At 42.5% G+C, this 144,179-nt stretch overlaps 1 pseudogene; it reads left to right on the top strand.

Moving 5' to 3' along the window:
• The first annotated feature begins 76,606 nt into the window (after positions 1 to 76,606).
• Positions 76,607 to 134,543, top strand: LOC100424931 (argininosuccinate synthase pseudogene; annotated as a pseudogene).
• Positions 134,544 to 144,179: the final 9,636 nt, after the last annotated feature.

Below are 144,179 nucleotides of genomic sequence, written 5' to 3'. Positions count from 1 at the left end.
CTTTACAATTCTGAGTGCAGGACTGTTTTTATGCATTGCACTCTTTCTTCCAGAAACTATCCTCCTGTTCCTCAAGGAGAGGGAAAACGTCATGTCCATAATTCTAGCCTTCGGTTTCTTTTTTTTTTCTTTTTTTGAGACGGAGTCTCACTCTGTCACCAGGCTGGGGTGCAGTGGTGCCATCTCTGCTCACTGTAACCTCCACCTCCCGGGTTCAAGTGATTCTCCTGCCTCAGCCTCCCGAGTAGCGGGGATTACAGGTACACACCACCATGCCCAGCTGATTTTTGTAGTTTTAGTAGAGACGAGGTTTCACCATGTTGGCCAGGATGGTCTTGATCTCCTGACCTCATGATCCACCCACCTCAGCCTCCCAAAGTGCTGGGAGTACAGGCGTGAGCCACCGTGCTCGGTCTAGGTTTCTTTTTTAAAAGTTTAAATGACTATCTTAGCTCAAGCATTCCTAGAACACTTTGGAAGTTATTCTTAAGTCATGACTTCCATTTGCAATGATGAGTCTAGCAGGGACCCTTATAGCCTCATGTAACGACACTACAATATCCAAGGACTCTACACACACTTTCCACTGACCTACCCTAGAGAAATAATGTGAGGTTGGAATACCTACCTGTGGGGTGGAAAGGACAGGAACTTCTATCTATTGAAGCCTGCTTTGAAATAAGTGCTTTCACAAATACTATTGAACGCTCACACCCACCCCATCTCTCAGAGCCCCCACTTTACAAAAAAATAACACCATGGCTCAGCAGGCCTCCATTTTGACATGATTCCCTGTTGCTAAGTAATTTTAATATGTGTGCATTAAAGCAGGCAGAAAGCATCAAGGAATTTCACCAGCTCTTTCACGTGCTCAGCACAAATTGGTAGATGCTTCTAACGAAGTTAACGGGAGCAATGCAGATGCATATACGGAGCCCGCTCTCCCTGGGGCGGCACAGGCTGCTGACTATATTGTGACATGTCTGAGTATACCAAGGCCTCTGGGAGACCCCGTAAGTCTAACTTTCAATGGGGTTCTGTCCTGATAAACCCATCCTAAGTCGAAAATATTATGAAGTTGAACCATTGTGAGCCTGGGACTGTCTGTAGTAACATTTGTGTCTCCTTCACCACTGAGCAGTCAGACTTGAAATTAGGAGGAGGGGCCAGGTGCGGTGGTTCAGGCCTGTAATCCCAGCACTTTGGGAGGCTGAGGCAGGTGGATTGCCTGAGCCCAGGAGTTCAAGACCAGCCTGGGCAACAGTCTCTACTAAAATACAAAAAAATTAGCCGGACGTGGTAGTGCGTGCCCATAGTCCCAGCTACCCGGGAGGCTGAGGCACAAGAATTGATTGAACCTGGGAGGCGAAGGTTGCAGTGAGCAAAGATTGTACCACTGCATTCCAGCCTGGGCCACAGAGCAAGACTCTGTCTCAAAAAAAAAAAAAAAAAAAAAAAAAGAAAGAAAAGAAAAAAGGCATTAGGAGGAGTGAAAGGTAGAGGTGCCCAGATGTGACAGGATAGCCGAGGAAGTTAGTAAAGAGGCATCAGGGGCACATGGCAAGGGGTGAAGACGATGGATCCAGATGGGACTGAGATTACCCTTCGGCAATGAGGCAAGTTGGGGAGAAGGTTGATGGAGTAAAGATGGGAAAACATCTATGAATGCAGGGCTCTGCCTCTCCGAAAGGAAACTGCAGAGCGGATGATAATTGTCCTGTTAATTAATAATGAGAAAATTTACTTATTTGTTTCACTTCCCAAAGATAAATAAATCAATAAATGGCCCAACAAACCCTCTGGAGCTGAATTTTGCCTCATATTCCCCTTTGTCCCTAGATCCAGCCTTTTATATCCTTTCTGACCAAGTTTAGTATTTCAGTTATTAAAATCTAACCCAAATAAAACCTAGCTCATGAAAACTAAAAGTTTAAGCAGCAATGAATCTTAATTCGGACTACTTTTTAAGTGTATTTATATGCAACATTTGTCTTACTGTAACATTTTATTTCTTTCCAGTGAAGAAAGCAGCTTTTATTTCCTTTAAGAAGAAATTCACACACATTCTGAAAGGCTGTGCCTATTTCTTATCTCCTTGAGCATGAGTACAGTGCAAACAATAGAAATCAGCATAAGAACACGTGACTCCCTCTTCAATGGGGTCATAAATATGTTACAAGTAAATGCTGAAATAATGATTTTCTTTGGACATTTTTTTTAATTAGAGCCGAAAGAGTTTAGAAAAAATAATAACCACCTGGCAAGCCAGCTCCTCTTTGAAAGCTGAATTAAAATCAAATGAGAGAAATAATTAGGACAGCTGGAAATAATAAAAACAATAGATACCAGACATGTCTTTGACAAAACACAACAAACCAGAGAGACATTACAATGCAAAATCTTAATTGTGTCATAGCTCACTAAGTCTCTCTGTTTTCCCCCCTCAGTTCTTGATCACAATGGAAAAAACAAACAAACAAAAAAACACTGCATTACAAGATGTAAAGCCAAAAAGCAGTAACACTCTTATAACCTGAATGAGCATGACAATAAACAGAGGTAGTTGTTGTAGAATATTGTACCTAAATAGATACAATCCCACAATTTGACTGAATTATTGTTTCTCCTTTTTTGTTTCTTGTATAGGGTGCTAATTCTTCTTGCAAACTGTGGATTAATACCTATCTTTTGATGTATGTGTCAAGTCTTAAATCTGGCTTTTCAAATATGAGGTTTATCTGGATTCTGTTGTCCATATTCAGAATTACTCCTGAGTAATTGCTGGCCAGAAAAAAAAAAAAAAAAAAAAACATACAAAAAACTCACCCGAGATTAATTATGCTACTCCTCTAGAAGGCAGATGCTTCTTTAGTCACTGCTGTTCTTTTTTTTTTTTTTTTTTTTTTTGAGACGGAGTCTCACTGTGTCTCCCAGGCTGGAGTGCAGTGGCGTGATCTCGGCTCACTGCAAGCTCCGCCTCCCGGGTTCACGCCATTCTCCCGCCTCAGCCTCCCAAGTAGCTGGAACTACAGGCGCCCGCCACCACGCCCGGCTAGTTTTTTGTATTTTTAGTAGAGACGGGGTTTCACCATGTTAGCCAGGATAGTCTCGATCTCCTGACCTCGTGATCCACCCGCCTCGGCCTCCCAAAGTGCTGGGATTACAGGCTTGAGCCACCGCGCCCGGCCAGTCACTGCTGTTCTAAATAACATCTTTTTCTTTCTATTTTACCGGGTAGGAAAAGGCTATATGCCAAAGTGTTAACAGCGGTTTGCTTTGGGAAATGGGGTTACTGGTGATTTTTCATTGTGTTTATGGTTTTTTCTGCATTTGCTAAAGTTATCATAATTTAAAGCCAACATAGTTTCGTGTAAATTCTTCAATCCTATAAATGCATTTAAGAGGGGGGAAACGCCTCAGAAACATACTAACAACATTTAGCAATGGGAATGGAACACAGAGGAAGGACGTTCACCGACTTTGCAACCACATTAAAGTGCAAATCACTTGCCCCTTAACTCAACTGGAAGGTAGGCAAAGGTCTCAGAGTAAATCAGGACCCTTACTGACAGCACGGAGTGGAGCAGATAGCTCAGTGTGGATCTGGAAATCAGGTTATCTAGGTATTCAGTGAATGACATCCTACATGGTGGTGTGAAAGCCACTTAATCTCCTCAGTCTCCTTGCCATCAGAATATCTTCCTTTCCACAGGCAAAGCTTCCGTTTAAAGTTAATGGAAACTGAGAGAATTGGGACACTCTGCCTTTACTTTTTCTCTCTGTCAAACGAAGATAAAGGTTTTATTCGAACTTTTTTATCTGAAGAGGAGCAGCACCTAAATGAAATGTGGTCATGATCACAAATCTTAAGAATTAGGAAATTTCCAGACACTCACATAAATGATACAATGCCCTGAAGAATGAGGGGGGAAATGATTCTGTACAAAAATACAGTTATATAAGCACTCTTCCTTGAAATAAAAAGGGTTTCCACATGTATGCATTTATATAAGTAATGTTAACCGAAGATTAAAAAATAAAAGAAATTTTATGTTAAAGATTTCACTTCATCAAAACGATTCAGGTTTTTACATTTCAGGACATTGGCAAATGCAATTTCTTTACATTTGAATGGTTATGGATAGTTCAACTTTTTTTCTGGAGGTTTAGTTTGGATCTGACGCCTCTTTTTAAAAATCTTGCTCCAGCATGTTTAATAATTGGGTTGAATCTCCCCAAATGCGTCCGATTTGAAAGGCATAAGTAGAAAGATTACTGGTTTTTTGCCCAATCCTGCAATTAACTAATAAAAATTAATTAGCAATCTTAAGTAAGTTATTAAATATCTATGAACCACATAGTGGTACTCACCACATATTTGTCTAATGAATGAATGATCAAATACGGCTCAGATTTTTCATCTTGTCACTAGATGACTTACTCTAACCTTCTATGACCTCTGTGTCCCTCCTTATAAACTACAGCAACAGTTCCCACACACAAGTCAGCCTGCGAGCATCAGCCTGTGATGAAATTTTTACCAGTTTGCATGGAGTGAGAGGAAGTAAATAAGGACAATATAGTTGGTTTGTCATAAGGCTAAATCTATTTAATTTAGAGAACTATTCCGTAGTCTGTATGTCTTTTGCATTTCTTTGGAAATACTTTTTTTGTTGTTTTATGAAATGATAAAAAAAAAAAAAGGTAGTAATTGTGAAGGGCTTAAGATATTTATTTGCCAAAATATAAAATCCACAACCTATGTCAGTCCCTGATTTTTTCTAATTCTATTACTCCAAGAGCTCTCAAGTTCTGGGAACTACTGACTTAGAGAATGTGTATTACTTTAGATACAAGAAAAAAGGAGCTTTCTCTTTCCCCCATCCCCAGATTTGTCTCCCCTAGGAGAATTGAGACAGACTGTCTTTTGTCTATCAGCTCCTCTGCATTGAGCTTCAAATTTTTCCATCCCCCACCATTGTCCTCCTAAATGCAAAGAGGTAGCCAGATAACCACTTTCATTCTACATACTCACCATGCATTATTGGATGAAATAATTTCCCAAATGCAATTTTATTGACTGTCTCTCTCACAGTTCCTTCTAGAAAACTGCCATGTAACCAGTTTTAGGATGGACATATAAGCAAAAGCCAACCAATTTGCTTTCTAAACACTGACCAGTAAGATCCTCTTTCTTCAAATGTGAGCAAACAGGATATAAAGATAGGCTGTAGTGGGTACTGAGCCCAAGAGGCTATGATGCAAAGCTCAGGCCAATAGTGCCCTGCAAGACGGGCAGGCAGGGAGAGTAGATCAAGAAAAGCACCAGAGAGAACTTAAAGAAAGAAACAAACTCCTCAGAGACAGTGAGAGTAGCCTCATTTCTGATTCTAGTTTCCAGTTCCAGTTGGATTCTTTGAGTTTACTTAACCCCATCCTCCACCAACTGCCTTTCTGTACTTGAGCTAGCAGATTTCTATTCCTTGTCATTAAAAAAAAAAAAAAAATGTCCTTTGAGAGGCCCAGGCAGGCGGATCACAAGGTCAGGAGATTGAGACCATCCTGGCTAACACAGTGAAACCCCATCTCTACTAAAAATACAAAACATTAGCCAGGCGTAGTGGCGAGCACCTGTAGTCCCAGCTATTTGGGAGGCTGAGGGAGGAGAATGGTGTGAACCTGGGAGGCGGAGCTTGCAGTGAGCTGAGATCGCTCCACTGCACTCCAGCCTGGGCGACAGAGCAAGAATTCGTCTCAAAAAAAAAAAAAAAAATGGTCTCAGGTGGGCATGGTGGGTCATGCCTATAATCCCAGCACTTTGGGAGGCCGAGGCAGGCAGATCACCTGAGGTCAGGAGTTCAAGACCGGCCTGGCCAATATAGTGAAATCCTGCCTCTCCTAAAAATACAAAAATTAGCTGGGCGTGGTGAGCAGATGCCTGTAGTCCCAGCTACTTGGGAGGCTGAGGCAGGAGAATCACTTGAACCCAGGAGGCGGAGGTTGCAGTGAGCTGAGATCGTACCACTGCACTCCAGCCTGGGAGACAGAGCAAGATTCCATCACACACACACAAAAAAAAAATTGTCTCAAATTGAAAACATGGACTAACATTCATGTATTCGAAGAAAAAGAGAGTTACCACTGGTTTTTATCTAAGATTGTTTTTACTAGACAATTTCTCTTCCTTATTTCTGCAATACCAAAAATATGCAAACCATCAGTCGGACTTCTTTCTTATCTTTCCTTTAAACACTGTGCAAAAGTGTTTTTCAGACATCAGGAAAAGCCAGGCTCTCAGCCCCTCTCTTCACCCCGCCCATCCCCATTGTCACCACAGTGTAGGTTTGATCATGTGTCCATCCCCAGCCCGGCCCCTGCACAGACTGCATAATCCACTTGCTAAGGCACAGCTCAGAACTTCAGTGTCTGAGTCCCAAAGAGAGCACATTAGTGACCCCGCTGGGTAGAAGCCCCTGTCATTGTCATTTTCCCACTGAGATACAATCAGAGAAGTGAAGGGATGATTTAATATCCCACAGGGAACAAGCAAGGGAAATAGCATTTTATTTAACCTTCAAACAGCCTAAAAGGTAAAATATTATCCTAAAAGATAAAAGTGTATACAAACACACTCAACCTCACAAGGCTTGCCTATGCTTTACCAAACATCACACATCCAGTAAGAGCTGAGGCCTGACTTTGAGTGAAACTTATTAAACTCTAAAGTCTATACTCATTTAGTAATACATCCTTCTGCCTCCAAGTTTTTCATGGTCAAACCACATTTAAACCCAGATCACATGACTCCTGATGACTAAACAAGGGTTCTCTCCAGTCATTATTCTGGTGTTCTTCAGGAACAGCTCAAAGAAAAAGGTGTGAAGATGTAGCATTGGGTAGAAGATGAAAAGGAAGGCAACTGAGAGCCCTCTTATTCAGCCCTCTCTCCTCTTTTTCTTTAACATTTCGTCAAACAAGGGCATGATGTATAAGCCATCTCCAGGTTGTGGCCTGAGTCACTGTTGCTACACAGTCCAGCCCTGCGGGAGACAGCCTCTAAGATAGCCACCAATGACTCCCACCTGCAGGATTCATACCCTCGTGTTATACGCTCCCTTGCGGTAGCTGGATTGGTCTGGATAACCAACCCCGTATGATAGCACTTCTGACGGTGGGTTAGTAAAAGCATGCAACTTCCGACTTGGGTATCTTTCTTTCTTTCTATTTCTGTCTTGAATGACTCACTCTGGGGAAAACCAGCTGTTAAGTCATGAAGACTCTTAGGCCACTTCAGAGAGGCACACATGGCAAGTGAAGAACTAAAGTCTCCAGCTAACAGCAAGCAAGGAACTAAGGCCTGTCAGCAACCATGTGAGTGAGTTAGAAAACGATCATTCCCCAGTTGAGTGTTCATGTGAGACTACAGCCCTGGCAAACAGCTTCAGTGCAACCTCATGGAGACCTTAAACAAGAACAACCCAGCTAAACTGCTCCCAGGCTCCTGAGCCACAGAAAAAAAAAATAGTTGTGGCCTTAAGCTGCTAAGTTTGGATGTATTTTGTTAGGTAAAAATGGACAACAAATTCAAGACCTGGGAATATCCTCCAAATACTAAACATTTCTCCTGCCTAGGCTTACTCAGGTTATTCCTGTTGAAGTAAATAGAGTTATTTTCCTTTGTCTCCATAAACAAATCATTGGTGTTAATACACTGACTCCCCTCTCTGACTGGGGAATAAGCTCTATAGCTACTTCACAAATATTTCACTTGAAATATGCATATGGTTCTAGATAGTGAAATCTTCAGAAAGCCACTATTGTCTGCTTCGTTTGCTTCGTCATTTTTATAGTACCTTTAGTTTTCTGAATCTTTCCCTCACAATAAGTCTGTCAATAGAAACCAAAGAATTTTAAGGAAGAGTTTGACTCCTCTACTGGGCAGAATATTTAAATCATATGTCATTGTTTGTTTTCAGGTCAACCAGTACAATTATACAACATAAATTCTTTTAAAGCATCTGGGACTTCAGTTCAATTTAAGATCCTGTGGGTTTTATCACCAGAATGAATGATTATAAAATACATGCATGCAAATGAAGAGATAAAAAAAATTAAAGGGCATATGAAATTTAATGGATGCTACTTGTAATTCCATGCCAAACTGTTGCAAAAGACAGTGGCTAGGCCATACCATGTAAAAATGTGGTTTATGGCATTTACAACTGGAGAATGTGGTTTTAATAGTCTATTGCCATAGATATATATTATAAAACAGAGTAGAGAATTAAGTTTCTGGTATTAACATATGGGGGAAGGGGAAAGTTTTTACCCAAGGCTGTCATTGGTTTTACTGCCAAAATAAAGAGCTTGTTTTGACTAAGGTGATTCACTCCAACAGCACACCACAGTGAAAACTTTGTGGAAAATGGAGATTCTTTATTTTTGAGTGTTTTTATTCTAAGAGCTCATTTGGACTAATCTAATTCAGTCAATATTTATTAACTGCCAAAAATGTGAAAGCTAATATATTCAAGGATGTGAGGGCTGGGAGTGGAGGGAGTTAAAATTGAAGCTCACAACTCTACTCTTGAGAGAATCACAATCTAGGGAAAGCGGTGGGCAGACATGTGTGTGAAGAATCTGAACCTGGGTTGTGTACATTGTTGGAGGAGCCAAATAACAGGCTCCCACCTCTTGATTGCTCTCCTCTAATCCAGCATCCACATTGCTGCCTGAGTTTTACCCAAAAGAAAGAATCCAAGTGTGTTGTCTTTCTCCATAAAGTTCTCCATTGCTTATAAAATACAGTCCAGATTCCCTAGTACCAGCTCTTCAACATTTGGTCTAAAACTACCTTTTCCTATTCAAATAACACTCTAAAGAGGAATGCTTACAGAAAAAACTTGTTGGGAGGCCAAAGCGGACGGATCACCTGAGGTTGGGAGTTGGAGACCAGCCTGACCAACATGGAGAAACCCCATCTCTACTAAAAATACAAAATTAGCCAGGTGTGGTGGCACATGCCTGTAATCCCAGCTACTTGGGAGGCTGAGGCAGGAGAATTGCTTGAACCTGGGAGGCAGAGGTTGTGGTGAGCCGAGATTGTGCCATTGCACTCCAGCCTGGGCAACAAGAGCGAAACTGTGTCTCAAAAAAAAGAGAGAGAGAGAAACAAAGAAAAAGAAGGAAGGAAGGAAGGAAGGAAGGAAGGAAGGAAGGAAGGAAGGAAGGAAGGAAGGAAGGAAGGAGAGAAGGAGAGGGAGGGAGGGAGGGAGGGAGGGAGGGAGGAAGGAAGGAAGGAAGGAAGGGAGGAAGGAAGAGGGCTGGGCACAGTGGCTCAAGCCTGTAATCCCAGCACTTTGGGAGGCCGAGGCAGGTGGATTCCAGGGTCAGGAGATCGGGACCATCCTGGCTAGCACGGTGAAACCCCATCTCTACTAAAAAATACGAAAAAAAACTAGCCAGGCGAGGTGGCGGGCGCCTGTAATCCCAGCTACTCGGGAGGCTGAGGCAGGAGAATGGCGAAAACCCGGGAGGCGGAGCTTGCAGTGAGCCGAGATCTGGCCACTGCACTCCAGCCCGGGCGACAGAGCAAGACTCGGTCAAAAAAAAGAAGGAAAGAAAGGAGAGGAAAGGAAAAGGAAAGGAACAGGAAAGGAAAAGGAAAGGAAAGGGAAAGGAAAAGGAAAGGAAAGGGAAGGAAGGAAGAAAGAAAAAACTTGACTCAACTTGAAAAGACTAAGGATTCCAGTACAGTTCTTCAAATAATATATGAACATCCACTGTTCCTACAGGACTCATCTCTTTCTAATTTTTGCTTCCAACCAGGACAAACTCCTAAAGAAGAATGGAGTCATGGGGCAACCAAGAAGTTGCTAGGACATTTTCTTGCAGGGACTGGTACAAAGGAAGGAAATAAAAGGGTGCGTTATTATGAAAGAAATTAACTAATATTAGCATCTCCTTTTCCTAACCCTTCCCATTACAGTCCCAGACCCTCAAAGAAGAGAGTGTTGTACTTCTAGATGTCTCAGGTCTTTGTATACTTCACCCAGAAAGAGAAATTTCTCTGGGATCACCCATGAATAGAGAAGGGTTGGTAAGATTTGGAGATAGAGAAAACTGCCTTATACTTAAGCTGAGACAGCGAGATAGAACATAGTGGAGACAAAAGTTGAGGAGCGTTAGGATGGGAAGGCTTTTGTTTGGATTTAAGTTTTCTTAGTGGATGGAAAGGTCCTCCACAATATAGACACAGCTTCCTCTTCCATGCTTCACTCCCAATACCACAGGATCCCTGTAGAAGGGGACACTGACAGCACAGCAGGTGGTGAGGTCCACAGCAGTCAACAGGGAGCAAATGTCTGCCTGAACTCCCAGTGTCACCAGGCGACCAGCCCCAACACCAGCACCAAGTAGAAAGTACGAGTGATGACAAGAGGCAGCACCATGGCCTGGAAACAGGCATCTCCATTGTGCCCTGTGAGTACCAAACAAACCCAATTTCTTATATAATTCCCCAAAAAAAGACTAATCAGAGATTGAGCTTTCTACCAGTCACATTCGTGTGGGCTCAGAGCAAGTTATATTTGATTTAGAGATACAAAGGAATGCACCCTCGATCATATTCTAAAACCTTTACTAAACATAGTTCAGAAGCTGTTTCCAGCTAAGAATGCTCAACACACTGGGTTTCCAGACTCCTAGAGACCCTTTCCCATGCTAAAGTCCATGTGCATGGGTCTACGGAGAGCGTCCCATTATAGTTTATGGAAAAGAAAAAATTCCCCATTCCTTCTTCCTTATTTGTTTCTCTTTTAAAGGCACTCTACAGGGGTTTGCAGACTCTAGACCACAGACTAAATCCGGCCTGCTGACTGTTTTTGTACAGCCTGTGAGCTAAGAGTGGTTTTCACATTTCAAATGGTTGAAAGATCATAAGAATATTTTGTGACACATGAAAATCACATGAAATTCAAATGTCCAGTGTCTCTAAATAAGGTTTTATTGGCACACCCACAACCATTTGTTCATGCATCATCTATTGTTGCTTTCACTACAATGGCAGAGTCAAGTAGTTGTGACAGAGACCATCCAGCCCTTTGCAGAGTTTGCTTTATCCATGTAAAGAAAGAGATGATTTCCAAGACTTAAGAAGGAGGGTCACGTTCTGTAGTAGTAAACCCAGTGTCCAACTGAGAGGCAGGAAACAGATTGTAGGCCTAGTCTAGAGCCTTCTCTTTCGCCCTATGCCAAGTGCGGAGGGGGCAACAGTCCCCACATTTTCCTGGCTAAAGAGCTTCTGTCTTCCAGGTAAGGACCTAGAAATGAGTAGGCAACAGAACAGAAGGGGAAAGATATGCAAGGAAACTAGAGAGGGACTAGCCCATCCCCAAACCTGCAGCCCTACCCACTTCACAGTAACAACAAACCAAGGATCCCAGCCTCAGAGGGGAGGAGGCCAGCCAGACAGACTGGCAAAGGAGGCCACAGCTGCCAGCCCCTTAAAGCCCACCTCGCTCCTCACCACGGAGGTGTGGAGATGAAGAAGGAGGACCGTTTCAGAAGGACAAAATGACATCTTAACTGAAAAACAGAAGAGGATGGCAGCAGGGAGGGCAACCTCCTCCCCAGGCTTCAGAGAGTGCATTTCAGAACCGAAATAAGACCAGGGAGAAGAGTTCTAATGGAACAGGCCCTCCAAGCTGAGCAAACTGGAGCCTGCCACTGTTCTTCCATAACTCCATTCCACTGAGACAGCAGCTAGTGTAAACATCTGAAGCAGAGGGATAAGGAAAATTATTTGGCAATTAAAATGTATACCTCAAGAAACTGTTTCAAAACATGTCTTAAGCCTGGCCTTTTAACTGAAAATATTAGAAATTGATGTGAATTCACACTAATGTCACCTTCCATGCACCTCTCCTGGCCATCTTCTGTTTTAAATTGAATTAGGCGAGCTGCTGAGTCAGAACAACACCTAATTGCTTTTTCTACCCCTTTCATTCTACCAACATTTATTAAGCACTTATTATTTGCAAGGCGCTGTGCCAAGTATAAGCAAGGAAAAAACATAATGAATAATCCCAGCCCCAGAGAGTCGCAGTTCCCTAGGAGAGATATAAAGTATGATTTAAAATCGCAAATAATTAATACTGTGTAGAAACGATACGCGTATGTGTGCATCTGAGGTGTAACGCTGCAGAGATATTAGAGTTGTGAAAAGGGAAAAGCTGAGCCTGGATAACTCAAACAAAATGAACCTTCCCCTAGCTATCAGCATGCTCTGATAGAAGGTTTCAGAGCCAGCTGCCTAAGTCAAGGCTTTTCAAAGCCTGGTGGAGGAGCACCCCCATCAGAATAACCTGGGATGTTTGCTAAAAGGCAACAAATCAAGTCCTTCCAAATCTGAATCTCCAAGAAAGGACCCACGATTCTGCCCTATTCACAAGCTCCACGGTGGCTCCTGAGACACTTTCCAATTTGAGACAGAGGGCTAGATGATGGGCTCTTAAACTTGGCTGTTCTTTGTAATCACCTGGACCCGAAGCCAATTCAATCAGAGCATCTGGGGTGAGACTCAGGCATGAGTAGTTGTGACACTCTCCAGGTGATCCCAATGTGCTACCAAATTGAGAACCACAGTGCTAGTATCACTGCCCCATAACTTTACACAAGGAATAGTAGACTCCATTTCAAGAGAAAAAAAAAGTCATACTTTTCTTTTTCATTTGTCTAAGTAGATACCATCATTTGAGTAACCCATTTTTTCCTTCTGTTTAATACAACTTCTGAGGTCTTGGGCTTTTTTTTTTTTTTTTTTTTGAGACGGAGTCTCGCTCTGTCGCCCAGGCTGGAGTGCAGTGGCCAGATCTCAGCTCACTGCAAGCTCCGCCTCCCGGGTTCACACCATTCTCCTGACTCAGCCTCCGAGTAGCTGGGACTACAGGCGCCCACCACGCCCGGCTAATTTTTTTCATTTTTAGTAGAGATGGGGTTTCACCATGTTAGCCAGGATGGTCTCGATCTCCTGACCTCGTGATCCGCCCACCTCGGCCTCCCAAAGTGCTGGGATTACAGGCGTGAGTGCCCGGCCGGTCTTGGGCTTTATAATTCAAACTTGGTCCACTCATGTAGCAGTCACTGTAAGTGACTGTATGTAGACATGTGTGTGTGGGTGTGTAGCCATGTGCATATGTGGATGCATGTACATGTATGCATGTGTCATGCACTATGTGAAGAGCTAGAGGAGATGAGATGAAAAATACAGGCCAACAAGGTCCATAGGAAAGCAACAATGTGAAAAGTGCTAACGTTCAGAGTACTGGGGCTTTGGGGACATGGAAGTGTCTAACCAGCCAGGAACTGGAGGTGACAGTGGTAGTCTGGGAGGGAAGGTCATTGCAGAGACCTCTTAGGGAAGGAGATGCTCATGCTGAGTACTGAAGAATGAAGAGAAGTGAGCTTCACAGAGGAGGGATAGCCAGCAAGATGGATACCAACTGCAAAGACATAGTCATATTCAAGTTGGGAATATCTGGAGTATAATGTGGCTGTGAAGGGTCTCTGGCCTGTAGAAAGTACATAGCCATGCTACCAGTCTCTTCAGGGCCAAGAAAAGCCATTACTCTGGCCTAGTAATTCTCAGTCCCAGCACGGATTAGAATCATGTGAGATATTTCAAATACTAACAAAGTCCAGGCCTCACCCCCAGAGATTCTGATTTAATGAGACTTCACCACCTCTATTTTTAACAAGCTCCCATGTGATCGGAGGGGGCGGGTCTCAGAGTCACATTTGGAGTCTTAGTAAACAGATAGCTGGCCTTGGCCACTGGCTACATGGATTCTCCTGGTTGGGCTGGAGCAAGCTGGGGCTGGAGCCTGCAGGCTGCCTGCCCCACTCCTCTTCTTCCTTCCTGCCTGGGCACATGGCCACCTTATTGCCTTCAGAGGGAAGAAACTCAGGCTGCAGAGTTTTCAGGCTGGCTATTCACCTGGTACAAAGGTGGTTGAGTGATCTCTGGCTACTCCTAGGTGCTCAAGCTTCTGCTCCAGCATCCCTGCATTCCTGCCTTGCTGTGAGCATTCCTCCAAGCACAAGCACACCCTCGTGGGGAGAGCAGGGGGGTCAGGATTATTGGTAGTAAAGGGAAGTCATGTGGTATACACACACTCTAGATGTATCCCCAGGGAATACATGTCAGTACTTGTCAGAAGCCTAGATTCATGAAATTTATCATAGTACGTAATAGAATTCCTCCCATTAAACGCAGTGAAATGAACTAAAACATTGTAATTAGATGCGTAATGAAAATAACAGAATATGTAAGAAGAAATCAAAATAGTGAATTTGCATGGCAGGGCTTCTGGGCAGTCAGCTAAGTGTACACCCGAGCTAAGTGACTCCCAGGCCACTGCAGCCAGACAGCATGTGATTCAAATCTGTGCTGGAGCAGAAGAACAAATTGCTCCATGTCATAAATCTTCTGGGTCATCTGCAAATAGTGGAAACCAGGAATGCTAAATCCATGAATGCCAAGGGTGCATTCATATATCAAAATAAACATTTGTACGGACAACGCAAGTCCAAGAGGGAGAAATGTATAGTTGCTTTTATGCATAAAAGGGATAGATAAGAATCTACCACTGAATTTTTGAAACAGTATTTCTGTAGTCCCTCCCATATTTCCAAGTCAGCTGTAAGTATAATAAACAGATTTTTCTGAGTCAAAATCAGGACATGTGATTGGAGAAAATTTTGTTTCTGAGTTGTAAATGTATTTATAAAGAAGTATTGCCTTGGGCTACTAGAAGGACAAAAAAAGCAATGCTGAGAGACATGCTAAGGCTGGGACAAGTGCCATGTAGCAGAAGAAGGCGGGAGGTTCCCTTCACACAGCAGCAGATGAGGTTGCATCTGAGCAGGTTGCCCACCCCGGGGAGCCCTGGGGAGCCCATCGCTGTCCTACAGTCTGTCCAGGTGGCCATCAGAGAATGTGTCTGGAGTGGCACGGCAGCAAATGTCCAAGACAAGTCACAACGAAGAGGCAGACAGTGACCTCCCCTGAGGACAATGAGGCAGTTGCACAAACATCTAAGTGATTGGAGTATACCCCAGGAAGATGGGGGAGGAAGGCTAAAAAGATCTGAGGGGGAATTTTAACGTGAATGTGACTGAATTATAAACCTGAACTTGCAGAGAAAATTCTGAACTGGATTGAGTTTACTTGGAAATGACTAAAATCAAAACTTTCTGCCAAGTCAGAAATTACATTTACCATAAGAAAATACGGATTACAGTTTTGCATATCTGAGTGTGAGACTGAAAAGGACAAAGCCACGCCATAGGCTTTCCTTTATTCTCTCCTCCTCCAGTGGGCACGGTCCTTTCTTTCCTGGAGGCCAGGGTGGGAACAGTGGCCACTCCCTCAGACCCCCTTCCCAAGCCACTGCCGTGGGATGTGGCCAAGCTGAGGCCATTAGCAGAGGCAGGTGTATCTAATCATTTCTTCATTCACTTCTTCAAATACTATTTTCTTTGTTTTCCATTCCCTAAAGCCTTGGAATTCTGGATCAGGAAGCCAAGGGGAAGTTTGGTTAGCCACGAACAGTAACACCAGACTCTTAATTATGTGAACAGCCCCCTTTAAAAACCTTCCTTAACAAGAGTTTTTTGTTGTTGCTGTTTTTTGTTTTTTTAATTAGAATACCCAGGATTGGTATTGGTTCCAGAAAATGAGCACACACACACACCCCTGCACGGGGAGTGAAGTATAAACTTGATGTGATTTTCTTCTGGCAGGCAACTGAATATTATATTTCAAAAAGTCTTTAAAATGCGCATACCTTTTTAACCAGAAATTCCAATTCTAGGAATCTGCTTCAGGAAGGAATTTAAAGATCAATGTAGAGCAGTGGTTAAGAGCCAGTCCTTAATGTCAACAGAATCTGGGTTCGGGTCCTGATGCCACTGATTAGCTCAATGAAACTTTGAATGAATTACAGAATGTGAACTTTACTGCCCTGGTATGTGAAATAGGGGTAACACTCATACCCATCTCACAAGGCTGTCATGAGGTTACAGTGAACTCAAACATGTTAATGCTCAGCACTATGCCCAGCAAGGTATGAGAGTCTGATAAATATTACTGCTGTTCCTGATCCATACTGTTGTCTATACATAAAAATGATAGTACAAGGATGGTCCTCACACCAGCGCTGGCAAAAAGGACAAGTGAAAATGCAACCAAAATATCTAGTAAGTGATTCATTTAACAAATTGTGACATTCATAGAATAACCATTAGGCCATCCTTTAAAATGATGTTATGGAAAGGTATCTATTGCTATAAAAAGATGTTCACAGTGTATTGTTAAGTGAAAGATGCAGGTTTTCAAACTAGCATGCATGGCATGATCTGCTTTTTGTTAATACATGCATATACATGCACAGAAAAATATATGGAAAAATAGATGCTAAGACATTAAGATGGTTGTCTCTGGGTGAGATTATACTTTTTTTAAATTCTACTCTCTTTGGCTTTTTGTTATTGAATTTGTATTTCATTTGTAATAAGCAAACAAAAAAAGTATTTTCATGGAAATGTCACAATTAAAGTCTAAATGCTTCCTGGGAAGTCACAGGTAAAATTTATCAGGTATTATCAAAAATCAAGATTGTCCCTTTCAGAAGAATTCCAATTCTGTAAGAAAAGGGGAAAAGGGAACAGAAAATCACTGTTAGAACCCCCGCAGGTTAATCACCACCATGAGCAAGCTCCACCGATGGTGGCTGAAATGCACGGATAAAAGTTTGAGGAGTAAGATAATATGTGCACAGCCTCAAGGTATCTCTCCCAAGGCAGTTATTAATTATTAAGGGGAAGCAGTAACTTTGCAGTGGAGGAGTCTGGCAGTCAGCAGCTTAATTTAGTGATCGAGGTTAACATCAGCAAGGAAACACATCAACATCACGAGCCCCTGATATGATGCTTGGCATGAGAGACACACAGAACTTTAATCTCGCCATAAGAAAACAAACTCAGATTGACAGACCGTCTCCAAAATACCTGACCAGGATTCTTCAAGAGTGTTAAGGACATGAAATACAACAAAAGACCAAGGAACTGTCACAGATAGGAAGTAACTAAGGAGAAAGGACAACCAAGTGTAACGTTGGGATCCTGGATTTGTTCCTAGAACGGCTAAAGAACACTCATAGAGAAACTGGGAAAATCCAAATGGAGTCAGTGGCTTGGTAAGAATAGTATTGTCCTAATATTAATTTCTTAGTTTCCATACTTGTTATAGGGCCACTAAGATATTAATGTGAGGGGGAAGCTGGATTAAAGGATTATGGGAACTGTATTATTTTTGCAATTTTTCTATAAATTTAAATGTATTTCAGAATAGAAATTTTAAAATGTAAACAAGACTGGACAAGCCTAGATACTCTGGGTTAAGCATTATTGGGGAAGTCCCAAAAAGGGCCCAGGCAGGAAAAGTCAAAGCCCTCTGTCTCCTCATATTTCATAGAAAATGTTACTTTTACAACTTGTTAGGTTAAAATTAGATTCACACAAACATAGGGGAAGGCAGCATCTGTTTTCAGCACAAACCACAGAGAACATTCGCAAATATTATCAAGACTCAACGTTTCTCTTTTGAATTGACACTCTTCATAATTTCCCCATTCCAGTTCATTGGTTCAATTCTTTTTTAATCTCAAAGTATCTCCTTTTTTCATGTCATACCTGTAAGTCAACAATAAATTAAAAGATCAGTGATCTTTGAGTTTTACATATCCCAAAAGGTGTCTTTATTATTACCCATTTCTTTTGTTTGCCCTTTCAAAATCAGATATGAAATGTTCGTGTTGGCCATGTGCGGTGGCTCATGCCTGTATTCCCAGCACTTTGGGAGGCCAAGGCAGGCAGATCACCTGAGGTTAGAAGTTTGAGACCAGCCTGCCCAACATGGTGAAACCCCATCTCTACCAAAATACAAAAATTAGCTGGGCATGGTGGCAGGTGCCTGTAATCCCAGCTACTTGGGAGGCTGAGGCAGGAGAATCGCTTGAACCCAGGAGGCAGAGACTGTGGTGAGCCGAGACTGCTCCATTACATTCCAGCCTGGGCAACAAGAGTGAAACTCCATCTTTTAAAAAAAAAAAAAAAAAAAGTTTGTTCCTTAGTGCCTACTCAATTAGTATGAGATACAGAAAGGCTAGTAGACCTCATGCCTCCTAAGAGAACAGATGTTTAATCTCTTATTCCAAGCCTCCTGGTAATTAAAACAAGTAGCAACTACAAACACAACGAAACTTATCGGAGTTTACTATGTACTTACTTACATTATCTCATTCATTCCCACAACAATGTTCTGAGTGGATATTATGCCATCTTCATTTTACAGTTGACAAAACTGAGGCTTAAGGAAATGAATTATTTTTAAGGTAACAGAATAAGTGGCAGAAGCAGGTAAGTCCCAGATGCCAGATACTCTGATTTATTGAGTATCTCCACACTTGTGAATATTCATTGACGAATACCACTGGAATTAGAGGTCTGCCTAGAAACTTCTGGAAATCTAAAACTATGGGTTGAGGAAAGGATACCTATGGCATGAGAGAGCCTGCTGGGAAGGGGTCACCCTTTCTACCTTGTATAGGGTAACTAAAAATATGTAGATCTGATGACAACAGGGGAAACAAAAACTGTACCATGCGAATCAATTCAAGGACAAACAGGAGCTTGCTAGTCTAGGATTTCTCCTTAGCCATACAGGAATTCCTTTTACATTTTATTATGCAAAATTTCAGTTGACTTAAGATGAAGACTTCTTTGCTAATCACGGTAATTCCACATGTGGAGACTTTTACCATAGAGGGAGTACCACTTTTTTGTGGGTACTCTCTTCCCTTCCATAAAACACCCTATGTACATCAGCCAGATTAATCTCTTTAAAGTTACAGTCAATTTATTCCTCAGCTGAAAAACCTTAAATGGCTCCACCTGCCTTTGAAATATTCTTCTCAACAGTCTGGCTCCAACTTTCCTTTCCAATAAAATGTTATCATCAGTTAGGATATTTTTGTAGCAACTAACAAAAATCACAAATTAAACTGCCCTAAACAAAAGGAAAATTATTTTCTCATTTAACCAGGAGGACAGAAATAGAGTAAGATTTGAGGTTGCAGTTTGTTCTGGTTCCATGTCCCTAAGAGTCTCAGAATCTCAGCTTGCCCCCCTCAATCTGTGTGTGTGTGTGTGTGCGCGCGTACATGTGTGTGTCTATCCATCTATCTCTCTTTGTCAAGCATTCTATACTCCAGCAAAATGAAAACACAAAACTTTGCTGTTCCCACTCTTTTCCATGGGAAACGCTTGCCACCATTGCTACCCATTCTCCAAGGCCCACATCTTCCACATATCTCTTACAATTGCAACTAAAGCCTCATTATAGTAGTGGATCAGAATTGTTCCTTGACTCTACTAAGCCAGGGTGGCCACCCTAGCACCAAATTTTGGGTGTTCGCATGCTGATGGACAAGTGGCTGAGAAAGGCAACTGCCAAGTGCTGAGGAGGAGATACCAGCTCTTCCACCATCATCATTCATTCACGTATTGATTCACGACCCAACATATCTGAGGATCTTCCAGTTGCCAGGTTATCTGCCGCTGAAGAGCTAACAGTCAGGGAGATGGACACATAAACAAAAAACTGCCACATACTAAGATCAACATTATGATAGAAATAAGCACACAGTGAGGACACATAAAGAGGAAGTGACAAACTCTGCCCGGAGACTCAGAGAAGGCTTAGAAAGAGGTAACCCTGGATCCATGAAGGAGTCAATATCAAAAAAAAAAAAAGAACTCCAACCCATAAGCTATTCCCAAACATGTAAAGTAAACGCAAATACCATCAGAGATGTAAGTAGTTCCGTTTTAAATATAGGAATTGTTGGAAAAGGATAGGTTAGGATTTTTCAACTAAATATGGCAACAAAATAATTGCATAAAGGCAACCCAATCATTATTTTATTGACAATAACAGCTTCTTTCCTGAGGCCCTTCTCCGTCTCTCCAGTTCCCTGTTGTTTGTGGGTAAATATCCACTTGCTATTTTACAGTATTCCTGCTTAATTGGCAACCAGCTGCCTCTAAGAAACAAGATATTATGTTCACGTGTAACTCTTGTTTTCCACCCTCATCTTATCACTGAGAAAAAGACTGAGAACAGGAAGCATGTTCTTAACATAGACAGTGTCTTTACAAAATAAAAAAGCAATGTGACATGAAGTTCGTGCTAAGAGTTCTGTCTTTTCAGGTGTCAGCTCAAGGTAGGCTAAGAATATGCAATCATGATTTGGTGAGTTTTATTGCATTTCCCAAAGCAACAGGGCCAGTCCTAGTCATACTTCGGTGATGGCTTTTAAATTAAAGAATTAGCTGCTCCCTGAATTGCCTGTCTTGAGAGTGTTTTTACTAGAAACTTGTGTGGCCCTTGGAATATTTGAGACTCTTCAATAAAGAACTCCCCTAGTCTGGGAGCTGGGTTTCTGGGCACTTGGATGCTGTCTCCCTGCTCAGTGTGATGTTGGCCACAAGCGCCAGGGAGTAGGAGCATGCTGGAAGAGTGTCCTGCACACATGCTTGGATACAGGCATGAGTAAGACCACCATGACCGCTAAAGGAAGAAAAACAAAAACATCAAGCCATCACTAATTAAAGGGCAATTAAAGGGCAGCCCTAAGAAATAGGGAAATCCCAAAAGCAAACAAATGAATCATGAAATTCCAGGCACCTTGGTCAATGGAGTGGAAGAGATTTGCTGGCAGGGGATAGGACTGGAGATGGAGTGCTATTGAGTGTTGCTTGCTAAGTCAACGCTGCTTCTCAAAGTCGCTATCACTGACATTCATGTTAACAAATAAAACAATACAGCCATGCACTGTATACCAACATGTCAGTCAACAATGGACCACATATATGGCGAGGGACCTACAAGATTATAATAGAACTGAAGAATCCCTATCTCCTATTGTTCTAACATCATAGCACAATGTATTAGTCACGTGTTTTAGTGATGCTGGTGTAAGTAAACCTACCACACTGCCAGTTACATAAAAGTACAGCACATACTATTATGTATAGTACATAATACTTGATAATAATAATAAATGACTATCTTACTGGTTTAAGAATTTATTCTACTATAGTTTCATGACTATTTTAGAGTATATTCCTTTTACTTACTAGAAAAAGAAAAGTTGGCCGGGCTCAGTGGCTCACACCTGTAATTCCAACATTTGGGGAGGCCGAGGCGGGTGGATCACCTGAGGTCAGGAGTTGAAGGTCAGCCTGGCCAACATGGTAAAACCCTACCTCTACAAAAATACAAATATTAGCCAGGCGTGATGGTGGGTGCCTGTAATCCCAGTTACTCGGGATGCTGAGGCAGGAGAATTGCTTGAACCCAGGAGGCAGAGGTTGCAGTGAGCCGAGATCACGCCATTGTACTCCAACATAGACGAGAGAGTGAGACTCCGTCTCAAAAAAAAAAAAAAAAAAGAAAAAGAAAAGTTGAGTGTAAAACAGACTCAAGCAGGTTCTTCAGGAGGAATTCCAGAAAACAATGTTATCATAGGAGATGACAGCTCCGTGAGTGTTACTGCCCCCTGAAGACCTTCCAATGAGACAAGATGTGGAGGTGGAAGACAGTGATATTGATGATCCTGATCCTGTGTAGGCCTAGGCTAATGTAGGTGTTTGTGTCTTCTAACAAAAAAAAAAAAGGTAAAAAAAAAAAAAAAACTATAGAAAAAAGATTTAAGGAAAGAAGATATTTTTGTTCAGCTATACGTGTTTGTGTTAAATTTTAAGCTGTGTTACTAGAAGAGTCAAAAAGTTTTAAAAAGTAGAAGTTTATAAAGTAAAAAAAAAAAAACTTACAGTAAGCTAAGGTTTACTTATTATTGAAGAAAGAAAAATAGTTTTCATAAATTTAGTAGCCTAAGTATACACTGTTTATAAAGTCTGCAGTAGTGTACAGTAAAGTCCTAGGCCTTCACATTCACTCACGGACATCAGAGCAACCTTCAGTCCTGCAAGATGCATTCATGGCAAGTACCCTATACAAGTGTGTACTATTTTTTATCTTTTTTTTTTTTTTTTTTGAGATGGAGTTTTGTTCTTGTTGTCCAGGCTGGAGGGTAACGGCGCAATCTCAACTCACTGCAACCTCTGCCTCCTGGGTTCAAGCCATTCTTCTGCCTCAGCCTCCTGAGTAGCTGGGATTACAGGCATGCGCCACCACGCCCAGCTAAGTTTTTGTATTTTTAGTAGAGACGAGGTTTCACCATGTTGGCCAGGCTGGTCTTGAACTCCTGACCTCAGGTGATCCACCACCTCAGCCTCCCAAAGTGCTGGGATTACAGGCGTGAGCCATCATGCCTGGCCCATTTTTTATCTTTTATACCATATTTTCACTCTACCTTTTCTATGTTTAGATACATAAATACTTCCTATGATAACTGCCTACCATACTCAGTACAGTACCATGCTGTACAGTTTTATAGTCTCGGAGCAATCAGCTATACCATACAGCCGAGGTGTGTAGTTGGCTTTCCATCTAGGTTTTTGTAAGCACACTCAGTGGTGGTCACACGATGATGAAATCACCTAACAACATATTTCTCAGAACATATCCACATCCTTAAGTGATGCATTACTGTAGCTAATTCCTTCATCCAGAAAACATCAAGATTGTGATACAGGCATAAAAACAGAGTCTTACAGATATAGCAGAGTGAGGCCCAAAGAAATTCAATGGCCTTCTTTTAGTTCCAAAGAAATTAATCATACAAGAAACTGCATTGTAACATATCAGAACGACGGTGGAAATTTCCCTGCAGGCAGCTCTGGTCCAAGGCATTTTTCTGAACTTGAAAGAGGGCAACAAGAAGTGCTTACTAGGAGTTCCCTTCGAGTCATCATAAAAATCATGACAAATTTTATCATTTTGTAACTCAAGATAATCCAATAATGTTCAAATCTATCTTTTTTTTTTTTTTTTTTTTTTGAGACAGAGTTTCATTCTGTTGCCCACGCTGGAATGCAATGGTGCAATCTCGGCTCACTGCAACCTCTACCTCCCGGGTTCAAGCAATTCTCCTGCCTCAGCCTCCTGAGTAGCTGGGACTACAGGTGCCCGCCACCACACCTAGTTAATTTTGTATTTTCAGTAGAGACGGGGTTTCACCATGTTGGCCAGGCTGGTTTTGAACTCCTGACTTCAGATGATCCACCCGCCTCGCCCTCCCAAAGTGCTGGGATTACAGGCATAAGCCACTGCACCCGACCAATTGTCTTTTTATAGATGAGGAAGACAAGGCCCGAGGGAATACAATGACCTCCTTGAAGTAATACAACTAACGAAGTAAATGAAAAAGCTAAAACTTAGGCTCGATTCCTCTGAATCTAACTGCAAACTATTTCCAACGCAAAAAAAAATAGTAACAATGACGATGAGTACAAACCAGAAAAAATAAAACCTCTGCTTTTTTCAAAGATAGGGAACATTCTTGCAAACATCTACACTTTCGAGGAAAATCAGCCTTGGATTTATCGCCTTGAATTTATCTCCATTCCTAAGCTCTCATTGTCCTTGATGAGTACCATTTGTCTGCTACCTGCTATGTAAAGTAATGCTTCTTTCAATAAATATAATGTGGGCCTGTAGTCCTAGCTTTCCAGGAATTGTTCCGCATTCAACACATCTATACGTTTCTTGGTTTTACAAATTCGCTAGATATATTTTAAAAATATCTTTCTTCTCCTCAGAAAATCTCTCTGAGGTTGCAGTTTGGTGCACTGAAAGCACTATGAGGAGAGAGCTGGAATATAAGCCAATTGGAAAACAACACGTGCACCTCCCTCTCCACCACCCCTCCTGCTGCAGCTCGATATTTGCTTTTGGTGTTGGCCCATTTTCACTTCCTGCCACCTGCTTCCCGGCCTCTGCATCCAGGAGAGCCTGCCCCTGGTTGAACGCAGGAGGCTGTCACCCATCATTCTTCCATTATCCCTAGCAGGTGCCTTATTTCCTCTCAGCCAGCTTCCTGATCTCTCCCTCCCTGCTACGGATTTCTAGGCACCACATCTCTGTTGTTACTCCTCCTTAGCTGTCCTGGGTGAGAGGGCTGACCAGGCTCCTAGAGAAGAGCTTCACATAGGTGTAGGAATATTTGGAGTAGATCATTATTTTTTTAATTGAGTCACCACACTTTTGTTTTGCCCAGTAAGTGCATGTTTATAAAGCTACTACCAGCCACTAGCATCATGACTCTTAAGTAATAATAATATTTTTGCAGGTTCTGTTTCTTAAATAAATGTTAATTCAAAAAGTTAAGAAGGCATTATCGTGTTATTTAAACTTAGCTTGATTTTTTAAATTTAATATTTGTCCTTCCTTTTCTTATTTCTCCTCAGTTGGATGAAAATTCTGTCACAGACCTGCATTGGGGAACAAGTGCCTTAAGAGTCTGGAGTTCAAACACCTTCGAGAACCAGGACATTGCAAATCGCTGGACCTGCATGCAGGGCAGGGAACAAGGTTCCTGCAGGAAAGTGAGGCATTGGTCTTAGGTGCAAAATTTTAGGGGCTACCAAAAACTTGGTGATCAAAATAAATAACATTTCAATAAAACAAAATTAATGTAAAAATCTATGTATTGTTAACAAATTTTTTTTTTTTTTTTAGATGGAGTCTTGCTCTGTCACCCAGGCTGGAGTGCAGTGGTGCTATCTGGGCTCAATGCAAGCTCCGCCTCCAGGGTTCACGCCATTCTCCTGCCTCAGCCTCCCAAGTAGCTGGGACTACAGGGGTCTGCCACCACACCCGGCTAATTGCTTGTATTTTTAGTAGAGACGGGGTTTCACCACGTTAGCCAGCATGGTCTCAATCTCCTGATCTCGTGATCCGCCTGTCTCGGCCTCCCAAAGTGCTGGGATTACAGGCGTGAGCCACCGCGCCCGGCCAGAGACAGGATCAATAGCATACTGATTTTTCCTTTATGTCACAATTTCAGTATGGGTCTGCCTATACTGATTGCATGAACGCAAGCCTTGGTGAGAACAGTGGAAATTAGAGAGCACGTGTCCTGAAAGGTTTCACATTTATTAGGAAATGCTGTACTGACTGAACACTGAGGCCACATATACAACCTCTAGCCCTAATGTGGACTGCCAGTATGTGAATATCAAGTATCTCAAAAGAAGCCTCACACTCTGTGCGCCTCTCAGGAATGTAGGTGGGTCAAGGTAGACTAGCCAGAGTTTCCTTTACAGAAGGAGTTAAGGCCGGGCGCGGTGGCTCAAGCCTGTAATCCCAGCACTTTGGGAGGCCGAGACGGGCGGATCACGAGGTCAGGAGATCGAGACCATCCTGGCTAACACGGTGAAACCCCATCTCTACTAAAAAATACAAAAAAACTAGCCGGGCGAAGTGGCGGGCGCCTGTGGTCCCAGCTACTCGGGAGGCTGAGGCAGGAGAATGGCGTAAACCCGGGAAGCGGAGCTTGCAGTGAGCTGAGATCCGGCCACTGCACTCCAGCCTGGGCGACAGAGCCAGACTCAGTCTCAAAAAAAAAAAAAAAAAAAAAAAAAGGAGTTAAAACACATCATGTGGAATGAAGGGAACTGAAAAACTCAGGTTTGGAGGAAAATGGGGCAATCCCTTCAGTGCCTGCTGTGAATGCCAAATGGAGAACCTGTCCGTTTTGGGGGGATAAGAGGTCAAGCTCAATCAAGGGATCCTGTCTGGATGTTAGCAAGAAGCATCAATGACTCATGGGGAAATTCTGATCATCTTCCTCCCACTGAAAGAGAGAGGGCAAACAAAAAAGGAGCAATATGTTGCTCAGAAGGCACTTTGATGGTAAAGCCACTCTGTTTGTAGTCTAACAGCAATGGCTCATACTTATCGAGCACTCTCAGTGCTGAGCACTTTATATACATTACCTCAGCTGAGCATGGTGGCCCACACCTGTAATCCCAGCACTTTGGGAGCCCAAGGCAGGAGAATCGCTTGAGCCTACGAGCTCAAGACCAGCCTGGGCAACATAGGAAGAATTTAAAAAAGAAAATAATAAAAAGCATTACCTCATGTCATGTTGATAACATCTCCATGTGGTATGTATTATCCTCCTTTTTTTCATAATAAAGAAACTGAAGGTAATAGTAGCAGAGCTACTTGAACCCAGGTAGTCTGATTCCAGAGGCTGCATGTTTAACTAGTCACTATATTGCCTCTTAGGAGTTAAGACGGGTAGAAAGCACTTGCGCAAAATAATACTGATGACCAGTGCCTGGAGAATCTGCAGTCTGTCAATTCTCCCAGACATTTCAAATTTAAGCTTTGGATCAAGGAAGAGCACGAGCGAGCTGTACAGCCATCAGCTTGACACTGAAGGACAGGAGAATCTAACACTGAAGGACAAAAGGAATCGAACACAAAGATGCTGTTGAAGGCATCATCCTCTACGTTGACACAGTGTCCACCTTACCCAAACCCATGGGGAAACATTTATTGTTGCTCAGTGTCAGGAAAAGCTGTATCCCTGAATAGTTGCTTTGTTTGTAAATGTGAACATAGTGAATTCTATACCTGTTTGGTTTCCATCTTTGTTATGGCTGCTAGGAATTTTTAAGCCAAATTTATATCCCACATCTAAAAATTCTGCAGGGCCGTATGTCTGCAATATGCCTTTTGGTGTACTATGCTCATTCTTGCTTTATTAGTTTCCTACCCATATCCTTCTTTGGTACTGATTTCTACAGCTATGTATTTTATCCTTTCCTTCATTTATTATACTGTCTCTAATGTGTTATAGAATCAGGTGCCAAGTGAATGAATGAACAATATGTAAACAGTAAGTTGCCTTTTTAGGAACTGGAGGAGACATATGACACCCATTCCAGTCTCTGAATCTCAATCAGAGAAAAGCCCAGACTCAATCAACAAGGCAGTGTTTATGGGAACCCTATGATTAAAAGACAGTAGCAACACAGCAACTAGCAAAACTGCAGTATGGTCAGAAAGGGTGAATGATGACCTCCTGTTAGCAAAGAGAGGAACTTTAATGACCACCCCCTGAGAGCACTTGAACCATGCTGGGGGCCCTGCCAATGAGAGAAGAACTTTGGAGAACTGAGTTTTCATTGACGATGCCAGTAAAAGCTTGAACCTGAGACTTCTATTAGCATGACCCACATATTCTTGAATCCATCCTTCCAGATTCCAATGTCCTATAAGACAGGATCATCTACACATAAGTGCAGGCTATGTTTTTTCATTGGTTTGCCTCACTGATATGCAATGTGTTGCTCCAAATCATAATGAAGCTTTCAGGTACAAAGTTTATCCTATGCCTACAAATCATTAAGAGATTTCGCTTTCAAGGGCCCCCTTAATGTTCCCAAAGCTATGCCTGTTCAAATCATTCAACTTTTTTATTGTTGATTCAGTAACACAGACCTAGCACAGCCAGGTTGTCTGGTCTGTTCCAAGCAGAGGAAAGGCACGCACATGACAAAGGTAAATTTGGATCAGGGGAATCTTATGAGGTCTGGTCAGAACCTGACTCAGGTTGTGGAAACAAATCCACTCTAAATTCTGTGCTCAGGGGTTCCCCATTTGGATGCTGATTGACAGACTGATATGCACTTTACCCCACGCCTAGACAGTGATCTGGAGCTCGACGATACATGGCCACTCCAACACTCTTTCTAAATGATCATACCTGCCATGGAAAATTTTCTATGCTACATTGGAAATATCCATAAAAGACCTTCATGTTTCTGAATCAATCAATCAATCAACAAACATTTAAGCATCATCATCCATGAGTTAATTATTGTGTTAAGTTTGTGGGTGAAACACCCTCCCCACCCCACACACAAACCAAGACATGATTGATGCTCTCCAAGAACTCACTCTTCAGTTGAGAATATAAGCTTATTACAAATTACAGCATCCTTATAATCTAAGCATTTCATATTAACAAAAAAAGTTCAAAGAAAGAATAGGACACTGAGAGTGAGCTTGTTAGAGTAGAGACAGAACTCGCGGTGAACTTGAAGAGTAGGTAAAATGTAACTATGAGCAGAAAATGGCAGCACTTATTCCAGTTTGGGGAGAAGAGGAGGTAAATTGTACACACCACTAGCCATAGTAGTTTCGAGCTAATACCAGAGTTCCCACATCTCTTTGGTTGACTTAAGAGACACTGTCAGATACTCTAGGGAAGGAAGAACAATAATTCCAAGACCACACAAACAGTTTTGCAGAATCAATTTCAGGTTTTACTTTCCTTGTTTACCCAGTTGGACTGTATTTGATTATTTTCCCTTCCAGGTGGGTCTTACTTTCTCAGTTATATTTTGAGCTATAATATTGAAAACACATTTATTGGGGTTGGTTAAAAAAAGTTCAAACTATGTTTGCTACATCTTCTTTAATGGAACGTATTATCCTTCCAGATAGCTGTGCTGCAAGTACTGATTATGACTCGCTGTACTGGGATGAGGGTACATCTTCTAATTATAAAATTAATGTAATGTAGCTCCATTTCCCCCAGTCTACTTCTGGCTACCTGGGAGACCTTCATTTGTCTTAGAGATGGTGATGGAATTATCTAAGGAATGAGGGGATACAGCTTATCCTTGGGGATGGGGGCAGGAAGATAATTGATTCACAGCAAGTCGACAGTCTCAAAGCAGCCAGTGATGTTCCTGAAGCCACTAGAACTAGATGGAGCCTACCTTCTCCTGTCAAGCTAAGGGCTTTAGAAACACCAGGGAGAGGGAAACAGCACATTTTGTTTCTTTATTATAATCTCCCATCTTATTGCCTAAGACATTTTGCTCTCCTGAGGACACAGGGCCTGCTTCTTAGCCTTTTCCAATCGAGCTCTTCCTTGCCTACCACCCATTTCCATTAAAACGGTTTACTGGGATTCACAAGAGGCAAGCTGCCACATCAAGCTTTTTATTTTCTCTGAATCCCCTCCCTCCCTCCCCTCCAATCTCATTTAGACCTTTTTCCTTTTCTCTCCCTTCCCCACCTTCACATCCTTGTCTTCTTCAGTCATCCATTATTACCCGTGGGATGTCATTCTATAGGTCTTCAGAGAGAAACGATTCCTGGATTACATTTTGAAGCAAAGCATTAGGAGACTTTAACTCAATCTCAATTACTATTTGGCACTATGTTTTATGAGTGAAAAATGCAATAAAATAGTGATTTCTAAATTTAACTAGCATGTGTAATGCAATTATTTATTACTGAAGGCTATTGTTTATCTATCGCCTGAGTTATTGGTTAGCATGAAAAAGACAGTGTACAGGAAGCCCTAGAAATCGATCATTATCTAAAGTGGTTAATCAAATATCTAATTTGTTTCCATGAATTTTCCTTCAATAACCATGTGGCCTATCACACAATGTACCAGTGGACTATAATTCAAACCCATATATCAAAACTAGAACACAACCTAGCAGGAAATGCAAAGAGGTGACTTTTTCATTCTATTGCTGGAAATGCTAGAGAAGAAAATTAAGGCAGAGAAAACTATACTTTTCTCCCACCCACCCATCCTCACTGTGCTCCCGCCCCTAATAACCATAGGCTGAAACCACTTAAGGACTACAATTATCTGTCATCATTATTGCCCGTATTATGACTAGACTGCTACCCATTGCAAATGACGCTTCTGAAAATGAAAGATGCTCTTCTGAGAGATTTTTGTTTGTTTTTAGCTTTATAGGCTCCTTCAGGCACAATAGGGGAGGATGTTGGGGGGAGATGGAAATTCAGTCAGGAAAACAATTAACTAGCACAGCTTCACTGCACAGTAACATCAAATCATACAGCAATTAGAGCTCTGCAAAACCCCTGGTTTGGTTTCATGCACATTTAAGGATGAAAACTGATACGTACCCTGAGCTGATGCTGGACTGCAAATAAGAAAATCAAAGAGGTAAATATTGTAAAATTTCATTCTCTACCTAATCACATGTCTGGAACGGTGACTTGAGCTAAGAGTATTTTCAGTCTGTGCACAAGAAAATTCGCCTCTCTCCTCAAGCCTTAGAAAATGGCTGGAGAACTGTCCATCATTCCTTTTCTTCCACATTGAATATAAAACATTAATTTTTGCCCAAAAAAGGATTGTACTTGTTGACAAATAAAGGGGTTAATTAACCCATTGTCCCCACAGATTACCAAGGCTTTGATTGTTAAATCCAGAAAATAATTGTAGCTTAAAAAAAAAAGCAAGATGAAGATGCTTTTAAAAGTGGGAAAGATCCATCAATTCTTGCATTGTTGAGCTTTACCATGCAAAAGAAATTTACCTTTATCTTATAAACATGCCAGTATAGATTATACGACGTGCAAAATATTCATTTTCTCTTTACTTTTTTTTTTCTTTTTGTAATGGAGTGCTTTTCTCTTGGATAGTTTTTGGTATAACAGAATAGGATTCAATTTGTAAGACTGAATGCATCCCCCAGTACAAAGCAATCCACAAAGACTCATTTTTTCCTGCCTGCCTCTAAACGTTTTTCCATCATTTGACCATGGGTTTCAAAAAGAAACAAAGTGTCAGACATCTGCTTCCCTTGTTTTTTAAAATAAATTATTTATTTTGCAATAATTATAGATTTACAGAAAAGCTGCAAAGGTAGCACAGAAAGTTCTCACATACCCCCTCATCCAGTTTCCCCATTTTTTTACATCTTACCTTACTATAGTACAGTTGTCAAAACTAAGAAATTAGCTGGGAGCGGTGGCCCATGCCTGAAATCCCAGCACTTTGGGAGGCCAAGGCAGGTGTATCACCTGAGGTCAGGAGTTCAAGAACAGCCTGGCCAACATGGAGAAACCCTGTCTCTATTAAAAATACAAAAAAATTGGCCGGGCGTGGTGGCTCAAGCCTGTAATCCCAGCACTTTGGGAGGCCGAGGCGGGCGGATCACGAGGTCAGGAGATCGAGACCATCCTGGCTAACACAATGAAACCCCGTCTCCACTAAAAATACAAAAAAATTAGCCGGGCGTGGTGGCGGCGCCTGTAGTCCCAGCTACTCGGGAGGCTGAGGCAGGAGAATGGCGGGAACCCGGGAGGCAGAGCTTGCAGTGAGCCGAGATCGTGCCACTGCACTCCAGCCTGGGCGACAGAGCGAGACTCCGCCTCAAAAAAAAAAAAATACAAAAAAATTACCCAGGTGTGGTGGCAGGTGCCTGTACTTCCAGCTACTTGGGAGGCTGAGGCAGGAGGATCACTTGAACTCAGGAGGCGGAGGTTGCAGTGAACTGAGATTGCGCCATTGCACTTCAGCCTGGGTGAGAGAGCCAGACTCCATGTCAAAAAAAGAAAACTAAGAAACTGACATTGAGAGATTACCGTTAACTACACTTCAGACTTTATTTGGATTCCACTAGTCTTTACATAATGATCCTCTTTCTATTCCAGGATCCAACCTATGGACATGTCATTGAGTTCCATGTCTCCCCTGGTCTGTGGTAGTTTCTCAGCCTTTCCTTGTTTGTCACGACTTTTACTGTCTTGAGTACTGGTAAGATATTCTGTAGAATGTCCTCCAATCTGGGATGGGACTGGCTGTTGTTTTTCTTATGAATAGAATGGGGTTATGGGTATTAGAGTCACAGAGGGAAGCGCCTTTTTCACTTTGTGTGTGTGTGTGTGTGTGTGTGTGTGTGTTTTAGAGACAGTCTTGCTCTGTTGCCAGGCTGGAGTGCAGTGGCACAACCTCAGCTCACTGCAACCTCTGCCTCCTGGGTTCAGGCAATTCTCCTGCCTCAACCTCCCAAGTAGCTAGAATTACAGGCATGCACCACCACACCCAGCTAATTTTTTGTATTTTTAGTAGAGATGGGGTTTCACCATGTTGGCCAGGATGGTCTCCATCTCTTGACCTCGTGATCCTCCCACCTCGGCCTCCCAAAGTGCTGGGGTTACAGGCGTGAGCCACCGTGCCCGGCCCTTATCACTTCTTATCAAGAGGTATGTAATACCCATATGGTGTCACTGGTGACATTAATCTTCATCTTTGGTTAAAGTAATGTGTGCCAAGTTTCTTACTGTAAGTTTACTATTTTTCTCTTTTATTTATTCTTTGGAAAAGAGTCAGTCAGTCTAGCCCACATTTAAGAGGGGTGAGGGTCAAGACCATCCTGGAGAAGAAAGTATTTATACATATTCTTTGGAAGGGTGAATATCTAGGAATTATACCATGAGAAAGACTTGTCTGTTCTTCCCAGTTTATTTACTCAGTCAGTTGCTTCCCTTAATTTTAAAATAAGACAGATCATTAAAATGATGAACATCTTACCTACACAAAGCAATAAGAAAACTTATTAGGGGTTTTAATTTTCAAAGAAATGTTTTTGTTTCTAAAGCCTTTTCAATAAACTGAGTTATATTCATTAAAATACGCCAAGGGGAAATGTACACATGAGGTCACACACCCATTTGCCACCTGCCCCGGCCCCCGCCCCGCACCAAAGCTTTGTGTGAATTATACAAACTAGGCTTATTTATCCCAAGCAGTTTATGAAGACAAGGAGCCATTTGAACTTCTGGCTGAAGCATTTTGGTTCCTTAACAAATATTCCAATCACCTTTCAACCTTACCCAGCCGAATAATTATCTCAACAGAAAACCAAGGAAGTAGGTATTCAAGCCCTCATTGGAAGGCCCCATTTGGCATGCTGCCATACTCTGAAAACAGCATGTGGGCCATCTTCTGTGGCAATGACCTTCATTTCAATGACTCTCTGTCTTCCACTATTCATTAATTCACCACGCTTATTTTCAACAGGTATTTATAAAACACCTACTATATGCCAAATGCTGCGCTGGTCTTTGGACCACAGAATGGAAGAAAAGATCATAGTTAACAGATAAGGACCTTAGAGAATAACAGGTTCCATGTAAGACACTTGGATGGGCGCAAAGGGGGCACAAAGGAACAAGTGCTTCCTCTATCTGAGAGGGGAAAGGACGAATGGCTGGATAAAGATGCTTCCTAAACTGTGTCTCAAAAGCTATTTCTTTCGAATAGTTGAAAGAAACGATACTCTCCTGAAGGTATCCAAACTCATCAAACAGGAAGAGATCATTTGAATGTTCCCAGCACAAAGAAATGATCGATATTTGAGGGGGTGAATGCTAATTACCCTGATTTCATCATTACACATATTGTATACATGTATCAAAATACTACACCATACCTCAGAAATATGTAGAACTATTATGTGTCAATCAAAACATAAAAATAAAATAAAACTTTACTTTTTTAAAAAAAATAGCTGTTTACCAGGCATAATGCTCGAGTGGAAAAAGATAAGGAATGTGAGTAAAGAATGATCCGCAGACCAAATGAGAACCTTGAGCAAAGTCAATGAAAACTGAGAGTTGATGACATGAGATCACACACCTTCTGTGACCAGATGATTAGGGATCAACTATTTCTAAGGGGCCCTTGGAAGAGTCACGTCCCCTGGAAGAGTCCCTGATTTGCTCACTCCTTTCAGCGGTTTGTAGAAGAACAGAATAAAACAGTATAACTTACCAAATTATGATGAAAAATACTTTGAAATTATTTATTCTATGAATGTGCTAAAAGATTAGAGCTCAAATCTCGCCCAATGTAGAAGAGAAGGAAACAGAATAAAAAAACGTATTTAACCAACAGGTATCAATCTTCTGTCACCTCTAAGCATTGTGGTAGGTACTCTACAAAAATTATCTCATTTTCTAAGAGAATGCTTATTATTTTCACTATTTTATAGATGAGGAAACTCAGTCTTAAAGGTCAACATAGCAGTTACACAGCTGGTAAAGCAGGAAAAGCAGGATCTGAATCCAGTTCTATCTCATTCTAAGACTCTTCCCATAGTAGCATTCTGTCTTTCTATGGATGATGAATTTAAATGAATAACAGTATATACTATGTTCTTAAATAACAATAAAAGTTCTTCATACAGCCTGGACTGGTGTCACCAAGCTGAGAGACCCATGATACCTACAAGGCCATTGCAGTATCTGGCACCTCCAAGTATTCATATGTGGCCAGGCAGTGTGGCTGGCAGTGGCTCACGCCTGTAATCCCAGCACTTTGGGAGGCCAAGGAGTGCAGATCGCCTGTGGTTGGGAGTTCGAGGCCAGCCTGATCAACAGGAGAAACCCAGTCTCTACTAAAAATACAAAATTTGCTGGACTTGGAGGCACATGCCTGTAATTCCAGCAACTCAGGAGGCTGAGGCAGGAGAATTGCTCGAACCCAGGAGGTGGAGGTTGCGGTGAGCCAAGATCGCACCATTGCACTCCAGCCTGGGCGACAAGAATGAAACTCTGACTCAAAAAAAAAAAAAAAAAAAAAAAAAAAAAGTCGTATGTGCGGCCAGGCGTGGTGGCTCACACCTGTTATCCCAGCACTTTGGGAGGCCAAAGTGGGTGGATCACCTGAGGTTACGAGTTCGAGACCAGCAGGGCCAACATGGCGAAACCCTGTCTCTACTAAAAATACAAAAACTAGCTGGGCGTGTTGGCGGGCGCCTGTAATCCCAGCTACTCGGGAGGCTGAGGAAAGAGAATCACTTGAACCTGGGAGGCAGAGGTTGCAGTGAGCCAAGATCGCTCCATTGCACTCCAGCGTGGGTGATGAGAGTGAAACTCTGTCTCAAAAATTAATAATAGTAATAATAATAAATATTCGTATGTGAATATTAATAACATTTTTAATGTGAGAAAGAAATTTTTAAGTAAAGGTAGCTACTACAAGAACATGCTTTCTTTTCCTGCCTTAGTTTGTAACCAACTGAGAGCTCGACCCAGGAGTCAGTGAGAAAATGAACATTATCACTGATAAAGCAGGTATTAGAGATTATAGCTTCAGCAATATTTTTAAGTTATTAAGTCAGCAATGGCCGTGGACCTGCTAATACTGTACTTCAGAAGTTGACTTTCTTGATTACAGGCAGTACTCACAACTTCCAGGCCTTTTCTTTGGGGGAAGGGGTGTGTCCTATGAAATGTAAGGATCAGAGGATATGTGCTATTTTCAGGAAGGGGGCAGATTCGAGAAGGGTTAAAAGATCTGTTTCTGTTGGCAAAGTCACCACTCGGTTAACTGAGTGGTCCAGTGAGAGTCCAGGGGTGTCAACTACAGCAGAGTTCCCCCAACGTGGGAAATATGAAGAATAGAATATAAATGTTTTTCCAGTACTAAGCACAACACCAAGGCATACTCTATTTAAAAAAAGAAATACACGACTAGATAAAAAATGTAAATGTCTACATGTGAAGAAAAAATATATATACAGTTGATTCTCATTATTCACGTTAGTCATCTGTGAACACTGAATTGGTGAATATTGAACAGTTGCTCCCACGAAAATAGAGGGCTGGGTTCCTGCAAGCCTCGGATCCCAAGGTTTTTTATTTTGTTGTTGTTGTTGTATTTATTTATTTTTTTTTTTTTCTTTTTTTGAGACGGAGTCTCGCTCTGTTGCCCAGACTGGAGTTCTGTGACGCAATCTCCGCTCACTACAAGCTCGCCTCCCAGGTTCACTCTGTTCTCCTGCCTCAGCCTCCCAAGTAGCTGGGACTAGAGGCACCCGCCACTATGCCCCGCTAATTTTTTGTATTTTTAATAGAGACAGGGTTTCACCATGTTAGCCAGGATGGTCTCGATCTCCTGACCTTGTGATCTTCCCACCTCGGCCTCCCAAAGTGCTGGGAGCACAGGCGTAAGCCACAGTGCCCAGCCGGATCCCAACATTTTTATCAATCGATACTTTGTTTTATATGTGCTTCTGTTGAAAGACACCTTATGTATTACATGTTGTTGATTCATAACATTTAACTATGACCAACACAGCACGGTAACGCACACCTCAGTGAAGCTTATCTAACACAAGGCACATCACAGCCTTCTCCAGCTTGGGAACACAAGACATCCCTTCAGCACTATGCTTAGGGGCTATTTGAAACAATGAAACTACCAACAAAAAGCACAACCGTGTAAAATGTAGCACTAAACAGACCTGGAAAAAAAACCCATGTTCACCATATGACAGATTAAACAAGAAGGTAAGCGTCCTTGTTCTGTTTCAGCAGGGAACACGCGTGTCAAGCAATACACGTTTTTCACAGCTCTGTGCATGCCCACACGTAACCAAAAAGTGCAACAAATACTGATGTAGAGTTAGAAATAAATTTTGGGGAGTAAATTTGCAAATACAGAATCCATGAATAATGAGGCTCAACTGCACACACATATATATACATAAATATTTCAAAGGCAAATGACAAAATAAGAAAAATTCCTTCACAGAAGTCAGGTAAAAGATGTATTCATTATTACGTAAGAAGATATTGTACTTGAAAAGAAAAGGTGAATATCCCATGCTATGGGTTAGATACAGTTTGTTAGGCCCCGAATCTCATGTTGAAATGTGATCCCCAGTGTTGGAGGTGGGGCCTCATGGGAAGTGCTTGGGTCACAGGGGCAGGATCTGCCCCATGAATGTCCTGGTGCTGTTCTCACTCTATCAGTTCCATCCGGAATGAGTTTGTAAAAAGAGACTGACACCTCCCTCCCCTCTCTCTTGCTTCCGCTCTCCCGTGACCTCTGCACACTCCAGCTCCCCTTACCCTTCGGCCATGAGTGGAAGCAGCCTGAGGCCCTTGCCAGAAGCAAATGCTGGTGCCATGCTTTTTGTACAGCCGGCAGAACTTGAGCCAAATAAGCCTCTTTTCTTTATGAATTACCCAGCCTCAGGTATTCCTTTATAGCAACACAAACAAAGACATCCCAGTAGGAAAAAAAAAAAAAAAAAAAAAGCCAAAGGACTTATTCAGGCAATTCATGCTTAAAGAAATACACATGCTTTCCAGAGAAAGAAAACTCTCTGCAACTTCTAAATGACACAACATCCCTTTCTTCATATAAGCTCGTGCACTGAGGGTGGAAGTATAGCCAGGCATGACTATTCCAGAAAGCTATGTGGCAAAGCTTTAGAAAAAAATCATCTCATTTAACCAGTAATTCTAATTTTAATAGTAATCTTAAGGACATAATTTAGGGATATGTGCAAAGATATACAGTATGACCATTGATATTCTTTTGCATTTTTTTATAATAGTGAGGGGAGATGTAGGGAAACCTTGTATTTCTAAAAACAAAATACTTTGGGAGGCCAAGGCAGGCAGATCACCTGAGGTCAGGAGGAGTTCAAGATCAGCCTGGCCAACATGGTAAAACCTCGCCTCTACTTAAAATACAAAAATTAGCCAGACATGGTGGTGCGTGCCTGTAGTCCCAGCTACTTGGGAGGCTAAGACAGGAGAATCACTTGAACCCAGGAAGCGGAGGTTGCAGTGAGCCAAGATCATGCCACTGCACTCTAGCCTGGGTGACAGAGCAAGACTCTGTCTCAAAAAATAAATAAATAAAAACACTAAATTATGATATATTCCCAGAAATGAAATACTATACATTTAAAATGATGTTAAATTAGCCTTGATACGATACAATATGCATACTTTTCTGTATGTAATTTAATTTTAAAATACATATTATCATAGACTTGTTCACAATATCTTTGTAAGTGGAAAAAAGTATAAAATAATACTCACAGCATCAGCTCATTGTTGTGGGTCCACAAATATATTTACCAAAATGTTAAAAGTTACTATCTTCTAGGGGAAGAAATACTGGCATTTCTTAAAGACTCTTGTCTTTATTATTTTCTAATTATTTGTACGATTACCATGTATAGCTTTCAAAACAAAAAACATTTCAACATGAATGTCATATATCTGCAATGATCTTAGCACTCTTGATTTTAAAAGAAAAGCTGATCCTTTCCTGAATGCTTGCAAGATACGTAAGCAATTTTTACTGTCTCAGAGAATCAGTTGAGCTAAATAGATTAATTGGATTGATAAGGAAAATGACCTTTTATGGCTGGTTTACAAGAAATCGTGGCTCTCTTCATATTTTCCTTTCCTGCCTTCCGACATACACCCGTTTCCTTTGATTTTAGCTGTGGAATCTCAGGCTGTAGGCTGAGCTTCACACACATGGGATAACACGTGTGTACGATTACATGGTAAGTGGGATTTTCCTGCTCTATGTGCAGAGCGTAATATAATCTAGCAGTTCAGTATGCTATGGGGCTTTTGTCATTTTGCATTTGGCAGCTCTTCACTACAAGGTTATCGGTTTAGCTGTTGGTGAAGGTGTGGTAATAAAAGATGTAGTCTTCTGCTCTCACCATATGGAGCAGAGTGTATGCCCTGCCATTTCACTATTAATAAAGCCATGCTGCTTTTTCCTCCACGCTGTTAGAGCCTCTTTAAAAGAGGGTGTCAGGCCAGGCGCGGAGGCTCACGCCTGTAATCCCGGCACTTTGGGAGGCCAAGGCAGGCAGATCACGAAGTCAGGAGTTCGAGACCAGCCTGATCAACATGGTGAAAACCCATTTCTACTAAAAATACAAGAATTAGCTGGGCATGGTGGCGTGCACCTGTAATTCCATCTACTCAGGAGGCTGAGGCAGAAGAATCGCTTGAACCCAGAAAGCAGAGGTTGCAGTGAGCCGAGATTATGCCATTGCACTCTAACCTGGGTGACAGAACGAGACTCTGTCTCAAAAAATAATAAATAAATAAATAAATAAAAGAGGGTGTCTAGGTTTTTATGCAAGTATTCTGATTTCCAAAGCTTCTCCTCTGCATCAACCTTGCTGGGCATAATCTATACCTTGATTTTAAAATCTAGAGTAATCTATTTTTATGTCAATATAATTAGCCCGCCATATCGACTGGTTTTGCATCCACAGATTTAACCAACTACAGATGGAAAATACTTGAAAAAAAATAAAAAATAAGAACAAAAAATACATACTTTAGAAACAATAAAACAATTACTTGCATAGCATTTACATTGTATTAGATATTATACATAATCTAGAGATTATTTAATGTCTGTGAGACTGTGAGCATAGGTTATATGCAAATACTACATCATTTTATGTAAGGCACTTGAGCATTCTCAGAGTTTGGTATGGTTCGATGCGGGGGTCTGAAACCAATCCTCCCCCATACTAAGGGACAACTGTATATTCTTTCAGAATACGACTTCAGATGATCTATATTACAATGGATAACGCTTCATGAACAAAAATTTATTGAGCAGGTCTTGTGATCACCACATACTGTGAGCTAGGAATTGGGGACTGCCTTGTCGTCTTAGCCCTGGAGGAACATCTCATCCAAAGGGGAGCTCACAATCTTCCTAGGTTAGTATCTTCTCCACACAAGCACTCTATCTTCCACGTTTATATTCCAAGTTGCATATTTCTTTCTGTTGAAACACTGAGAACTTACCTCCGAGTTTTGAGGGTTAGGGTTTATCAGAATAAACACACTCAGCTCTGCCTGGTTGTCACATACAAGTAGCACTTGGGCATTTTTCTAGACTCTCTTGAGTCCAAACTCTTATGCTCTACGGACATTTCAGACCCTGGGTGTGCTCTCCTCCTCAGGATGCCTAAATACGTGCTAGATGCTAAGTGTATTCATTATCACCACATGGAAAGATGCTGAGAAATTTTCTCTCCAACCGAATACTAGCAGGTGGCATGTATACCCAGATCTCGAAAAGTTAGTATTTTTGTAATTCATTTGGTGGCTGGGAGATGGCTACAATATGATATGTTGTTGAAAAAAAAATGTGTAACGGCGCAATGACTCATGCCTGTAATCCCAACACTTTGGGAGCCCCAGGCATGCGATCACCTGAGGTCAGGAGTTCAAGACCAGCCTGGCCAACATGGCAAAACTCCACTTCTACTAAAATACAAAAATTAGGCGAGGTGGCACACACTTGTAATCACTGCTACTCAGGAGACTGAGGCGAGAGAATTGCTTGAACCTAGGAACTGGAGGTTGCAGTGAGCCAAGATTGCACCTCTTCTCTCCCGCCTGGATGACAGAGCAAGACTCGGTCTCAAAAAAAAAAAAAAAAAAAAAAAAAAAAAAGGAAGGAAATGAGGAAGGAATAGAGGAAGGAAGGGAGGGAGGGAGGGAGAAGGGAGGGGACGGGATGGAGGGAAGGAAATGTATAGGGAAGAAGCAGGATTGAAAAAGAAAAAAAAGAAATGCAAAGAATCAAATAGATAATGGCAGAGTAAGATGTTGGCATCCTTATATATGGAACTCAGTGTAACTCAGTGGAATAAACAGCTTCAGAGTCAGGCAGACTAAATTTTATTTCCTGTTCCACTACTTACTAGCTCAGTGATATTGGGCTTGCTACTTAGTATCTCCGGACAGTTTTATAAATGAAGAGGCCAATGAAATAACACCAAGCTGAGTAGATTACAGTAAGGTTAAATTAGATAATATACCTGAAGTGTGTAGCAGCTCAGTCAGTCATACTGTGTCCAGAATTGGTGGGTTCTTGGTCTCGCTGACTTCAAGAACGACGCCACGGACCCTCGCGGGGAGTGTTACAGTTTTCAAAGATGGTGTGTCCGGAGTTTATTCCCTCAGACATTCAGATGTGTCTGGAGCTTCTTTTTTCTGGTGGGTTCATGGTCTCGCAGTCAGAAGTGAAGCTGCAGACCTTTCTGGTGAGTGTTACAGCTCATAAAAGCAGCGTGGACCCAAACAATGGGCAGCAGCAAGATTCATGGCAAAGAGCCACCCTGTGTTTATTCCCTTATCTGGCCCCACCCACATCCTGCTGATTGGTCCATCTTACAGAGAGCTGATTGGTCCACTTTACAGAGAGTTGATTGGACCGTTTTGACAGGGTGCTGATTGGTGCATTTACAATCCTCCAGCTAGACATAAAAGTTCTCCAAGTCCCCACTAGGTTAGCTAGATACAGAGTACCAATTGATGTATGTACAAACCTTGAGTTAGACACAGAGTACTGACTGCTGTATTTGCAAACCCTGAGTTAGACAGAGTGCTGATTGGTGCGTTTACAATCCTTGAACTAGACACAGAGTGCTAGACAGAAAAGTTCTCCAAGTCCCCACTAGGTTAGCTAGATAGAGAGTGCTGATTGGTGCACATACAATCTTCTGGCTAGATATAAAAGTTATCCGAGTCCCCATCCGGCTCAGGAGTCCAGCTGGCTTCACCTAGTAAATCCTGCACCGGGGCTGCAGGCGGAGCTGCCTGCCAGTCCTGAGCCTCGCCTGCTCTCTTCAGCCGTTGGGCTGTTGATGGAACTGGGCGCCTCGGAGCGGGGGGCAGCACCTGTCCGGGAGGCTCAGGCAGCAGGCAGGAGCCCACGGCAGGGCGGGGAGCTCATCCATGGCAGGGCTGCAGGTCCTGAGCCCTGCCCCCGGGGAGGCAGCTAAGGCTCAGCGAGAATTTGAGTGCAGCGCCGGCGGCCAGCAGCGCCGGCGGCCAGCACTGCTGGGGGACCCGGCGCAACCTCCGCAGTTGCTGGCCCGGGTGCTAAGCCCCTCACTGCCCTGGGCCAGTGGCACCTGCGGGCCGCTCGGTGTGCGGACCCGCCGAGCCCGGGACCGCGCCCGCACTGGTGCCCGCCGGAACTTGCACCTCTCCCTCCTCTCCCTCCACACCTCCCCGCAAGCAGAGGGAGGCGGCTCCGGCCTCAGCCACCTCAGAGAGGGGCTCCTATGGTGCCGTGGTGGGCTAAAGGGCTCCTCAAGAGCCGCCATAGTGGACGCCGAGGCCGAGGAGGCGCTGAGAGTGAGAGCTGCTAGCACATTGTCACCTCTCAATGCTTCTTAAAATTTTGAGCAACTTTAAAGGAGAAGAACTTTCTGCCTTACCTAGAACTGCTGGTATACAGAAATTCATGTACCGAGTAAGCTTTATGAAATGCTCTAAGAGCCAGGCTGACATAATCACTGGGGTATATGATGGGTGAGGGACAAGGAACCAGCCTTTGATGGCATGGAATTCACAGTCACACAGTCTAGCAGAAAGGGACAAGCATATTAACAAATAAACACAGTCCATGGGATTAGTCTATGATAGATGTACTACAGACAGAAATTTACAACAGAGGTTGATTAATGTCTGATTGATGTATTCAGGTAGGACTTCAAAGAGAAGTTAAAGTATGAACTGCTTCTTTTTTTTTTTTTTTTTTTTTTGTTTTGTTTTTGAGACGGAGTCTGGCTCTGTCGCCCATTCTGGAGTGCAGTGGCGCGATCTCAGCTCACTGCAAGCTCCGCCTCCCGGGTTCACGCCATTCTCCTGCCTCAGCCTCCAGAGTAGCTGGGACTACAGGCGCCCGCCACCGCGCCCGGCAAATGTTTTGTATTTTGTAGTAGAGACGGGGTTTCACCGTGTTAGCCAGGATGGTCTCGATCTCCTGACCTCGTGATCCACCCGCCTCGGCCTCCCAAAGTGCTGGGATTACAGGCGTGAGCCACCGCGCCCGGCTGAACTGCTTCTTAAAGCACGAATAAGAGTTCCCAGACGAGGCAGAAAGTGAGTGTCTCTAAATTATTTCATCATGAACAACTGATGAGAGCCCCTACTTTAACAAAATGCTGTGCACATGGTAGATACTCAATGAATATTGAGTATGAATACCAATATGCTCACCACATAGACAACATAAAGGTACATAAACAACATAAAGATGCATAGGTGAGGCCAGGCACAGTGGCTCACACTTGTAATCCCAGTGCTTTGTGAGGCTGAGGTGTGAGGATTGCGTGAGGCCAGAGGTTCAAGTCTGTAGTGAGCTATGCTTGTGCCACTGCACTCCAATCTGGACAACAGAGCAAGACTCTGTCTTTAAAAAAAGAAAGAGATAGATAAGTAGTTGGGTACTAGTTTCACAAATCTCAACTACTGGTGTGCAAAACATAGAATCTTTTCTTCCCCAAAAAACCCATCTTTGTGTCTTTGTCGAGCCCCTACTTTTTGAGGCAGGAAATTTGATCTACTGACTTCCAGCTCATCATGTCCAATTAATGCATTCATTTTTTTCCTCAGTCAATTAGGAATTCTGTATTCTACCTCTTCCCCAACCCTTTGCAAGGATCCTCTTTTCTTACCTGTAAAATGAGGCCGATTATACCCACATTGGTATTTTAAAGATGTTTGTAAATCTCCTACTACCAGTAACAGAGTATGCCCTCCAAAGGTGAGAACAGACACTATTACCCTTCTTCATCTTGACGTAAGTCAAAGACACTCCTAGCACCCTCTAGTACCATTTTTTAAAAGTCACCTTTTTGGTCGGGCACAGTGGTTTACACCTGTAATCCCAGCATTTTGGGAGGCCGAAGGAGGTGGATCACGAGGCCAAGAGATCAAGACCATCCTGGCCAACCAACATGGTGAAACCCTGTCTCTACTTAAAAAATTAGCTGGGCGTAGTGGCACACACGTGTAGTCTCACCTACTCAGGAGGCTAAGGCAGGAGAATCACGGGAGGCAAAGGTTGCAGTAAGCCAAGATTGCACCACTGCACTCCAACCTGGGTGACAGAGTGAGACTCCGTCTCAAAAAAAAAAAAAATCACCTTTTTATGCAAGGAAAACAAGTTGTAATGGGTTATAGAATGGCATATAGAAAGTACAATTTTCCCCCTACTCCCCATAACTGGATGTCCAGAACTTACAATTGCACTACATTTTCTGAGCCAGAGTTTCATTTACTATGCTGCTTGGAAAAGAACTAAGCTAGAGTCAACTTAAGTAAAAGTCTGTCTTTTAAAGTATAACCTAATGAAACAAATTTGCTTCACACTTCTCTGAATAATTATGAACTTTAAGTCAATAGAATTTTAACCACAGAGATTTTATCTTATCATTTTACTTGATCCATTCAATATTTTTACAGAATACTATGTAGTCGTGAAAGCTTTTGAAATTTCCTAATGAGTTACTTAAACTTTCTGGACCCAAGAAGTCCAATATTAACAGAAATAAATTAATACAAGGTCATTGGCTGTAATTTTGGCCAAAGCTCCAAGATGATGATATTAGAGTAACCTTAAAATCTGGCAAAACTGTAGCATTCATAGATAACCCTAAGCTATATTAACAAACAGCTAAGTAAACTATTTGTTTACATCATAAAGGTTAAGGTAATGAGATTCATGTAACTACTTTGCAAGTTTCACAGTCTTCAAGTAGTCCCACTATAAGATACTTAGTGTGTAACTAGGTGGTATAAAACCTAAATAGAGCCAATTAAATAATAATGATGACAAATGAAACTGTTGAGAAACATAAAATGAGCCACAGCTGACAAATCCAGGAAACTGTTCTGCATTCACATTTTATTCAGTCACATGATGGTACAGAGATGACTGTGAGGAGTGGCCAAAATAATACTAGAACTTTGGGATTTTCTCCAGGTGCCACAGAACTAAGGATCCACAAGCTCCGGGCACGAGAAATCTCAGGTTACATAAGTCTTTGTAGATTCATTGAGATTATGTTGAAACCAAATTTAAGGATGAGATCTTCCTTTATTTGCATGAGCTGTCCTGCCTCACTCTTCCTTGCCCAGATTTCTTTTTCTATGACTCAGAACTAAAAGGGAGGAAAAAATAAGGCCAGTGCCTGGCTCAGGAGCTGTGTCTACTGAAGACCTAGTCCTTCCTGCCATTTCAACCCGACACCCTAACAATAGGATCCTTTTACACTGGGCACAGTTCCTTGAGCCCTTCTCATGTGTTCTCATGTGTTCAAGGGAGAACAAACACTAAGTTCTACATAAACCGACTTACTGAAGTCTAGTTAACTTGAGTCCTTAGGAAACCATACAATATCTTTCGTGATCACCCATGTGTTTTCAAAGGGTGTGCAGTAAGAAACAGCTAGTTCTTTTTCTCTCTCTCTTTCTTCTAGACTTATGAAGAGGAAGAATTTTGAAACAGAAAATAAGGGTGAAAGGTAAGGTCTACTCTATGACCCCTTTACATATAACACCCTTTAACTATGAGAAATAAAAGTACCTGCCTTCATTTGCTCTTGGCTTTAAACTTGTTGCCAGGTTACCTGAAAAATTACTTCTGGATAAAATAACCATTTTGATGTGGAATTTGAGTTAGAATTATGTCATTCATTAATACATATACACACTCGAACATAATCTCTTCTGTGGTAACAACCTGTGAAAAAAGTTAAAAGGCTAAAATCTCAACCTAAATAGGAATCATTTCAGCACTACCATTATTTGCAAGCACTGAACATGTAATACCCAGATACTCCTATAATTAAAAGGTGATTCTGAAAAAGCCGTTGGTACCATACATATCTGTTATTCTGTATTCCAAGTATTAAATTATTTATTCAATGTTGACTTAATGTCATTACTTTCTAAATCTAAATCCACATCTGCCTCCTATTGATTTAAGGGAGTCGCTTGCTGTAATTCAGACCCAAAGCACCCTGAAAACAAAAAGAAGTGCCGATTGATGTCAAACTGAAGCCAATTCTTGGATGTTGTACTTTAAAACAGTTTCAGAATCTAATCAAACATTTTTCTGATCTAAAGAAATAGCAAGGAATAATGAGAATTTTTTAAGGAAAATACTGTACAACATTCTCATAAATATTTGTATCTTCTAAATATCAAGAGTATGAATTTTGGCTATAAGATATTCAAATTCAAGCAATCATTGGCATGACAGAAAGAAATTACTTCAGACATTTCCACATTATGCTGCAAAAATTGTTTGTTAAATTAGATGCATGAAAGTTGAAAATAAAATTTTTCATTGAAACAAGATTTTAAAATGGCACTTCATCCCCTTGGGCATCCCTTTAGAAGTTAATTTATTCTATAATGTTGCTGAACCATTCGACATTTTAAAAATATTAGCTAATGGCACTATATTTATCATTGAAATAGTATAGTAGCTACACAGTATTATCTAATCTCATGACATAACTAGGCATAGAAATTTCCACTGGAGGTAGGACAAAATAGACTACAAATAATACCAAAAATCATCTTTATTTCTAGGAGGCATGGTGGGTGACATTCTTTTTTGGACTTTGGCATTTTTATTCTCTCATAATGACAACTTGACTGAGTATTAAAATGTTGGCTCCTCCAGGCATGGTGGTGCACATCTGTCATCCTAGCTATTCAGGAAGCTAAGGTGGGAGGATCACCTGACCATGGAAGGTTGAGGCTTCAGAAAGCCAAGATTGTGACACTGCACTTCAGCCTAGGTAACAGTGAGACCTTATCTCAAAAAAAAAAAAAAAAAAAAAAAAGAGTTGACTAACTGTACCCCCTCAAATCCCAAAGATATTATTCTATTGTGTTTTTGTATTATTTTTTACCACTGACATACTGGAAATCCAAGACAGTTTGCATTTTAATCCTTTGTAGGCAAAATATTGTTATTGTTGTGGGGTTTTAGTGTGGCAGGGATGAGAGCTAGATGAAGGTTAGGATGCCTACAGGAAACTGTTTAAGAATGTATCTATGTGTTAGTGTTGCAATATTCAAAAGGGCAAACTCAGGTCTTTCTTCAGCTGAGAAATGTGTTAATTGCATTATATCTTTAACTTTTTTTTTGAGACAGAGTCTCTCTTTATCGCTCAGGCTGGAGTGCAGTGGTGCGATCTTGGCTCACTGCCGCCTCTGCCTCCCAGGGTCAAGCAATTCTCCTGCCTCAGCATCCTGAGTAGCTGGGATTACAGGCACCCATCATCACACCCAGTTAATTTTTTTTTTATTTTTAGTAGAGACAGGCAGGGTTTCACCATGTTGGCCAGGCTGGTCTCAAACTCCCGACCTCGGGTGATTCACCCGCCTCAGCCTCCCAGAGTGCTGGGATTACAGGCATAAGCCACAGCTCCTAACCTCTAAGTATTTTATGTCTTTTTCATCAAACAGATTTGTAGCATAGTTAGAATTCATTTCATGGACATTTTTGTGGCAGTGCAGGAAATCAATTTTGAGCAGGGCAAAGACAAATACTGGAAAATACATTAAGAGTCTCCTGGAAAACATTAAAAGATACAGAGGGCACTACTAACAAAAGGATAGAGAAGAGGAAGTAGATGAGAGAAATATGTAAGAAGTAAAATCTGAAACTACCTAACTTAGTGATTAATTAGATATGAGGGAATAGGAAAAATTAGAGTAAATGCTTACATAATGTATGGGTAACGGTGTCACTGACACCATCATTAATTATGATTAGACACATAGGGGAAGGAACAAGTTGAGATGTCTGTGTGTTCTAACTATCTAGTGTTGTGTGACAAATCACCCCAAAACTCAAGGTTTTAAAATAGCAATCATATTTATCTTACCAATTAGCAATTTGGGCCGAGCTCAGTGGGGAAATCTCACCTCGGCTCCACGTGGTATCAACCAGGGCAGCTTGACCTGAAGCTGGATGCTCCACTTCCAAGATAGCTCACTCACACACAGCTGGCAAGTTGGTGCTGGCCACCTGCTGGGACCTCTGCCAGGCTGTCTGCTCAAACACCTCTATGTGGGTTCTCCATGTGGCTCTCTGACTTTTTCACAGCATGGTGTCCGGAGTCCAAAAGCAAACATCCCAAAACACAGGAAATGGAAGCCATCAGCTTCTCAAGGCTTGAACCTGACACCATATTACTTGCACTATATTCTACTGATCAAGCAGTCATAAAGCCCAGGCTCAAAATGAGAGGCGTAGACCCCACTTCTCAATTGGAGGCATTTCAAATAGGTTTGCAGCCATGTTTTAAAACCTCCATACTGTAGGACATCTTAAGTCCCACTGTGGGACAGATAAGTTCAATAAATAATTTCATTTACAAATCTTAAAGGAACCTTTAGGAAAGAGGTCAAAAAACATATTCCAACTTGAGAAATGCAGACAGAGGGACATTTTCTGTAATTTTAATGAAGTTTAAGTTTCATGCCCCTTACTTCCAAGATGAGGACTTGTATTTAATTTTATAATTTTTTTTCTTAAAGAGAAGCTCCAAAATTTTATAAGCTTCAGACTCCATAAAATCTTATGTACCCTGGGGTAAAATTTAAATCATAAGAGTAGATGAGATTTCCTGAGGAGACTGTACAGAATGAAAAGAGCAGTGGTGTAAGCATGGAAACCTGCAAATGTCAATATATTCACACCACGAGGAGGGAAAGAGGAAAGGGATTAGGAAGGAGATACTTAGAATATAATCAGAGAGTTAGGCGGATATCAGGAAAGAATTTTGTCAAACATACCAAGTAGTAGAAAGTTTCAGAAAGAAGTGGTTGGTAAATAGTCTCAAAATAAAGCATGAAGTTTAAAAAAAAAAAACTAAAAAAGAATCCTGTTGAGTCAGCATCATGAAGATTCATTAGCAACCTTGTCAAAGCAACAGAAGCTAGTTTTCAGCATGTTGAGAGTAAATGTTAACTGAAAAAAAAAATTGAGATAGCAAGAAATTTGGCTGGCAAACATTAGAAATAGATGCAGGTGTAAGAGGTTGGAAACTAGAAAAATACATCTTTCAGAGGCTGTTTTCAGCAAAAATACAAAGTATAGAAAAATATATAAAATATATATATTAAAAATACATATAAATATATATTATAGTTTATATTTATATATTCATATGTATTTTATATTTTATATATATTTATATTTATTTTATATATTTATTACATATTTTGTATACTTTGTATTTTTGCTGAAAGCAGGTTCTGAAAGATGTATTTTTCTAGTTCCCAACCTCTTACATCTGCATCTATTTCTAATGTTTGTTATATTATATAGACTATTATTATATAGACTATTACTATATATAATATATTATATATTATATGATTATATACTATATATTATGTTCTATATTAATATATTATATTATGTTATATATAATATATTAATATATAATGTTCTTATATATTATATATTATATATAATTATATAGAATATATTAGCTATTAAAAATAATAAAAAATATATATCAAATAAAAGTATACAAAAATATAATTGTAACTATTAAAGAAGTTAAAGCAGAATCTTCAAGTATTTCCACAATGAAATGCCAGTCTCAGATGGCTTCATGCAAAAATTCTCCCAATTTTTCAAGAAAAAAATCATCTGTCTTACATAATTTCTTCCAGGAAATATGCCACCAAATAGTTTTACACAATCAGCATAAAACTGATACCAAAGTCATGCACACATTAGAAAACGGGTAAATTTTTGCCTTTTTAATTCATAAATAAAGATGCAAAAATTTTAAACAAATTACTAGCAAAGCCAATTGGAACAGTATAAATAAAAAATAATATCCCATAATCAAGTTGCAATTATCTCAGGAATGCAGGGATGGTTTAATATCAGGAAAATCTATAATGTGGTTCAATGTATTAACAGATTGAAAAAGAAAATCATTGCTGGGCACAGTGGCTCATGCCTGTAATCCTAGCACTCTGGGAGGCTGAGGTAGATGGATCACTTGAGGTCAGGAGTTCAAGACCAGCCTGGCCAACATGATGAAATCCTGTCTCTACTAAAAATACAAAAATTAGCCACGTAAGGTGGCAGGCACCTGTAATTCCAGCTACTCAGAAGGCTGAGGTAAGAGAATCACTTGAACCTGGGAGGCAAAGGTTGCAGGGAGCCGAGATCATGCCACTGTATTCCAGCCTGGGAGACAAGACTGAAACCCCATCTCAAAAAAAAGAAAAGAATAAAGAAAGCCATATGACCATTTTAATAAATGCAGGAACAGAATTTGATAAAATTCAACATAATACAAACTCATAGTAAGGGAACAGAAAGGATCTTCTTAGGCATGGTACCTATTATCAGAAAATGTTGGCAGTATCCTCTTTAAAGTCAGGAATGAAACATTATCATTACTTTTCATCAACATTGTACTGAAGGCTCCATTTATACCAAATGCCTAAGAATCCTATCTTCTTCCAGTTTCTGTGCTAATCCCACCTCTCGGTCTGCTTTGCTAACTTGGTCTCTACCTGATGGTCACAGTGCACCTAGTTCCTCCAATCTTCCTCTCAATCTGAGCTGTACAATTGAATCACAAGTCTTGAAATTTACGGATGTTTAGCCAGACACAGTGACTAACACTTGTAATTCCAGTACTTTGGGAGGCAGAGGTGGGGGAACCAGTTGAGCCCAGGAGTTCAAGACCAGCCTGGGAAACACAGAGAGACCTTTATCTACAAAAAATAAAATTAGCTGGACACAGTGGGGCATGCCTGTAGTCCCAGTTACTCAGGAAGCTAAGGCAGGAGGATCCCTTGAGCCCTGGAGGTTAAGGCTGCCGTGAGCCAAGATTGTGCCACTGCACTTCAGCCTAGGTGAGGGAAAGAGACACTGTTTCAAGGAAAAGAAAAGAAATTTATGAATTATTGAGTTCAACCTTTAGAAACTCCCACTTGATTGGTCTGGGCATAGCATGGGCATCTGAATTTTCTGTATCTGCCCAGGTAATTCTAATGTACAGCTCAGGTTGAGAACCACTGGATTAGAGTTAAAACAAAGGAGGGAGAGAGGAGAAAAGGAAAAGGGAGGGAATAGTAGAGCAGTAAGTGATTCTCAAACATGGCTGCACGTTAAAATCACCTATGATCTTTATACAACCCTGATGCCCAGATTCCCTTCTATACTGATTTTGAAATCAGAATCTGTGGAGGTATGATCCTGACATAGTATATTTTAAAAGATTCCACATAGCTTTCTTATATGCTGTCAAGATTGAGAACAATTGCTTTCTTTTTTTTTTTTTTTTTTTTGAGACGGAGTCTCGCTCTGTCTCCCAGGCTGGAGTGCAGTGACTGGATCTCGGCTCACTGCAAGCTCCGCCTCCCGGGTTCACGCCATTCTCCTGCCTCAGCCTCCTGAGTAGCTGGGACTACAGGCGCCCGGCTCCTTTTTTGTCTTTTTTTAGTAGAGACGGGGTTTCACCGTGTTAGCCAGGATGGTCTCGATCTCCTGACCTCGTGATCCGCCCGTCTCGGCCTCCCAAAGTGCTGGGATTACAGGCTTGAGCCACCGCGCCCGGCCTTTTTTTTTTTTTGAGACAGAGTCACTCTGTTGCCCAGGCTGGAGCGCAATGGCACAATCTTGACTCACTGCAACATCCACCTCCCAGGTTCAAGCGATTCTCCTGCTTCAACCTCCTGAGTAGCTGGAACTACAGGTGCACACCACCATGCCCAGCTAATTTTTGTATTTTTCGTAGAGATGGTGTTTCACCACATTGGCCAGGCTGGTCTCAAATTCCTGGCCGCAAGTGATCCACCCACCTCAGCCTCCCAAAGTGCTTAGATTACAGGAGTAAGCCACTGGGCCTGACTGGCACAAACACTTTTAAATCCAACTGTCAACTCTGCATCTTCTTTTGTAAGTCGCATGGCTGCCCAAAGGCCCAGGGCTTCTCCTCCCTCACACCTATGCCCATATACTCACTTCTGTCCACTAGGCAGCAGGGTCCACAAGGATGAGGGTTGTGACTTTTCTGTGTGTTATATAAAGTTTCTCAGATCTCCCTTAGCTAGAAATAAGATTGTTTCCACATTACTGGCATATACTGCAAACACAAATGAAGATTAATGGCTAATAAGAGGAGAGGTACAGGAGCAAGAACCCAGGGAAGTGTTGATATTACCGATTTTAAAAGATGTGTGGGGGTAAGTGGGAAACAGTACAAGATGGGGAGGGGTCAGCCTATAGGGAAATATGCACTAGAAATAGACCAGCCCTCTCCCCTCCAGAGGCACAAAACTCATGGCAAGAATGGAGTTTGCCTCCACTCCCATCAAGCTCTGCACTACATTGCCCAGAAGTGACTTTTTCCACACTTTCTTTCCCCTCTTTTCCATTATTAAAGGAGTGGGCTGGGCGCGATGGTTCACGTCTGTAATTCCAGCACTTTGAGGGGCAGAGGCGGGTGGATCACTTGAGGTCAGGAGTTCGAGACCAGCTTGGGCAACCAACATGGTGAAACTCCATCTCTACTAAAAATACAAAAATTAGCCAGGCATGGTGGTGGGCACCTATAATCCCACCTACTCAGGAGGCTGAGGCATGAGAATCACTTGAACTCGGGAGGCAGAGGTTGCAGTAAACCGAGATCTTGCCATTGCACTCCAGCCTGGGCAACAAGAGTGAAACTCTGTCTCAAAAGAAAAGCAAAAAATAAAACATAAATAAAGGGGTGAAAAGGGACTCCTCTAACCCTCACTGCCACAGTGGTGAGAAAAGAAATATTCTCACACCCCTACAATCCACATAGTAAGAAGGGACTTTCCTGCCTACGTGACAAGATGGGAATCCCCTGTCACAGAAGCATCTAGAAAGTAAGGGATGTCTGCCCATAAATAGAGTATGCACCTCTCAGCCAAGGAAACCAATCTTCCTTGAAGAACAGTTCTATCTACATGTTTCATACACTGTCTCATTGAATCTGCTTTATCATTCCCATTTTATAGACGAAGAATCTGAACCTGTTCATGGTCATAGAACCAGGGAGTGGCAGAACCCAGTTGTCAGTCAATACATGTCAGAATAGTTCCAAAATCATTGTTTCTTCCATTGTAAAATGCAGTAAGCTGTCCTTGTGGTCAACTTATTTTAGTTTGTTTTCTTGTTTGTTTTTTCCTTTTTTTTTTTTTCCCCCTATAGGTAGGGCAAGAGGCAAAGAAAATGTTTTATGTTTTTTGTTTTTGAGACGGAGTCTCACTCTGTCTCCCAGGCTGGAGTGCAGTGGAGCAATCTCAGCTAACTACAACCTCCGCCTCCCAGGCTCAAGGGATTCTCCTGCCTCCGCCTCCCTCGTAGCTGGGATTACAGGCACTCACCACCACGCCTGGCTAATTTTTGTATTTTTAGTAAAGATGGGGTTTCACCATGTGGGCCTGGCTGGTTTTGAACTCCTGACCTCAAATGATCCACCCACCTCGGCCTCCCAAAGTGCAGGGATTACAAGCATGAGCCACTGCACCTGGCCAAGAAGATCGTTTTAAAGGGAGAAGTCAAACAAGATGGTAAAGGCTGAAAAATTGTTCTCAAAATGTTTCCAAAATATCCCTTACCATTTTGAGACAGAAGGCAACTCATTGTTTATCTCATGTTAAAGCAACACAGAATAACACCATAAACTTTTTCCATCTACCATTACCAAGATCAAGGAACCTGGGATTTGTCTTTGTAAATAATCTGTTATTGACAAACTCCAGGCCAACTGGGGAAACCCCTAACACAGCCCTGAGGAACACACTTAGCCCAGGCTATGTTCCCCAGCATTCTTGGGTAAAACTCAGCTTTCCCCAGGCAAAAGGTGAAGGTACATAGGAGGTCCAACCCTGTTTGGGAGACTGCCAGACAGAATTGCCTTCTCAGACCCACTCACCTGGAGCTAAGGTGCCAACACGGGCGTTACTTGAAAATAAGCAGAAAGGCTCTGCAAGTCCCGGCACGGCCGCACAACTCTGCAGTTGCTTCCATTGGAATCACTCCCTGACTCGCTGCTATGCCAGTTTATTTTGTTGCTTATATTCATTAGATGAAAATGATTTAATTAGGCGATTACGTGTGGGCTTGTTTGGTGTGCAGTATCACTCCTGCATTTTTTGGTTGTGTCCACGTACTTAAACCTCAGGGAAAAGGAGAATATTTTTATTCCCATGGCACCCTTCTAGGACAAATTAAATATTGTTTTCTCTTGCCGCCTACCTCATGATCTCACTGCTTTGGGGCTGCATAATGGGAAAGAAACCATTTCAGTAATTGCCATATTGTGAAGAGCTGTAGGGAACGTTATAGCTACTGTATCATAGTACTTAAGTTTTCATTTATAGGAATAAATATAGTAATAGAGAAGAGTCCACAAATGCATTGTTTTTCAAGGCTGGCTCAGTCTTTGACTATCTGTGCCCCTTTGATAAAAAATGGCCAAAGATATGCAGACATAGTCTAACTCCTCTTTTCTCATCCGTGCATGTTCAGGAGAAGCAACCATGAACATGAAACAAAAGGGGAAAAACACAGAATGTTTCAGTGCCTTGCATGCAACACATGCTCAAAGAAACAAAAAAAAAATACTTGGCGAGGCGCAGTGGCTCACGCCTGTAATTCTAGTACTTTGGGTGGCCAAGGTGGGTTGATTGCTTAAGGTCAGGAGTTCGAGACCAGCCTGGCCAACATGGTGAAACACCATCTCTACTAAAAATACAAAAATTAGCCGGGCGTGGTGGCGGGCACCTGTAGTTCCAGCTACTCAGGAGGCTGAGGCAAGAGAATCGCTTGAACCTGGGAGGCAGAGGTTGCAGTGAGCCGAGATGACTCACTCGTACCAGTGCACTCCAGCCTGGATGACAGAGCAAGACTCCGCCTCAAAAAAAAAAAATACCTGCTGGTTTGATTTTTAATATGATTTACATCCTAGGTCTTTTCAAATGCCCTCAACATTAAACTAATGCTTCTGAACAAAAGCAAGTTCTCTCGTTCCCCAGGAGTCCCCTCTGTACTTTCCAACCCCCTCCCGCTCCAAACCACTCATACAACCCTTCCATAATTTTTCTCAGGCCCAATCCTATACTTAAAGTACCATCTTTCTGATTAAGATCTCACACTTTATCATTTAGTAGCTCCTGAAATCCTTGCTCCTCCTAAGAATGCCTTTTAATCTGTCTCCCATACCCACACACACTAGGATGTGATTCCTATCATTCCTCTTCTTGCAACATCTCACAAAATTAATATACTTATTTGCCTATCGGTAGCAAAGACTTTATTTCATATGTCTGCTCCTTGTTGTTCAACTGCTTTCCTCCATAATGATACAGCAGTGAATATAGTAAGAAAACAGGAATCCATCTGCTGTGTTGGAGACAATCTCTATACCCAGTTTGCTCCCTGTCTGCAGTGATACTTATGATGGCATTTAAGAGAGCCTAGGGAGAAAATCAGACTGGAAACTTGCTATTTCGGTAACCACAAGCAAAAACAGGGCATCCTGCCTGCCTGTCTGTCCTCATTGGTGTCACAGGCATAGGTTACACTCGTCCACGCCCATAAGAAAATATCAGAAAATGACTGAAGAAAATCATGATCGCTTTTTAAAATTGTGATTCACACATCATACTCATCACATCAAAGCCCTCATTAAAAGCCTTTTGCAGCCGGATGCGGTGGCTCACTCCTGTAATCTCAGCACTTTGGGAGGTCGAGGCGGGTGGATCACCTGAGGTCAGGAGTTCAAGAGCAGCCTGGCCAACATGGTGAAACCCTGTCTCAACTTAAAATACAAAAATTAGCCGGGCATGGTGGCAGGCGCCTGTAATCTCAGCTACATGGGAGGCTGAGGCAGGAGAATTGCTGGAACCCGGGAGGCAGAGGTTGCAATGAGCCGAGATCACGCCATTGCACTCCAGCCTGGGGGACAAGAGCTAGACTTCATCTCAAAAAAAAAGAAAAGAAAAAGAAAAGAAAAGAAAAAAGAAAGGCTCTTTGCCCATGGCAGCAAAGCTTTGGGGCTTTTACTTTGTTGTTGTTGTTGTTGTTGTAGTATTACCTTGAGTGTTTATAAAAAACCATCTCAGGTCTTTCTAAGTCAACCAGCTGCTTCTACTCCACTCATGAATTTTGCAGATTACTGGGTTCTAGCTCCATGTCAAATGGTAGCTATATAAACAATCTCCTCTACACATGTCCTTTACATGCACAGGAGAGGGCCTGCCTGGTACAGCCTGCCATCCATTCATCAACCCATCCATTCAAAATATTTTTATGAATGGCTTGCAATGCGTTGTTCTGGGCATTGAGGATACTACCCCAAACAAGCCAGACATAAACCTCATACTATGAAAATTATCTTGTAAGATAGAGACCCCTTTCCTGACCTCTAGATGAAGTCCCAGAGGAAGCCAGGCTCTGTCCTTTTACAGACTTTCTATAGTTGTAACAGGCTTAGCTGGGGCAGCATCCTGCTCCGCTGTTAGGTTTCTGTTCCCCACTGCAGCCCGGGTGAATCAGAGCCAATAATAATCATTGGTTTGTACCGTGCCCATTTCTAGATTTTATTTCATAAACCTATGCCCAGCTCACATCTAGTAATAGAACATGCTCAGACACTGTGACCGCTGTGCCAAAGCCAAGAGACATTCCTAATTCAACTGGATAATATTTTAATGTGTAAAACTTGTGGCTCTTTTTAGACAAGAAACATATTAAAAGAATGCCTGATACTATCCAGTTCAAAGGTTCTAAGAGTTGGATGCAAAGATTTACAATATAAGGTTCAAGATCTTAAGATTTGCGATCTTACAATTTACATAACTTAAGAGCCAAAAAAATGAAAAAATCCAGTCCAGCATGGCTGCTTCCTGAGTCCTTGCCTTAGGTTGGTACAACTAGATATTGCAGATTGCATATCTAAAAACCAGTTAAGTAACAGACTTCCCTGACAGACAAAATTAGGAAAAGCTTCAGTCAAATCTAGTGGACATTGGATCACCCCAAACGGAGGTCATTTACCCAGCAACTATGAAAAGAGGCCTGCCAGATCATTTTAGTTCTACATGAGGCTCTACTAATACCCAGGCCAACTTCTCCAGGCATTAAGTGCCTTCAACAAGCCAAGAAGGCAACTCCCAAAATCAAGTAGAAAGGTGGTGCAAACTGAGTATTTTGTGTCCCTACAAAATTTGTATGTTGAGGCCTAAATCTCAAATGTGATGATATTTTAAAGGTGGGGCCTTCGGTAGGTAATTAGATTATGAATGAGATTAGTGCCTTTATAAGAAACATTAGAGATATGGTCTCTTTGTCCACCAAGTGAGGGTACAATGAAAACACTGTCATCTATAAACCAGGAAGACAGCCCTTACCAAGATCCCTACTATGCTGGTGCCATGATCTTAGATTTCCAGCTCCAGAACTGTGAGAAAAGTTTCTGCTATTTAACACACCCAGTCTATGGTCATTTGTTATAGCAGCTGGAACTGACTAAGATAGAGGGCAATCCCCAAAATTCATCAGGGTAATACATTTGCTTCATAATACATAAGCATCTTTAAAAAAAAAATTGATATTTTTATAGAGACATGGTCTCACTGTGTTAGCCAGGCTGGTCTCAAACTCCTGGCCTCAAGCAATCCTCCCATCTCAGCTTCCCAAAGTGCTGGGATTACAGGCATGAGCTATCATGACCAGCCAGATAAGCATCTTTTAATTCCCACAAATTTTGGAAATTGAGTTGATAAATGTTTAATAAAATCAAACCTGTAATCTTTATAATTTTGTTATTAAGGGATATGTGAATATTTAGAATTTAAAAAGTCACATGAGACTTTGGCCTCTTCATGTAACAGTTCAGCCTTATAATTCCAACTTAAAATATATGATTGAGTTATTGATTTAGAGTTTAGATTTACACAATTTTAATTATATAATATTGGAAGATTTAAGAGATTTTAGTGTTCCCATTGCTGAATTTGATTTGTTAGATTTACAACAGTTATTTAAATACTTAGAAAGGGTCTGTTAGTTAAAACAAACAACTATAGTCTATAAAAGGAAAATCAAGCACATTTAAATTATAAATGAAATTTAAAGTGTTCCAGGCTGTTTATTTAAGTTTGTAAAAAGGATCAAATATTAGTCAAAGGCCCCCTTAAAAATGATTGTTAAAATTTGCTCTATTTATAAACAGAAAAATAACATTTATAAACTGAACTTAAAAGATTAAAAAGGACTACATGTGTGGATTTGTAACATTAATTAATTGATTATTAATTTTTAAAGCAAAAAAACTCACTAATCTTTTCTGCACACAAAAACTGCCTTGAAGGATAATTTTTAAGCCATATTTAACAACATTCTTGGGAGCTTAGTGAGTGAATGAGGAACAAGAATTATGCTCACGAAGAAAAGGTAGATAAAATATATTTTTAAAAATATGGCCCAAAGTTCAAACCAAATAGTATGCTTTCACTTACCCTCTCCTACCTTCCAGTAAATGCAGGAGAAATGCTACAAGATAATGTGGATGAAGAAAAAGATCAGAATTATTCAACAATTATTTATTATTGAGTACCTACTCTATGTTTTACACTATGGGAAAATGCAAGAATATGTGGCGTTTATAATCTAGTGAGTCAGGTAAGACTCACAAATCTGAAACAGAGAACAGAATGACTCAGTTCAATAAACACTTATTGAGAGCCAGCCTTGCAACAGATACAGTGACTGGCTCCAGGGAAGGGGAGGGGACTGGGCTCAAAAACAAACAATAAGCTTTATAATTAAGTGCTAAATTGCGTGTTGCAGAAGTCAAGTGAGAAGCATTCAAAGAGAGATACCAAAGTCTATTGGAACAGCTGAGATTTATGGATGAGGTAAGAATTGATCTAGGCTTTGAAGGATGCAAAGGACTTCAATAGGCAAAGGGGCGGGGCTGGAAGAGAGGGGCACTATGAATCTAGTGTTCAAGGAAAGCAACAAAAGAAACCAGCAGAGATGCTACACATTGAATGACAGTGGAATTAGATCATGGAGCAATTTCTAAATTACACAAAACTAAAATTAAAGCTAGTTGCTAGACTAAATACTAAACACTAATAAAAGCAATAATAATTACTAAAAAGCAATGATAATTACTACCAAACATTGAGAGGAGGTGGCATAAAATAAGATAAATCTTCATCTGCCATAGCAATGAGTCAATAGGTACTATTTAAATTGAATAATCATTAAAAAAAATTATGAGCATATATTACTAAACTTTTTGTGATAAACACCAAAGGAAAGATAAAGCAAAAATAGCTTGTCTCTGGGACTGGAACTAAGGAAGAGGAGGGTGGGGGACCAGAGAATCTTGTTATAAGCTTTTCTGCACAATTTGAGTTGATAGCACATGATTGTGTCACATTGATCCAAATATGAATATTCAAAACAAACTCAGTTATTAGGCCATGTCTGTTTGACCCAGAGGCAGATTTACTACTAAGCTAATAAAGCTTAAGCCCTGATTCCTTCCAAGACCTACACCTAATTTTGTATTTATATACTTTCTAATTTTTTTTAAAAAGGCCTTCCCACAGTCATATAAGCACCAGGCCCTGGATGAGCCTGGTTTGAACTACATTCTTTTTCATTTCTCATAGTTCTTTAATGCCTTTCTTCTTCCTTGACATTTCCTAGAAAGAACCTAGTCTCTCTACTTTTTATGTTACTTTTAATTAAGGCGTATGGTCTTAGTTATGCTAATAAATAATCTTGCTTCAAAATAAAATCCCTACTTGATTCAGTAAACAATATCGAGGGACGTAGCTTTATTGTTGTTGTTGTCCATGAAAAGACTATATTCTTTTATTGGTTTTTGTTCACATATGTTAAGTTTCAACTTTCAATAATAAAATTCAATAAATTTGATTCCTTAATCATAAAAACTTGTTTTACACGTTATTTACATGTTGCCAGAGTCCGTGCACAACATCATAAGGTTTTCACTGACTCTATGCATGATACCATCACACAGAAGGAGGAGGGAGCTAATCTAGTAACATACATTCAAAGATTAAATTGTAGATATGCACAGTGTGTTTAGCACTGTTCATTAATATTATAACAGCTTCCTCTCAAAGACAGGCATTCTTAAGCGTTAATCACAATATACCAGAATTTGCACTTAGATTTTTAAACAAAGAAATGAACAAGGGGGAGTGGTGATCTAAAAAACATCCCCTTGACGGAGTTTGAATTGAAGTTGGGAGAGCCTGGAAACACAGGGACCAATTGGGAAAGCTTGGTGAGATATAAAGGCTTGGATCATCTAGTAATAGAAGTAATGAAGAAAATGAGACAGATGCAGGGGCCATTTTAGAAAGGAATTGACCAGGTCTGGTTACCAGCCGAAGAGCTGCCCTGCAAATAGTCAGTTAGGATACTTCCAAGCTACACGTTGGACATAGCTTGATTTTTCACTCTTCTTTTGGCAGATTTCTCACAGGCTTCAACTGAAAAGTTGACCAGTAAAGCCAATTTGAATGAATGCAGCCTGCCAGTCCCTCTGTAACTCTACTCAAATATTTATGGATGGAATTCTACCAGCGACTTTCTTTTAATAACAAAATCATGAGTTGTCTAGCCCTGGATATGTATTCATATTCTTGTACACAGTCTTAGGAGTATGTGCTGATGAGACAGGCTAATAAATGGATTCAATTAAAACAGCCAACAGTCTTTTGGATCAAGGGAGTTCTCACTTGGACACAGTTTATATAACTGCCCATATTCTTACTGCGGCTGATCCTTAACTAATCCGCATCCTAGAAGAGGAAGCACATCACAAAACTGTTCTGCAATAGTAAAGCTACGTGGCAAACAAAAACAAACCCCAAGCTAAAGCATCTGGGGGAGAACATCTTATATTTTACATTGGTCTTGTGACTTGTATTTCTCAATACCTCTACAATGTGTTTTGAGTTGTGTGTCTCCATCATGAGGATTCTGAACACATAAACTGTCAGTCTTTGAATTTCTTTGTGGAAATAAGAAATTTAAAATCGTGTTTGTATGCAGCCAACCCAGAACAGCTGACCTGAAAAGTGAAGCCAGTTAATAATGCACTTGGGTTGTTTACTGATTGATTGATGATTAATTGACTGTGATGCATATGGAGAAATGAGCAGCCAGGCTTGAAACTGCTAAGTAGGAAGAGAGTGGAAACTGCTAGAGTAGAAGAGAGTAGGAACTGCTCTCCTTTATCTTTCATCCTCTGTCTTGGGTTGGTTTTTCCATTTTTTGTTTTGGGTTTGTTTTTGTTTTTGTTTTTTTGAATCGGAGTCTCGCCCTGTCGCCCAGGCTGGAGTGCCGTGGCGCAATCTCGGCTCACTGCAAGCTCCGCCTCCCGGGTTCATGCCATTCTCCTGCCTCAGCCTCCCAAGTAGCTAGGACTACAGGTGCCCACCACCACACCTGGCTAATTTTTTGTATTTTTAGTAGAGACGGGGTTTCACCGTGTTAGCCAGGATGGTCTCATCTCCTGACCTCATGATCCACCCGCCTCAGCCTCCCAAAGTGCTGGGATTACAGGCGTGAGCCACCGCGCCCAGCCCATGGTGGGTTGTTTTTGTTGTTATTTTTGTTGTCTGTCTTACAAATGCAGCCTAGGCGGGGCGTGGTGGCTCACGCCTGTAATCCCAGCACTTTGGCAGGCCGAGGTGAACAGATCACAAGGTCAGGAGTTCAAGACCAGCCTGACCAACACGGTGTAACCCCGTCTCTACTAAAAATACAAAAAATTTAGCTGGGCGTGGTGGTGGGTGCCTGTAATCCCAGCTACTTGGGAGGCTGAGGCAGGAGAATTGCTTGAACTCAGGAGGCAGAGGTTGCAGTGAGCCAAGATTGTGCCACTGCACTCTAGCCTGGGCGACAAGAGCAAGACTCTGTCTCAAAAAAAAAAAAAAAAAAAAAAAGTGGAGCTTAATGCTCTACCCTTTTGTTTTTTAAAAAATAACTTTGATTGCATAAATAAATACTAAAATTATACTCACTAATCATAATGCCTACTAAGTGCAGAAGTTAAGAAGTGGAAATGCCGTGCACAGTGGCTCACGCCTGTAATCTCAACACTTTGGGAGGCTGAGGCTGGTAGATCATCTGAGGTCAGAAGTTCTAGATCAGCCTGGCCAACATGGTGAAACCCTGTCCCTACTAAAAATACAAAAATTAGCCAGGCGTGGTGGCAGGCGCCTGTAATCCCAACTACTCAGGGAGGTCAAGGCGGGAGAATCACTTGAACCCGGGAGGCGGAGGTTGCAGTGAGCCGAGATCGCACCATCGCACTCCAGCCTGGCGGGCAAGAGCTAAACGTTGTCTCAAAACAAACAAACAAACAAAAAAAAGAAGAAGTGGAAAGTGGAAATACAGGCCAGGCGCAGTAGCTCATGCCTGTAATTCCAGCACTTTGGGAGACTGAGGTGGGCAGATCGCCTGAGATCAGGAGTTCGAGACTAGCCTGGCCAACATTGTGAAACCCCATCTCTATTAAAATTACAAAAAAATTAATCAGGTGTGGTGGTGCATGCCTATAGCCTAGCTACTCAGGAGGCTGAGACAGGAGAATCGCATGAACCCAGGAGGCGAAGGCTGCAGTGAGCAGAGATCATGCCACTGCACTCCAGCCTGGGCAACAGAGTGAGACTACACCTAAAAAAAACAAAAAAAAGTGGAAATACAGAGCTAAATATGTGAAGTGCCCCTGCAACAGCTCCAAAACAAGTGAGCAAATTAAACAGAAAACCACCCTGTCAGTGCAATGATGGAGACATATTCGTTTCCACATTCTATTCTCTCATCCTTATGTAAAAGGAAGTGGGGGAGACTTTCAATGCATCATAAATTTTACTCCCCTCTAGATTGCAACCTTTCTGACATTTTCTTCCACTTTCCACTATTATTTGTCCTTGTTCTCTTCACAGCTGTAAGCTCTCCCTCTCTACTGGCTCCTTGCCATCATCAGCATTATTAGTATGCCGACACAGTGTCCGTCTTCATATATATCTATATATTCCTCCATCACAACGCAACCTTTATTAAAAGGTTGTGTCGGCCAGGCACGGTAGCTCACTCCTGTAATCCTAGCACTTTGGGAGGCTGAGGCGGGCGGATCACCTGAAGTCAGGAGTTCGAGACCAGTCTGACCAACATGAAGATACCCCGTTTCTACTAAAAATACAAAAAAATTAGCTGGGCGTGGTGGTGAATGCCTGTAACCCCAGCTACTTGGGAAGCTGAGGCAGGAGAATCGCTTGAACCTAGGAGGTGGAGGGTGCAGTGAGCTGAGATCACACCATTGCACTCCAGCCTGGGCAACAAGAGCAAAACTCCATCTCAAAAAACAAACAAACAAACAAACATAAATAAATGGTTATGTCCAATCACTGCCTCCATGGCCACACCAGCCACTTTCTTCTCACCCACTGTAGTTTTCCCACCTGCTACTTCTCTCCAGAAACTGCTTTTGCCAAGACAGCCACTCATCCCCTGAGGCCAGATCCAATGGTTTATTTTGTGATCTGTTAGCTGTTTTCACACTGTTGAATTCTCTTACTACCCTTAATATCCTTGAAAAAAAAAAAAGGCAAACAAAAAAGTCCTGGTTTTCACTCTTCTCTGGCTATTTCTTCCCAATCTCTTTTGCAGGTGATCCTTATAAGTATTAGTTTAATATGACCCTGGGTTTTGTTTTCTGTCTCTCTTCTCTTTGTACACAGCCTCCAGTGATCTCATCCTCTCCAATCACCATCTAAGAGAATACATTTGATTTAAAATTATTTCAAGTGTCCTAGACTGAATTTCTCAGGTACACCCTAAAATGGACCCAAATCCCTAAGGTGACTCCAGAATGGAACTGACTTTTTTTTTTCAGGCTGGAATACAATGGCGCGATCTCGGCTCACTGCAACCTCCGCCTCCTGGGTTCAAGTGATTCTCCTGCCTCAGCCTCCCAAGTAGCTGGGATTACAAGTGCCCGCCACCATGCCTGGCTAATTTTGTATTTTTAGTAGAGATGGGGTTTCTCCATGTTGGTCAGGCTGGTCTCTAACTCCTGACCTTGGGTGATTTGCCCACCTCAGCCTCCCAAAGTGCTGGGATTACAGGCCTGTGCCACTGCCCCCAGTCGGAAATGACTGCTTAAAGCCCTCAGTACTCTCATTGGTGAGAACAGATTACATAGCCAGGAGCAGGGAAGACTGGCTTACCCTCCAGAGGCTGCTTTAGTTCATATTGGAAATTCTTGCAAAGCCCCAGAACTACAAAGAAGAAAATACAAGTAAAGAACAAAAGGGCGGGCCAGGCACGGTGGCTCACGCCTGTAATGCCAGCACTTTGGGAGGCCGAGGCAGGCAGATCACGAGGTCCGGAGATTGAGACCGTCCTGGCTAACACAGTGAAACCCCGTCTCTACTAAAAATACAAAAAGTTAGCCAGGCGTGGTGGCGGGCGCCTGTAGTCTCAGATACTCAGAAGGCTGAGGCAGGAGAATGGCGTGAACCTGGGAGGCGAAGCTTGCAGAGAGCCGAGATCACGCCACTGCGCTCCAGCCTGGGTGACAGAGCAAGACTCCGTCTCAAAAAAAAAAAAAGAAGAAGAAGAACAAAAGGGCACGCTGGATTACCAGCTATCTCCTTTAGAAATTCGTGGCTTAGCCTGTGCGCCGTGGCTCACGCCTGTAATCCCAGCACTTTGAGAGACCAAGATGGGCAGATCACAAGGTCATGAGATCGAGACCATCCTGGCTAACATGGGGAAACCCCGTCTCTACTAAAAATACAAAAATTAGCCAGGCATGATGGCACATGCCTGTAGTCCCATCTACACCAGAGGCTGAGGCAGGAGAAAGGTTTGAACCCAGGAGGCGGAGGTTGCAGTGAGCTGAGATCACACCACTGTACTCCAGCCTAGGCGACAGAGCAAGACTCTGTCTCAAAAAAAAAAAGAGTTCGTGGTTTCCTTTGAACTGTTTTATTTTGTTTGTTTGTTTCTTTGTTTATTGTGAGACGGAGTCTCGCTCTGCTGCCCAGGCTGGAGTCCAGTGGTACAATCTCGGCTCACTGCAACCTCCACCTCTCGGGTTCAAGTGAATCTCCTGCCTCAGCCTCCCATGTAACTGGGACTACAGGTGTGCACCACCACGCCTGGCTAATTTTTTGTATTTTTAGTAGAGACAGGGTTTCAGCATGTTGGCCAAGCTTATCTCGAACTCCTGACTTCATGCGATCTGCCCACCTCGGCCTCCCAAAGTGCTGGGATTACAGGTGTGAGCCACCACGCCTGGCCCGCTTTGAACTAGTTTCTTCCAAACAACAATAACCTGAGAAAGTGGTTTGTGCAATGGGGGATGAAGGGTGAAGAGAGACAGCTGACATACTAGGAAGGAATAGGAATAGTTCTTCAACTCAGTCTATGGTAGAGGGAAAGGGTGGGGTGAAGAGGACCACAACGACATCCAGGTTATTCTCACTGCAATTATCTCAGTGGAAAAGGAAGAACCAAGCTAATAACATCCTGAGCCAAACCGTAGCTATGAGAAAAGCCAGTGCGGTAAATGCTAGTCTAGCCGCCAACCACCAGCAGCCGCACGAGGAGCCAGAGGCTCCCACCAAAGATCCCCTTCGCAGTTCCTAAGCGGAACCCCAACAGACAGCTCCTGTAGAATGGGCCACAAAATACAACTGGGCCAACCATTCAAACATAATGTGTTATTAGTCCAATCACTGGCTACATTGACCTCCATGGACTTCCTGTTTACTGCAACTGACTTTTTTCTAGGGCAGCCATCTTCAAACTGTGGATACATGAAGACTTTCCAAGGGGTACACAGAAAAGGCCACTTTTGAGGGAATCAATTTCCTCAACTTATATGTGTAACTATCTGAGAAAGAGCTTAACATCAAGATGACCTCTTTATCTCCTGCCTTCTACTTTACTGAAGAAATGCATACCTTGGACCCATTCCACATCCTACCGTGGTGCATGGCCCCAACCATGAGCGCCGGCAAAGGAAGAACTAAGTCTCAGAATCAGTGTGGAGATGGCCAGACATGATGGCTCACAGAAGCTGAGGCAGGCAGATTGCTTGAGTCTAGGAGTTTGTGACCAGCCTGGGCAACATGGCAAAACTCTATCTCTAAAAAAGATACAAAACTTAGCCTGGCATGGTGGCATGCAGCTGTAGTCCCGGCTACTTGGGAGGCTGAGGTGGGAGGATGGCTTGAGCCAGGGAGGTCAAGGCTGCCGTAAGCCAGGATGGTGCCACAGCACTCCAGCCTGGGTGACAGAGTAAAACACTGCCTCAAAAAAAAAAAAAAAAAAAAAATCAACATAGAGGAAGAATAATTCCAACGACTTAAAATAAGTACTTTTGCTCATCAGATGGCTTCTTATTCTTTGCTCTCCACAAGACTGAAATAGAGTTCAATCACAACTGATTTCTGGCAAGCCATGAGATCTTTGGCAAATGATTCAGAAGGAGTTTGGAGAATCTGGGGATAATATTGCTATTTTAAAAACTACTTATATCACCTATGTATGTAATCAAGTTTCTTGAGTATGTCTGTGCACATGCATGCACGTATGTGAACAACACATTAGAAACAGAATTGATGCTGAACTTGTCAGTCTAGTAACAGGTAATATTAGTCAACCATGGCTACATAAGCTAATTGGAAGAAAAGCCATATTCTCCTCATTAAGATATATATTATCAATAAAAGTTAACACTTTAGCCATGCGCAGTGCCTCACACCTGTAATCCCAGCACTTTGGGAGGCTGAGGCGGGTGGATCACTTGAGGTCAGAAGTTCAAGACCAGCTTGGCCAACATGGTAAAACCCTGTCTCTACTAAAAATACAAAAATTAGCTGGGCATGGTGGCACGTGCCTGTAATCCCAGCTATTCAGGAGGCTGATGCAGGAGAATCACTTGAACCCAGGAGGCGGCAGGAGAATTACTTGAACCAAGGAGGTGAAGGTTGCAGTGAGCTGAGATCATGCCACTACATTCAGCCTGGGCAACAGAGCAAGACTGTCTCAAAAAAAAAAAAAAGAAAAAAAAAAAATTTACTCTTAGAGCCATATAATCACACATATTTTTAAATTAAAATTGATATTTATTTTGTTGATGAGATATCAGTATGGCTACATCAATTCGAGGAGAAAAAAATGATATAAAACCTGCCAGTGTTAAAGAAGAGCTTGCTCATGAATTTTTTAAGTGAACAATGATGGGTATCCAACTGCTGTGGCATTTGGATCCTATTGGATACATTTTTTAAAGTGATGTTTTGCTAAAATGTCAACGTTTTGCAATATACTAGATATTATTTCCTTTGCAACAACTTTCACTTAGGATGCCAAAGTGTAGCTATCATTTTTAAAAAGAGCCTGGAATACATTGTTTTTCAAGATTCTTTTTTTTTTTTTTTTTTTTTTTTTTCTTTGAGACGGAGTGTCGCTCTGTCGCCCAGGCTGGAGTGCAGTGGCCCGATCTCAGCTCACTGCAAGCTCCGCCTCCCGGGTTTACGCCATTCTCCTGCCTCAGCCTCCCGAGTAGCTGGGACTACAGGTGCCCGCCACCTCGCCGGGCTAGTTTTTTGTATTTTTTTTAGTAGAGACGGGGTTTCACCATGTTAGCCAGGATGGTCTCGATCTCCTGACCTCGTGATCCACCCGTCTCGGCCTCCCAAAGTGCTGGGATTACAGGTTTGAGCCACCGCGCCCGGCCTCAAGATTCTTTTAGGGGGTACATGCACAAAACAGTGTGATGCTGACAACTATTATGGAATAGCAGTCCCCTAACCTTTTCATAAGGAAGTATCCCTTCTTGAACATTTTAAAAATAAAAGCAGTCATAGTTTTACTTTCTATACCTATTAACCAAGAAAAATCAAGTAACAAAAAAACTAGCAGGTATTCAGTAACACTTATAAATTATTAAATGAATTGTTGTATTCATCAAAATAGCATCTAAAGATTTTAACCCGTATAGATGTGAAGTATATGATCCACTTATCTAGAGAATATCTAGGACACCCAGTGGTTCATAGCAGCTCTGGGCTACACTGCAGCCTCCAGTCCCGGAACCACGCTGGATGGGTTCCGTTGACCTTTACAGAGTGGTCTTTCCCTGTGGGAAGGCTAGAAAAATACCCAAGCAGCTCATTTCAAGTGGATATCCTGCTAAGGTATACACCGATTCAAATGTTTTTTGCAGCCAAGCGGGTAGCTTAAATGAGGGAACCTGCCTATGGGTAAGAAAAGAGGGAGAGGCTGGAATTGTAGGCAACAGAAGGCTGTGTGCTGGGTTTCAAAGAGGCAGCTGCTATTCAGCCCCACCTAATTGTTGACAAGGCTCATGCCTGCAGCTTTTTACTTTTCAGGAAAAGCTGGATTTTCCTGTGAATCCTCTGGATTTTTAATCCAATTTTTCTAGAAGGAAAAAAAAAAACTGTTCAGGCTAACCTAAATACAAATGGGAGCTAAATCCAGGTTCAATGTCTGCACCATTGCAACTCAAAGTGTAGTCCCAGGTTCAACAACTGTTTGTTGCATTCCACAATGAGATGTGCATAGCAACTGAGAATAACATTTAGAAATAGCCATAACAGTTTGACAGGGTAATTTTGTCATGTAATTTTCTGAATCTAATAATAAAAAATTGGCTTGTATCTTATACATCTGTTTTAATTTATTTCCCTAATTTTTTAGAAACAAAAATATCAGTGGGCAGTAGATTAAAAATCTTGCCTGCGATAGTTTAAGAAGCATTGCCATGGTCTTTATCAAAGCAAGGGGTACACTGGAGGATGCTGTATTTGATAACTGAATGTCCGAGTCTAGAATCGTCACATGGACCGCCTGAAAGAGACAAGCCTATGAATCAAAATGCAACCAGTTCTTTCCAGCTGACAAATATTTGGCAGTAAAGGCCCAGAGGAATGGGGGAAATAGTGTCACTCCGGGAGGACCACTCCTAACCCATCAGATTACCAAGGTTCCTCCAGGGCCAGCTGTGGGAGGAACAGCCTGGAGTTCCTTCTCCCTCCCCCAGCACAGGAAGACCCGCCCCTTAGAGGCCCTCACTGAAGGGCAGAGGGCATGCTCGCAGGCGGTCGTTTCTGTGTCTACCTGTTCCAACACACTGAGCTTCTCCAGGGCAGAGACTCCTGCTCCTGCTCCTCGGTCCCCCCAACATGGCTCCTCTTCACTGAATTCTCTCCTCCTCTGCCAAATATAAGGTTCCCTGCTAGGCAAAGAACCTTGTCAGCCTCTAGTTAGGGGTGCTGAACTTTGGCAACTGGTAGCCAGCCTCCTACCTATCAGCTTCTATCCAAGCTGATCCTCCAGCCTTTGTCCTCCCCTGCTTAGGCAGAAACTCTAGGGTAGGAAGTCCGTTGCCCGCTGCGGAAGCTCAGAACCCAAAGCAAAGTGGCCCATGTCCTTCCCTAGCAAGGATCCCTATATTAGCCAGTTGTGTCTGGGAGAGGCTGAGGCAAAGACCAGAGGATCTGCTGGGCTAAAAACCGGAAGTGCTTAGAGACTGACGAGCTGCTTCATCTTGAGAACCAAAGAGACAGACTGGCAGGTTTGCATGCTCCTCTCTGAGCTGAAGGAAACCCCCTAGGTAAATAGTTCTCAGTTGGAAGCGAGTGCCCCCACCCTTCCCCACTTCAGCAGCTTCAGCCTCCAGACTCAACACATGCTGGACCATCTTGGAGGTCTGGTGCTCCAGGCCTCCCCAGCTGCCTGCACCTCCGAAAGGGGAAATGGGGGTGGGGTGGGAGGGCCAGGCCTGGGGAAGTGATTTTAGAAGTGCAAGTCTGGTGGGAGAGTTTTTCCTTCAGACCATCTGGAGGGAAGCAGTCATAATCTACTACAAGTTCTCCCGAAATGATCAAGTACACATAGGGAAATTGGTACATTGTTGAAAAACATGTCTGCTTTGCTTCCTTCTGGGGAGCTCTAAAGACTTGTATCAGTCAGAGATGACTCCCTGCTTGAGGTACACAGAGATTAAGATGAGGCCAAAGAACAGCTCTCTCGCCTTGTAATTCTCCAGGTAGCCAGTTTTCAGCTGGCTGCCATTTTTTGCAATTTAAGATGCTAAGAGAATTTAAATGACATCAGCCCTGTGTGTGTAAAGAAGGAAATAGCCTGCATAGCTAAACAGAAAAGGTACCATGTTGTATGAGCCTTTCACGTTTTTTAAGCTGGGGGGTGTGTGTGGGTGGGGGGTGTTTGTGTGTGTGTAGAACAAAAGTACAGTTGTCTATACAATTAGTTATTTAAGCTATTTCAAGTACCATTACAGCAAGGGGGAGGGGAGGGAACATCTAAAATACATTAAATTATTTTTAAAAACTCGTTCTAGAAAAAAGGAAATGCCAGAGTAGTAAGATAAGGAGTCTTAATTAGCAACAAATTCATCTATTTCCTTCCTCCAAAACTGAGACAGTCTTCTAAGGCAATTTGCTTGGAGAGCAGTTTTGCGCCATAAATCTGGGACATGTTTTTCATGTGTGTTTGTTTGCCCTGTGTGAGGCTTAAGAAAAACACAGCAACCAAACCATCCAGTTCAGCCCTGGAGGGAAAGACCTAGAAGACCTAATCACCCGTGATGGCGATTACATAACAGAGAATCGTGCGCGCGGGCGCGCACGCACACATACACACACAGACACACACAGACACACACACACACACACACACACACACACACACACACACAGAGTCTCAAAAAAGAAAGAAAGAAAACCAGCCTTTGGCTTCCTGTCACAGAAGATGTCTCCTTTTTTTTCCTTTGTGAGGATCACTAAGAATGCTTCTTAAATACCAAGTGGATGTCTTTGGTAGAAATAGAGGTCACTTAAGGATGATTTATAAGTGCAGCCGAAGCCAAAATGAAGCATGTATCGATATCTAAAGTGCATCTGCATTTAGTGCAGCAAAGCTCATAATCTGTTTCTAATTTGTGCCCTGTGGATGCCCTCCCCACTAGGAAAAGGCCTGGCTCTGAGCAGCCGCCCCTCCCCGAGGCCGCCAAGCTCCCAGTTCAGGCCCTTTCTTGGGCAGCCGGAGTGCTCCTCTCTTAGATAATGCCAGGTACTCTGGAAAGTAGCCGTGTAATAATACACAAACCCCTGATGATGTCAGCGTGTTATTGACTTTCCAAGTCTGAATGACTGAGCAGAGGAGCGGGGGTGGGGCGCAATCCATCCGGCAGCGCGGAGACCGGCCAAGCGAAAATGGGCTCGCCAGCCTGGCGGGGGAGGGGCGGCTCGCAGCTGCCGCTGCTGCTTCGAGCTCCGGCTCTGCCGCCGCGGCGTCAGGGTCGTTGCCGCCCAGCCCAGGCGGGGCTTAGGTTCCCGCTCCTCCGATGTTTACGTTTGGTCAAAAACTCCTCAGGCAGAAATAACTAATGCCGCCCCCCGGAAGCTTATACCACGTGGCAGAGTGGGGTCACAAAGCGGGGAGCAGTGGCACGAAGGGGAAGGGGAGAAAGACCTCCCTGTTCCCTCCCCCACCCTGCAGGGGCCTTCCTCTTAGGCTGCAGAGCCAAGGGTCGCTCTCCGTGGTGGAGCTCCCTCTGCAGAAGACCCCCTGGAAAATTGCACCTCAGCAGTGGTGACATTTTATGGGCCATGATTTGCTGCATTTATGGCTCTGGTGGTGCAGGTGCAGAGTCGTAGGCTCCCCTTCTCACCCCGCAAATTGCTCACAGTGCAATCTGTCATCTTCAAGGCTAGGTGTGAACCGGGCAGGGTTGCCCTTAAAATGGAATTGCAGTTAAAGGCCGAGATCTGAAAGGAAGCGCTCCAACCGGGGCGTGGCTTTTCCCACCGGGTCTGGACCTTTCCTTCAGGCCCCGCCGTGCGTGCCCATCGGCTTGGCTGTCGCAGCTTGGGGGGACTGGGCGCCCCGGGCTCTGCCTGCCTGCAGAGCTCCAGTCCTTTCCGTTCCAGGCCTGTGGAATCCTCCACCGAACAAGGCCTCGCGCTGGCCTCTGCCCCACCCCACTGCGAGGAGCTGCTCCTCCTCCGAGGCCTGTGGTTTTTCTCCCCGCAGAGTGGGCTTGGTGGCGGCACCGCATGGCGCAAACAGCACGGGGGGCTTTGGAACCGCCTGGACTTGAGCCCTACCCCACCACATATTCGCTGTGTGAGTGTGGACCCGGTGGTTACCCTGTCTACAGCCCGCGTCTTAAAATGGGAGTAGTAACAATCCCCTCAATAGTTGTTCTGAGGATTAAGTGAAATTCAGATTTCATAAGAGACGTCCTTTTTCAATAGTCAGGTCTCTCGCCTTCATAAGTCAAGTTCCACTCGGGCCAGAGGCCCTGTGGTTGTTTCTGAAAACAAGGTCAGTAGAAGTGCTAGACCCATTGTTTCCTTAACTCTGCCCTTCCCCCTACCCTCCTGGCTCTCTGGAGCCCGCAGCCTCTTCCGACCCACTTCCACCTTCACCCACACCCACAGGCTTACAGGGCAGAGCCGTTTTGTTGACGGGGCGGGGGTGGGGGCGGGGGTGGGGATGGGGGTGGGGACGGGGGTGGAGGCGTGAAAACTGTACCTCTGACTTAAGCTGGACCATTCACGGCCTTTCTCAAATTTCCCTCCCCCACCTTGCCACAGGGGATTGGTCCCAGCGGGAAGAGCTGACATATTTGAATCCAATCAAAAGCCTTCTTGGAAAATTTTGAAACTGGAAGTGAAAAAGTCAGTTTCTCCCCAGGGCTAAAACTGCAAGATATTATAATGTACATGACCATGTTTCCCATGGTCAGGAGAGGAGAGGCAAGGTCAATCTGAAGGCAGAACTCATGATAGGGACACAGACAGAAACAGAGATAAAGATCGAGCAAAAGACAAAGATAGAGCCTGAGCCACAGCCAGACAGGCTGGGAGAGAGAGCTGAGGCCAACAGGAGTCTGATGTTATGGGCAGCATCGGTTCCTGTGTCCCTGGTAAGGCCCTGCCTGCCCCTGATTCCTTGTGGCAACCCATTATTTTTTGCCACAAATTCTTATTGTTCAAATTAGTTTGTTTTTGTTGCTTGTAATCCAAAAATTCCACCATGGCATTTACTAGTTTAACATACACAGTAAAGAGCTCCCCAGCTCCCATTATAAACCCCACGTATACTTCTATCCCCCGCAGTATACGTCAGTGCCCCATAACGAGGTGCTCAATAAATGCTCTTCAGATTGCACTCAGCAACTTGTGAGTGGACAGGAAGTGCTCTGGTGGCTGTTGAAACTGGAGACTTCAACTGGTTAATTTAAAGGGGAAGCATCGCCAATTGCCACAGACTTCTAGAAGCCCATTTATTGTACCCTAGTGGTAATTAAGGCTTATTCAAGTGAATAGAAAGAGAAAAGAGAAGAAACTTTATCCCCTCTAAATTGCATTTAATAAAAATCTTGGAGAAAATGAGTGAATTGTCAGGCTTAATAATTTCCCCTGGGTCTTTGTTGGAGGGAGGCTGAGGAAATGTACAGTATTCTACATTTATGGGACAGCAGATCGGCATTTTAACTGAGAGTAAAATGCAGTCGTGGCTTACCCTCCTTTTTTTCCCCCTCATTTGTTTCCAAAGGGTTTTTTCCAGCTCATGAGTCACTTCCAGTCAGATTCAAAGACAAAAGCCGGCTAATTGTGTGTCCATGAGTCAGGGTCCCACCCTGCCTTATCTGAACACCCTTTCTAGCTCTGAGAAGACAGAGCAATTTTCAGCCTATAAGGCATTGAGTGGAACCTGTTCCACACCGCTTCTGGGTCGGGCTCTTTAGGGAGCAGTCCAGGCCCTTCCATCTCCTTCTGGCATCCGGCTGCTGATAGCACCTTGGGGTGTTTCCTTTCCAGTGTTATTTTCAGTCAGGAACTGTGCAGTCTACCCTGTTCCTAAGGCACCCTGTTGTGCCCAGAGAGATAAAGGTGAATTTAAAAGGAGGTCCAAACCCTCTAGCAATTTATCAAATAATGAAGGAGAAAGGCAGAAAAGAATCACTGTTAGACAAGCTTTGAGGGCTATGGAAGAGTAAGTGCTACGACTAGTGATTTCTCAGTCTGCTCCCCTTGCTGTGTCTCCGCAGCATTTTATCTGGTTGACTTTCCAACTACTTGAAACATTTTATCTGGAGACTTCCCTGATGTTATTTTGTTTTCCAAGCAGTTCTCTATTCCCCACTCCCACTTTTTCTCTTATCCTCATGCCTTAAATGCTACCTCTTTCTAGATATCTCACTTCCAGATAATGGTACCACATCCACCTGGCTGCTCATGCCACAGAGACAATTCCTGATTTTTTTTTTTTTTTTTTAAAGACAGAATCTCGCTCAGTTTCCCTGGGCTGGAGAACAGTGGCATGAGCTTGGCTCAATGTAGCCGCCGCCTCCTGGGGTCAAGGAATGCTCATGCCTCAGCCTCCTGAGCAGCTGAACCTGAGCAGGTGTCTACCACCAAGCCCAGCTAATTTTTGTATTTTTAGTAAAGATGGGGTTTCACCAGGTTGGCTAGGCTAGTCTCAAACTCTTGAACTCAGGTGATCTGCCCACCTCAGCCTCCCAAAGTGCTAGGATTACGGGCTTGAGCCACCGTGCCCAGCCCTGATTTGTTCTTTTCTGTCATTCACTACACCCAATCCATCAACTGGTTTCCCTCCAAAATTGTCTATATGCATGCCCTTCTCCATCTACACTGCCATCATGCAACAAAGACATGCATCTGCTCAGGGGCAGTAACCTCTGCCAAAACCCTGAGACTGACAGCACTACTCAAACTCCTTGTCTAGGCCTCCTATGCCTTAGGTCATTTGCTCCTTTTATTCATTCCCTCCACTTTCTCCCAGCTCAGGCCACCCCTGCCACATGAGACCCTTTTCTTTTACCACTTCACTTCTTCCGACCTTAAGGCCTCTGCTCTTAAGAGTTGGTTCCCTCTGCCTGGAAGACTCCCTGGCCTTCCTAAGCTGGCTCCTCTATATCTGCCTTAGACAGTTCAGGCTGCTATAACAAAAAATACCATTGATACAGTTTGGATGTTTGTCTCCTCCAAATCTCATGTTGAATTGTAATCTACCAGTGTTGGAGGTGGGTCCTGGTGGGAGGTGTTTGGATCATGGGGGCAGATCACTCATGAATTTCTTCGTGCTATTCTCACAATAGTAAGTTCTCATGAGACCTGGTTGTTTAAAAGTGTGTGGCACCTCCCTGCACTCTCTCTTGCTCCTGCTCTCACCATGTGACGTGCCTGCTCCCCTTCACCTTCCACCATGATTATAAGCTTCCTGAGGCCTCCCCAGAAGCAGATGCCAGCACCACATGTCCTGTACTATCTCAGAATCATGCCCCAATTAAACTTGTTTTCTTTATAATTTACCCAGCCTCAGGTGTTTCTTTATAGCAATGCGAAAACAGCCTGACATAACCATAGACAGGGTGGCTTAAACAACAGAGATTTACGGCCGGGCGCGGTTGGTCACGCCTGTAATCCCAGCACTTTGGGAGGCTGAGGCGGGCGGATCATGAGGTCAAGAGATGGAGACCATCCTGGCTAACACAATGAAACCCCGTCTCTACTAAAAATACAAAAAATTAGCCGGGCGTGGTGGCGGCGCCTGTAGTCCCAGCTACTCGGGAGGCTGAGGCAGGAGAATGGTGTGAACCCAGGAGGCAGAGCTTGCAGTGAGCCAAGATCACGCCACTGCACTCCAGCCTGGGAGACAGAGCGAGACTCCGTCTCAAAAGAAAAAAAAAACAACAGATATTTACTTCTCACAGTTCTAGAGGCTGGGAAGTCGAAGGTCACAGGGCTGGCAAATTCAGTTCCTGGTGAGAGTCTTCTTCCTAGTTTGCAGGTGAACACCTTCTTGCTATATCCTCACGTAGTAGAGAGAGAAATCATCTTTCTCGTGTCTCTTATTTATTTAATTATTTGTTTTTGAGACGGGGTCTCACTCTGTTGCCCAGGCTAGAGTGCAATGGAGTGATCTCAGCTCACTGCAACCTCTACCTCCTGGGTTCAAGCAATTCTCCTGCCTCAGCCTCCTGAGTAGCTGGGATTACAGTCACCTGCCACCACGCCCAGCTAATTTTTGTATTTTTGGTAGAAATGAGGGTCACCATGTTGGCCAGGCTGGTCTTGAACTTCTGACCTCGTGATCCACCCACCTCGGCCTTACAAAGTGCTGGGATTATAGGAGTGAGCCACCGCACCATGTCTCGTGTCTCTTCTTTTTTTTTTTTTTTTTTTTTTTGAGATGGAGTCTTGCTGTGTCGCCACGTTGGAGTGCAGTGACGTGATCTCGGCTCACTGCAACCTCCACCTCCCAGGTTCAAGCAATTCTTCTGTCTCAGCCTCCTGAGTAGCTGGGTCTACAGGCACACCACCATGCCCAGCTAATTTTTGTATTTTTAGTGGAGACGGGGTTTCACCATGTTAGTCAAACTGGTCTCAATCTCTTGACCTCATGATCTGCCCACCTCGGCCTCCCAAAGTGCTGGGATTACAGGCATGAGTCACCATGCCCGGCCATGTCTCTTCTTATAAAGGCACTAATCCTGTTCATGAGACTGCCACCCTCATGACCTGATCACTTCCCGAAGACCCCACTTCCAAATACCATCACGTTGGAGATTAGGGCTTCAACACAGGAATCTTGTGGGGACACATTCATTCTATGGCAGTATCCTTCAGGTTTCAGTTCAGTGGTCAACCCCCTAGAGAGGTCTTCCATGACCATTACATGTCACATTCTATCACACCACTCAGTTTATGGCCAGCACACACTTACCATGATCTGTAGTAATCAGTTATTTTATTTATTTATTTCTGTCTTCTCTGTCTTCCCATTGGAACATAATCTCCAAGAATGGAGATATCTTATCAGGCTTGCTCACTGTTCATTAATGAGTTCATTGACTAGAGTCTATTTCATAACAGGTACACAGTAAGTCCTTTTTGATTAATCAGTGCAGATAGTAGAGAAAGGTCAGTACAGACATGCCTAAATTAACTCCTCAGGAAAAAGTGGAAGTTCGCCAAGTGAATGAGGAGAAAGGCATCTCAGAAAGGTACAAAGGTATGTGTTCAGGGAAGTCGCTCTTGACCCCCCTGTCCCTCCAGCTACTGCCTCATTACTCTGCTCCCTCTATAGCCAAGCAATGCTCTGAAGGGTTATCTAGGCTCACTGTGTTCATTCCTCTTCTCCCTTTTTCTTCTACTTGTTGCCAATCAGACATTTTTCCCCAACTACTCAGTCAAAACTGCTCTTCTTAAGGTTAATAATAACCTCTGGCCAGGCACAATGGATCACATCTGTAATCCCAGCACTTTGGGAGGCCAAGGCAGGTGGATCACTTGAGGTCAGGAGTTCGAGACCAGCCTGGTCAATATGGTGAAACCCCATCTGTACTAAAAATATAAAAATTAGCCAGGCGTGGTGGTGGGCACCTGTAATCCTAGCTACTGGGGAGGCTGAGACAGGAGAATCACTTGAACTTGGGAGGCAGAGGTTGCAGTGAGCTGAGATCAAGCCACTGCACTCCACCCTGGGCAACAGAGCAAGACCCCATCTCAAAAAAAAAATAAATAGATAAATAAATAAATAACCTCCATATTGCTAAGTCCAGTGGTCAGTTTTTGGGGTCATCCTAGTTCTCTGCAGCATCTGATACAGTTAATTACAGGTTCCTTCTGGAAACACCTTCTTCACTTGGTATCTGGGATGCTTGGTATCTACTGATTTTTCTCCTCCCTCACTGACTGCACCTTCTCAATCTCCTTGCTAATTCCTTTGCTATACCCATCTTCTGTCCTCTGAATACTGGAACACTCCACATTCAAACCCTACAGCTGTAATGTTGAAATAGATCCCTAATCTGACTGCCTCTTACACCTCCACTGCTGTTACCCTGGTCTAAACCATAATCTCTCCTGGTTATTGCAACAGCTTCCCAACTGGTCTTCCCACCCCTACCCTTCAATGTGTCCACAACACAGCAGCCACAGAGGTCCTTTGAGAACAGAAGATGGGCCATGTTACTCTGCGGCACAAAGTCGTCCAGTTGCTGTTTCATGGAGTCAAAGCCAAATTTCTGATGGTGGCATTCAAGGTCCCACTATATCTGGTCCCACTGCCCAGCGTCCACCCCCTCCCTTCCATCCACTTGCTTTCTCACTGCATTTCAGCACACAGCCTTTCTGCTGTTTCTTAAACACAATAGCCATTTCCTGTCTCGAGACCTTCCATATATGCATTGCTTCTGCTTGGAAAGCTGTTCCTCAAAATGTTTATATGGCTTGCGCCCTTTATCAGCTAGCTGTTGTTACAATAATGCTACACAACTGAAACATCCCCTCACCTTCTCAGAGAGGGCTGTCTATATAGAATGCAGCCCCCCATTCCCACTCCCAGCAGAGCTAAGACTCCCCATCTCACTTGGGTTTTCCTTTAGTTCTCGTCACTTTCTAATATGCTATATAATGTTCATCACTCATTTCCCCCTACATTGTAGCCTCCATGTTATTTACTGACATATCCCCAGCTCTTAAAAACAGTGCCTGATACTCCTTAGTGGACATGCATTAATTATTTGCTGAGTGAATATCAAATCTAAGAATGACAGTTTACAACCCAGAGTCTAGAATTTTGCTATGGAAGAATGGGCAATAATCAGAGCAGAGATGGAACTAAAGAAATAAGAGGCCATAGTTTTCCAAAGACCTGATATGTTGTGGATACTAAGGTGTTTGGGTTTTACCCTACAGGGAATGGAAAAGCAATGAATCTTTTAAGCGGTGAACTGTCATGATGGTGAATGTGCCTAAAATGGCTCTGGAAACATCGTGGAATAGAATAGGGTACAGCCTGGTGGCTCAGAGCCCAGGTGGCTGGCTGTGGGCAGTTGGACTGATGAGCAGGAAGCTTTACTTGAGTCTCTGAATTCAAGCTGTGTGAGCAGTTGCTAACTTTGCTCATCGGCCTACCTGACAAGGGCTCCCAGAGTGTGCCAGAAAGAAAATATGAAACTCTAACGTTGGGAAGGAAGCCCTCTTAGCCAGACTTCTTTCAACTGAGCCTCAGACTACCGGTATCACCTGAGTGTGTATTGTAAGAATAACAATCACTTACCCTTATATAGCCCAAAAGAGCTTAAAAAGGATTTTCCCAACCATTTCATCTAAGACTCAAAGATCCAAAGTACTCTAGCCAGTATGTTTAAGTATCTAGCCACTTCACTGGTTAAGAAAGGAAAGATCACTTATGTCCTGAAATACACTAGAACAATTTCTGTTGAATTGCTACGAAGATAGTTAAAATACACTGGGGCCTACTTTTATGTTTCTAACAAACACTGTATTAGACCTTAAATTTTCAGAGATCAAAGGTTAGTGTTATGTTCAACCTGCTACCGTGAGTTCTTTACAATCCATCAAATGACTCTGCTCTCCCCAGTTTAGTCACTTAAGTGGGTGAACAGGGACACACTAACAGGTAAAGTAGGTGCTTTCCCCAGTTACTTCTACATACAGTAAGAGATTATACTTTACTTCCCCCAACCACTGAGAAAGCATTCAGACTTATAAGTATATTTATAGGGCTACCAGGAGTTCCCCGTTAGTCCCCCGAACCTTTTACATACCCCTGAAAAGGTTTGTTTCTACATAAATAGTCTTTACTGCACGCCCATGCCCTTCTTTCTTGGCAGAAACCCAATTTGGTCATGCCTGTATTTGAATGTTACAGCCCAAGCAATTCATTTTATATAGATACACAGACTTTCATATCTGTAAGAGGCTTTAGATATTATCTAATGTGTCAAACCTGTTCATTTTCCTTATGAAAAAACTAAGGCTCAACAAGCAAAGGGTGGGAACAGGGAAAGAAAACTGATGCTTACTAAGCTACTGCTCTGATCTAGGCCTGGGGCAGGCAGAGCTCCATACACGACCGCCTTTGTTCCTCCCTGGGGCAACAAATCTTTGGCATAGTTGTATTAGTCAGGGTTTTGTAGAGAAACAGAATCTATAGGATATATATACAAGATTTACTTTAAGAAATTGTCTCATACAATTATGGAGGCTTGGCAAGTTCATAATCTACAGGGTGGCCATTAGGCTGGAGACCCAGGAAAACACTAATATTGCAGATCAAGTCCGAAGGCCATCTGCTATCAGAATTCCTTCCTGCTTGGGGAGAGCTATTCAGGCCATCAACTGATTGAATGAGGCTCACCCACATTATAGAGAGCAATCTGCTTTACTCAAAATCCACCAATTTAAATGTTAATCTCATCCAAAAACACCCTCACAGAAACATCCAGAATAATGTCCGACCAAATCTGAGTACCAATGACCAAGTTGAGACATAAAATTTATCATCACAGTAGATCATATAATTTTGCAAATGTAATTTTAAAACTGGGCCTCAGAAAGTCTGAATGACCTAGCCAAGGCCACCAGATGATTAGCTAAGACTAGAACTCAGGAGTTTTAAGTCCTTGAAGATCCTCTTTCTACTAAATTATGTTTTGTTCTCAAATGAAAATAACATTTTTGAGTACTTAACATCCTAACATTTGCCAGGCTCTGTGTTAAGCAACTTATATATAAGTTCCCATTTAATACAGCACCATCATATAGAAAAAGAAATGGAATCTTAGAAAGGTTGAAAAGAAGCCCAAAGTAGCAAACAAGGGCTGTAATTTGAATCTAGGTCTATGTGGTTCTAATACTTCCTGCCATCTGGCAGTTTTTAATGATATATTTCCTGCTATTTTTTTTTTCTTTTTTCTTTTTCTTTTCTTTGGTTTTTTTTTTTTTTTTTTTTTTTTTTTTTTGACAGGGTCTCACTCTGTTGCCCAGACTAGAGTGCAGTGGCATGATCATGGCTCACTGCAGCTTCAATCTCCTGGGCTCAAAGGATCCTCCCATCTCAGCCTCCCAAGTAGCTGGGACTGCAGACGTGAACCACCATGCCTGGCCTACTACTCATCTTTCTCTAAGTTTGGCAGGATGTAATTTCTTTCCAATTTTTTTTTTTCAATGACCTAGAGTCTTCCTCAACTAAGAACATTCCTTCAGTTCAAAGTGAGTTTCAAATATCAGATGTGCATATAAAATGAGGAAACTGATTGTAAAGAAATATATAGAAATATATACACTCTTCCACATCCATATGAGTATTGTGTCAAATCAAAAAGCTACCCCAGGCAACAATACACTCATTCCATTACTCAAAACTTTTCTATGGCTCCTCTTTTGAAATTGCCTTCAGGATCTGTATCCTTTGCTTTTCAAAAGTAGTTTTAATGTTAGCAAATGTTCGTTCTTTGATTTCATTTTTGGGAAACAGCCCAAAATCATTCGGTGCCAAATGTGGTAAAGGAGGCACATGATCAAGCTAATACAGATTAGATTGAGTTTTAAAATGAGGTGTGACTATGAAAGAATGAGTTATTTTCTTTGTGTAGCTGGAAAAGTGGCTTCAAAGATAAACCAGTCTCATTTTGAGCAATAATAACAAAGTTGGAATAAATGTTTAAGTTGGAGAGGTTGCTTTTCAAGTGACTACACAGAACAGATGATAATCTATCTGGTTTATCCTATTACTTTATGTTCACTCCAAATGTTAAAGTTGTTTTAAAAATAACATTTTTAGAAATGTTTTGGAATGAGATACTCGTACGTACTCTCACTGGTTGGCTTTGGCCAGATGAAGACCTAGACAACGATATGAGGGTTTATAATGTCTTTGTGGTTATAATTCAGAGAAAATGATTGAGAATTTTCCATTATTTTTTGAATCTTAATAATGCAAAGAGCTAATCAGACAAAGGGTTTTTCTTGGAAGTTTTCTCTACTTTTTCGCTAAGCACAAACAAAGGGCATGGGAGAACAGATCTCTCCCCAAAAAGAAACTAGAGAACTGCTGGTCTTTGAAAGTTTATAAAAAGAGAGTCTTCTCTGCTCCACAGCTGTCTTTCTTAATGTCCCCTCATAATACCCCTGTAATCCATACATGGAAATCCCCTTGGATTCCACACATAATTAACACTTGGCAGAAATAAGCAGTGTGAGCCTGAGGCTCTCTTCAATTACATTTAAGAAATTCAGATTTCCATGGGAGTGGTTAGGGGAGGGAGAATTTAGACCCCACCACTCTCACAATATTCCTAGTTGCAAGAATTTATAAAAATGTCTTCAGCCAATCCAAAGGTCTTTATTGAGCATCTGCTATGTGCAGGGCATTGTGTATGTGTTGAGGGAGCCACAAAGTGATGCCAGACAAAATTCCAACTCTTGCACATTTCACCAAAGTCACTCCAGGTCGTAAATTTGTGAAAAGGGGAAGAAATGGCTGACAAGTTGGAAGGGACAAAAAAGGCTTAACAGAGAGGTGAGAGATGAGCTGTACTGAAGCATGGTTGAGATACAGAGGGCTAAAGTTGGGGGAGGGCATCTTAGTCCAGAAGAATAACAAGACACCGGCGGTGGAAATGGAAAACGTGTAGTGAAGATAGCACATGGAGCCTGAAGGGGGAAGTCTTACAAGACAGGGTAAGCTTTGGGAAGCTGCAGAACTCTGTTTGATATTCAGCGTACATTCAGGGAGTTGAGTGCTTAGTTTTAAGCACTGTTTTGGCTGACCATGGGAATTTAAGAACTCTGGTTTTTTTAATGATATGTATTTAAGGTATATAGCATGATGTTTTGATATACTTAAATAGTGAAATGGGTACTATAGTTAAGAAAATTAACAAATCTACTCTCTTGTGTAATTTCTCTTTTTTTGTTGTTGGGTTTTTTTGTTTGTTTGTTTGCTTTGTTTTGTTTTGTTTCTTGAGACAGAGTCTCACTCAGCTGCCCAAGCTGGAGTGCAGTGGTATTGATCTAAGCTCATTGCAACCTCTGCCTCCTGGGTTCAAGTGATTCTCCTGCTTCAGCCTCCCAGTAGCTGGGACTACAGGTGCTTGCCACCACGCCCGGCTAATTTTTGTATTCTTAGTAGAGATGGTGTTTCACCATGTTGCCCAAGCCGGTCTCAAACTCCTGACCTCAAATGATCCAACCACCTCAGTCTCCCAAAGTGCTTGGAATACAGACATGAGCCACCGTGCCTGGCCTTGTTCTTGTTGTTGTTATAAGTGCACCAAAAATCTACTCCTTAGCAAATTTCCAGTACACAATGCAATATCATTACTGTAGTCCTCCTGTTGTATCTTAGACGTCTAGACTCACTCATCCTATGTATCTGCAACTTTGTACCCTTTGACTCTACATCTCCCCATTTCCTACCTCCTCCCTTACCCTCCTTCCCCCTAGCCCACCCTGGCAACCACTGTTTTCTCCTTTATGTCATTGACTTTTTTTTTAAGATTCCACATACAAGTGAGATGTAGTATTTTTCCTTCTCTTTCTGGCTTATTTCATTAGTGTAATGTCCTCTAGGCTCATCCATGTTGCCTTTTGATTTTTCAGTTTTCTCACTGAAATAAAGACAAGGTCATCGGTTGAGAATATGGATTGGGGAGTAAGTGTGGTGGCTGTCTAATTTGATTTTGAGTGGACAGTACTTGTGTATGGTATAAAATCCAAATGGTGAGGAAGGACAAAGAGACACATCTCTCTTCTGCCCCTGTCCACCAGCTGAGACCCTGTCCCCTTCCTGAGAACAACCAAGACTCCACCATCAAGCAGGTCTCTTCAAGCAAAGTGCCTAGGATACATAATTTAAGGAGGCAGGTCTCAGGTACTAACTCTCTGCTGGCATGACTCTGAGAGTGAGGGCCTCCTTAAATTCTGTACCACCCTCCCACCTCCCTCAACTCTGTAGTTCTGGCACAGTTAAAGAGGTAACCCTGGAACCATGCCTGGATCATACAGAGGTTCAAAAAATGTGTTTTTTTTGGGTCCTATCTGCCTCACAGGTATCTTTTGAGATGTACATAAGAAAAAAAAATAGATAAATGTGCTGGTGCAGTGCTATATAAACATGAGCTGATGCTAAATCACTATTGTAGTTATTCATTGCATTGCTGTCATTAGCAAAGATATGTGTGTGTATACAATGGATATTACGGCTGTTTGAAGAATTTGACTGAAATAATGTATATTGCCATGTTGAAAGTAGCCCTTTAGGATTGAATTTTTTCCTAAATACAAATTATAAACTTTGTTAAACAAACAAAAAAAAAGACAATGACCTGTGAGTGGAAGACTGGCATGAAGAAAGCATTGAGTTAACTGAGAAGAATGCGAAGAATCATTGAGGTACCTAGGCTTTCATCCTAGTCTGTCAGCTAAATGTTTACCCAGAACAGCAACTAAGAAAGTACTTAAACCTGCTCTTGTCTTAATCTTCACAGCATTTTACTTTTTCACGCATGGCTGTCATGTCTTTATTCTGCTTCTTTGTAATATTAAAAAATATTTTGCAGGAGCATTTTACCCAACCCCGTTACTGCCTTAGGTCAACACCTGAACTCACCTTAGGTCAGTTCCTCCTAGGGTACCTGGAGCCTGGCCATTTCTGGGTATGTCCCCTTGTGAGCTGTGTGCAAGGAGCCCCAGAGTTCTAGAATCCTACGGGTGTAGACTGGTCTCCTTAGGCCCAGTCCCATAAAAGAGAACATGAAGCTAGAGAAGTAAGCAGGTAGATCCCAGACCATGCCTACTCTGCTCAATAAATAGCAAAATAATAATAATAATAATAATAATGATTTATTTGAACATTGTAGATTTACTACCTCTTCTTTGCCAGTGTTTCATGAAATTTCCAGAGTAGAATACATGGCTTAAATAATATATTTCCTCCTCATTTATCAGACTTCTTGTACTCAGCATTGTTAATTATATTGTGGAGGGTGAGGAGCATGAAGCGTGGTGATATATTATGATCCAAATACCACACTAAATAAACATCTGGAAATGGATCATTTATAACACAACTGTTATAGGTTAGTGAGTATATTTTAGGGTAAACTGGGGAATACATATATAGTTTACAAAAAAAAACCCTTAAAATCATAAACAAATGACCTACTTGTACTTTTGTCCTCGTTTTCAGTAATAAGCCCTTTTCATGTGAATCCACAGTTGTCACTTACAAAGAAATGCTCTAAAGCTGAACTCTTTTATATTAGCATTATAATTTTAGACTGACTCCTGAGCTCCAAAACACTTAGAAACTTTTTACCGGCTCTGAAATAGATAGCAGGGTAATACTCATTTAATTCCTTTGCACAGTAATCTAATGGCTGAATATGCTTCAGAGATTCTTTTAGGGCTAGCAGGGGAATGAAATCAATCATAGTGCATAAATTATAAGAAAAGTGCTGTTGGTGTCAATTACCTAAGCTCTGTGAATGTAAGTCTTCTAATTTCCTGTTAAATCAGTAATGTTACCAATCTTACTCTATTATTTTAAATAGGACTGTAACTGCAGTTGCTGGGAGTTGAATGAGGGCAGACAAATGTGAATAGTTAATGAGTCTCAGCAACTAATAGCAAGCTGAAGGTGTCAATAACAGGGATATTATAACATGACTCTCAAAGCTCCATGCTGGTGTCTACAAAAGAAGGGTTCTTTCTTTCTCTCTCTCTCTCTCTCTCTCTCTCTCTCTCTCTCTCTCTCTCTTTCTTTCTTTCTTTCATTTGTGCCCCTATACCCTCCCTAAATCAATATAGTACACAGCAAATGCCAGGTGAATGTAAGTGTTCCTACTGCTAGAGTGAGTTCCTACCTTCCCCCAAAGATAATGGCCCTGAGTTGGTACAGGAAGTCTTGGCTGCACTTTCCCTAGTAATCTACCCACCCCCACTGCTAGCGGCTGCATTTCACTGACTCATAGTTTCCAAGTATGATCAGCATGCTAACAGGAAAGATACAGTCACTGGGCAAAGCAGCAGCCCCGAAGCGCTGGCCAAGGCCTATCCAATAACTGTCACCATTGATGGCAAAAAGGAAATAAGGACCACAACAACAGCAATGACACAAAAACCTAGAGTACAGGAACATTTTAGGAATCAAACCCCTGCTGTTTGTCGTTTCCTCAGCACACCCCGTGCTTCCCAGTACACAACACACTGGATGGGGGAGTGGGGTTTTATTTACCATTTGGCTATCAGTTCACGTCCTATTCTCTAAAAATAATAAAATCAGCCAATGGCATTTCACACTGAATAATATTACAGGAATCAAACTGACTGGGAGCCACAGTTATGCTGAAGTTTAGCTAGTCCTGGATTTGAGTCCGGGGGTATCAAATACTGTATGATCAGGGTAGGTTTTGCAGTGCGTTGCAGACTTCCTCCTGTTACGAAACATTCTCACAAATGGCACACAGACTACCCTATTCAGCCAGTACTTAAACAGGAAACCATTCCGCCCTTCTGCTTTCCTTGGTAAAGCCTTATCTTCAAGTCAAAGAAATGTAACTTTCTAAATCGCCTCCATTCTTTTTTAGTTTGCATTCTTTTGTTTGTCAGCATCTTGCAAATTTGCAGGTATCTACAGTTCCCTAACCCCATTCTCAAGTGCCCTATTACCCCAATTTCATTCTCAGAATACTTGATGAATGAAGAATCCTATGACAAAGGATAACTATTATTAAGTCAATTGCCAACCCGTTAGATGAACCAAATAGCTAAATTCTAAATAGATTTGAATAACTGGTGAAGAGCTCGAGCAAAGTCAGGTCTTCAAGTTATATTTAGTCACTTGATCAGTTCTCTAATTGCCTAATAGGCATTCTCAGAAGAGAAGTTTGCTTTAGCACTATGACATTTAAATGTAAAACAGAATAAATCAATAGATACATGGAATGGAACAGAGTAGAATAGGAAGAAAGCTGCCCACATCAACTCTAATACAACTTGTCACTATGGGAACATTTGTTAGAACTGAAGAAGATTAAGGCCAAGGAAACTGGCAGCTCTCCCAGTACAGATTTCCTAGGCTAAGAAAAGGCCACAGTGACTGGGCGTGGTGGCTCACGCCTGTAATCCCAGCACTTCGGGAGGTCGAGGCGGGCTGATCTCCTGAGGTCGGGAGATGGAGACCATCCTGGCTAACACAGTGAAACCCCATCTCTACTAAAAATACAAAAAATAAACCAGGCGTGGTGGCGGGCGCCTGTAGTCCCAGCTACTCGGGAGGCTGAGGCAGGAGAATGGTGTGAACCCAGGAGGTGGAGTTTGCAGTGAGCTGAGATAGTGCCACTGCACTCCAGCCTGGGCGACAGAGTGAGACTCCGTCTCAAAAAAAAAAAAAAAAAAAAGAAAAGAAAAGGCCACAGTGATCCTATATGTGGCCCCAGTCTGTCTTGAATCATGAGTAAGGACACTGCCGTAAATTAGGCTGAAACATTTATAATATGATACTCATTTGACTGTATGAGGATTAGAGGGAAACTTTGAGGAACAAACTCAATTTGCACAGATGGAATCTGCATCACAGTGAGATCCAGGGGCTGTAGAAGTTGCAGAACTCATTAATAACGGACTAGGGTCAGGATCCCCTAGTCTGGAAGCTCTGGAATGTTCCACTGCCAGTCTAGCTATATCTGGTTTACCTTACAGATTATAAGGTACTTAAATGCTGATTATCTATTTTCAACCTCTGTGACTGTAAATGAGATTAGAAAGTTTGTCTGATGGGAAATTCAATGGTGCATCATGTGATACTGAGGGAAGGAATGTACTTACGATAAAATCCTTCCGACACAAATAACTCTGCAAAGGTATTGAAGAGTACCGGGTCTGCACACATTGTGATGTTATTATTAGCCAAGACTCTAGTTATGTTTATATATCCAGTCAGGTGCAAGGGGGAAAAAAAAAACCACTAAATTCTTCACGAAATATTTATGTAGTGCATAGTCTTTCACTCAGAAATTATTTCTTGTTTTAATACAAAACTGTCCATTTTTATGAAATGATCATTTCAGAAACATACCTTATCAGGGAATGTTGTAAGACTTTCCAACATCAAAAAATGCTCTGGTAGAATCATCATGGGCATTTTGAGTGGGATAAAAAAGTCATAAATTCAAAAGCACTGTACTTACCATCAGCAATTATTATTGTTGCTGTCACTGCTATTATCCTCTTCTGCCAGAAGGATCCTATGAAAGTTATTCAAAAATTTTGGGTGGAGTGAACAGGTCTCAGATGATAGTAGCCTAGTTCAAAGTCTGAAGGTTGTGTGAGCTGTCGCTTTAATTTAAAAAGAGAGAAAAGGAAAAGGGTGAGGTGGACAGGAGGAGAGGCTGGTTACTGTGAACTGCTTTACTGCTAGAAACTCAGCCACCTTTGCCTAGGCACAGCTTGTCCTGTTGTGGGCCTTCCCCACTATTGGCCAGAAATATGAAGATACAGCTGTAAAGAATGATGAGCTTTACTAGCCATCATTTATCATGTGCTTGCCACATGCCAAATCCTGGGCTGAGCACTCTGTATAGGGTACCACCTTTTTCCTTCCAGCAACTCTTACAGTCGGTCCTATTATTATTCCCGTCTTATAGATGGAGCATCTGAGGCTTAGAGAGGTGAGGCAACTTGCCCAGGGCACACGGAGAGCGGATTTAAAGGTAATGCCCAGGTGGTCCAATCTGCTTACTAAACAGTCTCCTAGAGACTAGTGGAAGTCAAAGGATACGGCCTTGAAAAAATAGTGATTTGGGTTGTTGTTTTCTCAATGTAAGGAAGGGTGATTAGATTATGTAACCATCTGCTTCATCGATGGGACTTGCAGTTGGAAAGTTTAATTCTATTATTTGGTATAATGCTAGCCACTGAAACAAATCTCCAAACCCCAATGAATACAGTAAAAGCTTATTTCTCGGCAGGGCACAGGGGCTCACACCTGTAATCCCAGCTCTTTGGGAGGTCGAGGCGGGTGGATCACGAGGTCAGGAGTTCGAGACCGGCTTGGCCAACATAGTAAAACCCCATCTCTACTAAAAATACAAAAATTAGTGAGGCATGGTGGCACGCACCTGTAGTCCCAGCTACTTGGGAGGCTGAGACAGGAGAATCACTTGGTTGTGGTGAGGTGAGATCGTGCCGCTGCACTCCAGCCTGGGGAACAGAGTGAGACTCCCTCTCAAAACAAACAAACGCACAAACAAGTTTATTTCTCACTCACATCACACTCCTGTGTAGATCAGCAACTCTGCTCTTCACAGTCATTCAGTAACCCAGGGTCCTTCCGTCTCATAGCTCTGCCCTCCTCTAGATCCATGGAGTCCTCTGAGTTCAGAGGTTGGACAAGAAAAGAGAGTGAGAAAGGCACATGGGGGTTTTACAGGCAAGGCCTGTTCGTATTCCACCGGCCCAATTTCAGTCACATAATCACACCCAACTACTGGGAAATGCAATCTAGCCGTGGCCTCAAAAAAGCAGAGAACATGGACACTGGAGAGAATCTGCAGCCTTTGCCTCAGGAAGCAATATCTTCATTGAACCCTTTATTTAATTCCTTATTTCTCTGCTGCCCAGCAATTATTTTTTCAAATGGTTTTAAGGAATACCATCTGCAGAAGATTTCTTGAAGTATGCACAATTCACTTATTTCCACATAGTCCAGTGTGTACGTGGGCCCATTGTTTTGCTCCCACGCTCAATATCCTGGAAATGCCTTTTCTGATTTGCATTCGTTGTTTGTGCCTTTGACTTGCACTGAGGCATATGAGACACAGTCACGTGAAATTCACTGTGATCTCTACTAAAAGGATTTTATCAAGGAAGAAACTTCTCTCAGGCTTTAGTATGAGTGCAAACTGTTTCTCTTGAATTGTTTTTTTTTTTTTTAATCTGACAAACATTCTGAATCTTATAATAGATCACATTTTTCCCTTTGCTGGGGCCACTAAAAACTCTGAGCCAAATTTTACATTCTTCTCCAAACACAGAACAAGGGCTTCATAATATTTATTTCTGTATATCAGTTTTACCTATCTGTATTATTTTTCTTTCAAAAACAAAACAATTTTGCCCTCACTTGAATTGTTTCTAATGTTATTTTATATTTTTGTATTTTGTATATAGAGAGAGAACCTCAAAAACCATTGAGGCACAAGACGGATAAAAATAAATAATCTTGAGCTTGCAGTGAGCCGAGATCGCGCCACTGCACTCCAGCCTGGGCGACAGAGCAAGACTCTGTCTCAATAAATAAATAAATAAATAAACTCATAGTGGTTACTAGAGTTGGGGCAGGGTGGGGGAGGGGTAGCCGAAGGTTGGTTAAGGAATGCAAAAGTATGGTTAGATAGGAGTAAGTTCTAGTGCTCATACAGCACTAGAGAGTGACTATAGTTAACAACAACAGGCCGGGCGCGGTGGCTCAATCCTGTAATCCCAGCACTTTGGGAGGCCGAGATGGGCGGATCACGAGGTCAGGAGATTGAGACCATCCTGGCTAACACAGTGAAACCCCGTCTCTACTAAAAAAAATAACAAAAAACTAGCCGGGCGAGGTGGCGGGTGCCTGTAGTCCCAGCTACTCGGGAGGCTGAGGCAGGAGAATGGCGTAAACCCAGGAGGCGGAGCTTGCAGTGAGCTGAGACCTGGCCACTGCACTCCAGCCTGGGCGACAGAGCGAGACTCCGTCTCAAAAAAAAAAAAAAAAAAAAATTTATGGCATATTTTCAGGCCAGGTGCGGTGGTTCATGCCTGTAATCCCAGCACTTTGGGAGGCTGAGACGGGTGGATCACGAGGTCAGGAGTTCGAGACCAGCCTGTCCAACATGGTGAAACCCCGTCTCTACTAAAAATATAAAAATTAGCTGGGCATGTTGGCGCATGCCTGTAGTTTCAGCTACTTGGGAGGCTGAGGCAGGAAAATCGCTTGAACCCAGGAGGCGGAGGTTGCAGTGAGCCGAAATTATGCCACTGCACTTCAGCCTGGGCAACAGAGTGAGACTCCTTCTCAAAACAAAAAAAATTATGGCATATTTTCAAATAACTAGAAAATCAGATTTTTAATGTTCCCAACACAAAGAAATGATAAATGTTTGAGGTAATGGTTATGCTAATTACCCTGATCTGATCATTACACATTGTATCCATGTATCCAAATAAATATGTACAATTATTGTGTCAGTTAAAAATAATAATGAAAGCAAAAAATAAAAATTAATTAACACAAAATGGAATAATCTCATGCACTGTGGGGTAGCACACATGAATTTGATCATATTTACAATTTGGAATCTATGCCAAATGCCATCTCAGTTATGAGGGTTATTCAGAAAGACAAATGGGATAGATACTCCCCAGCTGTCATGCTGCTTTAGTGCACAGGAAACCCTGTGAGCAGCTGACCTTCCAAGCTGATCTCAGGCCTGTGGTATTCTTGGTGGTCCTGTCCCAGTATCTTAGAGGTGAAAAGTGCTGGGTGTAGCATGTGTGACAAAACAGCTCTCTCAGTTAGGGCCTTTGCTTAATGAGGAGCTGTGAATACAGAGGACCTGTGGGGATACTTTAGGAATTAACCATGTGCTCACATTGCAGATCTACTGCAGCTAACTAGCTGAGTGACCTTGAGCAAGGTACTTAACCTCTCTGGGCCTCTCATGTCCTTATATGTAAAATAAAGACATTGGGCCATTGGGCTAGATAATCTCTAAAACATCTTCCAGCACAATAAATGTGTGATACATTCTTTATACAAATTAAAATATAATTTTAAAAGTTCCCCCAAGTGTTTTAGAAATAAATAGGCCGGGCACAGTGGCTCACACCTATAATCCCAGCACTTTGGGAGGCCGAGAAGGGCAGATCACGAGGTCAAGAGATCGAGACCATCCTGGCTAACACAGTGAAACCCCGTCTCTATTAAAAAATACAAAAAAAATAGCTGCGCATGGTGGCACACGCCTGTAGTCCCAGATGCTCAGGAGGCTGAGGTAGGAGAATGACTTGAACCCAGGAGGTGGAGGTTGCTGTGAACTGAGATCGCACCACTGCACTCCAGCCTGGGCGACAGAGCGAGACTCCATCTCAAAAAAATAAAATAAAATAAAATAAAATAAATAAATAACTATAGGCCAGGAGCAGTGGCTCATGCCTGTAATCCTAGCACTTTGGAAGGCTGAGGCAGGTGGATCACCTGAGGTCAGAAGTTCGAGATCAGCCTGACCAACATGGAGAAACCCTGTCTCTACTAAAAATACAAAATTAGTCGGGCGTGGTGGCACGTGCCTGTAATCCTATCTACTTGGGAGGCTGAGGCAGGAGAATCGCTTGAACCCAAGAAGCGGAGGTTGCATTGAGTCAAGATCGCGCCATGGCACTCCAGCCTGGGCAACAAGAGCAAAACTCCGTCTCAAAAAAAAAGAAAGAAAGAAAAAAGAAAAAGAAATAAATGACTATGCCTAGAGAAAAAGATCTAGTGGGCAAACTACAAATGGGTAAATCAGGCTAGTAGCAAACGTATTCAGGAACCACCGTGATAAAATGTGGCTGCTTATCTTTCCCGTTTGAACAGGAGGTCACAGTTTTGCTATACAGAGTTGAAAGGTTGTATCGACAGGATGTGTTCATTTGAGTTAGAATTTATCTGGGGCACCTGGACAGTTAATCCATCTCTGGGCTTCAGGAATCCGATACTACCCTAAGAACACTGTTGTAGAATGTATACAGCATTCTGGACATGGAAACTGGCTTGCTCCATTGGTGGTGGGGCATGGAGAGGTTCCTGTCAGCCCAGCACATCCTCAGGAACTATACCAGTTTCCTTATTGCCCAAGCCGATATCTACAATGCAAAGCATCTTTCAACTGTAATTTAGGAGGACTATGAGCTGGCCACCTGAATTTTTGCTTGCAGTTCAGAACTATTGCTAAAAATGCATTTTATGGTGAAACAAGGGATTAGCTAATCTTTCAGGCTAACAGAGGGCCAGCTACAAATGTTTCCTGTGTGTATTGTAAAACTCTGAGATAACAGAGAAGTTGCTCATTGCCCTCTGAATTTCCCTTCCCCCAGGACCTCCACTGGTCACACAAGCCATTATCTGAGGCAAGCTGACCAGAGCATGATGCTATAACTTTTTTTTGGTTCATACTTCCAAATTAAATCTGGTTAGAAAAATAAATGACTAGAAAGTATTTAAATCTTGTCTTGAATCCTGGAGGAATTTGCTTATTTTTCTTCATCTGTTGGCTAGTCTTTTATAAAAATATATATATATTTTTTATTTTTTTTGAAATGGAGTTTCGCATTTGTTGCCCAGGTTGGAGTGCAATGGTGCGATCTCAGCTCAGCACAACCTCTGCCTCCCGAGTTCAAGTGATTCTCTTGCCTCAGCCTCCCGGTAGCTGGGACCACAGGTGCCCGCCACTACACCTAGCTAATTTTGTATTTTTAGTCTCAAACTCCTGACCTCAGATGATCTGCCCACCTTGTCCTCCCAAAGTGCTGGGATTACAGGCGTGAGCCATTGCACCCGGCCAGTCTTATTTTTTATTAACAACCTCATTCTCTGGATATTCTGGAGACAAAAGCAAAACACCCAAGAAAATGGGCACTTAGACAATAAGAACTCAGACCCCTGTGGTGTGATACAAATGTACTCACTAAGAGAGCACAGGCTGCCACCCTGAAGTTTCACACATATGGCCAAGACCAAGGGTCCACTTTGATGACTAAATGGTAATACTATTGTCTTTGAATCATAGTATATGCATTTAATATTCTCTTGGGCCTTACTTAAAAGAGTAAATTTTTTTTTTTTTTTTTTTTTTTTAGGGTGAAGGCATGGGAATTTCCCAACCACATTGTTCCACTTCATAATTCATATCTTCTTCTTTCTCTTCTCATTTTATTTTCACTGCAGACCAGAGTGAAGACAAATATGTATTATTTGGTAGCTTATGAACAGCAAGGAAAAACTGACTGGCAACCACCATAGCAAGGCATGAAACCATAACCACTAGGACCCTCACATTTACATGTTACTGACTAGCAAATGTCTAGGCCTAAAAAATCTGCCCTCTTATAGCTATGTTTTATTATTATGTAAACATGGCTACAAGTTTTCTGACATAAAATAGTAGATGACTCAGTGTCTTCAAATGATTAATTGCTGGGTTTTTTTGCCTGACCTCTGTCTTCATTTCTTCAATAATAAATCTATTGTCATGCTTGAATTAGGGAAGACTGAAGCACCCAAACGCTGGGCCTGAAAATGCACTCGCTCTCTCCAACAGCACGAGGGTGTTTCTCATTAGTTTCATAAGTGCCAAGAAAATTTCAAAATGATACCAAACAAGAATATTTTAAATTTTATCACATTACCAGCTAAGAAATCTGTAAGCACATTGTTAATTCACTTAGATTCATCACACAGCAAAGCAAATATGGCATTTCAAAACTGAGAAAGTTAAAGCCTCCTATGAGAAGTCTATAGCCACTGTTTCTTGAGTCCTGTGTACGTATCTCATTGGTTAAGTCAGATTCCTCCCAGAGCACATCTCTCATCAAGGTTTCTGTTTATTTCCATTCTGGTTTGTGTTTTTGTGGAGCCATGTCTGTCCGTAGCCAAGACACAGAGGGCTAGGCTGGTTGTAACACAAATCAGAAATTTCTGCCTTGCAGCTGCCTGGGGAAGTAACAGTTAATTGAGCATGGGAGCTGTGTGTAGACCCTCAAGACTAACAGTTAAGAGGCAAGTTTTCAGTAAAAATGTTTAGAAGCTGCATACCACACAGCTGGAAATGAAGGGCAGAGCTGTTTTCTGGGGAATTTGAATTATGTGTACATCCAATCGAGAACAATAAATGAATTTGTGTCCAGCAATAATAATCCCTCAGTTATAGATAGACTTACCGTTTATGCAGCACTTCCTATGAATTCTCTCTCACTGAGCCTCGTAACAGTTCTTTGCAAACAAGGCTGTTAATTGCAAGCCATTTTATTTTATTTTATTTTATTTATTTTGAGAAGGACTCTAGCTCTGTCGCCCAGGCTGGAGTGCAGTGGCGTAATCTTGGCTAACTGCAACCTCCGCCTCGTGGGTTCAAGCAATTCTCCTGCCTCAGCCTCCAGCGTAGCTAGAATTACAGGCATGTGCCACCATGCCCAGCTAATTTTTGTATTTTTAGTAGAGATGGGTTTTCACCACGTTGGCCAGGCTGGTCTTGAACTTCTGACCTCAGGTGATCCACCCGCCTCGGCCTCCCAAAGTGCTAGGATTACAGGCATGAGCCTCCATGCCCAGTCATAATGTCATTTTGGAGATAAGAACTCCAAGGCTGCAGGAGATGAAATAGTTGGTTCCCTTTTGAACTAGATGTGAGTGGCAAGTTGGGGCTCACATTCAGGTTTTCTGAGGGTATGTTTTACTAAGCAGGCTGCCTCTGTCCTCAAATCCAGGCACTTGATTAAGGAATTCACCCCCTTAACCGGCTTTCCATTTGTCAAAGTGAGAGTCCTATTAATCTAATATTGGACTTCTGTTAGTCCATTTCCATTGTACTGAAACACAAAAGACAAATTCCCATCATTAAGGAAGTTGTAACAAAGGGGATATTTATGTCTCTCTCCCACTCCTGCTTTGTATTCTCCTTTCATTTTTTTCATTGCTTTTGTAATTCAGATTGTATTAGAAATTAGAGGAAGGTTGAAACTAGGTATATGGAGACCAAGGTGTGGAAGATGGAATTCATCTTCTTTTCTCCAGGTTTTTTGAGTGGAAGTTCTGACAATAGGAACAGTTGTGTCACTGCATTCTATGCAGTGTCATTTTATTTTCCTGAAAACATTTGTCCTTGCTACAAGTAGATTAGAGGTTAGAATGCAGGATTGGCAAGCAGGATTTGTGGTTTCTATTATTAGCCCTGCCACAATTTTATTGCACAAGGGTGAGTCCTAAGCAGTGTGGTTTATTGGAGAGAGAACTTGATTGGAACTGGCTGTCCTGTGAATGAGTGATACGAGCACCATAGATGAGCATCAGCCGAGAGGAAGGGTTCAGACTAGTGTGAGCCCCTCCATCACCAAATGCAAGTGTCGCTATGACTAATGTATGTGATTCACTACTCTGCAGGAGGATCTGCAGGGGGATCCCATCGGGCCTCTTTTCACAACTTCCTGCAATGGGAACAGAAGCCACTCTTTTAGAAGGATTCAGCAAAAGGAAGGATGAGGACCTTGAGTTGTTGAGGTTGTTTTGCTTTGTTTTGTTGTGTTTTTGAGGTAGAGTATCACTCTGTCATCCAGGCTGGAGTGCAGTGGAGCAATCTTGGCTCACTGCAACCTCCACCTCCCAGGTTCAATTGATTCTCATACCTCAGCCACCCAAGTAGCTGGGATTATAGATGTGCGCCACCATGCCCGGCTAATTTTTGTATTTTTAGTAGAGATGAGGTTTTACCGTGTTGGTCAGGCTGGCCTCAAACTCCTGACCTCAAGTGATCTGCCCGCCACAGCCTCCCAAAGCGTTGAGATTACAGGCGTGAGCCACTGCGCCCGGCCACCCTTGAGTATTTCATTCTGTATATGTTTCAGGGTCTGTGTACAGACCTACAGGTCTCCACTTAATGAGAATGAGAGAGAGAAACAGGGAGAGAAGTAGGTCAAAAGAACAGTACATTATTTGAAGAAGTAGGGATGGAGTGGGGTAATATGTTTTTGGATGATTACTGCTGTTTCCTTGACTTTAGATAACATGATTCAGACTGGGCCAAAGAGTTTAGAAAGCAAAGGGGAGAAAAAAATTATTGTGTACCCTCTAACTCCAAAAGAGACCTATAGTAGCCTTCTGAGCTTAAAGGAATGAACTGAATCCAATATGTTCAAAAGACATTGGGTCAGCCTTGCACTGTTCCCAGATAACATAGACCCAAGACCTCTCAGTACTGTTCAGCATACCTGAAGACACCTATGCTCAAGTCTAATCCAATCTAGGACCTAACAGTACCTCAGCCTGGAGAGACAAATAACTTTGGCCCTGGATTCTGAGTCTCAGCATCTACGACTTTACTTTCCTAGCCCCAAGCCATCTTTATTAGATAATTGTGCTTTTGCCTTCTTCTCCATCAATGAAACCCTATGTAACCTAACCTAGTCCTTCTGGAAATACATGCGATAAACTTGAGTTAATTCATTTATTCCATCATTTATCCACTCAAGATATATGTATGCATGCTTATTATGTGCCAAACACTGTGCTATGCCTGTGGATAGAGTGGCAGCAACAAAAGCCAATAAGACAAAAATGCATGATCTTTGCCTGATGGGAGACAGGGCCAAAAAAATTTACACATATAGGGTATATAATTACAACTTGAGGGAAGTGCTGGGAAGGAAAGGGCAGGCTGCCATATGAGCATTAAAGCCCCAGGCAGGTGGTGGAGGACGTGACATCTGAAGATAAATACCCTGAATGCCAACCACCCGCCATCCTGGGCTTCTGGACGTGGCCCACCCTCAGTGTCCCCATTCCCTCCCACTCCTAAGAAGTTCCTTCTAGAACATCCGCTGGGCCACGTCCCTGGAAAATGCTGGCCCTGTCTTCATTACAGCCCGCCCCAGCTCCCTCAGACCACAGTGACCTCATCTGAACTCAATTATGAAATTCTGACACTTAGACTTTAGCAACTGGCCCTACCACAAGAAAAAGTTTTCATTCTTTTTTCAAGATAAATTTTAAAGCAAAACTAATCCCAAGTCGGTGGAACAGAACAGATCTGTCTGAGGACAAGGGGAGCACCCTGAGGCAGCACAGGGCTGGCGGCTTGGTGGCTTCCCCTCTCCTCTCTGCCCTTTGAGATGGAGTGTGGGACAGGCGGAAAGCACTACTCTCCAGGTCAGGAGACATGCCCCCTGGCTTGTCCACTAAACTTGGCAGCTGTATCCATCTCTAGGGGTCCCTGAGGAGGTTTGATTTGCTTAGGTTTGAGGTGAGTGTGTCTGTTGCACACATTTACTGGTTCTTTTTAAAAGCTGAAAATTGAACAATTTGTTTTTTAGGCTGCATCAAAATGTCACTTCTCTGTCAAAATGACTACATCTCAATGCCATGTCCACTTTGTGTGACAGCCCAGCACCCTATCACTCTAAGCCATCACTCTGGTTCTTGGGTAACAAGCTGGGTAACCCAATAGCAAAGGATCAGGGCTAAATATAGAAGGACATAGTTGTAGAAAGGGAGAGAGTCCTGAGATTTTGTGTTTAGCTGTGATACATTTTTTCTTGATTTTTCTTGTTGGTATTAATGACATTCTATTCCATTGAAATTAATATTTAATGAACAATAATAATGGGCCAGGCACTTGGCTAGGATCTGGGAATAAAATGATAAATAAGATTTCCCAAGCCTCAAAGAGCTTAGAACCACCCAGAGAAAATACAATTAAGTATATAATTACAATAGGGTATCTTCAATCTCAAAGGTAGAATCCCTAAGGGGCCTCCATCCCAGATATGGGACATAGAGAAGAGCTTATCTTAGAAGAAGGGATCTCAGTTAAAGCTGCTGCTATCTACTTACTTTTTCTTTTTAATGGCAGTTGAATGGCATGAAGTTAATGGTTCATAATTTATTCAAACATTCTTCAGTTGTGAAAAATTTAGACTTTTGTGCTCAGGCTCTCTCGCTCTCTTTTTCTCACTGTTCTATTGTAAATAATACTGTCATTAGACAGCCCTAGCAAGTCATTTGTCACTCTAGTGGGCCTCATTGTTACCTATCAAATGAGTTAGGCTGATGTAGTTTAAGAGAACTCATTCATCTCTAAACCTCTATGAAATGCAACCTTACGTAGACGACTTCACTTTCCAGATTGTAAACAGGCAAAAATACACATCTGTGGACCACTTCTCTCTGACAGACAGCCTGTAATTTTTACATATTTCTTCCTTCCAATAACAGTATATATGGAGACTGAATTGCAGTTTTCATTTAAATAAAGCATAATTATAATAGTAAATCTTCACATGGTTTCATGAAACAAAAACATATAATGCATTCTAAGATCAAATATAAATTATTTGGAATTAGCTGCATTTTTAAAAGTATCTGTGCCATTGTTCCTTGAGTAGAAATGGTTTGGTTATTATCTGTGGTTTTTATTATGTATGTTTTTTCTCCACTGGGACATATAGTAATTGAAAGTTGAGTGCAGACTTTACAATTATGTTTTTGAATTGATCAAATCATCTTAGAGTTGCTTTGTAAAGCTTAATTAATGCTTTTTAAATGCTTTAAGATCTTATTAAAGGCATCAAAAGAAAGTTTTATTCTGAATTCTGAAATATTAGACTTCCACATTATATCTACAAAGAATATGAGGTTTCTTTTATGTCAAAATCTGCTAAAGCAAAGTAGAGAAGGAAAGAATTGAGGAAATGATATTCTCCAAAATAAAACATAAATGATGACATTCCACTCTGCTCTTTTGTGCAATGCATTGCCTAGGAGAATCATTTCAAACTTCAAAGCTCTTGTAATTTACATCTTAGAATTTTTAATGCCTAGATTCATTGTGTGCCACACTTACCGAAAGATGACCTCCAATATTCAGTCAGAGAAGTTTTCTGTGCAATTTACTCTATGCCTGTAAGCATTTAAAAACAAAACAAAACAAAACAAAAAAACTAAAATACGCTATTCCTGGTCGGGTGCAGTGGCTCAAGCCTGTAATCCCAGCACTTTGAGAGGCTGAGGTGGGTAGATCACCTGAGGTCAGGAGTTCGAGACCAGCCTTGTCAACATGGTGAAACCCCATCTCTACTAAAAAATACAAAAAAAAAAAAAATTTTAGCTGGGCATGATGATGCATATCTGTAGTCCCAGCTACTCAGGAAGCTGAGATAGGAGAATTGCTGGAACCCAGGAGGCGGAGGTTGCAGTGAGCTGAGATCATGACAATGCACTCCAGCCTGGGCGAAAGAGTGAGACCCCATCTCAAAAAAAAAAAAAAAAAAAAAAAAAGATTCATTTTTAATCCCAGCACTTTGGGAGACCTAGGTGGGCAGATCACCTGAGTTCAGGAGTTCGAGACCAACTAGATAATATGGTGAAACCTCATCTCTACTAAAAATACAAAAATTAGCTGGGTGTGGTGGCGGGCGCCTGTAATCTCAGCTACTTTAGAGGCTGAGTCAGGAGAATTGCTTGAACCTGGGAGGAGGAGGTTACAGTGAGCTGAGATTGCACCACTGCACTCCAGCCTGGGTAACAAAGCGAGTTGTTCTGAGTAGTGGCTGTGTGGGTGTATGCAATTGCCAAAGTTCTTCAAAATGAACCCTTAAGGAGCCGGGCACGGTGGCTCAAGCCTGTAATCCCAGCACTTTGGGAGGCTGAGACGGGCGGATCACAAGGTCAGGAGATCGAGACCATCCTGGCTAACACGGTGAAACCCCGTCTCTACTAAAAAATACAAAAAACTAGCCGGGCGAGGTGGCGGGCGCCTGTGGTCCCAGCTACTCGGGAGGCTGAGGCAGGAGAATGGCGTAAACCCGGGAGGCGGAGCTTGCAGTGAGCTGAGATCCGGCCACTGCACTCCAGCCTGGGCGACAGAGCCAGACTCAGTCTCAAAAAAAAAAAAAAAAAAAAAATGAACCCTTAAGGTCAGTGCTTTGTATGTAAATGAAACCATAATTAAAGATTTTAAGTCTTATGCCTTCTTTTTTTAGTTTTTTAAAGAAGGGGTCTCACTATGTTGTCCAGGCAGTGGCACGATCCTAGCTCACCGCAGCCTCAAACTCCTGGGCTCAAGCAGTTCTCCCACTTCAGCTTCCCAAGTAACTGGAACTCCAGGCATGCACCACCACACCCGGCATATTCTAATTACATTGCTTTTCTAGAATTTATATTTAAAAGGTAATCTTAGAATCCCAATCTTCATTTTGCAGATTTTTTTAATATGCTTCTGAAAATTTGCATTATTTTTGTAAATTACACCACAACATGTGTTACATTATGGGTGAGATAATATCAGATTCTCTTCAAAAATTAGAGAAATTTGGCTTGCTGTATTTCTGTTTTGTGAATTAGTTCACATGGCAGCAGTGTGCTCTCTCCTTCATAAGCATTCACACAAACTACAGGGATGTCAACAGGACATCTGTTTTGTTTTTGTCCTTGGTGGTGGTAAGGCTTTATGCTGACCCGTTCACACACTCTCACCTGGCCTCCAGTAACCCAGCACACATATTTGTGAGACAGTTGGTGAGAGTTCAGGATTTAATCTGTGGCGACTAGAGCTGAAGTTCTCTCACTAAGTGTATTTGACTGTATGGAAATGAGAACCTTGACCTTGGCCTCGTTAGCACTCTCTTCCAAACAGCTCAGTGAATCAGCCATTGGCACGTACCAATAATAAACTGAAAACATATGAAGTTGAGAGTGACATTAGGGGGCACAATCCGTCGTTCTTTTCCCTTTAAGCCCTTGGTGATATGATGCAAATTCTCAAGCTTTCTGATACCCAGAACCACACTCCCATCACCACTGCTGTCCTGCTCTTTTCTTCGCACCCACAAACAAATATACAGATAGAAGGTATGACTTTTACTCCACAAACAAGAGTGTATGAAAATACTTCATTTTGGTTGAAAATCAAAATACAGCTGGGTGCGGTGACTGTAATCCTAGCACTTTGGGAGGCCAAGACGGGTGGATCACCTGAGGTCAGGAGTTCGAGACCAGCCTGACCAACATGGTGAAACCTCATCTCTACTAAAAATACAAAAATTAGCCAGGCATGGTGGCGGGTGCCTGTAATCCCGGTTATCCAGGAGACTGAGGTGGGAGAGTCACTTGAACCAGGGAGGTGGAGGTTTCAGTGAGCCAAGATCATACCACTGAACTCCAGCCTGGGTGACAGAGTGAAGCCCTGTCTCAAAAAAAAAAAGAGAAAAGAAAATAAAATACATTTCATTGTAAGTCCTCATCTTACTGGGCCTTTCAATGTTGTGCAAAAGCCCCTGGGAACTTACCCAGAGCACCTCATTTGGACCGAGTCTCTTGTCCTCAATTCATAGCGATCATCACATGTGTACTCAAGTCAAACTCCTGCCATCTCTTAAGGTCAGACAGCTCTGTTGATTCCTGCCAAGCCTGGCACGGAAATCTTTGCCAGGGCTGAAGGATTCCAAATCTAATATTCAGACTCTTACCACATAGTCATTCCTCTCCAAGCTCCTCCCCAACATGCTTCAAGAGTGCTGGGCGTGGATCTTTACTTGAAGAACAAGCTGAAGACCAACATTCTTTCTTCGTCTTAAAGAGTCTCTCCATTCTCTCCCGTTTCTGCTTCTATCCCTCTTCCTAAGCATTCTTGGATTAGGATTTGGAGCTTTCTTTCTTCCGAAGCAAATCTTGGGTTAACATTTGGAGAGGGGAAAAGGAAGGGAGAAAAATAAAACAAGAAAATATAAATTAATATCTCAATTATGCAAACATATGCACACGTTGTATCAATATCACCAATATCTTATTATTTTATTTCATTTTATTTATTTATTTATTTTGAGACAGAGTCTTGCTCTGTCACTAGGCTGGAGGGCAATGGTGCGATCTCTGGTCTCTGAAACCTCTGCTTCCTGGGTTCAAGCGATTTTCCTGCCTCAGCCTCCCGAGTAGCTGGTATTACAGGTGCCCGCCACCACACCTGACTAATTTTTGTATTTTTAGTAGAGATGTGGGTTTGCCATGTTGGCCAGGCTGGTCTCGAACTCCTGACCTCATGATCTGCCCATCTGGGCCTCCCAAAGTGCTGGAATTACAGGTGTGAGCCACCACGCCTGGCCAATATCATCAAGATAGCTGGTTTTGGTTTGAAACTCTATTACTGATCAGCTGTGAGAACTTAGACAAGTTACCTAAATACAGAAAGCCTCACTTTCCTCATCTGCACAATGAGGCTAAGCATTAGCCCAACTATTTTACAAGTCTAGTTTGAGGACTAAAGTAAACAGCAATGACTCTGTACCATTTATAGAGTTTGTTTTCCATTTATTTAATTCATATACTCTTCCATATAATCCTTAAAAGATGTTACAGCACTTTATAATTAGCAAAAAAAAAGGGCACAGAAGTTAGATAATGTTGTGTTTTTTAAATAAAGATCCAACAATCATATCTGGATGTCTTTAAAGTCTCTTCCATCCCCGCCCACATCTACCACATTACATATTGCATATTCCCACTTTCTATTAATTGTGAAGAACATTATTTTAATTATTTTCCCATTGTCTCTCAGGCCCAAGCCCAGCCTTCTATATGATGGTCCTATATTCCGGCAACTAGTAATTTAAGCTTTTTTCTCTACACCAATTTAAAAGGACTACCAGAAGACACCTTTATCGTCTTGTCTCAAGGCTATGTCAAGTCTCATGTCATAATCTAGTGTGCAGGAACCTTGATTTCACTAGAGATCAAACTGGTCCACTGCATGGGGGACATCATGATGTCTGGATCTAAGGAACAGTAGGTAGCATGTATATCAAGTGCCTGGTTAAGATACAAGAGACTGGGCGCATTGCCTCACGGCTGTAATCCCAGCACTTTGGGAGGCCGAGGCAGGCGAATCAGCTGAGGTCCTGAGTTTGAGACCAGCCTGACCAACATAAAATACAAAATTAGCCGAGTATGGTGGCACATGTCTGTAATCCCAGCTACTGGGGAGGCTGAAGCAGGAGAATCGCTTGAACCTAAGAGGTGGAGGTTGCAGTGAGCCGAGATCGCCACTGCACTCCAGCCTGGGCAGTAAGAGTGAAACTACATCTCAAAAAGAAAAAGATACAAGCTTGTCAGAAGGTAGAAGTATTAACCCCATGAAATCCAGAAGCCAGCTACCTGAGTGAAGTTTCTAGGGATCTAACATTCTGGATCATATGAAGATATTCCCCACAAGGTGAAAGACAGTTGCTATCTTGCACCAGCTATAACAAAGAAAGATTTTCAGTGTTCGATGAGCCTCTATTTTGCAGGCAAGATGCAGCACATTTGAGTGTGCTGCTCTGACCAATTTAGTGTAATGTTAATACAACCAGCTCTGAGTGGTGACCAACTGAGAGCTAGTCCGGAATGTAGACTGTAGACGCATCCAGCACCAGCACATGCAAGACATGGGCCCTGTGGCCCAGCAGATCCAGTAGCTTGATGTTTCTATAGTAAACAGGGATGCTGTGTGGAGCCTATGGCAAACCTTAAGAGGATAACCATGTACATATTCCTAGTGTTTGAAGTAAAGACGTGCCCTCTTTTCCAGATAACTCTTTTCCTTTTAAGAAACTTCTCCTGTCTTGCTATTGAGCTTTTGTTTGTTTGTTTCTTTGTTTGTTTGGTTTTTTTTTGAGACAGAGCCTTGCTCTGTTACCCAGGCTGTAGTGCAGTGGTGTGACCTTGGCTCACGGCAACCTCTGCCCCTAGGTCCAAGCAATCGTCCTTGCCTCAGCCTCCTGAGTAGCTGGGATTACAGGCATGTGCCATCACATCTGTCTAATTTTTGTATTTTTGGTAGAGATAAGGTTTCACCATGTTGGCCAGGCTGGTCTTGAACTCCTGGCTTCAAGTGATCCGCCTCCCTAGGTCTCCCGAAGTGCTGGGATTACAGACGTGAGCTACCACATCTGGCCACTATTGAACTTTATAGAGATTGAACACTTGGCCATGTCACCTGAGCTGCCCACAATTGACTAGGTGTTATCTGATTCATTATCCCACACAATTAAGCATGCATGGCAATACTTCATTGCGAAGTGGAAATGGTACACACCAAACCAGACTCCAGCAGATTCTGGAGCAACAATGCAGTCATGTGTACTGAAGGCTCGGGTTCCTGTGGCACATTCTTCTGCTGCATTGCCATCTTTCCTTCATCCAGTGTTAGGTTTTTATGGTGATCTCCCTGTGAATGAACTGTTGAAGAAGAATCTGGTTTATAGACTTCTTTTTTTCCAGTACACGGGCAAGCTAAGAATAGAGCATTATAGCCACGATCAGAAGTGTGCTAAAACAAACACACACTAAGAAAGAGAAAACCTGGTGGGGCACAGTGGCTCATGCCTGTAATCCCAGCACTTTGGGAGGCCGAGGCAGGCGGATCACCTGAGGTCGGGAGTTCAAGACCAGCCTGGCTAACATGGTGAAACCCTGTCTCTACTAAAAAAAAAAGAAAGAAAAAGAAAAGAGAATTCAGTGGAAACACTTTAAGCAATATTATCTCCTTGTCCACTTTGGATTGAGAGATGGCCTGAGATACCGATGGACCTTTACTGCTTCATGTGTAATGGCTAATAGTTTGGCTGAACAATCGGGAATTTAGAAAGAAAGGATTAAAAGATTGTCTGCAAAGCAGAATGTAGGCGGACCTCTTAAATTGTCGGAGCATGAGGGTATTTAAGTGTTTTGTGAATGCTCACAAAGACATCTGCTACAGACAGAGCTCTCAATAATCAGGTAGGAAAGATGGCCTATTCAATGGATGTCTGTCAGCTTATTCCTCCAAACAGGTACTTGCTCAATAGATTCATGTACAAAAGACCATGCCAGCAAGGATGAAGGCTACATATGGGCTCAGCACCATAGACTTCCCATTTGTGATCTGCTCACCACCACCACTAAGTGCTGAAGCTGACAGTAGCAGAGACCAACACACGCTTCTATTATACCACCATTTGGTAGAAAAGGGGGACAATCCAGGCACCAGAGGCACCAAACCAATTCCATCATGGAGGAGCTGCAGTTGCCTTCCCTAGAATAGACACTTAATCTGGATATTGATTTGCCGTAGTTGGTTGCAATATTTTCTGCCAACACACTATCCATGGACTTACAGATTGCCTTATCCACCTTCATGGTATCCCACGCAACACTGCTCAGGCTAAGGAACTCATTAAAAAATAAAAGAAAAAAGAAAAAAGTATAGCAATGGGCTCATGCCCATGGAACTCACTGGTCTTGTCATTAACTCTTAGAAAGATTTGGCCTCGGTTGGGCGCGGTGGTTTATGCCTGTAATCCAAGCACTTTGGGAGGCTGAGGCAGGTGGATCACCTGAGGTCAGGAGTTTGAGACCAGGCTGGCCAACATGGTGAAATACAAAAAATTAGCCAGGCATGGTGGCGCATGCCTGTAATCCTAGCTACATGGGAGGCTGAGGCAGGAGAATCGCTTGAACCCAAGGGGTGGAGGTTGCAGCGAGCTGAGATAGCTGCCACTGCACTCCAACCTAAGTGACAGGGTGAGACTCTGTATCAAAAAAAAAAAAAAGAAATGGAAGAAAGAAAGATCTGGCCTCAGAGAAAAGGTACAATGGTCTCCTAACGACTAAGTTGAGAGAACATCTGTGGGGTGAAATCACTATCCTATAAGATGCAGTATATGCACTTAAAACAGTGACCAATACATGGTGCTTCTTTCCCCATAGCCAGAATCTATGGTTCTGGAAATAAAGAGGTAAAAATGACAATAGTTGCTCTCACTGTTCCTCCTAATAACCCACTTATAGAATTTTTGCTTCCTATTCCCATAGCTTTGTGTTCCACTTGTTAGAGAGCTTAGTTCCTAAAGGAAGAATGATTCTAGCAGGGAAACAACAATTGTTCTATTGAATTGGAAGTTGAGATTACCATCTGGCAATTTCGGTTCCTTGTGTCACTGAAGGAACAGACAAAGGAGGAGGTTGCTGCACTTGTTGGGGTGATTGCTTCTGTTTAGCTATACTGGCTGCTGCACAGTGCGGCTGGGGCACACTAGATCTGGAGCTGAAGCGTGTCTCTAGGGTGTCTCAGTAATTTTTTACGCCCGATAAAGACAGGGCTTTGGGCCAGGTGTGGTGGGTCACACTTGCAATCCCAGCACTTTGGGAGGCCGAGGTGGGTGAATCATATGAGGTTAGGAGTTTGAGACCAGCCTGGCCAACGTGGTGAAACCTGGCCTCTACTAAAAATACAAAAATTAACCGGGCATGGTGGTGTGTTCCTGTAATCCCAGCTACTCGGGAGGCTGAGGCAGGAGAATGGCTTGAACCCAGGAGGCGGGGTTTGCAGTGAACTGAGATCACGCCACTGTGCTCCAGCCTGGCAACAGAACAAGACTCCATCTCAAAAAAAAAAAAAAAAAAAAAGTGGGGGTCTGGAAAAACCCAAACCCTTCTGGGTCACTTCACCAGATAAAGAATATTGACCAGCTGGCTGAAGGCAAGGGAAATGTAGAATAGGTAGTAGAAAAATGAATTTATAAATATTAACTATGGCTTTGTGACTAGTCCCAGAAATAAAGTAGCAGACATGAATACTTTTGTCTTCATTTGTTTCTCTTTTTTTCCTCTTAACTTTCAATTATTTTATACAAACAGTATTGGTGATAATTAACTTTACAATATATAAAGAGTATATATATACACACACAATATATGTATGTATTCTTTTATGAATAAAAACAATAATTAACATCACCCAGAGATGAATGTGAAGAGTGTTAAGAGATTTGTAAGTCCATTTTAGGGGGAGAAATTGAAAGCATGTTTTCAAAGGGAAGTTACAACTTGCTACCAGAAGCATGAGGTTACTATTTCTGCAGTAGAGAAGTTTTCAAATGGGTAGAGGATGATGTGTGGATGCTTGGTACCCAAAGCGGGGATCTGTGATGCTTATTCACCTACCGTCTCTCAGCCCCAGATGAGCTGTGATACACAGTGCTCTGTGATGCTGGGGTTACAAATATGAGAACCACATTTCTTTTCTTTTCTTTTTCTAGACAGAGTCTTGCTCTGTCGCCCAAGCTGGTACTCTCAGCTCACTGCAACCTCCACCTCCTGAGTTCAAGCAATTCTCCTGCCTCAGCCTCCCGAGTAGCTGGGACTACAGGTTCGTGCCACCACGCCTGGCTAATTTTTGTATTTTTTCGTAGAAATGGGGTTTCACCATGTTGGCCAGGCTAGCCTCGAACTCCTGATCTCAGGTGATCCACCTGCCTCAGCCTCCTAAAGTGCTGGGATTACAAGTGGGAGCCACCGCGCCCAGCCACGAATCACATTTCTTTTTTTTTTTTTTTTTTTTTTTTGAGACGGAGTCTCGCTCTGTCGCCCAAGCTGGAGTGCAGTGGCCGGATCTCAGCTCACTGCAGCTCCGCCTTCCGGGTTCCCGCCATTCTCCTGCCTCAGCCTCCCGAGTAGCTGGGACTACAGGCGCCCGCCACCTCGCCCGGCTAGTTTTTTTTTTTGTATTTTTTAGTAGAGACGGGGTTTCACCATGTTAGCCAGGATGGTCTCGATCTCCTGACCTCCTGATCCGCCAGTCTCGGCCTCCCAAAGTGCTGGGATTACAGGCTTGAACCACCGTGCCCGGCCCACGAATCACATTTCTAAGACTCTTTTTACCAACTTTCTCCAGTTAAATTTTGCCAGTGAGAGGCATTGAGGGAACCGTGAAAGGGAGAAGGGGAGAAGAGATACTTTTCCTGCCTTTGGCCACTGTCAGCATCTCCCCAGCACAGAGAGAGCAAAGCCTCTAGCATCTTTTGGCACCCCGAGGATGGCCAGGCTGAATCCCCTCTGGGTCTGGACACCAGCTGCACAGTAGCCTCCTAGAAGCCCACACAGTTTCTAGCATAGCCATGGGGCACCTCTGCAGAGGCTTGAGCCAGCAGGGCAGGTGCTCTCAGTGACTGGGCACAGCTGTGTGACACCCTCTCAGTAGCCTCAATAACAAGTAAGCCACGGCATCTCCCCAAACCCCACTCTGAGGCAGTGGCTCCTCATAGCTGTAGGGATGGTAGCTACTTATGATTTTAATAATCTCTGGGTTATTTCACTATCCTTTTTTTTTTCAGGCTAGTAATTCCTTGCCTTTACCTGACTCTGTTTAAAACACCCAGTATGGTTTCTCTTTTCCTAACTGGATTCCAACAGATACCAGCATATATTTTTTATGTGGATAATAAAAGTTTTAAAACACACACAGATTCCAAATAAAAATATTTAATATTTATGAACATCTTTTATTAGTTTGAGTTTTAAAAAAATTAAACCTCCTCCAGAATTCAACTTCCTTCTGTTGCTGGACAATGTGAGACCTCAGTTTCCCTTGGGGTCACATCACCATATGTTTGTCTTCCCAGTGGCCTTTTGCCCAGCTTCTAGTCTTTTTCCCACAAACACAAAAACAGGCTATATAGCCCCTTCTAGAGTACTGAGAGCAAAGACTAAAAGCATCGTACAATGTGAATATAGGGAAGTCAAAACAATGACTTTTCAAAAATTGCAGCCTCAGCATGTACCCATTACACAGAATGCTGTCTACTTCTCAGTCCATATGGCACAAAAACACAGGGGTTCACTGCCTGTCTTTGGGGTTGGGGTCACGTGGGCCCAACTTGAGACTGACACGTGAACTTACTAGTCCTGCCAAATGTTGTGAGGAGAGTGGCGATTTAAGCAGATATGCATGCCAGTGCAACATGAAGAAACTTTTTAAAGCACTGGCTCCTAAGAGAAGCATTCTTCCCCAGGAATGTGCTGACATGTACAGGCTTCCTAGGAGTTCTATAAAGTTGGGGCAGTTTCAAAATGAGACAATGAGCAGAAAAATCACAGAGCATCATCCCCCCCTTTGCCTTCCATTTTATTTCTGGGGCCCCCACCCTCCAACTGAGGGAAGCTTTGTAAGCTGAAATGCAAAAAGGCATCTACAATAAAATGAGGGTTTGCACTGCCACTGGTATTGAAATTCCTACTGTGGCTAACAAGCAACAGCAAACATTTAGAAATATGCTTCACTATCACGTATTCAGTTCATCCACAGGAGTGGAGATGTTTCCATTGCACTTGGGAGAACAGGGATTTGGGTTTCATGTCTGCAGATGGGCTACAGGCACATACAAGATAAGGTGCTTTTGCACACGGCTGTGAGAGACCTCCCCACAGCATATTCCCAATGGGTTATAATTTTAAAAGAGGCTCTTGACTTTAAAAAAAGGCCTCCTGTAGTTTGCAGTGAACCGAGATCGTACCACTGCACTCCAGCCTGGGAGACAGAGCAAGAATCCATCTCAAAAAAAAAAAAAGACTTCCTCTAACTTGAGTCGTGTTACCAATCATACCAGCTTTAATAATTGTCAAGCTACAGAAGGAAGAATGGAGAGGAAAAACTAATCCAGCAATTTTAAAATATTCTGAAGTGCAATAAAGGGAGATCATGGCCTTGTTTTACATGGGACATGCTATTTACTATAAGAAAAGCCATTTTGTCCATTGCCCTACCGATGAGGTAGAAGGGGGAAAATATTTTTTGCATGTGAAAACAGCACAGGAGTATTAAGAAAGTTGTGTTGTTTCTTACTCCTGAGAAAATCTTTCAGTCTTTTCTGCCAGTCTTTCTAGAAGTACTTTATCAAGAGTCTCTTCTTTTTGCCCCAAACCGTAGAGACAGAATAAAATGCTCCACTGAGAATACTAAGAATGAAGATTTAAGATTTCAGAGAACTAGAAGAAGTATCGAAACCCTGAAGAAATGTCACCTCTCCCAGGAATGCTGGCTTCTCCTTCCTTTGTGCTTCCACGTTCACATCTGTTGTATTTATTTGCTTGGACTCTATCTCTTTGCTGGAAGGCAGGAAACATGTCTTCTTCAGCTTAGTGTTTTCCCAGCATTAGCCAGGACCTAGCACAAGGTGGGTTCAATAAATGTTTAGCAAATAATGATTGAACAAAGGAAGGCATGCTTTGAAACCAGATCTTAAACTAACCTCAGTAATGAACCTGCCTGGATAGTCAGGATAAAGTTGTTGGCAGAGGTTTAAACCTCTGTTTTAAGAATGTTTTAAAAACACTCTTAAAGTACATTACCCAAAGCATCAGAATTTTAGCAATAAGATAAGGAATGATCTCGAATCTAGAGGCCCAGGTCAAGAACAGAATGAAGGAAAGGGAAGATAGTGGGAAGGGCTGCCCACTGATTTTATGTGTCCCATAACTCTAGAGACCATGTTTCTGAAAGCCATCTCACATCTCCCTTTGAGCATTAGGATGTCAACTGCCAAGGTTAAACCCAAGTGCATGATAAAGCACACACACGCAGATTTGCATAAAATTCAATGTCTTTCCTGTCAAGGAGTCAGTTTTCTGGCAATGAGAACAATTTCTTAAATTATCTACTCGCAAAGAAAAAAATAAATCTCCAGACAGGAAGCAGTGAGAAAAAATGGTGAACTGTTGAAGTCCTGAAACAACAACCAATTCAAAATGATTAACTCTTTGTGATCTAGAAAGAAAGAAATGCACCTTTATGTTTCTGGATAGGATATGGGCTCTCGCAGTCAGACTGCAGAGGAGGTTCTTGCAGTGTTCCCCTCAGAGTCTCTTGATACTAACCAGCTCTGGCAGACCCCGGTGACTACCCGGAGAATGAAGGACTGCCTGCACATTTAACATTACTCCAAATTGTACTCCTTATTCTCAGGATGGGCATCTGCTCTGATTGTATTTTTTGCCAGTTTCCCCCTAAGGAACTAGAGCTTTACGCCTATCTCAAAAAGATGATGAGGGCCTTCTTTTTTTTCTTTCCTTTTTTTTTTTTTTGATGGAGTCTCACTCTGTCGCCCAGGTTGGAGTGCAGTAGCGTGATCTCGGCTCACTGCAAGCTCCGCCTCCCGGGTTCACGCCATTTAGGGCCTTCTGAGATGGTAACCAGGTTGCCTAACATCAAAGTACCACCCTCTTTGGATTCCCTACCCTTTAATCCTGTTGCCTTTAGCTATTAAAATAATGCACAGAAAGAAAGCAAGAGAATTAGCTTACTTATGGACTGTAAATTTTTTTAAAAGCCTATATAAAATATAGCCAATCAAATCTAGTGCTACATTAAAATGATACACAATTAGGAAACGTTATAATGACAGGATCCAACTCTGACATCTGAAATCATTTATCAATACTGAGATCACTAAAAGCAGGATAACCAAATTTTGTGTGCCTTGTCAAGTGGTACAAAATCAAGGATACAGAACCATGCATGGAATAGTCTCGAACTTTAATCAGGCTTCTAGGCCTAACAGCCAGTTAATAGGAAATGTAGCAGAAAAGGATGCATTTATAACCACAAAGATGCAATCAACCAACTCTTGAACACAGGAGATGCACCGAGTGACCCCATTTCTTCAACAAAGCTTGAAAAATAATGAAAAGAGAGAGCTGTTGTAGATTAAGAGACTTCTTTAAACCAACAATTCACACACACACACACACAAAATAATTTGAGCCAATTGGAGAAAATTAAACTTAGGTCAGTAAGTGACTCTATGAGATGATTATTAATTGGCACTTTTGCTACATGTGATAATGGCATTGTGTGCTTGTGTTTCAAAAGTTCTGATTTTGGCAGGGTACAGTGGCTCACGCTTGTAATCCCAGCACTTTGGGAGGCCCAGGTGGGTGGATCACCTGAGGTCAGCAGTTTGAGACCAGCCTGGCTAACATAGTGAAACCCCAGCTCTACTGAAAATACAAAAATTAGCTGGGCATGATGGTACACGCCTGTAATCCCAGTTACTCGGGAGGCTGAGGCAGGAGAATCACTTGAACCCAGGAGGCAGAGGTTGCAGTGAGTCAAGAGTGCGCCGCTACGCTCCAGTCTAGGTGACAGTGAGACTCTGTCTAAAAAAATAAATAAAATTAATTAATTAATTAAATAAAGTTCTGATTTTAGGGATAAAATGGTAGATTTCTAGGATTTGCTTTAAAATACTCAACCAAAAAGGGAAGAGGAAGAGAACAGATGAAACAAGAATAGTGATAATTACTGAATTTGAGTGTACATTACATAGGAATCATTACGTCATTCTCTAGACTCTGGAGTATGTTTGAAATTTCTATAACTTAAAAAAAGTATAATTAACACCAGAACCGAATAAGGGGATTTCCAGAAACTCAAAAATGATTTGACATTAAAAATATTTTACCATGACAGAAAGTTAAAGGAGAAAAGCCATTTGATCGACTTAATAGATGTTGAAAAGGTCTTAGAAAAAGTCAATATATAGTCCTAATTTTAATAACCAAAAAAAGGAGAAACTACAGAGGATTTGCTAAATATATTAGGGTACCTACACCTGATAAAACCATGCATTTGTTTAAAATGATGTTGTGGAAGAATGACTAGTAACATGGAAATATGTTCATCAATATACTAAGAGAAAAAATTTTTTCCCAAAAGAGACACTATGGTTTCATTGAATACCAATATGTCTACAAAAATGTTAAGAGTGGCTATGGGCTGGGTGCGGTGGCTCACGCCTGTAATCCCAGCACTTTGGGAGGTCGAGGTGGGCGGATCACAAGGTCAGGAGATCAAGACCATCCTCTCTAACACAGTGAAACCCGGTCTCTACTAAAAATACAAAAAATTAGCCGGGCATGGTAGCGGGCGCCTGTAGTCCCAGCTAGTCGGGAGGCTGAGGCAGGAGTATGGCGTGAACCTGGGAGGTGGAGTTTACAGTGAGCCGAGATCGCGCCACTGCACTCTAGCCTGGGCGACAGAGCAAGAATCGGTCTCAAAAAAAAAAGAGTGGTTAGATGTGGGTTTGGGTTTGGGTTTGCTTGTGACTTTCACTTTCTGTTTTGTACTTAGCTGTATTTTCCAAAATGTCTATGGAGAACCTATGTTATCTTTTTAATCAAGGGAAAGCACACAATGTTATTCTAATTTTGAAATTTCAGACTCTTGTGGTCATTTCTGCAGTTATGAATACAGCAATGAACTCTCATCTTACCAACTTTTTTTTTTTTTTTTTTTGCCCAGAAGTCTATCCCAAGAGACTTGTCAAATGCCTTGTTGGAATTAAAATTCATAGTGTTTGCAGTATTCCCAATATCATAATTGTAATAAAAATTAGAGGCCCTATTAAAAAAATACTGTTCATATTTGCTGTGGTTTGAATATCCCCTTCAAAACTCATTTGAAAATTTAGTTGCCAGTGTAACAGTGCTGGGAAGTGGGGCCTTTAAGAAATGATTAGGTCATGAGGCTATGCTTTATAAGTGAATTAATGAATGCCATTATCACAGGAGTGGGTTAGTTCTCACGGGAGTGGGCCCCTGAGAAAAGGATGAGTTTGCTCCCATAGACCCTCTCTGTGTTGAGAGCTTGCTCACCATGTGATGCTTTCCACTATGGGATAAAACAGCATAAAGGACCTCACTAGCTGTCACATCATGCTCTTAGACTTCCCAGTCTCTAGAACCATGAGCCAAATAAACTTTTCTGTATAAATTACCCAGTCTGTGGTATTCCGTTATAGCAGCAGAAAAGGGACTAAGACAATATTGAATGTCTGGAACCACTCTGTAGTAATTAAATTATATTGATTGTATTTTTAAAAATTTATATTTTACAACTGCATCCATATGGCATAAGGTCTGAGAAAACACAAAAATAGAATCAGTTTTCATATGGCAGGGGTTCAGGAACTTGTTTTTTTATTATTATTATTATTTATTTTTTTTTTTATGAGAGAGCGTCTCTCTCTGTTGCCCAGGCTGGAGTGCAGTGGTGCAATGTCAGCTCACTGCAACCTCCGCCTCCCGGGTTCAAGTGATTTTCCTGCCTCAGCCTCCCAAGTATCTGGGACTACAGGAGCATGCCACCACACCTGGCTAATTTTTGTGTTTTTAGTAAAGACAGGGTTTCACCATATTGGCCAGGCTGGTCTCAAACTCCTGACCTCATGATCCGCCCACCTTGGCCTCCAAAGTGCTGGGATTACAGGTGTGAGTCACCGTGCCTGGCCTTATTTTTATTATTATTGAGACAGAGTCTCACTCAGTCACCTAGGCTGGAGTGCAGTGATGCAGTCATGGCTCACTGCAACCTTGACCTACTGAACTCAAATGATCCTCCCACCTCAGCCTCCTGAGTAGCTGGAACTACAGGTGTGCACCACCATGCATGGCCAATTTATTTTTATTATTTGTAGAGACAAAGTCTCCCTGTGTTGCCCAGGCTGGTCTTGAACTCCTGGACTCAAGTGATCCTCTCACATCAGCCTCCCAAAGTGCTTGGATTACAGGCATGAGCCACCACACCCATACTTATTTTTTATTTTTTAATGATATTGTAAAGAACAAGAAACTATATAGGCATTTTAGAATAACTTTTATCCAAAGTGAATTAAATTGTTAAAATTTCAGTAAAAGGGGTAGTTTCAGTTCTCAAAAAAAGGTAGTACTTCATGAGATATGACTTTGCTGTGAGTATATAAATGCATATTTTTAACTAAATAATAAATGAATTACTAGAAAATAGAATTAAGTTTTATTGTGAATTGTGTTGCTAAAAATCTAATTGTATGGACCATGCACTGATAGTTTAGAAGTACTGAGAAGCACCCCCCTCAAAAAAACAACAACAAAGTCAATTAAGAAGAAATCAACATCCTTCTAAGTTGTATGTTTTCCGAAATGCAGTCATTGAGCCTGACAATGTAGTTCCATTTGTAAATAAGATCGAGCTTCTCTCTATAAGTGGATTTGGTTTATTTTCAGTCTAATTTTAAATTTGAATGGTAGATATAAACTTGCTTACAAAAGGGCATTTCCTAAGTTAAAGTTTTACAATTAATCTTTAAAAATAAGCTCCAGAGGCCGGGCGTGGTGGCTCATGCCTGTAATCCCAGCACTTTGGGGAGCCAAGGTGGGCAGATCACCTGAGGTCAGGAGTTTGAGACCAGCCTGGCCAACATGGTGAAACCCCGTCTCTACTAAAGTACAAAAACTTAGCCGGGCGTAGTGGTGCGCATCTGTAATCCCAGCTACTCAGGAGGCTGAGGCAGGAGAATCACTTGAACCAGGGAGGCAGAGGTTGCTGTGAGCTGAGATCGCGCCACTGCACTCCAGCCTTGGCAATAGAGCAACACTACACTGTCTCAAAAATAAGATAAAATAAAATAAATAAAAATAAAAATAATCTCAGGAGATACTGAGCTGAAGGAGCAATATATAGGCTCTGTCCTCATTCAATAACTAAAACCCCCCGTTACCACAAAGATTATCGTGATTTCAGGGGGAGCTTGGTCTGATGAAGGTCAGTTGGACTGCGTGCTAAATGAGATGTAGGAATATTATGTAGCACTGACTATTGACCTTTCTGCTATGTTTAGTTTTTTGTATCCCTAAAAATATAAAATGGTCTTAAACATGCTCATTTTCCACATGACCAGGGCAGACTTGATGTAAGATGATCCTTGGCTTGTGTGGCCTGGGAACAATATGGTACTAAGTTCTGAATTTTTCTTCTAATAATAGAAATACACTGATCCAAGTGCTCATGTAATCTAAATTAAACACATCTAATCTCTGCATAAATTGTTGAACTGTTATTTTAATGAATACATCTTACCCTACATTTTCTCATCTTTTTGACACAAGTTTCAAACCACTGACTGAAGAAACATACAATACTGAAAGTGAGAATTTATAATACCGAAAGTTTCAACTTGAGCAAAGTTTTGACTAACACCAAAAGACTTATATTAACAATAGTATCATTTATCATTTAATTCCAATGACTTCAAGAGCTACATGATATATCAAAGACTTTAACAAACTGCCATTTTTTAGTAGTCTTATTAAATGTTTGATGTATGTTACATTGGTGTGCAAACATGCAGTTTTAGAAACTTGGAGAAAAGGCTGGGCGCGGTGGCTTATGCCTGTAATCCCAGCACTTTGGGAGGCCGAGACGGGCTGATCACGAGGTCAGGAGATTGAGACCATCCTGGCCAACATGGTGAAACCCCGTCTCTACTAAAAATATAAAAAATTAGCCGGACGTGGTGGCGGCGCCTGTAGTGCCAACTACTCGGGAGGCTGAGGCAGGAGAACGGCGTGAACCCAGGAGGCGGAGCTTGCAGTGAGCCGAGATTACGCCACTGCACTCCAGCCTGGAGCAAGACTCCCTCTCAAAAAAAGAAAAAGAAAAAGAAAAGAAAAGAAACTGGGAGAAGAGGCCAGGTGCGGTGGCTCATGCCTGTAATCCCAGCACTTTGGGAGACCGAGGCAGTGGATCACCTGAGGTTAGGAATTAAGAGACCAGCCTGGCCAACAGGGAGAAACCCCGTCTCTACTAAAAATACAAAAATTACCTGCGCACAGTGGCTCATGCCGGTAATCCCAGCTACTCAGGAGGTTGAGGCAGGAAAATCGCTTGAACCCAGGAGATGGAGGTTACGGTGAGCCGAGATCGTGCTACTGCACTCCAGCCTGGGTAACAGAGCAAGACTCTGTCTAAAAAAAAGAAAAAAAGAAAAAGAAAAAGAAAGAAAAGAAACTGAAAGAAAAGGAGAACATTAGCCTACTCTTCTTTTTATTGTAACAATTTTTTTTTTCCCCCCAAGACGGGGTCTCTCTCTGTCGCCCAGGCTGGAGTGCAGTGGCGCAATCACGACTCACTGCAACCTCCGCTTCCCAGGTTCAAGCGATTCTCCTGCCTCAACCCCCGGAGTAGCTGAGGTTACAGGCACGTGCCACCACGCCCGGCTAATTTTTGTATTTTTAATAGAGACAGGGTTTCACCATGTTGGCCAGGATGATCTCAATCTCCTGACCTCGTGATCCACCCGCCTCAGCCTCCCAAAGTGCTGAGATTACAGGCACGAGCCACCGCGCCTGGCTATTGTAACAATTTTAAGGCAAAGTTCTAGATTTGTGCTAGTTTGTATTTTGTGATAGGATATTGTAAAAGCATTAGTCTTTAGGGTTGACATTTTTGTGTTTTTGTTTCTTGCCAGTCTAAAATTTATTAGGGGAGATGAAAGTGGATACACACACATACACACACACACACACACTGCAGCAAGTAGAGCCCAGTGGTAACATTAATAAATTATTTTACAGCAGAAGGATTGTTTCCATTACCAAGTTATCCACATTTAATGTATTTGTGAAACTTGAGGTAAATGGTTATCTTCAAGCGGGGAGCAGTGGCTCACACCTATAATCCCAGCACTTTGGGAGGCCAAGGTGGGCAGATCACCAGAGGTCAGGAGTTTGAGACCAGCCTAGCCAACATGGAGAAACCCCATCTCTAGGAAAAATACAAAAATAAGCCAGGTGTGGTGGCGGGCACCCGTAGTCCCAGCAACTCAGAAGGCTGAGGCAAGAGAATCACTTGAACCCAGGAGTCGGGGGTTGCAGTGAGCTGAGATCGTACCGCAGCACTCTAGCCTGGGAAACAGAATGAGACTCCGTCAAAAAAGAAAATTAAAAAAAAAAAAAATTAGCCAGGCATGGTGGCAGACTCCTATAATCCCAGCTATCCAGGAGGCTGAGGCAGGAGAACCACTTGAACACGGGGGGTGGAAGTTGCCATGAGCCAAGATTGCCCTATTTCACTCCAGCCTGGGCAAAAGAGAGAAACTCCATCAAAAAAAAAAAAAAAAAAAAAAAAGATTCTCCTCAATTAAGCACTATCCTGGAAGTTTTTTCCAGAATCTATAGTGATAGCCATCCCCTCTCTCCTAAACTCCAGATCCATATTTCTACCTGCTTCCTGATCATTTCCATCTAAATTATCCACAGGCCATGTACAAACTTGGAACACATCCACCCAAGTCACCTCTTCCCCATGGACTCCTAACCTAGAAAATAGCATTGCCATTGACGTAGCCCCGTGGTCGTGAGGGTAGGAAATTTCATCTCACTGCCCACGCTTAGTTAGGCACAAAGTCCCACAGAGCCTATGAAACATCCCTCAAGTTTATATACTCTATTATGTTACCAATGGCTTTATCCTATTCAGGTCATTTTCTCCTCTAAAGAAAAATATTTTGAAAGATGCTGAACAGAGCTCTGTTTCTGGCCCAGATGAAATAACAGTAACCGAATTTATTGTTCCTCATGAAACAACTAAAAAACTGAACAAACATAGGAAAGAATGTTCACAAAACCTTGGTTATCAGGCAACAAAGGACAATGATCCCTGAGAGATGGAAAACGAATAAGGTGGGCTCTGTGGTTGCCCTAGCTTTGTACCTAGGGAAAGCTTCCCAGCTTGGCACAGGGAGGGAAAAGCTGAGTGGAGTCCGACAGTGTCCCTGAGTTGAGGAGACAAAATGGTGAGTGTGAGCAAGTCAAAGCAACCAGAATTCACTAGGGCAAATTGCCAGAAAGAAAAGAGATGGAGCTCTGGACATGTTCAGAGGGTAACCCTTGATGCTCAGCTGAGTACTGACCACCACACGCAAGTGAGAAAATTACCTGAGGCCAGGTTAAAAATAAATAAATAAACAACTCAAAATATTAATGAGTACAATTCCATAATCCTATATAGAGCCAAAAACCTCACCTGTGCCCAGTAACCAGATTAGTAAACTTTGTAATTCATACAACAACAGTCAAAATACTATGGCAAGAAAGAGTTTGCCACAGTAATGGGGAAAACCTAGCCCTAGGTTAAACATTGCTTTACGGCCGGGCGCGGTGGCTCAAGCCTGTAATCCCAGCACTTTGGGAGGCCGAGACGGGCGGATCACGAGGTCAGGAGATCGAGACCATCCTGGCTAACACGGTGAAACCCCGTCTCTGCTAAAAAATACAAAAAACTAGCCGGGCGCGGTGGCGGGCGCCTGTAGTCCCAACTACTCGGGAGGCTGAGGCAGGAGAATGGCGTGAACCCGGGAGGCGGAGCTTGCAGTGAGCTGAGATCCGGCCACTGCACTCCAGCCTGGGTGGCAGAGCCAGACTCTGTCTCAAAAAAAAAAAAAAAAAAAAAAAAAACATTGCTTTGGTCCTGCTCAGCAGGTTTTAAAGCCATATCCAAAATAGTCTAAATTTCTGAGCAATTTAGGCATAACTTGGAACAAAGCTAAATATTTACAGGAATATAAAATTATCCAACAATTGGATTGAAGACCACCTGGGAATACAGGTTCTATAGGCTTAAAAAAAAATCGGCAAGGTAAAAATCATGTCTGGCATCCAACCAAAAGTTCTAAGGAAAGAAAAGAAGCAGGAAAGGATGACCCATGATAAATAGAAAAATCAGTGAATCAAAATTGACCCAATATTCACATAGATGATAGATTTAGTAGATAAGGCCGGGCGTGGTGGCTCATGCCTATAATCCCAGCACTTTGGGAGGCCGAGGCGAGTGGATCACGAGGTCAGGAGATCCAGATGATCCTGGCTAACATGGTGAAACCTCATCTCTACTAAAAACACGAAAAATTATCTGGGTGTGGTGGCATGCACCTGTAGTCCCAGCTACTCAGGAGGCTGAGGCAAGAGAATCGCTTAAACCCAGGAGGCAGAGGTTGCAGTTAACCGAGATAGTGCCACTGCACTCCAGCCTGGGCAACAGACCAAGATTCTGTCTCAAAAATATATAGATATAGATATATAGATATAGATATAGATATAGATACAGATATAAATGAGGTTTTTAAAAAAGGAAAGAGGAGATAAAATAGTGAAACCAAAGTTGGTTCCTTAAAAAAAATCAATAAAATTGATAAACATCTAGAAACACTGATCAGAAAATAGAGAAGAAAGAAATTACAATATCAGGAATGAGATAAAAATGAATATTTGAACAATTTTATGCTAATAAATTTGACAATTTAAATGAACTGGACAAATGCCTTGAAAGACACCAACTATCACAGCTTACTTAAGAGGAAATAAATAACGTGAATATCCCATTATCTAATAAACAAATTAAATTTGTAGTTAAAGACCTTCCAAAAAAAGAAACCTCCAGTCCCAGATGGCTTCATTAATGAAGTTTACTAAACACTTAAGAAACAAATAATAATTCAACACAAAGTCTCCACAAAAATTGAAAAGGAGGAAATGCTTCTCAACTTCTTCTATGAGGCCAGAATTACTCCATTATCAATATTAGAAAGTGATATTACAAGAAAAGAAAATTACAGACAAAACTCCTTCATGAGCACAATTTTTAAAATAAATTTAATCAATTGAAACCAAAAATATATGAGAAAGATAATACCTCATGACCAAGTGGAGTTTATCTCAGGAATGCAAGGCTGGTTTAACACTTGACAATCAATCAACGTAATTCAGCATACTAACCAACAAATAAGCAAAAAGATCACCTCAATAAATGTAGAAAGATCATTTGACAAAATCCAGTGTGTGTGCTGGTTAGAATGTAAAATTGTACAAACACCTTTAAAAATAATTCAACAGATTCATAAAATGTTCCACATATACGTGCCATTACTTAGCCTTTCCATTCCTAGGTATATCGAAAAATAAAAAAATAAAAACACATGTTCATACAAATAAAAAATAACACATATCTTACATATGGATTCTTTTTTTTTTATTTTTTATTTTTTGAGATGGTCTCACTCTGTCACCCAGGATGGAGTGCAGTGGCGCAATCACAGCTCACTGCAAGCTCAGCCTCCCGGGTTCCCGCCATTTTCACTGCCTCAGCCTCCCAAGTAGCTGAGACTACAGGTGCCCGCCATCACGTCCGGATAATTTTGTTTGTTTGTTTTTGTTTTTGTTTTTTTTGAGATGGAGTCTGCTCTGTCACCCAGGCTGGAGTTCAGTGGTGCGATTTCAGCTCACTGCAACCTCCACCTCCTGGATTCAAGCAATTCTCCTGCCTCAGCTTTCCACATAGCTGGGATTACAGGCAAGTACCACCACATCTGGCTAATTTTTTTGTATTTTTTTTTAGTAGAGACAGTAGAGTTTCACCATATTGGCCAGGCTAGTCTCGCACTCCTGACCTTGTGATCCACCCGCCTCGACCTCCCAAAGGGCTGGGATTACAGGCATGAGCCACCATGCCCGGCCAATTTTTGTATTTTTAGTAGAGATGGGGTTTCACTGTGTTAGCCAGGATGGTCTCAATCTCCTGACCTTGTGATCCACCCACCTTGGCCTCGCAAAGTGCTGGGACTACAGGCATGAGCCACCACACCCGGCCCAGCATATGGATTCTTATAACAACTTTATTTGTAATAGCCAAAAACTGGAATCAATCCAAATGTCCATCAATACATGAATGGGTAAACAAAGTGAAGTGCATCTATATAACAAAATACTACTCAGCAATAAGAAGGAATGACACATGAAACAACATAGGTGAATCTTAAAATAATTATGCTGACTGAAATGAGCCAAATCAAAAAGAAAGAGTAGTTACTATATAATATTCTAGAAAATACAATCTAATCTATAGTGACAAAGGGCAGATCAATTGTTACCTGGGGTGGGAGAAGGAAGAGGCATCACAAAATAACATAAGGAAACCTTTGTGGGGGTGATAGATACATTCATTTTCTTGATATTGGTGATGATTGTTACTTGGGTACATACATATGCAAACCTTATCAAGATGTGTATCCTAAATATGTGCAATTTGTTGTATGTCAATTATATCTCAGTAAAGTGGATTTTGGGGTGGGGGAAAAAGGCTTCTAACTGATCTCCATGACTCCAGTATCCTGAATTGCCCAGGTGTCAAACTTGTTTTTTTTTTTGTTTTTTTTTGTTTTTTTTTGTTTTTTTTTTTTGAGGCGGAGTTTCGCTCTGTCTCCCAGGCTGGAGTGCAGTGGCCGGATCTCAGCTCACTGCAAGCTCCGCCTCCCGGGTTTACGCCATTCTCCTGCCTCAGCCTCCCGAGTAGCTGGGACTACAGGCGCCCGCCACCTCGCCCGGCTAGTTTTTTTTGTATTTTTTTTAGTAGAGACGGGGTTTCACCATGTTAGCCAGGATGGTCTCGATCTCCTGACCTCGTGATCCGCCCGTCTCGGCCTCCCAAAGTGCTGGGATTACAGGCTTGAGCCACCGTGCCCGGCCGCCCAGGTGTCAAACTTGTAAGTGATTAAGTAATCTTGGATGTTCAAGCCAGTCGAGCCTTGAGATGACTCCAGCCCCAGTCAATGTCTGATTACGACTCTAGGAGAGACCTCAGGGGACACCCACCCAGCTAAGACAAATCAGCCCAAAGAACTATGACCCACTAAGGTTTCTTTTTAGCCATTAAGTTTTGGAGAAATGTGTCACACAGTAATACATCACCATAACAGTGGGTTTTAAGGTTTTATTTTTTTTCTCAATCAAACTTTTTCTATATACAGAATCTTATTATTAAGTTGAATATAATAAACAAATAAAAGTAAAACTTCTGGCCGGGTGCGGTGGCTCATACCTGTAATCCCAGTACTATGGGAGGCCAAGGCAGGAAGCTCACCTGAGGCCAGGAGTTCAAGACCAACCTGGCCAACATGGTGAAACCCTGTCTCTACTAAAAATACAAAAAATTAGCTGGGCGTGTGGTGGATGCCTATAAATTCCAGCTCAGGAGGCTGAGGCAGGAGAATCACTTGAACCTGTGAGGCAGAGGCTGCAGTGAGCCAAGTTCACATCCATTGCACTCCAGCCTGGGTGACAGAGCAAAACTCCGTCCCAAAAAATAAAAAATAAAAATAAAAAAAGTAAAACTGCTTTGGCTAAAATGGGAGTGGAAGAACCTAGATTTTCACCTGGCCAGGCTTCCCTGAGTGGTTCCTGAGCTAAGAGTTCTTCTTGGAGAACCTTTGTGTGACCCACTCCCACTCCAGAATTTCTCCTTTCTCAGATGGGAACTGAGGACATAAAGATTAAGTGTCACACACAAGATATCGATCTGTGACGAAACCCTAGGTGTCTTCATTCAGAATTAACTTCACCATGCTATTGAGAATAGAAAAATGTCATAAGCATATGTAAAATATCAGTTGTTAAATCAGAATAAGAGTGAAGTAAAAAAGTCAGAAAAGCACACTGTGTCTATCTTGACAAATCTAACCACAAATCAATGTTTTTACCCAAGATTAAAGGAAATATTGGGTATTTGATCTGATATTTCCACTAAGATACGATAGCATTGGTATTCCTTAATATATATTGGCCATTTTTGTATTCGTGACACATGAAAACAACCCGGGAAATAGGCTGAATTTGAAATAAAAATAATGTATTAGTTTTAGTGAATAAAAACACCACACCCTGCACATACTGCCAAATGGAAATATCTAATTCTTCTCAAGAGGCCTCTTTCACCCTTTTTTTCTTTGTTTGTACTAATGGTGCAATAAATTCTGTGTAATGGCCTTTCATATAGTATATTGAAATCAAATGCTCAATTTTCAATCTCTACCTCAGATTTGAAATGATTATGCTGATAAGTAGTAAAGAAAATAGATGTAGAAGAGACACACTTCCAACTAATATGATAAATTTATTTCAGAATAACATGAGTCCTAAAAACAAACACAGCCAAAATATACTTTAGAACTTGGCTATAAATCTCAGTGGATGGTTTGCTGAACTAGAGCAGTAGGAATAATGTTTCTATGGTAAAAACTTTAGTCTTGCCTAATGCTGAGTTGAGAAGACCATTTCGTTAACACAGGTATGACTTAGGATGGCAACAGAGCCAAACCTGTGTACACTGAAACTGCTATTTTCTACATGTAAATATAATCTTAGGTTCTGTGCCAGCACTCCATCTCAAGCTGATATTTACAAATGTTTGCTCCCCAGCTTGGTGTCTCACCACTCCATTTCTGCAGCTGCAATCGAGTTTCAAAGTTACACAGCAAGAATAATTTTATAAAATTTTTATTACAGTAGGCTAAATGAATGTAAAAGCAGAATAATCAATTTATAAACTAAAATTAAAATTATAGACATGATATAAATGGTTTCTTTTTAAAACTCTTCAATTAAGCACTGCTTCTACCCAGACCAAGAATATTTTGAAAGCATGAACTGGAATGCTAAATCAATGATGTCAATGAGCTTATTTCACTTTCATTTTTTACTTTTCTTTTTTTCGAGATGGAGTCTTGCTCTGTCCCTCAGGCTGGAGTGCAGTTGCATGATCTCAGCTTACTGCAACCTCCATCTCCCAGGTTTAAGCAATTTTCCTGCCTCAGCCTCCTGAGTAGCTGGGATTACAGGTGCGTGCCACCACGCCCAGCTAATTTTTGAATTTTTAGTAGACACGAGGTTTCACCATGTTGGCAAGGCTGGTCTCGAACTCCTGACCTTGTGATCCACCTGCCTTGGCCTCCCAAAATGCTGGGATTACAGATGTGAGCGACCGCGCCCAGCCTTATTTCAATTCTTAGCATGTACGAGGGTATGTCACCTAGACCCAGGTGTCAATTGCTTTTTCAAAATATGCATATTTAAAATGGAAGGATTACAAAATTCAGTAATGCTATAGATTGAATAAATATTTAGTTTTCATTTTCAAAATAAAACTCATAAGCAAATAAATCATTTTGTTTGAATGCGTCAGTTTTAAGTAGTATTGTAAACAAATTTCACTATCGAGTCTTGTAGTCAAAGCTTTCATATTTCTTCTCTTTCAGGTCAGTAGAGAAAATATTTTTCATGCCTATGTTTTGAAAAGAATCGTAATCAAAATTAAAAACAAAAGTGCAAATATTTTGAAATCCAAAATGAATCATAAAAATATTAAAGTATGATTAATAGTATTAACTCTTTTGTAATGCAAGAATTACTTGGGCACTTAGCCAATATTTACAACAACATACAGTTATATGAGAAACTTAGTCATCTGTCTTTAGGTGCATAAATGTCGAAACCTATTAATTCCCAATGGAGATGAGAGATAACTATAGAATAAGCTAAAAACATTTTTCAAACTAGGCACAATCCCTCTCTCTATTAGACTAGGGACAGGGAAAATGTAAATGCTTGGGCAAACTTGTAGCTTAATCAGAAAGTTATGCCCCTCACCTTGTTAAACCCCCTTCCCAAGAATTTCTCTGCCGGGCGCAGTGGCTCACGCCTGTAATCCCAGCACTTTGGGAGGCCAAGGCGGGTGGATCACGAGGTCAGGAGTTCGAGACCAGTCTGGCCAACATGGTGAAACTCTGTGTCTACTAAAAATACAAAAATTAGCCAGGTGCAGTGGCGGGCACCTGTAGTCCCAGCTACTCGGGAGGCTGAGGCAGAAGAATCATTTGAATCTGGGAGGCGGAGGTTGCAGTGAGTCGAGATTATGCCACTGCACTCCAGCCTGGTGACAGAGCAGGGCTCTGTGTCAAAAAAAAAAAAAAAAAAAAAGAACTTCTCATCTAACCATCTTTATGATGATCTTTTACAAATAAAGATTCAATAATAACAACCATAATAAAATAATGACAACACCTTATATTGAATATTACTTTGCTATTTACAAAGTCCTTTCGTTTAATTATTTCATTTGACCCTTACAATAGCTCTATGAAGTAGTCATGGTAGATACAATCAACTCATTTTACAACTGAGAATTCACTTATATGAATATATATATCCCTTCAATAGTTTCAGCTATATATACTAGAGCTGGGGCTAGAATTTAAGGTTATCTGATGCTCAGTCCAGTTCTCTTTCCCTGTATAATACAGTTTCCTTGAGATGGTGCTTCCTGAATTTTTTTAAAGTTGTTTTAAGTTAAATGCAAGTCAAATTATTCAGTTTCCTCTTATACAATTCCTATTTCTGGGTTAAGACTTCTGAAAACATGAAAGGAAATAAAATGTGAGCAAAACATAGATTTAAGAACTCTTAGGCATGGATTCATCAAAGACAACCCAACAAGAAAAAGGGTATAACCTAATGCTATATTTCAAAAAGTAATGATTAGGGAAAGGAAGACAACAATCTAAGAGAAACAAGAGAGAGCTGGTTTAACTCAGCTGTTAACCCAAAGTTCAGCTCCCCCAAAGTTGTATTAGCTTCTTAAAATAAACAGAAGAAAAAGTACTGAGATTCAAACTCTTGCCCAAGAGAAAACCACATTGAATACAGTGGGAATCAAGTCAAAAAGTCTTCCACATCATAACAGCGTCAAGTCTGAACAGAACTGACCAAGCAGGAAAAAAATGAAAATAAATGTGATGGAAGCTCTGAAAATACACTATAGGAAAAGAAAGAAGGAAAGAAGAGAGAGAGAAAGAAGGAGGGAGAGAGAGAGAAAGGAAGGAGGGAAGCACAGAAAAGAACTTGAAGAAAAATCAACTTAAAGATCAGAAGGAAATTATTAACATTTGTTTCATGCTATGATATACATTAATGAGATTACTAATTCTAAAGTGTGAGCTCAAAGAGAAAATGATAAAACCACAGAATGAGATTAAAAGGAAGATGTGACTGAAACTATATCATCATAGGACTAATCAATAAGCTAGAAGATGGCAAGGAAGAATAGATACCACTGAAGATAAAATTATAAAGCATAAAATATGAATTCAAGTAGAATAAAAATAATGCTCATAAATGAAGGAAAAGTAAAGGATCAAAATTCCAACTAATAATCATTGGCATCTCCGTGCTAGAGAAACTACAAATGAACAGAAGCTGTGGTGAAAGATATAATAGCAGAAAAATCTCCACACTCTCACCCCAAGTGAAGAAAAAATATCTGGATATGCAAATTAGTTCCAAGAAAATTGTATATAGAAGGCTCAATATAGAAACTACCTTAGTAACTACTGAACATCAAGTACAAAGAAAGAATTCTTTAGATGTCCAGGAAAGCACATCGCCCACTGTAATGGTTAATTTTATGTGTCAACTTGACTGGGCCCCGGGGTGCCCAAACATCCGCTCAAACATTATTCTGGGTGTGTCTGTCAAAATGTTTCTGGGTGAGATTCACATTGCAATTTATAGACTGAGTAAAGCAGATTGCACTCTCCAATGTCAATAATCAAATGAAGACATACTAGAACAAAAAGGCTGAAGAAGAGAGAATTCTTTCTGCCTGGTTATAAGAGCTTTTCTAGCCTTGTGACTTAGTCTGAAACAGTGGTTCTTCCTGCGTGTCAAGCCTGCTAACATTTAGACTGAACTATTAGAACTTTCAGTTCTCTTGATTCTCAGGACTTCAGATTCAGACTCAGACTGGCTCTCCTGAGACTCCAGCTTGCTGTCTCCAGGTCTCGAGATTTCTCAGCTTTCACAGTTGCATAAGCCAATTCCTTATAATAAATCACACACAGAGCACATCCTATTGGTTCTGTTTCTCTGGAGAACCCTGACTAGCACATATGTACAAAGGTGAAAAAAAAAAAATTGGACTGGCTTCACAGGTATCCCTAGTAACATACAATGGCAGAGACTAGAGACACATCCATAAATTCTAATGAAAAGAAACTGTGGCCAGGTACTGTGGCTCACGCCTGTAATCGCAGCACTTTGGAAGGCCAAGGAGGGTGGATCACCTAAGGTCAGAAGTTCGGGAACAGTCTGGCCACATGGTGAAACCCCCTCTCTACTAAAAGTACAAAAGTTAGCCGGATGTGGTGGTGTGCCTGTAATCCCAGCTACTCGGGAGGCTGAGGTGGGATAATTGCTTGAACCTGGGAGGCAGAGGCTGCAGTGAGCCGAGATTGCGCTACTGCACTCCAGCCTGGGCAACAAAGCCAGACCCCATCTCAAAAAAATAATAATAATAAAAAATAAGAAAAGAAAAAAACTGTGACTCAGATTCAGTCATGGCATCTTTCTAGTATAAAGACAATAACAGATAGTTTTAAACATAAAAGAACTGGGAATATCACAAAAGTGCCCTTCTTGAAAAAATATCTGACAATGAAATCTAAACAAATAACAGGTGAATCAGAGTAAAAATCAGAGAAGCTTTGGTATAAAGATTGGTAGGGAATAACACTTCCGTTTAAACCAAGAAGTTATACTAAAACAATGAAAACTATGATTACAGAAAGTAAGCATTGTAAATCTGGATAACTTGAAAATAATAACATAACTAACAGCCGATGAAGTGGGCAAAGAGAAGATGGAAGAGTGATAATGTTCACACTTTATACTACCTAAAATTGAGTAGAAAATACTTTTATTTTTAAAATTATTTAATTTATTTTATTTTTTGAGACAGAGTCTCACTCTGTCACCCAGGCTGGAGTACAGTGGCACTATCTTGGCTCACTGCAACCTCTGCCTCCTGGGTTCAAGCAATTCTCCTGCCTCAGCCTCCTGAGTGGCTGGGATTACAGGCATGCGCCATCATACCCGATTAATTTTTGTATTTTTAGTAGAGATGGGGTTTCACCATGTTGGCCAGGCTGGCCTTGAACTCTTGACTTCAGGTGATTTGCCTGCCTCGGCCTCCCAAAGTGTTGAGATTACAGGCGTGAGCCACCGTGCCCAGCCAGAAAATACTTTTAAATGTTCTTCACAACCTCTTTTATAACTTTAGAGGGATATTTTAGCAAATATTTCTTGGGGAGGAGAAACATTTTTTTTGAAGTTCAAGAATTCCTCCAATTATATTTCATTTTATTTTTCTTCTATTGAATTCAACAGTTTTTACTGAGAAACAGTACTTACACCATGATGACATTTTTATACAATATCACTATTTGACTGTATGCATAGAAAGAGGCAAGTCCCGCCAGGCGCGGTGGCTCAAGCCTGTAATCCCAGCACTTTGGGAGGCCGAGACGGGCGGATCACGAGGTCAGGAGATCGAGACCATTCTGGCTAACACAGTGAAACCCCGTCTCTACTAAAAATACAAAAACTTAGCCGGGCGAGGTGGCAGGCGCCTGTAGTCCCAGCTACTCGGCAGGCTGAGGCAGGAGAATGGCGTAAACCCGGGAGGCGGAGTTTGCAGTGAGCTGAGATCCGGCCACTGCACTCCAGCCTGGGTGACAGAGCGAGACTCCGTCTCAAAAAAAAAAAAAAAAAAAAAAAAAGAAAGAGGCAAGTCCCTTCGGTGTTAACTGTGGCAGTGTCTAGGTGGTAGTATTTTAGGTGATTCACTTTTACTTTTCATGTTTACTTTCCTAAATAGTTTGAATTTTTTTCTTTTTTTTTTTTTTTTGAGACAGAATCTCGCTCTGTCACCCAGGCTGGAGTGCAGTGGCGTGATCTTGGCTCACTGCTGCAACCTCTGTCTCCTGGGTTCAAGCGATTCTACTGCCTCAGCCTCCCGAGCAGCTGGGACTACAGGTGCACACCACCACACCCGGCTAATTTTTTGTGTTTTAGTAGAGACAGGGTTTCACCATTGTTGCCCAGGCTGGTCTCAAACTCCTGAACTCAGGCAATCCACCTGCCTCAGCCTCCCAAAGTTCTAGGATTACAGGCGTGAGCCACTGTGCCCGGCCAGTTTGAATTAATTTTTTTTTTTTTTTTTTTTTTTGTTTGAGACGGACTCTCGCTCTTTTGCCCAGGCTGGAGTGCAGTGGCGCGATCTCGGCTCACTGCGAGCTCTGCCTCCTGGGTTCACGCCATTCTCCTGCCTCAGCCTCCCAAGTAGCTGGGACTACAGGCGCATGCCACCACGCCTAGCTAATTGTTTTTTGTATTTTTAGTAGAGGGGTTTCACCGTGTGGATCTGCTGACCTCGTGATCCACCCACCTCAGCCTCCTAAAGTGCTGAGATTACAGACAGGAGCCATCGTTCATGTCTCAAGGAGAATCACTTGAACCCAGGAGGCAGAGGTTGCAGTGATCTGAGATCATGCCACTGCACTCCAGCCTGGGCGACAAGAGCGAGACTCCATCTCAACAAAAAAAAAAAAAAAAGGAAAAAAATTAAGGCTTTTACTTTCTCCCACTTTAAACATACATGACTGCAGTCCATTTTACCTCCAGAGTAAATAAAAAAAAATGACCGGCCGGGCGCGGTGGCTCAAGCCTGTAATCCCAGCACTTTGGGAGGCCGAGACGGGTGGATCACGAGGTCAGGAAATCGAGACCATCCTGGCTAACACGGGGAAACCCCGTCTCTACTGAAAAAGACAAAAAACTAGCCGGGCAAGGTGGCAGGCGCCTGTAGTTCCAGCTACTCGGGAGGCTGAGGCAGGAGAATGGCGTGAACCCGGGAGGCGGAGCTTGCAGTGAGCTGAGATCCGGCCACTGCACTCCAGCCTGGGCGGCAGAGCGAGACTCCGTCTCAAAAAAAAAAAAAAAAAAAAAATGACCCAAACATTATCTTAATGAGGCAGAATTCATATAAGTGTGGGCCATGATAGCAGGTTTGAATACTGACTCTCATTTCTAGGTCTGAATAGAAACCTCGGTTTAAATACTGACCCTTTGAAATCTAGGCTTGAATATTGACTCATTTCCTGGCTGTGTGACCTTGGCAAGTTCTTCTTTCTGATTCCCAGGGCATATGACCACGGAACATGGTACGTGATGGTAAGAATTAAACAGACAACATATGTAAATAAATTGGTACATATTAGGTCCTTGGTAAATGGTAGCTATTATTATTTTCAAAATAATCATTTCATTAAATCGAAAGAAGGGACTTGAAAAGACGACCAAGTTGGAAAACATTCTGGAAACCTCTCCAAAGGCAACTTTTCCCACTTCCACGACATCTATTAACTTTTTCGTGTCTGTGGCAGGAGTGTGAGGGCCCTTTCCAGGGGAGGTGAGAATGAACAGTTTCAACAATGAAAAGTGGTAGTAGAGTCGCTTTCCTCCTCGGCACTATGTAGACCAACACAGAGCCTGGCTCTTTCTGGACTCAAATAGAAAGGAGGTCTCTGCTCATGATTTCATGGTATCAGCTTTGTAGCATGCAGCTGGATTAATTTTTATGAGCCCTTAGAGTATATCATTTACCAAGCTGTAAGTGCAATCAGGTTGCCTGACTTCCCAGAAACTAGGTTCATGAGATAGTGCTGAGCCTTTCCAGGTGAATGAATGACCAGCATGAAAACCCTTCCTAGCCCTTCACTGAACCGTGGCTCTCGAGGGTGTAGTTCTGCATGTATCACTGGGCTGCAGAAATGCTTTCCAGTCCAGCTCACAGCGCTACGCACACAGCAACTCCTTCTCCATCTGAAGAGGACATTTATAGGGCACACACAGCTGTCCAAAGAGGAACAACTCCTTCAGCAGTGCACTTTAGGCTTGGCTTTTGTGAGAGAAGAGTAAATACGAGCTTTGTGGAAGTTAAAGATAAGAAAATACTGCGTCCTGGCTACAGGTCCAAGTCCAATCTCTTACACTCACAGAGCCCATCTTTTGAGTCATCAGCACAGAACTTACTAGTCCTTGCAAGTAAGAGCATTCTCTCAGAATCTCAGGCTCTTATTCTAATCCTGAGTTAGGCTAGACAGCACACTTGCCACCACCCTGTCTTTGGCGTCAGGAGCTGATGGGCCAAATGTATATCGGGTTCATAATTGCTGGGATGATTTTTTCACATTCAATTTTGCATTTTTTCTTTCTTTTTTTTTTTTTTTTGAGACGGAGTGTCACTCTGTCCCCCAGGCTGGAGTGCAGTGGCTCAATCTTGGCTTACTGCAACCTCGCCTCCTGGGTTCAAGCAGTTATCTGCCTCAGCCTCCTGAGAAGCTGGGATTACAGGCACACACCACCACGCCCGGCTAATTTTTTGTGTTTTTAGTAGAGATGGGGTTTATGCCATCTTGGCCAGGCTCGTCTTGAACTCCTGACCTCAAGTTATCCACCCTCCCTAGCCTCCCAATGTGATGGGATTACAGGCATGAGTCACTGTGCCCAGCCTGGATCTTTATCTTCTATAATTTTGAGAGAATAGAAAAGCAAGGTACAAATGCACTTTATAGCACTCTATCAGGTACTCTGAAAAAAAAAAGTGAACTGTCAGGCCAGGCACAGTGGCTCATGTCTGTAATCCCAGCACTTTGGGAGGCCTAGAGGGGTGGTTCACTTGAGCCCAGGACTTCAAGACCAGCCTGGGCAGCATAGCAAGACCCCATCACTATAAAAAAGAAAAAAGTTTTCTAAATAGAAATTATAAAGTAACTTAAGAGTATAAGTTGATTGTTTGTAGGCCAGGTGTGGTGGTTCACGCTTGTAATCCCAGCACTTTGGGAATCCGAGGCAGGTGGATCACCTGAAGTCAGGATTTCAAGACCAGCCAGGCCAACATGGTGAAACCCCATCTCAACTAAAAATACAAAAATCAGCTGAGTGTGGTGGCACACACCTGTAATTCCAGCTATTTGGGAGACTGAGGCAGGAGAATAAATTTAACCTAGGAGGCAGAGGTTGCAGTGAGCCAAGATCTCACCACTGCACTCCAGCCTGAGCGACAAAGTGAGAATTGGTCTCAAAAAATAAATAAATAGTCCGGGTGCAGTGGCACACGCCTGTAATCCCAGAACTTTGGGAGGCTGAGGGAGGCAGATCACCTGAGGTCAGGAGTTTGAGACCAGCCTGACCAACTTGGAGAAACCCCATCTCTACTAAAAACACAAAATTAGCCAGGCGTGGTAGTTGGGTAGTAATCCCAGCTACTCGGGAGGCTGAGGTGGGAGAATCGCTTGAATCCGGGAGGTGGAGGTTACAGTGAGCTGAAATCATGCCATTGCACTCCAGCCTGGGCAACAAGAGTGAAACTCCATCTCAAAAAATAAATAAATAATAAATAAATAAATAATTTAAAAATAAAAAATAATAATTGGATTGTTTGTAAAGCAAAGGACAAATGCTTGATGTGATGATACCCCATTTAACTGATATGATTATTATGAATTGTATACCTGTATCAAAATACCTCATGTACCTTGTAAATATATACACCTGCTATGTACCCACAAAAATTTCAAAACACAAAATAAAATGAACCAAGGACTTTAGCAGATGCATCACTAAAGAAGATTTAGGCTCTATCACCTGCCACCACTGCCAGGGCCAAAGTGGTTCACTGAGCTGTGAAGACAGATTCCAGATGCTGGGAACTCACGCCGCCAATCTCAGATGCTGTGTCCAGCAAAGGCTTCGTGGTTCTGGCCTACAGTGGCAGGCTGGACACCTCCTGCATCTTGTTGTGGCTGAAGGAACAAGGCAATGACATCAGTACCTACCTGGGCAACACCAGCCAGAAGGAAGACTTCGAGGAAGCCAGGCACTGAAGCTTCGGGCCAAAAAGGTGTTCATTGAGGATGTCAGCAGACAGTTTGTGGAGGAGTTCATCTGGCTGGCCATCCAGTCCAGTATGCTGTATGAGGACCACTACCTCCTGGGCAGCTCTCTCCCCAGGCCCTGCATCACCCGCAAACAAGTAGAAATCACCCAGCAGGAGGGGGCCAAGTGTGTGTCCCGTGGCAATGATCAAGTCCGATTCAGCTCACCTGCTACTCGCTGGCCCCCCAGATGAAGGTCATTGCTCCCTGGAGGATGTCCGAGTTCTACAATCAGTTCAAGGGTCGCAACAATCTGATGGAATATGCAAAGCCACACGGGATTCCCATCCCAGTCACTCCCAGGAACCCGTGGAACATGGATGAGAACCTCGTGCACATCAGCTATGAGGCTGGAATCCTGGAGAGCCCCAAGAACCAAGCGCCTCCAGGTTGCTGCATGAAGACCCAGGACCCATCTAAAGCGCTCCCAAAACCCCTGACATTCTCGAGATTGAGTTCACAAAAGGGGTCCTGGTGAAGGTGACTAATGTCAAGGATGGCACCATCCACCAGACCTCCTTGGAGCTCTTCGTGTACCCGAACGAAGTCGTGGGCAAGCACCGTGTTGGCCGTATTAACATCATGGAGAACCGCTTCATTGGAATGAGGTCCCGAGGTATCTACAAGACCCCAGCAGGCACCATCCTTTACCATGCTCATTTAGACATTGAGGCGGTCACCAGGAAGTGTGCAAAATCAAACAAGGCCTGGACTTGAAATTGGCTGAGCTGGTGTACACCGGTTTCTGGCACAGCCCTGAGTGTGAATGTGTCCGCCACTGCATCACCAAGTCCCAGGAGTGAGGAGAAGGGAAAATGCAGGTGTCTGTCCTCAAGGGCCAGGTGTATATCCTCTGTGGGAGTCCCCTCTGTCTTTCTACAATGAGGAGCCAGTGAGCATGAATGTGCAGGGCAATTAGGAGCCAATCGATGCCACCGGGTTCATCAACATCAATTCCCTCAGGCTAAAGGAATATCACCATGTCCAGAACAAGGTCACTGCCAAATAGACCCCTCTACAATGAGGAGCTGGGGCCTCCTCACTTTGCAGATCCCCCAAGTACTGGCACCAATAGTTGTGATAATTTGTAACTGTGGCTTGTTCTCCCTGGCTGGTAGCGGACCAGGGGTGCCAGCCTCCAGTTTTGTTCCCTGGTCCCCCTGAAGCCTGCAAAAGTGGTCAGCGAAGGGAAGGGGGAGAGGCAGCTGCAGTGGGGAGCCATAAAATGACAATTTTTAAAATATACATTTATAAAAGAAGAAGATCTACAAGAAGATAAGCCTATGAAAGATGCTCCACATCATATGTCATCAGGGAAATACAAATTAAAACAACGATGAGATACGCACCTATTACAATGACCAAAACCTGGAAGGCTGAAAACACCAAATACTGGCAAGAATGTGGAGCAAGAGGACCCTCCTTCACTGCTGGTGGAAATGCAAATCGGTACAGCCACTTGGGAAGGCAGTTTGCAGTTTCCAACAAAACTAGACATATTTGGCCGGGTGCGGTGGCTCAAGCCTGTAATCCCAGCACTTTGGGAGGCTGAGACGGGCGGATCATGAGGTCAGGAGATCGAGACCATCCTGGCTAACCCGGTGAAACTCCGTCTTTACTAAAAAATACAAAAAACTAGCCGGGCGAGGTGGCGGGCGCCTGTAGTCCCAGCTACTCGGGAGGCTGAGGCAGGAGAATGGCGTGAACCCGGGAGGCGGAGCTTGCAGTGAGCTGAGATCCGGCCACTGCACTCCAGCCTGGGCGACAGAGCGAGACTCCGTCTCAAAAAAAAAAAAAAAAAAAACTAGACATATTCTTACCATACACTTCAGCCGTCATGCTCTTTGGTAGTGACCCAAATGAACTGAAAACATGTCCACACAAGAACTTGGCTCACTGCAACCTCTGCCTCCCGGGTTCAAGCGATTCTCCTGCCTCAGCCTCCCAAGTAGCATCACTGTCTTGGCCAGACTGGTCTCAAAATCCTGACCTAAGGTGATCCGCCTGCCTTGGCCTCCCAAATTGTTGGGATTACAGGTGTGAGCCACTAAGCCCTGCCAAGATGTATTTCATTCAGTAGGTGAATAGATAAATAAACTCTGGTACATCCAGACAATGGAACATTATTTAGCTCTAACCAGAAATGAGCTATCAAGCATGAAAAGACATGGAGGAAACTTAAATGCATATTACTAAATGAAAAACACCAATCTGCAAAGGCTACATATTGTATGATTCCAACGATATGACATTCTGGGAAAGGCAAAACTACAGAGACAATAAAAAGATTAGTGGTTGTCAGGAGTTGGGGATTAGGGGGAGGATAAACAGGCAGAGCACAGAGAATTTTTAGAGCAGTGAAAATAATCTGTAAAATTCAATAGTGTTGAATAATTCAGGGCATGTCATGCATTTGTCCAATCCCATAGAATGTACAACACCCTCATACGCAACTGTCAACTTTGGGTAATAACGGTGTGTCAGTGTAGGTCCGTTGACGGGAACTACTGTTCCACTATGGTAGGGGATGTTGATGATGGACGAGGCTATGCATGTGTAGGGGAAGGGAGTATATGGAAAATCTCTGTACCTTTCTCTCCATTTTGCGGTAAACTTAAAAATGTTCTGGTCTCGTATGGTGGCTCACACCTATAATCGCAGCACTTTGGGAGGCGGAGGCGGGCGGATCACCTGAGGTCTGGAGTTTGAGACCAGCCTGACAAACATAGAGAAACCCCGTCTCCACTAAAAATACAAAATTAGCCAAGCGTGGTGGTGCATCCCCGTAATCCCAGCTACTCAGGAGGCTGAGGCAGGGGAATCACTTGAACCCAGGAGGCAGAGGCTGCAGTGAGCTGAGATCGTGCCACTGCACTCCAGCCTGGGCAACAAGAGCAAAACTCTGTCTCAGGAAAAAAAAAAAAAAAAGTAAAAGGACATGATTAGAGAAAATTCAAACAGCACAAGTCACCAAATTCCTAAAGGAGTGATATCTATAGTTGCCTATCAACGTGTTAATGTGGTGGTGTGGAGGCCTGGCTACACCCAACACCTACCTGGGAACCAAACAATTCCAATAACTAATCCTCCTTTTAATTCCTAGAGTTGTTGCTTTTCTTTCCCACACCTTTTTTTACTCTCCCTCCCTCCCTCCTGGAGGAGGAGCTGAGACATCTGCAGATACACCTTCCTGGGAAGGTAATCGGCTAGGTCGGCTAGGTCGTGGGAGTTTAAAGTCCAGCCCAAGCCCTCATCCTTATCTCATTGTCAATTGTCTTATGAGGAAATAGTCCAGGCACAATAGCGTCTTCTCTTCTTCCAGGTCATGAGTTATTTCCTTATAGATCTTTTCTAACCAGTCATACCCTTAAAACAAGAGCTGAAGAGCAAACCTGTGCCATTCTTGATGTGAGATGAGGAAGATTTGGAGGTACTGACCTGTGAAGTTTCCATTAATATGTAGCCATGAGCAGTGGCTCACGCCTGTAATCCCAGTACTTTGGGAGGCTGAGGTGAGTGGATCACCTGAGGTCAGGAGTTTGAGACCAGCCTGGCCAACATGGTGAAACCCCGTCTCTACTAAACACAAAAAATTAGCCGGGCGTTGTGGCTCATGCCTGTAATCCCAGCTACTTGGGAGGCTGAGGCAGGAAAATCACTTGAACCCCGGAGGTGGAGGTTGCAGTGAGCCAAGATTGAGCCATTGTACTCCAGCCTGGGTGACAGAGTGAGAGCCCATCTCAAAAAAAGAAAAAAACGAAGGAATTATTCTCCTCATATAGTTGAGCATAAATTCAGCTAGCATGGACTTGGGGATCTGCTAACAGGCCTCCATAATATGTGCACAATATGTCCATCCATAATGCATAAATATGGAGTGCATACTGGGAATTACCTGCCTAACACGTCTTTTCTAAGAATATATTTCTTCCCCACCCCCACTCTCACAACTCCCACTCAGGTACATTTTTACCATAGGAGTCATTCTACACATACCTTAGGGCCCTGTTCCCCGGTCATTGTTCATTCATCCACAGGTTAGCACTGGACTTAAGCTGGGCCACAGTCCTTCTTTGTGGCTCATAGCCTAGGGATGACGGGCAAGTTGAACTAATCTCTCTTCACTGGCTCCACATTTATTAATAGATATGAACTCACATGCTCCTGGCAAGCTGAGAGAAGAAAGCCACTCTGAAATGAGAGAGTGAAGCCAACATTCAGAGGGGAACATGAGATGAGAAGAATCCTGACAACCTTCTAGTGTCTGGCTTTCAGCATTCAGAACCCAGCTGCATCTCTGCTCTTCCTGTGTCTTCATTATTCAATTATTCCTAGAATTCTATTTTAAAAACAAAAAACAGATCAAAAGAAAATACTGGAATCAGTTGAGCACCGTGGCTCACGCCTATAATCCCAGCACTTTGGGAAGCCAAGGCGGGCAGATCACCTGAGGTCAGTAGTTCCAGGCCAGCCTGACCAACATGGAGAAACTCCATCTCTACTAAAAATACAAAATTAGTCTCGCGTAGCAGCAGGCATCTATAATCCCAGCTACTAGGGAGGCTGAGGCAGGAGAATCACTTGAATCCAGGAGGCAGAGGTTGCGGTGAGCCCAGATTGCGCCACTGCACTCCAGCCTGGGCAACAAGAGCGAAACTCCGTCTCAAAAAGCAAAAAAAAAAAAAAAAAAAGAAAATACTAGAATCCTTCTAATCAATTGCCCTTCTTGCATGAGGTAGTTTATGTTGGGTTTCTAACATCTACAACAAAAAGTTCCTAAAAATTATATAGAATGTGGTGCTCTTCAGTGCTCAGATTGTGTGCTAATGAGATATCACCTGATCACTGGGAGAAGGAAGTGAGATAATGAACACAGGAATGCTTTGTCAGCTGTACAACATGATTCACCAATGACTCTTCTGAAGCCCTTAGATTCAACTGACCGAAAATAAAAATTTCTGCTTAAAGACCAAAGGGTTTGCCAAGCTTTATAATTTTCTTATTTTTTCATACTTTTTGTAATATCACTTTTTTTGAAATCTTGAGAGTTACCCAGTCTCCTTTAGATTAATAGAACCTTGACTACAGAACCAATGCATGTTATATAGGCACAATAATACCATTTGTAGAATGGCCAGCTGTGGCACTTTCACACCCCTAATGCCTGGACTCTTAGGGATCTGTAAAGTGGGCAAGACATTTTAGGGCTATTTTTAGCATTTTGAAATCTCTAGCCGGGCGCAGTGGCTCACACCTGTAATCCCAACACTTTGGGAGGCCGAGGTGGGTGGATCACAAGGTCAGTAGTTCAAGACCAACCTGGCCAACATGGTGAAACCCCATCTCTACTAAAAATACAAAAAATTAGCTGGGCGTGGTGGCAGGCACCTGTAATCCCAGCAGCTCCGGAGGCTGAGGCAGAGAATTGCTTGAACCGGGGAGGCGGAGGTTGCAGTGAGCCGAGATCAAGCCACTGCACTCCAGCCTGGGCGACAAAACAAGACTCCGTCTCAAAAAAAAAAAAAAAAAAAAAAAAAAAACTCTAACGACAATTGTACTTGCACGATATATCTGTTTATACAAGTTAACCATAACATCATATTTCTTTGCTTTGTGCTAAAATTATATCAATTCAGTCTGCCAGCAACTAGTTCATGTTGCCCAAGTTCTAATTGGCTGTTGATGATACCTCTGGCATTGCTCTGGTGAAACTTGTGGATCAGACTGTTATCAGGTGGTAATATCCAAACAATACCCATAGTAGAATAGACCTGCAGGGGAGCACAGGGGTGAACAGCTGAAACTAAGGAACCTGTGGCAGTGAATATTGCCTATACATTGCTATGTTTACATATCACTGTGAATGAGATAAATATGTTTCTATTTGCTAGGAAAAGGTGTTCAAAACATGAGATAAAAGGGGAGAACAGGTTGGGTACAGCGGCTCACGCCTGTAATCCTAGCACTTTGGGAGGCCGAGGTGGGCAGATCACGAGGTCAGGAATTCGAGACTATCCTGGACAACATGGTGAAACCCCATCCCTATTAAAAATACAAAAATTAGCCAGGCGTGGTGGTGTGCACCTGTAATCCCAGCTATTGGGGAGGCTGAGGCAGGAGAATTGCTTGAACCCAGGAGGTGGAGGTCGCAGTGAGCCGAGATCACACCACTGCATTCCAGTCTGGGTGACAGAGCAAGACTTCATCTCAAAAAAAAAAAAAAAAAAATTGGTGGTAGGGGAAAACAACAAGGGGCCTTGGGTGAGGAATGGTAACTTCTGGTCTACGATACTATCTAGGATGGTGGCTCCCTTGGCGTATTCCCTAGAATACTGATTCTGGGGTATTATAAAGAGTTACAAAAATAAGAGTTACATGTTTTTTTAAAGGGATATACTCACTATACTTGGGCAACACGGAGTCAAACAAATTTGTTTGTTTGTTTGTACGATTTCTCAGAGCCTTTAACACCTTTGCACTTGGTGAATCTCCAAGAGGAAGTTAAAGTGTCTCCCAGACTTATCTGACCATAGAACCCTTCTTGTTTGAGGCATGTAATGAGACTAGTATTCTATGAAATAGACTTTGGGAAAAGCTGGTCTAAAAAACACTCATTGAGTGCTTCCTACTTTTAGGACCTGGCCCACATAGACATTGCCAAACAGAGCTGGCTCTGTCAGTTGGCAGAGTCACCTCACCTACCACCTAAAGAGCTCTTCCACTTCCCATCAAACCGCCTTCATTTCTGTCATTAAAATGTCATATCGGCCAGGTGTGGTGGCTCACGCCTGTAATCCCAGTGCTTTGGTAGGCCGAGGAGAGTGGATCACCTGAGGTCAGGAGTTCAAGACCAGCCTGGCCAACATGGTGAAACCCCGTCTCTACTAAAAACACAAAAATTAGCCAGGCATGGTGGTGTGCCTGTAATCCCAGCTACCTCGGTTGAGGTGGCAGAATTGCTCGAACCTGGGAGGCAGAGACTGCAGTGAACTGAGATCACGCCACAGCACTCCAGCCTAGCCAACAGAGCAAGACGCCATCTCAGAAAAAATAAATAAATTAATTAATTAATAATAAATAAAGTGCCATGTCTTTGGTTTTTTGCTAATACTTTTGCTAATCTAGTGCCCAATATAAATGCTCCTCAGAAGATGCGTCAAATTTCCTCAATTATTTCCAGGGCAAAAAATACCTCTAATAGCAGAGCAGGGTGAATTAATAAACCGGAGTAAACTAAGTCTGTAGCAGCCAAATACTCAACATTTCCCAGTCTCCAGCTGGATTCCAACATTCTACACCATAATATATCCGTTTGCTTTAATATACACTGTTTTGTTTGTTGCTGTTGTTGTTGTTGTTTTGAGACGGAGTCTCACTCTGTCACCCAGGCTGGAGTACAGTGGTGCGGTCTCGGCTCACTGCAACCTCCACCTCATGGGCTCAAGCGGTTCTCCTGCCTCAGCCTCCCAAGTAGCTGGGATTACAGACACCTATCAATATGCCTGGCTAATTTTTATACTTTTGGTGGAGACACGGTTTCACCATGTTGGCCAGGCTGGTTTCAAACTCCTGACCTCAGGTGATCCTTCTGCCTTGGCCTCCCAAAGTGCTGAGATTACAGGTGTGAGCCATGGCGCCTGACCAATATACACTGTTTTAAATGATTTGGCAGCAAATAGAGTAGGTACTGTGATAATATGCACCAAGTCATAGCCTGTGGCTGTAGGTAACCCTGTGACACATTGTCCAGCTGGCTGAGAGACAGGTGTTGGGGAGGGGGCATGGGTGAGACTTCAAGGAGGAAGTCAGAGTCCCCTTGAGAGGGGAAAGACACTGGAAGGGGTGGTAGGTGAGTACCAAGGCATGAGTACAAAGCGGGAAGATGGCCAGGTGCAGTGGCTCACTGTAATCCTGTAATCCTACCACTTTGAGAGGCTGAGCTGGGTGGATCACTAGGTCAGGAGTTCAAGACCAGCCTGGTCAAGATGGTGAAACCCTGTCCCTACTAAAAACACACAAATTAGCCAGGCGTGGTAGCAGGTGCCTGTAATCCCAGCTACTCGGGAGACTGAGGCAGGAGAATCACTTGAACCCAGGAGGCAGGGGTTGCAGTAAGCCAAGATTGTGCCACTGCACTCCACCCGGCGAGACTGTCTCAGAGAAAAAAAAAAAAAAAAAAGCAAACAAAAACCGAGATAAGTTGATTTGACAGTGTTCCTCAATTTCAAAAGCTTGAAAACCACCAGAACTTGATGATGTCAAAAGCCACCTTCCAACACTGGCATCAATACCAGTAATTACTGAGTGGAAGAAAAGGTGGCCGAATGTTATTCCCCCTGCTCTTCACCACTGTGTTCGTATCCATTTAGATCTCATGGAATGAAATTAAAAGAACTGAAATTGTTTCCTTCATCACAGAGATGGCACATCTTTGATCCTGGTCACCCTTATCTGCCCATCCCCCCACCCCTAGACAATGGTAAATCTTACGTGGACTTGGGGAGAGTAGAAGAGAAAATAAAGAAAATGGGTGGAGGGGATAACAAAAATGAAGTTAAGGAATAACAGCCTCCCAAAGTGCTGGGATTACAGGCGTGAGCCATTGCACCTGGCCTAAAATCAACTTATTTGTAACAAAGAAAAATAGTTTTGTTTGTTTGTTTGTTTGTTTTTTAGTGTATGGATGTAACTATTATATTAGATATTCAGGACCCATGAAACACAGCAGAAAAAATCTTCATCTATGTCTCCCTTCTGTCCCTGCATGCCAATTCTCTGAGGCTGCTATTTGTCTTTGGATGGAATTTAGTGCCAGCCTTTTCTGGTCCCTTTTAGATCTAAAAAAGAAAAAAGGACAGCCAGCTGTGGTAGCTCACACCTGTAATCCCAGCACTTTAGGAGGCCAAGGTGGGCATATCAGCTGAGGTCAGGAGATCGAGACCAACCTGACCAACAGGGAGAAACCCCGTATCTACTAAAAATACAAAAATCAGCCGAGTGTGGTGGCATGTGCATGTAATCCCAGCTACTTGGGAGGCTGAGGCAGGAGAATCGCTTGCCCCTGGGAGGCAGAGGTTGTGGTGAGCCAAGATCGTGCCATTGCGCTCCAGCCTGGGCAAAAAGAGCGAAACTCCATCTCAAAAAAAAGAAAAAGAAAAAAGGAAAGTCCTTTGCCCACTGTATTCCCTCAGTTTCAGTTCAGTTATTAATCCAATGAGTCCATTGGAATGAAAACTCTCAGTTCCTTTCAAAATTTATGCTTCTCTGCTCCCCAGTTAGCACTGCCTCAGGCTAAGCTCCAGCAATGAGAAAGGGAAAGGAGCTTTGGGTTGCTTTATTCTTATTCTTATTCTTTTTTTTTTTTTTTTTTTTTTTTGTACAGGGCCTTGCTCTGTCACCCAGGCCAGAGTGCAGTGGTATGACGGTAGCTCACTGCAACCTCTGCCTCCCAAGCTCAAGCCAACTTCCCACCTCAGCATCCTACAGGCTACGCCACCACACCCAGCTAAGTTTTGCATTTTTTGTAGAAGATGGGGTTTTGCCATGCTGCCCAGGCTGGTCTCAAACTCCTGGGTTCAAGCCATCCACCCACCTCGTCCTCCCAAAGTGCTGGGATTACTAGCGTAAGCCACTGTGCCTGGCCTAGAGTATGTGCAGGCCAGAAACTGTCTCCTCCTGGTTTACAACCCGATGTCCCCAATAAACCTCTCCTTTCTACTATTTAGCCATCAAGATGGTCTTTTGGAAGATAACTGTTTCTCTCATGGGTTCTTGGGAGACTCTCACTTCTATGACTTTCACTTTCATAAGTGGATGTCTTCAAGATGGATAACTGAGTCTTCCATGAGTCCCTACCTCCGACATTTCTCAAACTCCTGACTTTTTTTTTTTTTCACTCTTGTCACCCCAGGCTGCAGTGCAATGGCACAATCTCAGCTTACTGCAACCTCCACCTCCTGGGTTCAAGCGATTCTCCAGCCTTGCCTTCTGAGTAGCTGGGATTACAGGCATGCACCACCACACCCGGCTAATTTTGTATTTTTAGTAGAGACAGGGTCTCACCATGTTGGCCAAGTTGGTGTCCAACTTCTGACCTCAGGTGATCCACCTGCCTCAGCCTCCCAAAGTGCTGGGATTACAGGTGTGAGCCACCACGCCCAGCTCCTCCGGCCTTTCTCTACTGAGGTCTCCTTGCTCTCCTCGGTAGCTCTCTGAGGTAGAATCTAAGGTAACCCCCCCAGGCTAGCTCTTTCTCTTTCTTAGTTTGTGTCTGGTCCCCAGAAACATGGCCCTTTGGCCTTTCATACAAAGGGAGTACAGTTACTTCCTCAATTACAGTCCTCCAGGCCACGTCTACAGCCTCCTGCTCCAGATCTCTTAAGATGGAGCCAGTCAGATACTGGTCCACTGGTTCCCCTCACACTGCAGGGGACACAAATCAAGTACTCTAAGTGATCAGGGGAAGCCCTTTTCACTGGTTATAGGGCAAGAAAAAGCACCCCCTTTTCCCTGCTTCAAGGAGAAATGGTACTAACAGCACACTGACAACTCTCTGTAAAGATCTAAAAATCTTCCCATTTGCAACTCCAGTCTTGTTTTATTCCAAAGTGGGTGACAATTGCAAAACTAATTTCCAGGCCAGACG

This window comes from Macaca mulatta, chromosome 2 (assembly GCF_049350105.2).
Source record: "Macaca mulatta isolate MMU2019108-1 chromosome 2, T2T-MMU8v2.0, whole genome shotgun sequence".
In the NCBI taxonomy this organism is placed as follows: domain Eukaryota; kingdom Metazoa; phylum Chordata; class Mammalia; order Primates; family Cercopithecidae; genus Macaca; species Macaca mulatta.
This window is presented reverse-complemented; position numbering and strand designations above follow the sequence as displayed.